Consider the following 122,534-nt stretch of genomic DNA (forward strand, 5'->3'; position numbering starts at 1 on the left):
AATACAAAATGTTTACGCATATTAACTCAATTTCGAATATCTTTGGAAATTGTACACTTTTAATGCGAAAAGGCGAATTATGTACTAAAAGAGTTGTTCGGCTCTAATATGTGAGTTTTGAAACTGTCAATGTTGTATCGTTGACCGTTTAAATGTTAGAATTCGCGCTTTTCTTTTAATCCTACTTAAGCTGCTTTTTTTTTATTGCTTAACGAGTGGACGAGCTCACAGCCCACCTGCTGTTAAGTGGTTACCGGAACCCATAGACATCTAAAACGTAAATGCCGCCACTCACCTTGAGATATGAGTTCTAAGGCCCCAGTATAGTTACAACGGCTGCCCCACCCTTCAAGCCGAAACGCATTACTGCTTCACGGCAGAAACTGGCGGAGTGGTGGTACCTACCCGTGCGGACTCACAAGAAGTCCTTCCACCAGAAAGCCTTGGTAGCCTTGAGAGGCTAACCGAGGGTAACCGAGCGAGTAGGTGAGCTCTCGGGGCTCTAACCTAGGGGCGTTGCTAAAACTACCCCATAGCAAGAGCAGTGCTTCGCAGAATCTACTACCGGATCGGAAACGGGAAAGACTGAGAAGATCTGGCGAGACACTCAGTGGGCTAATTCGCGCGAAAACATACTTTGAAAAGCGCATTGTAAGACTCGCTTAAGACAAGGAGACTTCAGTGATTTCTTAAATAACATTAATATAATTCAACCGCTTCTGAATTTTTGTGATTTTTTCAAGTCAATATAAAAATACTTTCAATTTTAATATGAACATTATTATAAAGTTGTATCTACTCTGTGCTGCCTGCGTGTACTTCATAGGCGTATTAAAGTATATAGCGTGTGTTGCTTTAAAAAAGATAGAAAGAAAGTAAAGAAAAAAGTGGGATAGTAAATAAAACACTTAATATTAACAAACAAAACCCGCAAAATTATAATGTGCGCAATTACTCGTGGTAGGACCTCTTGTGAGTCCGTACGTAACAATAAAAATAAACCGTGATTTTATTCAGAAAATTGAAACTAAAAAGAAATTAGCAATTGTTTTTTGCCGCGTGTACATATTTTTTTCGTAGCTTTTTACACATAAAGGCGCGAAAACCCTACGGCAGAGGAATCACGAGCATAATGCCGTGTTTTACTCCGTAATCGATACACGATTGTTGTGTGCGAATAAAATGATTATTGTTCTCATTCAACTAAGTACAATTAAAGTATCCGATAGTTCGTTAGTAAAGTTATTTTTAAACGGAAATTTTTATCCTTAAATGCTTCTTATAGGTAGAATAACTTAATAAATATATACATATTTGCTCTGTACTTCGATAAGGAAATGCATGATAATCGTCTCATCATGGCCGTCGGAGATTACTCTCCAAATCCGGCTCACTCAAAAGGCAGTCACCGTCGACGCCTTAGACACGTTTTGCATTAACACAGCGCTTGCAGCTCTAGTAACTAGCAATCAACTGTTAGATAATCCCGCCCTTCGTGTTTGAGTCCGTGCTCGCCTACCTATTTTGGGTAAAACTGGGTGCCTCAGAGTAACAAGCAAGCCATAGCTCCCGAAAAAAAAATATCTGCAAAATTTTATGTCATTATGACTTACACGACAAAATCCTTAGCATTTCTGGTTCTTAGTTAGTTCTTCGTAGCTTTCTTAGCCAGTTCAAGCCATCAAGTATGCTACTCTAGTAATTTAAAAAAGTATTTTTAGGCGATTTTTTTCTTCACAATAATATTGTAACTATTTTAAAGGGCAAATTGCTGGTACTTGAGTCGTGTTATAGACTTATATTTATCATCAAGCTGAATCTTCAGTACTAGTGTATGAATGAAATTTAGGCTTCCTTCTATGATCTCATGTTCAGTATATCACGGTAAGACAAATAATTCCGATTCCAGTTGTAACTATTGTTTCTATGGAAGCTTTCAGTTGTATGTAGCATGCGATTTTGTTTCGCGACACGTGAGTCAGAGGGGGGACAATATAAAAACACTCGGCACAGACAGTGAGTCACGCTGATTCATTTACCGTCTGGATTCATTTTCCCGCTTCAAAAGTAATTTAGAATGAAACTGTTTTTTTTTATTTAAATAATTTGGCTCCAACACCTTTGGCATTGATTTTGCCAATGTCAAAGTATTTACAAAAAAAAGACGGAAAAAATTACTAAATCTAAATACAAATAAATTTGGTCGGTTTTTCCATACGCGAATCTGTGGTTTTCAGAAAAGCACAAACAAATACCTATATGTTAGACTAACTACTTTAGAGATAAATATTATTAGCAGATAAAAATTTACACAGAATATTTACATATTTAGAATAGACTAAAGTTAATAAACAATTAATATTAATAGGCCGGGGAATGTCATTGGGAAGGATATCATAAAGAGGGGATACGATATTGGGGCAGTCGAAGAAAATGTGATCCAGGGTACCCTCATCTAATCCACACTCACAAAGAGAATGGTCACGGACTCTAATTTTGGCAAGAAAAATTGGGGAGTAAACATGGAATTGTTTGTTAATAAGGTAAAGTTCTGTGAGCAACTTCTCCATTATTGTCTGTGCGAACTATTATGTCGCGAGTCCTTAGTTACGCTGTCAAGGTATAATATTAATTCAAAAATTATAAAATATATAGGCTAAGCTGTTTCTAATTATGCACGTCCTAACACTGTTGTACGTTGACAACAACGCATTAAAAGAAAATATGGAATGTTGTTAGGCCTCAAAACAAAAAAAACAATTATAATTAATAGTACATTTTTTACTGCGTTTTTTAATGTTATTATATTGTTTGAATGTAATAACAGTAAATAGTAAATTCGAATAATTGGATTAGTATTTTTGGTGGTCACATAACCGGCAGTACGCGAAACAATCCATCACACTCTTGGCTCTGTGGCGTTGTAGTGTTCTATAGAATTAATATTTTTTTTTATTTTTTTTATTTCCTATTTAGACTTTTTTTTACTGCTTAGATAGGTGGACGAGCTCACAGCCCACCTGGTGTTAAGTGGTTATTGGAGCCCATAGACATCTACGACGTAAGTGCGCCACCCACGTTGAGATATAAGTTCTAAGGTCTCAGTATAGTTACAACGGCTGCCCCACCCTTCAAACCGAAACGCATTACTGCTTCACGGCAGAAATAGGCAGGGTGATGATACCTGCCCGTGCGGACTCACAAGAGGTCCTACCGCCAGTAAAAACTGCGGATGCAAAACTAGAATGATATCCTAGCGATTTTCGGACCAAATTTAGTACTAACTAAATACACTAGTGCTATTCCATCGTCTTGGATGTCATTCGTGAACTCAACTAAATGTTAATGACCGATTCTCGTATGAGATAGTGAGAAAAAAAAAACAGGCACAAAGACCTTTTACATCGCCAGTTCTCCAGATATGTTAGGTAGAGATAGGGTTGAAATCACACATCTGCCGCCCACCTGCCTAGGGTATTGCAGGTCGCTGACCCTAAACAATCGAGAACTATCTTTGAACGCGTTCTGCGATATGTAACAATTTAATACGTTATTTTATTTAACACGCTAATATTTTATAATTGATTAAGTCTGTTATTTGCTGAAAGCTTTTTTATTCCGCTAAGAACACACTAGCTGCTGCCCATCACGAATATGGATACGACAATCGTGGGAAATCAGGTTGAAGACTTAATTCTACTGCTAGACATTTGGTATTCGAGGTCATTCTTGTTTCATAGTGTGGTAAAACCGTTCGGGAGGTTTCCCATGTGGTGAACTGACCAAATCAATCACCATTGTCGGAGGTTCTTAAAATGAGCGCAGCATAATGGCCTTTAGAGAGGGATCTCAAGGGAGATGGCAGTACATCATGAGACGAAAAACCGCCCCCTCCAATCCTATATGACGATCACGACTACTCTCACAAGAATGTAACAATAAAGAAGAAAAAAATGCTTAGATCGGTGCCCAAGCTTACGGCCCACTAGTGCCAGTAGATAACAACAACATTAGATCCAGATGCCTTTCCAGTTTCACCAGTACAGGTGGGCGAGCAAAGGCTCAGTAAAGCCATCCACTTTGATGAGTTCTAAGTCTTAATTTTAAATTATAGCAGCTTTCCTACCCTTCAAACCGAAACGCATGGCTACGGGGTGGTGCTATCTACCCGAGCGAGCGCCCATCACCAATAACTATGCAAACTAAAGTTTTTGGGGGGTTTTGATTCTTATACATGATTATCGTTCCTTCACTGTGGACGTTAATGGTGAATATTTGTTATGTACGTATTTCATTAGAAAAATTGGTACCCGCCTGCGGGATTCGAACACCGTTGCATCGCTGGACACGAATGCACCGGGTGTCTTAACCTTTAGGCCACGACGACCTCAAGAATGTTCAGTTGCCCAACACGGCCTTTGTAGGATAGAGCTTAAATCGGGCAACATACAAGAAAATCTGGAGTACCGAAAGTTTTTTAATTCATTTAAGAATGTGATAAAGCTTTATTGCTGTTAATCAGTATTGTCCCTCAAAAATACTGCTGATAAGGTTTACTTTCAATTGGCTTTATGTTGTACAAATGTAAGACGTCCGGTTTGCGCAGTCCTTTCTATGACACTGTCAAATGTAATTCAAGTCACTTTTATGTAATTAAAATTAAGATTACTTTTAATCTCTTTAATTTTTATTGTCAATGTTTCGAATGGCTTACTTACGACTCGCGGAAACCCAAAGAAAATTGTGTAAAGACAATTATAATTTAAACAATAAAAATATATACGTCAGTGACGTGGTTAACATTTAATGTATTAAGAGTATGTTTCCAGTTGGATGCTATAGCCGTAGTTAACAAATAAAAAAATCGGACAAGTACTTCAGTGCTGTGTAGTATCTATGGAATTCGGTAGCTAATATCAGCATCGCAATCGCAATTCGGTCATTTGGAATCCCAAATAAAAAAAAAGTACGTAATTTATTCACAAAAATCCTGTTACGAGCACAGCTGAAGAGCCGGACAGCCGTAAGCTGCACCTGTTGTTTTGTCAAAATTCTACTCCCGTTCGACCGAGTGACCCCGATTTCACCTTAATTAACGCAATCGCCGTTTTTTTTTCTTCGATAAAATATTAATTGGACGTTGTTATTCAATATGTATCCAATAAAATATGATAATCATTGATTCCTCAACACGTTTTGTTCGTATGGTATTTGATATTTGTATGTAGATTTTGTGAGCTTTTATTGCCTTCTCAGGCAGACGCGCTTGTGGTGCAGCTGCGCTCACTTATGGATAGAATCAATGCCTTTCAAGCCTCGTTTAGGTCAGGACATCTCATGGCGCTAAGGAAAGAAGTAATTATTTTATATTATTATATTTATTGATGCACAAAACAAATTTCAATCATTACAGAACATATTAGCTAAATCGTACAAGTAGTACCTAGATCTAATCTGGATTGCAATCTAAATAGTATGTGCACTCAGCAAATCCATTTTAATGTACATAGCTTTGGCTATTGAAAACACAATTGAAATTACAAATATTGATAACTAGCCATTGTTAAATAGGATATCCACACATCCGACAAATCCCCTGAGTCTAGGTTCAAAGATATCAAGGTCACCGTGATATTTAGCCAAATCATTATACTGCCTGACCATTCTTACCATAGGGTTATAGTATGATATATTATTTTTATATGTCCGTAACGCAAAGAGGTTTACTGAATGCGAATTTCGGGCTCTGTGGGTGAGTGTTGATAGAAATATTCGACAGCAGTTCCATGGAATTTATATGGATAATTTAATGGAATATTTAACTAGTGCTGCTACAAACATCCTATTCAAGTTTCTATTCCTGCAACTCGGCTCACTATCCCAAGCCGTGGCAAGTCACGTCGAGTCTAAGGCCTCCGGACAACTCAACAGCAGTCCTGATTCTTTTCTAAGTGTATTTAGATTGGAATGATCGTATTTGAGACGTTTTTTTTTTATCTATTAAACACGATAAAATTCGCGCAGTCGATGATATACTGAGTAAGATGACAGTCCATAAGAAAGTTATTCAAAGGGCCACGACCGTCAGCATTGAGGATAATCTACGCAGGAAATAACCAAAAGTCCCGTTAAATAATCCCAACAAGATTTAAAACTTTTGTAGTGTAACTTAAAGATTTTTAAACTTTTTATATACCGACCACTGAACTATACACAACCAGGAAAGACTGGGTAGTTCTTTCCAAAGCCCTTATGAGACTGTCGCTTCGCTCGGGTGATGACTGGTGACATTTCAGAAGCCAACTTGCAAAGGACTCGCATACTGAGCCCGGATCGAAATATCTTATACAAAATGTTTCTGTCATCAAGCAAATTGTCTAATAAGTTGATACGGTCCACACATACCAGGCAAGATTGAGGCTGAACATCAAATATCTTATAGTAGAATTGAACCTTCGTACACCATTCTGGATAAAAATATTTATATTTTTATGACTTTTAGAAATTAACAAAGACATTTCGTGATGATAAAAATAATGGGAATCAAATTAAAGGAAATTATGTAGATTTAGATAATTGGAAGATATCGCTTTTAGCGGTAAGACCGTTGCACAAATTATACCTGCCTATTATAAATCATATTTTAGTGTGCAATAATGTGTAATCTGTCTCTTTCTCTCTTATTCTCACTCCAATTGTTAGCACTTGTTTCAATTACGTTACAAAATTACAAATGTTTAAAGACATGCAATTGTCCTCTAGGTGAATTGATCTAGCCACTCTAGCGATTCTGATCACGTCACTCTTATAAATTAGATACACTAATCAGTCGATTTGTTTTTATGATAGCTTTATGTTAAATTATTTGTCCCTACACTATCGATCGGCAGGGTTTGTGTAGGTACGATCAGAATACGAACTTTATAAATTTGTTTGCTCTACACTTTTTTTTTTGTTTTGGTAGTACCTGCTTTTCTTATTGGAAATGCTCCAAGTGTTTTATTAATTAACTAGCTGACCCGGCAGACTTCGTAGTGCCTCAATCGATAAATATAAAACCTAAACTTTTGTATAAAACAAAATTAAAACATACAAAAGGAATCCGTCGGACGAGGGACACATCAAAGGGAAAACAAATTTGTTATTTTTATTTAAAACCGAGCATTTTTATATTTATCTACCTTTTAAACCTTCTCTGAACTTCCACAAATAATTTAAGACCAAAATTAGCCAAATCGGTCTGGCCGTTCTCGAGTTTTAGCGAGACTAACGAACAGCAATTCATTTTTATATATATAGATTTAATATCACCCGCTCGGTGGAAGATCTTCCCTTTGTCATATATCTCTACAATGTGTATTGCGTAACTATGTAAAATAAACGACAAAAGTTGATCACAACATATAATTAATTATGTTACATATCAACATGTGTATAACAGCAAAAGTCACCGAACCCTCTTTGAGGGGCAAATTAAAAAAAAAAAACAATTCTTTAATCGATGGATCTATAAATGAAATTCGCTCAGAAACGTGTGCACAGATAAAAAAGAAAGTTTCCCCGATCAGCTGTGCGACAGGTTGTACGAGATGAGTGTGTGCGGGAACAGATGCTGTACACATCTGCCGCGGCGCGTGCGCTAGTAAACAATCTTGATACTTTAAGCCCGTCCTATTAGATTACTTCTAAATTTTAAAATTCGAACTATTAGATTTCTAATGCTTAGTTTCTACGACTACTAATCTACACGGCATTACGGATCCTCCCGATCCATTAACGGCGCTTAGGTACCTCAAGCACCAGTCACCGTCCTCGCCGAACCCGTCGCTTGCGACGAAGGGCTTGACGAGTAAATTAACCCATACACACAACCCACTGAGTTTCTCGCCGGATCTTCTCAATGGGTCGCGTTTCCGATCCGGTGGTAGATTCCGCGAAGCACTGCTCTTAGGGCCAGTGTTAGCAACACTCCCGGTTTGAGCCCCGTGAGCTCACCTACATACACGTCAAGGAGAAGCTGAAATAGTCTCTCAAGGCTATCAGCATAGGTAGGAGGAATAAAAAACTAATCTTCTATTTCAAACGGACTTTAAATGTTCATTCGAGTTGGTATTGAAATATTTTTACTATCGAATTAGATATATTTCACGTTCATTTATTCTAGTAAGAATTGCCTTTCTCATTATCTGTTGTTGGTTTTATGACCTAATCTATACCTAAAGTATTGACTGAATTATTTAAACTAGTGTTCCCCCGGTAGTCGAAACGCGACTATAATTAATTAAAATTATAAGTTTGAACATTTTTAAGGTTCTATTGTCAAATATTAATAATACTTCTGTAATCACAGATTTCGCCTACTACCTTATAGGCAAATAATATTAAAGATAAACAATATTAACCTATTCTCAATTTGACCACACGCTTTAAGCAATAACAAAGTTTGACAATAAACAAATAGTATGCATGCCTGTGTGTGTGTGTGTGTGTCAAATACATGGTAGTGTGTGTAAGATTTTCTTTATTGATTTAATGTATCTTTTAAGCATTATTTAAAAAAATATTAGCATTGTTTACTGCTTCTCTATATTCTCTATAAGTGTGGAAAATTTCATACTCCTTCGTCCGCGCAATTTTCGTAAAAAGGGATACAAAGTTTTTGCTTCACGTATTAATATATAGATATTAATTTATTGTCTTCTTTGTTCGACAAAAATATCCTGATAATCGCTATGAAGTTCCCGTCTTCAGCATGTTGGAGTATTTTGCATTTTTTTTTATTGCCCTTATAGGCAGACGATCATACGGCCCACCTGATGGTGAGTGGTTACCGTCGCCCATGGACTTCAGCAATGCCAGGGGCAGAGCCAAGCCGCTGCCTACCACCTGCAATTACGAAATCAAACAAATACAGATAAGAGCGTCAAACTTTAGCTTTATTTTACGGGTCCATTGTGAACAATAACAGTATTATCTACGGTTTCCACGAGTCGTATAACTACTTTTCACTGGTGGTAGGACCTCTTGTGAGTCCGCACGGGTAGGTACCACCACCCCGTCTATTTCTGCCGTGAATCAGTAATGCGTTTTGGTTTGAAGTGTGGGGTAGCCGTTGTAACTATACTGAGACCTTAGAACTTATATCTCAAGGTGGGTGGTGCATTTACATTGTAGATGTCTATAGGCTTCAGTAACCACTTAACACCAGGTGGGCTGTGAGCTCGTCCACCCATCTAAGCAATAAAAAAAAAACTATAATTACTTTAAAAAATTAATGTATACATATTCAAAATAACGAAACTAATATAATGACAATAGAAAATGTGAGATTATTTGTATCTATTATTGCATACGTGTGTGATTTAACATCAACATCTCGGTTCACGACTTCAACTTTAAAAAAAGTCGTTTTCGTTAAATGACGAAAGCCGTGTTACAATAACGGAACTCCAGCTCTTAAGACTGTTATTATCGGTTAAAACAATTCGCATTGTTACTCTAAGAATCAATTGCCAATAAGGAGAATAGCTTATTCAATCAAGCCTATCAGTCAGTCTTATGAGTCCGGAACTGTGAAATCTATTCTAATTTAACTGACATTACGTCAAGTTAATTTTTTTTTTACGCTAGGCTCTCTTATTCCTAATCAGTAAAAACTCTTTATTTACATGTTCCGTAAATAGACCGCGAATACAGAAATCGTGAATCTAGAATGGTAATTTACATATATGGAATACGTCTACTGGTGGTAGGACCTCTTGTGAGTCCGCACGGGTAGGTACCACCACCCCGCCTATTTCTGCCGTGAAGCAGTAATGCGTTTCGGTTTGAAGGGTGGGGCAGCCGTTGTAACTATACTGAGACCTTAGAACTTATATCTTAAGGTGGGTGGCGCATTTACGTTGTAATTGTCTATGGGCTCCAGTAACCACTTAACACCAGGTGGGCTGTGAGCTCGTCCAGCCGTCTAAGCAATAAATAAATAAAAAACATTTCTAGGCGACAAAATAGAAACTTAGACATAGTTGTAATAAGGTCTATTTTATATTTTATTAGTCGATTTGACGACGCATTTACAAAGAATATTCGGTTGGATACCTACTTACATATTGGAAACCTTTTTATCAATGTGTATGTATCGACCGATGGGCCGATGTAAGATCCGCGAAAAAGAAAATGTTTGGCCGCGAATATAGGAATTGTATCGCATTTTATTTTTATTTTAAAGGAACTTTTACTGTACACATAACACACAAATAAAACAACACAAAAACGTCTATTTTATCGTATAAAAAATTCTATATAAAAAAAAATCAATAAAATAAAGTATCAAACATGTTATGTCTTGGTATGCGGTGGTCAGCTGCTCGGCGGCGCGTGCACATCTCGCGCCCGCGTGCCTGTGTGCCCCCGTCACTGTAACGAGACGGGTGTGGTATAAACGAAAGAGATACGAATCAATTAAAACTAACTTTAATTAGTTTATTCAAGCGTTTCTCATTGTCATCATTACCGATTAAAACGTAATATGTAGTTTTTTTTTCTTCCACAGGACAAAATCGCCGGATCTCCATCCGCGCAGCGGGTGGGGTATGTGGGAGTTGAACCTCACTAAAAACTTCTGCCGCTCACAGCCGGCGCCCTGCCCCGGACCGGGCCGGAGCCCAGTCGGAGTTATTGAGACGGCGGGACAGGGTTTACGCACAGCATATTACATCTATATCGCCGGTAATATGTAGCTTAGAGATATTTTATAGAAAAATAGAGAGTTAAGGTTAAGGCAATATTCTAATATTCTATAATTCGACGAAAACAAAGTGTTCGTAACTTCGGAAATGATGTGCTGAAACCGTAAAAATAGCTTTATCCATTTACCATAAGTAGCGTATCTACGACGAATTTTAAGCACTCTCTAAGTTATTTAATAATGTTCAGTTAAAATTCAATATAATAGGGATCTATAATACCTAATCGATGTTATTTAGTTTATTGTACTGCATGCGTGATTGAGATCACGCCCTAGCTAGCGTTATTGCTCCGGTCACCGTCCTCGTCGAACCCGTCGCTTGCGACGAAGGGCTCGTGACGAAGGGCTCGTGAAATAACCCGTAAACACAGCCTACTGAGTTTCTCGCCGGATCTTCTCAGTGGGTCGCGTTTCTGATCCGGTGGTAGATTCTGCGAATCACTGCTCTCGCTAGGGCCAGTGGTAGCAACACTCCCAGTTTGAGCACCGTGAGCTCAACTACGCGTCAAGGAAAAGCTGAAACAGCCTCTCAAGGCTTTCAGCATAGGTAGGTAGGATAAAAAATGTTACTGGACATCACAATGTAAATACCGCTAACCACGCTTTTAATGATAGGGTCTAAGTTGTCCGGTGAATAACAGCTGCCCCATCGCTTTACTGCTTAGCAGTAGAAATAGGCACCACGTTTGCCGCTAGGGGCGCTGTTCCAACTCCATACAAATTTGAACTAACTTTTACGCGATCGTTTAAAAAACTCGCACTAAGCACACAGGGCGGTAGTGGCATCGCTCGATATGAGTACACCAAGCGTCTTAAAGTTTAGACCATTATCAATTCCTATATGTTCCCACAAAGAGAGATCTGTCGCCATTATAGGTTTTACTCGCTTAATACGGATATCTACTGCAAGAGAACCGTTTTTGAGACATCACAAATGCTATCACTAAAATGTTTATTCTAAATAATTAACTACACTCGCTAAAGCGCTACCGTTTTAACAACACGAAGTATGTAAAAGCACTAACTACCAACCTCGCTAAATCTTATAACTTAATCCACGACTCAATCAAGTGAGTCATAACGACATTGACCGCAGTCTCCGAGACTCGAACATCTCAAGCAGACGACCTAAAACACACCGTCATTTACGTAACAACTTTAATTAAAGCTGCCGTGAATAATTTGTTGTAATTAACAACAGGCTATTTTTTTTTGTAATATTACGTAATTCACATTTATTTCGCTCTTTAAAATTGTTTACTAACTCGATTAATAAAATTCGAGAGCTTGTTGTTTTAGCCACTCAGCAAAAAATAAGAGAGCTTGGCTGGTAGGTGTTAATGCATCCGTCGTATAGTCCTGATCTTACACCTTCAGATTTCCACCTGTTTCGGTCTCTTCAGAATTCTTTAGGCAGTGTCAGGTTAACATCACGAGAGAACTGCCAAAACCAATTGTCGCGGCATTTTGACCAGAAGCCCTAAGATTTTTATAGCAACGGGATCATGTCCCTACCTACAAGATAGCAAAAAATTATCGAACAAAATGGTACCTACTTACTTTAGTTAAATATAAATAAAGTATATTAAAAAATGTTGTGAATTTTCTTAAAAAAGGCGAAGAAACTCTTTCCCCAACCCATTATATTAAGTACTTAAATTGACTATAGAGTTTAATTATGCTAACAATTAAAATTACTGTTTCTAGGTACCTATTCTACGCACTAGTCATAGTCAGATCTGATAAAGACGCTCACGGGCATGCCTTTTTTTTTTCCTACCTAAGCTGAGAGCCTTGAGAGGCTATTTCAGCGTAACCTTAACTTTTGTAGGTGAGCTCACGGGGCTCAAACCTGATGATGTTGCTAACACGAACCCTAGCAAGAGCCGTGCCTCGCAGAATCTACCACCGGATCGGAAACGCGACCCACTGAGAAGATCCGGCGAGAAACTCAGTGGGCTGTGTCTGAGAGTTAATTTACTCGTCGAGCCTTTCGTCGCAAGCGACGGGTTCGACGAGAACGGTAACCGGTGCTTGAAGTACCTAAAAGCACCGTGTGCAAAAGCAAAGTGGATCGGGAGGATCCGAGATGACGTGTTTTGGGCGACGTCGACTGCTTTCCATTCTGTCCGCAGGATCGGGAATGTAGTTACCGGCGGCCACGATGAGAGGGTTCTCGTGTCGTGCCGCTTTATCGAAGTGGAGCCGGGCATGCCAATAACTGAGTCTATAAAGAACGCCGTGGACATTAAGACGTGGAGAGCCATGGTGATGGCATGGTGAGCCATTAAGTAATCAAGAGACTGACTAAGGAGGAGGGTTCTACGCACTGGTTATAGTCGCCAATAGCAGATTGCCACTGCATAACACGGCATAAGCACACCTGTGGTTTGATCCGGTTGTCTCCTAAGAACACCGCCCTCTAAACTCTTTTCATTAATTTCGCAAATAAATAAATAAATGAATATTGTTTTCTATCTTAAATTGATACCTGTTACTGGATCATAAACGGTCTCATTGCAACTATTAATGCTCCTTACTCCTCGTTACTCCATCTCTTTCTATTCTTCTGTCCCTCACTCTTACTCCATCGTGTTCCTCAGCCCTGAGGGTCGTGGACAGCGACAATGATTCTGCTGCCAATGTTGCATAGATGAGTGGACTATTATCAAAGCCGGCAATGTGACATTTGGACAATTATTGGTAAATCAGAAAAACGAATTATTGACTTTGTATTCCATTGGCAGTCACAAAACTCTTCTGAACGACATCTTAGATAAATAACAGGTTAAGTATTAACCTTTATTTAATGCAGGTTTTGAACCGTATTCTTTGAAGGAGACGATTATATTCAAATCAATCTGTATTGACATATCAATAACATTTTTTTGTCCAAATGCACAGATTGCCACCTTTGATAATAGACGACTCAATATACACATAAATTAGTTATAGATTAGCAACACAAGCATTCAACAAAAATGTTTACGGACGTCGGCCACTAGATGGCTTCTCTTCGATTAGTTTCTCATTGCTCCTGTAGATGGCATTAACATATTACTTATCCTATATTTTATTTTTAATGAAGGATTTTGTAAATACATATTTCAGAAACCACATATTTATAAAATTTTATCAATTTAACAAATAAAGATTTGTATGATTTTTTTTATTTTCTGTGTTTAGTTGTACAATAATTAAATGCCTTAAATTTAACAACATATATAGTTAAGTTTAGGGGCATCCGCTACAAGATGTAGCTAGTTTCTATACAATTTTTTTTATTGTCTTAAACTATCGCAGTTTTGTGGCCCTGCTATGTTTTTTTTTAGGGATTTTATGACCTGGTAACTAAGACCTTTAGGTCAAGTCTTATTTTAATTTTAAGTATCCTTATTTTTATGAAAAATGATAATATGGAGTGAAATGAAATGAAGAGCCCTGCAATGTTGATTGAGTCCAATGTTGTCGTGTGATTGAATCCAATTCGATCGGATCAGCAACTCACTAATAAATCATGATCGAAATCTTATAAATCTTTGTGATGCTGTGAGATGCAATTAAAGGTGTAGCCTCAAACCAACGTAGACGCCTAAAAAGTGTATCAAATTCTTGGTTCGTGTCTTCGACGGAAACTCGGTTCGGGTTTAATGACCTGTAATAAAATACCTTCATAAAAATAATAATAAAAGCAGTCCTTTTTATGACTAAACGTTGTTGCCTTTTATGTTGGCAAACGTGCAATAAGTCAGGCAGGTTTTGCGTACGACGACGAGCATACGGCCCACCTGATGCTGAGTGGTTATCGTCGCTCATGGACCTCAGCAATGCCAGGGGCAGAGTCAGGCCGCTGCCTACCACAAAGTACTTTCTCCACAAGCCTCGTTTGAAGAAGGACATGTCATAGCGCTCGGGAAACACCGTGGAGGGGAGAGCTCATTCCAAAGCCGGATGGTACGTGGCAAAAACGACCTCTGGAAACGCACATTCAAATTAGCTCATCGTTTATATCGTTTGAGCTTAGGATCATGGCTGTATTTTAGTAATGGGAGTGGCGGGTAAATGCCCGAGGCTATTACATCCGGGTCATGATCCTGGCATGCCGAGCCGTCACCACTGTCTACCTGCACGGAACAATGAGATACAAAAAAAGTCGTAGGTACGAATTAACGGGCGCACAACGGGCCACAAAAACAACTGAAGACAGATGCTGACAAAAGATACTAGTACAGGTAAGCGTTATATCGGTTTCATCGCTTTATTATTGCACAAGCGGCCCGCTCCGGCTTCGCTCGGTCCTTTAACAAAAACTTCAACGATATTTGACGTTGTTTTGCGGTATAACTATAATAGTTAGACATATGCTGTCCCGACACTTTTTGTAAATAATAATGTGTTCTACAATGTCGTAGTACATTATTTTATTCTATCATCAATAGTTTTCGCAGGGCACGCGATGTAAAGAATATTTTAGGTAATTTTTTGGGTTACATTATTGGAGATTTAATAAGGATCCCAATTTAAAAAAAAAAAAAAATTGTAGCCTATGTCACTAAGGAATAGTGTAGCTTCCAAACAGTGAAAGAATCTTTCAAATCGGTTCAGTAGTTTCGGAGCCTATTCAATACAAACAAACAAACAAAATCTTTCCTCTTTATAATAGTATAGTATATAGTATAGAAGTATAAATTATCTTTTTTTAACTTCAGCAGTTTATGGACATCACCGAAACAGGTTTAGGTACGTTCGTCTAGTGTTTTTTTCGGGTTTCACGAGTCCTAAGTATAATTAAAACTGCTTTTACGATTTAATCTCTCGCGACTTTTTATTGTCATCAATTAAATTAATTGTAACGCTTCGAATACTGTTGTAATAAGCATCTGTCTCTCATTAATCTAACACAGTGACTGGTATGGTGGCGGTTACTCAGTTAACATTATTTCATTATTTATTTTATATTAGTAGTTGACGATTTTAATTTTAATAATTTTGATTTGATTTAATTTTTGTTTGTTTTTGTTTTTAGTCATTCTGATAAATTATAATTATAATTTTATTGTATTTTGATTTAGATGTTATGTAATTGTATGTGACATTTTATGGGCTTAAATAAGTTTAAGTTTTTTAAGTTTCCTGAAATAAACGCATTTCATTTCATTTTATTCATTCATTTACGGTTTTCGTGGTCGCGAACACGTTCAGTGTATGTACTTAGTGAGTGTTTTAACGTTATCGATAGCGTAAAAGTTAACCACACTGGCGGACCGTAAGTTCCTTCACCCGTCTCAGCAGTAAAAGAATTAATTATAATTTACACCATTCCAATCTATAGGACACTAGTGTATAATTAGTAAGTTGGTTGTAAGCGTTAGATTATAAACGTCATTTGAATAGTTTCCTCACGATTTTCTATCCGAAATCTTCTAAGTGGATCGCCAATCAAGAAGATCTTCCGATCCGGTGGCAGATTCTCCCAGTCTAAGGCCACTGAGCTCGTCCACCTGTTATGGTGACGCCAAAATATTCAGCGCCTTACTTAAGCCCCTGATATCGCTTATGGCCTTGAGCGACAATGATTACTTTTTTTTATTGCTTAGATGGGTGGACGAGCTCACAGCCCACCTGGTTTTAAGTTGTTACTGGAGCCCATAGACATTTACAACGTAAATGCGCCACCCACCTTGAGATATAAGTTCTAAGGTCTCAGTGTAGTTACAACGGCTGCCCCACCCTTCAAACCGAAACGAATTATTGCTTCGCGGCAGAAATAGGCGGGGCGGTGGTACCTACCCGTGCGGACTCACAAGAGGTCCTACCACCAGTAATTACGCAAATTATAATTTTGCGGGTTTGATTTTTATTAAACGATGTTATTCTTTCACCGTGGAAGTCAATCGTGAACATTTGTTAAGTACGTATTTCATTAGAAATATTGGTACCCGCCTGCGAGATTCGAACACCGGTGCATCGCTACATACGAATTCACCGGACGTCTTATCCTTTAGGCTACGACGACTATAAACGGCTATTTGGTTTAAGCAACCTTTCGCTTAATCCGCGACATTTTGACTTTGTATTTGTTTTTTATTTGGTATTAGCATCAACAGTTCGATGTTTTTAATTGAACTTCTTTTAGTTTACTCCATTAGAATAGCTAAAGTTTTTTTTTGGCTATGATATTTTATCCAAGTTTTAAGCTATAAATGGCTCTCCTGTAAAGTTGAAAATGTCGCTTAAGGCTTTCACCCTTCGATATAAACAATGTATCGGGTATGTAATAAACGTGAGATCAATACATGAAAAAGTTTTTAATCGTTATCGAAAAAGGTCAAACCAAAAATCACAGCACAAACGATCTCCGTGTACATAATCGTCATAATCTCCAGACCCCGTTTATCTCGTACGTAACGATTGGATGCTGCGCTGTACCGCGCGCGCCACGCCTTAAATTTTGCCGCCAATCCGCGGCCGCCATCTTGTAATTCGAGAGTATTCCAAACATATTGAGAGATCAGATTTATGAGGGGGACGTGTTAGGTATTTTAGGTACGACGAGGGTTAACATTTACGATATAATAAATATATAATAGGTAATAATAAGATTTCATAAACTTACTGTGAAGTACGCAATTCGTGATGAAAGTTCATAAGTAGCACGCAGATATACCTATGTAGCATGAAATTCTTTATGTTAAATTAGATAAAGTTATTATATTAGAAACTTTATACAGTAGGTATAATAGTATGTGTTTATCATTTACTGGCCCTGATCGAATTGTTTAATCAAGTTTTATTATTGGAAATTGACATACATGTGGTCCGTAGACATCACAAGGTGAATGCCGTGATCCACCTTGAGAGACACGGGTGAAGTCTTAATTGTGTTTTTATATTGCCTATCCTCCTTCCCTCCTTCAAATTGGGTTGGTAACTGCTTCGCAGCAGAAATGGGCAGAGTGGATTTACTTACCCGTGCAATATGACTGACTTCATGTCTCAAGTTGGGTAGGCTCCGGTAACCATTTGTAATCATTTAAGAACTAAAAAAAATACGTAAATTTTTTTTTGTGAAATACGCACTATGCCCGAACAAGTATCATAATATAGGTATATGGGCGCAAACGCCACTATTGGCAATACTCAACATAATAATAAATAGTTTAGTTTATTCTATGTTAATATTTATTATTAGCAAGATAAAACTGTTATTCTAGCATATTTAATATTTAGCAGACACTGTTTTGATGTGAAAATGTTCAGAATATGATTATTTTTTATATTATTGTTTAAAAACACAAATGACTATAAATAATTAAATATTATTAAAGCATTAATATTAATAATAATTGATATTATAATTAACATTAATTAATTAATTAATTATTGTAATTGTTGTGCAAATGATGTTAGCGCCATCTATTATTAGGCTGGATAATAACAATGTTAGTTTATATTAGTTAAAAGTAATTTATGTAAAATAAATTAATGTCAGTCATTTAAAAATCACTAAAATATGTATTGTGAATATTAAGCTATATTTTGTGAATTGTTTCGCAGTAATTACATTCGTTTGTATAATAGAAGTTGTAGTTACTATAACCATCACAAAATGGCTATTAATTGTGTAAGAACCACTGAATAACTAAGACGTGACTTTTTATTGTAAACAAGTAATGTTAAAGTTTTATAGAATTGTATTGTATTTTCATTGTAAAAGAACTTATGTGTGAAAACCCTGGCTTAACGCCGACATATAAGTTGAATCATACAAACTGCCAACCACTATTGATCGCAAAATTCCCTTGAGTTAAAATACGCCATCTACTGGATAGTTATTACATTATGGTTTTTCATTTTGTGAAACGTCAAACAACAAAACCCTTTTTCATTGAAAACGAATATAATAAGTAAAATAATAATAATAGTAGTACCCATAAAGTAGAAGTAATAATTGAAATAAATAATTTGTAAAATAAAAAAATTAAGACAATTAGTTTAGTATTTCTACTTGGCAACAGATGGCGGCGATAAGCAATCTTTCAATCAAATTTAGGAACATCTAGTAATTTATTATGTACATGTAATTTATATCATTCGTTCAATTATAATCGCTTTTATTATTAGTACATATTCAATTAAATATATCCCAAATAATCGCATTCAGTTATCAGATTTAAATCACTTTTAAAGTAAACAGTTACTCACCATATTTACCACATAAGTAGGTAGTGAATATAATTATATTTTAGATTAAGAATAATTTGCACTGGCATCTACTATACAAAATGACCACAGAAATTGGAATTTATCATTGGAAACTTGGCGATGTTGCTCTAGCAAGAATGTGCAGAAAAGTTTACACCAAAGTGAAAGTTATCAAAGATCATAAAGGATTATTTTATGACGATAAAGGTAAATTATAACTTATTTGCCTATTGCTCGCAAAGTACAATTTTACAAATAAGTTACAGTGTGGAAATGTTCAATTCTTACAATTTTGTAGCTAATACCCAATGATGTTATAGTAAAAAATAACATCATTGCTAATACCGTAATTTGTTACAAAATTGTCTGAACAACTGGGTAACAAATATATTTCAGAATACAAAATTGCATTCGGATTCTCTTCAGCAATTTACATTTCATGATTTTGGCAATGTCATACAAAGCGCAAAAATAAATTAAATAAAAAAATGTGTAATATCTATTCGTAAAATTAATAAGAATTGCGACAACTAGCGCCATCTGCCACATTCAGTAGTAAACTATTAAAACAATAGCAGTGTTTATAGTATGTATCTATTTTTTGTTTTCAATTTACGTAAATACTATGTTATTGTTATACACAAGAAAAACGTATCTTGTTACGCCTGTACTACGTATAACGTATTTATTAGGAAAAAAACTTTTTTTTATTCATCACAATAAAAAAAATTAAAAACAATTTACAGCGTTAGGAATCTTCGGAAGTGAAGATGGTAATATAACCGTGAATTGGGAACTCTGTTACTATGTGGAGACTTGTACAACTAAGCAAAGGCTATGGTTACCATACACATGCATGTTTCTCGCTGAACGTTCAAGACCTTTCTATGGACCTGCTGATAAAACACCAAAGAAGATATCTCCTGAGAAGACCCCTAGAAAGGTAAAAATTTAATGTAACAGATTTTCTGCTAGGCAACTAAAGTTTACCTTATGTTAATAAAATGATTATCCTGTATTATTTTAAACTATCTAATTAAAATATGGGCAAGGCTGTTTAGAAGTAAACCATAATACTAATAAACCTATTGTAACACTCATCATACGATGATTAAGCAATTTAAGTAAGATATAATAACTTTATTAAAAGAGAAGTATCATAATGAAGAAGCTAGCTTGTGTGAGCAGTTTTGGAACACTTAATGCTATGCTTATCATAATCATTATCTACAGCTCTTTCATATCTACTGCTGGAAATAGACCTCGTCTGTTTCGATCGCTCATTATTCTCATCCAAATCTGCCCCTGTCATTGGCCTTGCATGCTATAGAACTTCGACATCCCTACACCTAATGTCGGCCACTTTTCCATCACTGCCTTAGTCTATCTATTATCATTTCGTGAATATTGACTATCTGGCAACTTAAAAAATAGAAATCATAAGATTTGAACTTGACAGCTCAGAAGATAAACTGCTGGACCACAAGTTCTCATCTACAAATTATCATTTTTGCAATGCTTTTTTTATGAATTATTATTATTCCAGAGAAAGCTAAAGGAAGACCATACATTGCCTCTCGGAGTCAGACCTCACAAACTGAAGGAACCAGATTTGAACACAACATATGACATCACACATGTACCACTAAAGCAAGGAAAATGCGAGAACGCTTTTAAAGAATTTGTGCGTAGAGGAAAAGAAATGATTTTTGATGAATATTTTTACATTTTGCAAAGTAACAATCGTACTGATAGAGACACGTTAGATTATTTGTTGAACATTGATGCTAGTACAGAGGATAAATATGAGACGGTACTGAAAAATGTAGCTACGGAGAAAGAGATAGAGAACTACTTACATCAGTGCTGGAGGTACAATTACGTACGTAAATCAGAAAGTAAAGAAGTAATTGAGAGTACTGTAAGTATATATTAGAATTCATTTTATTACTTATTATGATAATTCTTAAATGAAAAAAAACCTTGAATGTATTAGTAGTATGCTATTTGAGTCTCAAACAAATTGAATCGAATAAGCAAAAAAATCTATGCTGTCGTGTGGTTATTAGTTATAAAATTTATAGTTAGCATATTGTCTAATTTGGTCCCAAATGATGTAAAGAAGTTGCATTTTTAAATAATATTTTATAGTGATAATAGCTTACTTAAAAAAAAATTTTATTGCCCCTGTAGGCAGACGAGCATACGGCCCACCTGATGGTGAGTGGTTACCGTCGCCCATGGACCTCAGCAATGCCAGGGGCAGAGCCAAGCCGCTGCCTACTGAAACTTACTCTTTTACATAGAGCATAGATTCTCAGATCATCATAATTTGTAATGAGTCAGTAACCACTGCTGCCTGGCCTGACACAAACACAAAGCATGCATGTTAAAGTTCGTCAATAAAAATAAATATATCTATATTCACAGCATACATCTCCAACAAAACCCCAAATAACGATTCATATATCATGGTGCTTGGTTTGCGGGAAGAAGGAGAAGCTACGTGAATGTCCTAACTGCCCTTCATCTTTCCACATGCCGTGCAGGAGGGAGTGGCTTGTTAATATACTACGTATGTATTAAGTGAAGTTTACAACGGTAATGACTGCATAATTCTGAAGAATTATGAATTGTGCATTCCATTTCTAGTAACGCTGATTGTATATTATATTTTTAAAAGAGTAAGAAAGAAAGACAGCAATAAATTGCGTATTTGAACAGAAATATTTAATTTAAAATAATTGTTAAAAAAAGTATAAAAGTTTTTTTTATTGCTTAGATGGGTGGACGAGCTCACAGCCCATCTGGTGTTAAATGGTTACTGGAACCCGTAGACATCTACAACGTAAATGCGCCACCCACCTTGAGATATACGTTCTAAGATCTCAGTATAGTTACAACGGCTGCCCCATCCTTCAAACCGAAACGCATTACTGCTTCACGGCAGAAATAGGCTGGGCGGTGGTACCTACCTACCCGCCCGGACGCACAAGAGGTCCTACCACCAGTAATTACGCACATTATAATTTTGCAGGTTTGATTTTTATTACACGTTTATTACATGTTATTCCTTCACTGTGGAAGTCAATCGTGTACATTTGTTGAGTACGTATTTCATTAGAAAAATTGGTACCCGCCTGCGGGATTCGAACACCGGTGCATCGCTCAACACGAATGCACCGCACCTTTAGACCACGACGACTTTATACATAGAAGTTTTTTTTTTTGTACTACACTTAGTATACATATCACATCACATATGGTGGATAGCATATTATTACCTTCCACCAATATGCTCTCTATGGCTTCAAGTAATGACGTCAGGGGGCTTTCATCCATTAAAATAAAATTTAACTACATTATGAATGTTAAACACACAGATCGCAAGAACCCACCACAAAAGCCCTCAAAGCAAACGACATTGGTTGAAAAGATTTTATCGAGTACTCGCACAATTTGTACCGTTAAGAAAGAGAAGGAAAATACCGAACTGTGCCCCAGTTGCATGTGGGGGCCACGGGTTGGGTAAGTGGATTTTTTTTACCTAGTATGTGTCGATGTTGTTGACCACTTGTGCAAGTTCATTGCATACTGGATATTATCTTCTTGCCATTATTTACTGTGAGGGGTCGGCGCAGCATATCCTCTTATTATGCTACATAAGGATTTGGCACGATTCTTAGGACCAGCCTTCTGTCTGACATCAATCTTCTTGGGTCATATCTGTAGTAGTACATTGCAACATGCCATTGGGAGAACCTTTTTCTGTTTCTTCTTTTGGTATATTTGTTCTGTATTTCTGTCTTGGGGTTTCTTTTTTCTACCTATGCTGATAGCCTTGAGAGGCTATATCAACTTCGCCCTAACGTGTAGGTGTGCTCACGGGGCTCAAACTGGACTGTTGCTAACACTGGCCCTAGCAAGAGCAGTGCTTCGCAGAATCTACCACCAGATCGGAAACGCGACCCACTGAGATGATGCAGCGAGAAATTCAGTGGGCTGTGTCTATGGGCTAATTCGCTCGTCGAGCCCTTCGTCGCAAGCGACGGGTTCGGCGAGGACGGTGACCGGTGCTTGCGGTACCTAAAGGCACCGTTAATGGATTGGGAGGATCTGTAATGACGTGTTTTGGTCGACGTCGACTGTTTACCATTCAGTCTACAGGATCGGGTATGTAATTCCCAGCGGCCACGACAAGAGGATTCTCATTTCGTGCCGCCTTCTCAAAGTGGCACAATGATGCCAACTGTAGATACTTACTGACTGAGTCTTGGTGGTTTTGGTTCATTATTTGCATATTATTCTTTCCAATATTTACACAAAATAGTTAGATTTACAAATAATAAATAGATAATAAAGCTCAAAATATGATCTAGCACCACTAAATGACAGTTAGCGATCGTAGTGTGCTGGTATGATACTCAGAGAAAACAATTGCTCATTCTCTGATGAATCCCTTATTTGCTGTTTACGACAGCTGTGGAAAGAGGGTGTTCCATCATCTTCTCTTCATCTATGCTCCTTCGCAGTTATGATGACGTAGTGTGGCACAAATTGGGGTCATGTCCGTGGTGGCCAGCCCGCGTCTTGACTCCGGGCTCGACACCCTCCTGTCTCCTCTCTCGCAGTCACACCCCACACCAGTGGCCTCTCAGATATTATGGTAAGTTTAATCTACTAATCAAACAGGTTGCTTAGCTCAATATGAACTCATCTGATGTTACCACCATTGTCAGCATAAACAACAATAGAAAGGTCAACTATGAGACAGTCTCTTTAAGTCCCACTCATCAAACCGGATTACTGTAAGAGGCAAGATGCTACTGGTACATCAACTACTTACACTCAAGCCCGATCATTTGTCCGTAAAATTTTATTGGCTACCCACAAACAAGCTAAATAATTGAAGTGTCCGTAGCAGATGCGGCTATAGGAGTCTGCTCGTGAAAAACATTGCCAATGTCAAGACACCGCCATTGGCATGTTTGAAAACGATTAATAACACGTCAATCCACTTTCACAGCAACTTGACAACGGATAGTAGAGGTAAGGGAGAATTAATGGCTACAAATTGGTGGTGGGAATATTAGTAGTTAAATTTGAATTGCTTGCTGCTTTTTCTTTATTGCTAAGCTAATATAGTTCAAAGTTCAATTGGGGTAAACAAAGAGAAAATGTATCGAGCTGGTGTGGTTGATCGGTACATCAGGAGGATCATAAGGAGACAGATGTTGCCATTTGGGACTGGTATTGGATATGTCGTTAGCCTGATTCAGACTTTGCGATATTCCCTGGATTCCATGACAGATACGGCTGTCTTTGGTTGGGATTTATTTTTATTTATTGCTTAGATGGGTGGACGAGCTCACATCACAGCCCACCTGGTGGTGAGTGGTCACTGGAGCCCATAGATAACTACAACATAAATGCGCCACCCACCTTGAGATATATGTTCTAATATCTCGGTATAGTTACGACTACCCCATCCTTCAAACCGAAACGCATTACTGTTTCAGGGTAGAAATAGGCGGAGTGGTGGTACCTACCCGTGCGGACTCACAAGAGTTCCTACCACCTGTATAAAAAACGTCTTATAATCCCGTCCCACCCTGCATATTTCTGGCGCGAAACAGTAACGCGCTCCGATTTTGAGGGTGGAGCAGTTTAATGGGTGTGCTATTAAAATGCAAATGAAGCTTTGGCGTCACGTCCCAATGCTCACATTTGAGTGTCCACGGGATATCTTATAAATCAGTGGTCGGGGAACTTTTTTAATTATTACCCCAAAATATTTTTGTGTAAGTTGATATTACCCCATAGCGAAGAACAAAAATAACGAAATCGCTTCTTTTTAGCATCTTTCATATTATAACCCCCGTGATAATTTTGAAAAGAAAACAATAACTAAAAATTTAATTTAAACATCATTTGTTCAATTTATCAATGTAATACAAAACGCTAATAATAGTTAATAAATATTTAATATACCTTTGAGGAAAAAAAACGCCCTATAGAAAATATAAGTAAATGATAATTTCTTGTTTTGCGTTTGAAATCACGATTCTATAGAAGTTTCACTTCAATATATACTTTTTACTCACAAAAGTTTCATTTTTACCACCCAAAATTTCATTTTACCCCATTTGGGGTAATGTACCCTGGTTCCCCGACCTTTTTTTTCCTATGCTGATAGCCTTGAGAGGCTATTTCAGCTTCGCCATAACGTTTGTAGGTGAGCTCGCGGGGCTCAAACCGGAGAGTTGCTAACACTGACCCTAGCAAGAGCAGTGCTTCGCAGAATCTACCACCGGATTTTAAACGCGACCCACTGAGAAGATCCGGCGAGAAACTCAGTGGGCTGTGTCTGTGGGTTAATTCGCTCGTCGAGCCCTTCGTCGCAAGCGACGGGTTCGACGAGGACGGTGACCAGGTTCCCCGACCGCTGTTATAAATGGGTGGATTGTTAGCTGCAAAATTCCCTCGAATACCAACTATAATGGGTTATGCACTCTAGGCACTGAGAACTACTCGTGGGGGGACGCGTCGCGCATGTGCCTCTTCCTGCCGGGTCACACTGCGGCATTGGACTCGCAACAGCAAGATTTGCGTCAAGCAGTCCTCGACGCGTGCGATGATTACATTTCTGTGTACCTCACTTAAAATATGATCAGCTTGGGGCCTTTACACGCAGCCTCTCGTCCTAACAGTATGCGATTCAATATTGAACATCTCCGTGTAGACCAGGGGTCGGCAACCTTTTGAGTCGGATAAGCCAAAAATGTCAATTTTCAATATATCAAAGTTTTTAAAGAGTCACAAAATGTTTTCTTGGCAACATTAAATAGTGCTTGCATAAATAATTTTTTTTATAAAAAAAACGAATCTAATTGTTAATATGAAAAATATTTATTTTTATATAAGTAGTGTTTTTTACAAAAAATCAATACATATAATAAAATTAGATAATATATATGGTATTATTAGATAATCACCTATTATTAAAGTAAAAAATGAAAACAAACATTTACTTTTTACAACAATGGGCTGAGAGATAGAAATGGTGGCCAATCCTAGTGAGTCGATTTAAAAAAAATTTTTTTTTTTTTTTTGTAAGTTAAATAATATTTGCGTATGGAACTAAAGAGTCGTATTATCGCAGGTTGCCGACCCCTGGTGTAGACGGAACTTAATAATTGAACACAAAACGGTTCAATCGTGCGAGACTCACATAGGGATGTCACGTGACACGTGAGACCGTATTTCACAAATCTTGAACTCCAGCCAGTAAGCCAGAATGGTTTTGCAGTCTCAGATTTGTTATTTCTCGTCTTTATGTTCAAGATCATTATGTTGAGATGATCTTACGGCGATTGTTGCTTGCGAAAGTAACATTTGATTTCTCATCACGAAAGAAGAAACGAATTAACTAGAAAGTCAAGAGGATTTTATGGGAAAATTTGAGATGTCATACGATTTTCTTTTTGTTTTTGTTTTTTTTTTTAAATATTTAATCTCTTAATGTTTCTGCATGTCTGAATTACATTTGAACTCCGAACATCACAGAAAACGAAATTTTATTCTAATCACTTCATTTGCAGACAGGCATTTCTTTTTTTTTAAATATTGTAACGTATTCTTTTAATTTACAATTATTATTATTTTTATTAAATCCAAATTATACTCGTATTTATGACTGCTGTAAAACAATTAGGATAATGCTATAAATACAGAATAAAAGAACTACTTATCATTTTTTTATCGATACGTGACTTCAATCACAATAGCCGGTCGACTACCTATGATAATTTGAAGATCAAAGTATTTTTATCACCAAGATTATTTTGTTGTTTTTATCGAGTAGGTACTTATTGAGAAGGTGCTTATTTTGGATACAGACCAAGCACGTGACTTATTCATCAAACTACAGCTCACAGTTAATAAAGCTCTACTTTTTTTTGTTGCATGTATGGGTGGACGAGCTCACAGCCCACCTGGTGTTAAGTGGTTACTGGAGCCCATAGACATCCACAACGTAAATACGCCACCCACCTTAAGATATAAGGTCTAAGGTCTCAAGTATAGTTAGTCACAAAGGCTGCCCCACCCTTCAAACCGAAACTCATTACTGCTTCACGGTAGAAATAGGCAGGGCGGTGGTACCTACCCGCGCGGACTCGAGAGGTCCTACCACCAGTAAATACGCAAATTATAATTTTTGCGGGTTGATTTTTATTACACGATGTTATTGCTTCACCGTGGAAGTCAATCGTGAACATTTGTTGAGTACGTATTTCATTAGAAAAATTGGTACCCGCCTGCGGGATTCGAACATCGTTGCATCGCTTCAACACGAATGCACCGGACGTCTTATCCTTTAGGCCACGACGACTTCAAGAATCTAAATTGTGATTAAATCGAGGCGGGGAAAGGCTATTTGTTTTAAGCGACATTTCGCTTAATTCGCGACATTTATCTTTGTAAGGAAAGGTTTTATTTGGTAATAGCATCAACAGTTCGATGTTTCTAATTGAACTTCAATTAAGTTTATTCCATTCAAATAGATGAAGATTTTTTTTTTATTATGATATTTTTTTCAAATGAAAATTTGAAAAAAATAGCTGAAAAGCTTTAGGAAATGACTGCTGTAAATTTGAAAAAATGTCGCCAATAAAAAAACCAAATAACCCGTCACCCCTCGATATAATTAATATTCAGTTGTTTGCTAATTAAATACGTACATACACACGATCCGCTGCCAAATGCTGTATGGGTTTAAGTTCTGTAGTCATTAGAACTTCCATAACATACCTACTTGTATTTATTAAAGAATCCAAGGTACCTAAGTAAAATAATAAACTAAATGGCGTTGACCATTTTGTTAACTATAAAAGTTAGTTATTTTGCTGTTCATTTGCGTTTAAATCTTAAAAAATCATTTGAATATCGAATAAACCTTTTAATAATCGATTAAAAGTGTTTTTTTTTTAAATACGCTATTAAATATATGGCAATAAGCCTTTTATCAAAAGGATTATATCAATATTTTGATTTAAATTGACTTAGTGCTAACTTTTCATTTAGATAAAAGTTATCCACAAGATAATTACAATGTGACTTAATATGAAAATGCGACAATTAAATTGGTTTACTCAAACATCTGTATTAGGTACATATTTTAAGAACAAGAATATTTTATTTTAAATTAAATTAATCAGTTTTTAATAAAAATTTTACAAAAATGTACCAATGTATTTTTATTAACATCTCGCAACCTTATTTTTGTATAATAAAGGCATAAAATTGAATACACACGACTTCAACCATTCAAATTGAACTTCAAATTGGAATGGTCCTTGTACACTTCATACGCGATAGAAGTTAAATCTCCGCCTAAACCAGGGGTTCCCAAACCTCTTTTGTCTACTGCCCACTTTGAAAAATTTTTTTTTTATCGCCCCCATTTTTTCACATACCTAAAAACCACTATAGTGAGAGTTTAGTCTGTACCTAAGAGTCCTCTTGGATGAAATTACAAATCGCCTCCCAAGCTTCTTCACAACGCTCCCATTTTTTTTTCTGGGTTGTTACCGCCCCCCTTAAGGGCTGCAGTGCCCACAAGGGGGCGTTATCGCCCACTTTGGGAAAGGCTGGCCTAAACTTATTTTTTCTTGTCTTCTTTTTTGCCTTCTTTTGTTAATGTTTTAGTCTTTTGGGTCTCTTACAAATATATCGCACATACGGTGATATAACATCACGTATGCAAAATATGTAATTTTTCAGGAGAAGCTTTCGAAAATTCAACATCTTAATACAATTTTAAAGTTTTTCTCGACTAAAGAAATAAAATGATAATATTTAAACTACAACTTTACACTTTATATTATTAAAAGCAAACATCCCACAAATAAATATGAATAAATGGATTATCTCAAACTCTGTTCAGTTTTAAGAAGAATCGCATAAGTGACATTATAGCACCGTATGTGCGATATTCATTCGCGGTATCTTCGGTTTTCTCGTCTTTCTCAGAGTCTACTATAGTAGGGGAGCCCAAGCGGAGATTTCGGGATTTACTAAAGCGCGGCAGATTAATATACAGGGGGATACCTTGTACCCGTTTGAGTGCCTCCACCACATATGAGCCCCATATATAAGGCCGCGCGTCAAGGATAAAGGATAAGATTATTAAAAAACTAGCGACCCGCCCTCGCTTCGCTTCGGAAACATTAAAACACACATGAAACCAAAAAAAAAAAAATAAAAAAAAAAAAAAGTAGCCTATGTTCATCAGGGACAATGTCGGCTTCTAATGGAAAAAAAATTTTTCAAATCGGTCCAGTAGTTTCGGAGCCTATTCGAAACAAACAAACAAACAAATCTTTCCTCTTTATAATATTAGTATAGAAAATCGATCGTCACAAAATCTCGAGCGCATCAGATTAAGGTATGGTGAGTTAATGACATGTTAAAAAATGTATATTGCACCAATCTGACAATTTGAGACTAGATATTCCGGCCCTCTACTATTGGAAATCAACATCATTACTTCAGTGCGCCACGTAGGGAACCGGTGTAATCTACATGGCATTCAAAGGATAAATGTTACATTATATACAGGGTAAATATCTACTGGTGGTAGGACCTCTTGTGAGTCCGCGCGGGTAGGTACCACCACTCCGCCTATTTCTGCCGTGAAGCAGTAATGCGTTTCGGTTTGAAGGGCGGGGCGGCCGTTGTAACTATACTTGAGAGACCTTAGAACTTATATCTCAAGGTGGGTGGCGCATTTACGTCGTAGATGTCTATGGGTTCCAGTAACCACTTCACACCGGGTGGGCTGTAAGCCTGTCCACCCATCTAAGCAATAAAAAAAAAATGATGCCCCTTGAATTTCATGTCGTAAACTATCCCTTTATGCATCTAAGCGTGTACAAAATAATATCAATGTTTCACAACTGCCAGCCTTCCGCGATGGCCTTATTTTATATGTGTATCGAGACATGAAGTCTGGCTTGACGGAAAGGAATATTCTTCTTCTACTTCTTGTCAGCCCACAGACGTCCACGGCTGGACATAGGCTTCTCCCAAGCCTCGCCACAAAGACCGATCCTGCGGTCATTGAACATTACTCCAACGTAATTTATTTGGACGGGGTGGGGGTAAAACGATGATAAGTATATGCGTTCCGTTAGCCGTTTATCAGGCTGACGAGCATGAGCACTCGTGAACATCACTTATGACCTACAAATTTCAAAACCGTCCTTCCTATTAATGGACCAACACATTTATAGTCGTTCAAAAAAATTTAAACAAACCGATTAAATTTAGACAATTTTATTCATCACTTAATAAAAAATAATACTTTTTACATTTTTATAACAACAACATTTCGCAAAAGCATTCTAAACTTATCTGTCATTGTGATACATGATATTATTGTACTTAAGTTAAAAAAAAAAACATTTAACAACTGCACATCGTTCGGTAACGTAAAGTTATCGCCATGTCATTGTCATGATAATAAATTTTATCTTGACAATGACAATGCATGATCACAGTGGAATGTTCCATCATCCTATTCTTGTCGCGAAGCAGTCCTCAATTCCAGCACGAAAAATTAGATGATCTTAAGATGTATTCACACTGTGATAACTGGGCTATGTATGGTAACTGCTTAACGCCTTCAAACGAGGCTTACGGAATGCAATCAGATGTAGGCAGTGGCTTGGTTGGCACTGGCATTGCTAATGTTTATGAGCGATGGTAACCATTCACCATCAGGCCGTATGCTCGTCTGATTACATGGGCAATAAACAAAAAAAAATCACCAAATGGTTCAAAGATGACGTCACAATAATAGGTGTTTTTTTTTGTTTCTTTCAAATAATGATTCTAAATAAAATTTCACTGGTATTAGGCACAATGCAATCTAGTTTAAATCACTCGTCATTTGAAGATAACATAAACAAAAAATGTTATTGCTTATTTTAATATATTAAAACTTTTCTAATCTTTTCGCTAATAAAATAGGCAATCAGACAATAACTATCTATAATATTATACAAAGAAATAAAATTGAAATGTTTACTAATTGTAATATCAAAAGAACAGCTCTTTAACAAATGCATCTAAAGTAAATACGGTATATACTTATAATATTTCTGTCTGTTTGTTTGTTTCCACAAATCCCGGGAAACGGCTAAAACAAATTCGACAGATAGATATTAACTAGCAGATTTTATAAAGAATAACTTAGGCTACTTTTATTTAAAAATGTAGTTCTAGGGTTCCATGGAAAAATTATAGATCATGTAATTTTGAATAAAATGTTAACTTAAAGTAATATTATAGGCTTTATTAAATCGATGCCTCCAATGAACACTACGCTAACTCCAAATTCGTAGATTTACAGGAGGAGCGTTTAAACGAAAAAAGTTGATAAAATCTTTAATAGTGCAGATAAATTTGAGTCGACTATTATCAAAGCCGGCAATGTGACTTTTGGATAATTATTGGTAAATCAGAAAAACGAATTATTGACTTTGTATTCCATTGGCAGTCACAAAACTCTTCTGAACGACATCTTAGATAAATAACAGGTTAAGTATTATTAACCTTTATTTAACGCAGGTTTTGAACCGTATTCTTTGAAGGAGACGATTATATTCTCAAATCAATCTGTATTGAAATATCAATAAATTTTTTTTTGTCCAAATGCACAGATTGCCACCTTTGATAATAGACGACTCATTTATGTTTTTTTTGTGTAACTAGCTGATTTACTCTTGCTTCGAACTCCATCAATAATGATTAATTGTAATACTTTTAACATAGTGATTTGCAAGAAAAACGAAAATTTCGAAATTTTTGAGTTAGAGTAGTGTTCATTGGAGGCATCGAAATTAAAACAATGATTCAATCACTTTTTGTGGAACATTAATTGATATTTCACTGATATAAATATTCTAATAATTCGAACTTTAATCCACAACGAACTAAATAAAAAAACAACGTATGACGTCACGAGACTTATCGTTTTATATCCGTGTATGATCTGTGGTTGGCTCGCCGCAAATATTGACCACAACTGACGTCACTCATCGCGAACTACAGTCGGGTTGTCGTAAATCAACGCGGCACTTTTGAAAAATTAGAACCTTCCGGTTTCCCATTTATTCGTGTTGTGACAATAACACCGGACAATTCAACTAATCAAAGTCAAAAGTATTCGACATGAACCAACAATCGTATTAAAACTCCACTATTGGTACAAAAATAGCAAATTAAATCTATCCTTGAGGTCCATTAGTCAAGGCTTAAATCTAAAAATCAAATAATATTTAGCGTAAAATTAGAACTAACAGCATCTATGTAACATAAAATATTTTGACATATCGCACATACAGAGCTATAATGACACTTATACGATTCTTGTTAAAATGAAAATCCATTTTTAATAGTTACTAGTGGACCCGGCGAACTTTGTTCCGCCATACGGTTTGCTTCAAACACATCAACCGGTCAACTTCAAAATTCTACTATAATTAACCATAGAATATATAACGTTTAGCTGTCAGTTGCGTTTTGTTATTCCATATCAGTTGCGTTTTGTTATACCACGTTTTATGTCGCGTCCCACGGGAACGTTATAAAAAGCATCCTATGTCCTTCTCCTGGTTTTACGCTACCTCCTCACCAATTTTCAGCCAAATCAGTTCAGCCGTTCCTGAGTTATAAACAGTGTAACTAACACGACTTTCTTTTATATATATATATTTGTGACGTGTTTGTTTCTACTGATTCTCTTCCCCCAACTTATGCAATAAAAATAAAAATTCTTTAGTCAAGAAGAACATCTTATAATTGAATTGAATTAAGAACATCTTAGAATTCAACATCTTATAATTGTAATAAGATGTTGAATTTTCAAATTCTTCACCTGAAAAATTACATAATTTGCTTAAGTGACGTTATAGCACTGTGTGTGCGATATATGAATTACGAGCTGTTTTAAAAGGTCATCTTTGAAACTGTACAGACGCCTCGCATTCGTGAGACACGAATTTTTCTCGATTCGTCAAACACGGATTTGGTTCTCATTTCAAAATACATCAGTGTGCATAGTGCGAGTTTTTTAACGTTCTCGATAGCGTAAAAGTTAACTCAGTGGAGTTGGAACGTTTGCCTACGTTTGCGGCTAGGGGCGCTGTTCCAACTGCATAAGAATTTGAGTTAACTTTTACGCTATCGAGAACGTTAAAAAACGCACACATTCGATACTCCTTGTCGAGTCACTCGAATTACTACGATAATAACACGCAGTCCTGCGTATATTTCCAGAAAAAAAAAACTTCAATCTCTTTTTTTTTTAATTCTCATTTACAGCTTTACCCTTCGACTGGCATGTACGTCACCGGTGTCCTACGTGCCAACAAAAGGAATTATGTCGATTTCTCTCTTCGCTCTTCTTACTAAGACGCCGCTTGCGACGAAGGACTCGACGAGTAAATTAACCCACAAACACAGCCCACTGAGTTTCTGGCCGGATCTTCTCAGTGGGTCGCGTTTCCGATCCGGTTGTAGATTCTGCGAAGCACTTCAGCTTGTTAGGGCCGGTGTTAGCAACGTCATCAGGTTTGAGCCCCTGCGAGCTCACCTATACGTTAGGGCGAAGCTGAAGTAGCCTCTAAAGGCTATCAGCATAGGTAGGAGAAAAAAAAAGACGCCGGAATATCTAGTAGAATCTGAGAAAGACAAATCCAAAGGTACTTAGAATAAATCTATATATAATAGACCTAAAAGACTAAAACATACATTAAACAATGAAATAAGGCAAAAATAGGCAAATATAATAGGGCCTCTAGTAACAGAAATCGACATCATTACTTCAGTACAGCACCGCAGGGCAGTCAAAGGGTTTAAGAATCCATAATTATATGATCTGATAATTATATGTTACTTAACATAAAAAAGTTATTTCCGATCGTAATGATTTTTAAATGATCTGGTATGAGTAAGATAAAATTACTTGCATTAATTATAATGTATCAGCAAAATCAGCTGACGCGCGACATATAACGGTCACAAAGAAACGCGGGGTCGACCACTGACTTTGTCATTCATTGCGGGTTAAAGAAATGAACGTACTAAGACTATACTATAGATATATTTATTTATATATAGCACCTTTAGAATTAAAGTGCTTTAATCCAAAATTCTTGTTTTTTGGTAAACGCCAAAAATGTAATTGAAGAATTGTAGTCTTTCCAATTTTGATTTTAATACTTTAAGCCTTAAAACTCATACCTTAAAGCTTAAAGTATGCGCTTGATTTAGAAGGGGGCGGAAAGTGTAGCTTGTCTTTTCTAGACTAAAATTCAAATTTAATTTTATAATCTATGAGAAAAAATACATGTTTATAAGTCGCTCAAAGTATAGAATTCATTTTCTTAAACTTTTTGGTTAAGCTAATTCAATTCTAAAGGTGCGATATATTTATCTTTTCTGAATTAAATGTTGTTATCAATTTAACGTGTAACACTCGCGTAGTGTTCGCTTACCGCCAGAATAATAATTACGTGTAGGCGTAAAGAGTTTATGTCTGAAAAAGTATTTTCTTCTCGATAATGCCTACAGGTAACGTCATCCTTGACGAAGGTAGCTCAGAGTAAGCAGAATAGTTCGTATATACAACAAACAGTTATACAAATAATAATAAAAAAAATTACGTATACATATTATTTTAGTATTAAAACTATTGATAAAAACATCACAGATATAAGCATTATATATTTTAACATGATCTCATATTCAACACAGTTTATTTACCAGAGACTTTAGATAGATATGTGTAGGGAAATAAAGTCCCGAATAATTAGGCAGATCTGACGAAGACCGACGAATATAGCAACACTCAAAACTCGCTATCGTCAAATTGGATTTTAAAGTTGATTTACGTGTTATTTTCCACCGTAAATGATTCTTTCCGCAATAAATCGTTAATTTTACAACGGATTTACAAAAGACCAGCCAACAATAGTATAATCAGTCATTACTGTAACCGGCGATAAATATTACTCATCGGCTTTTGGAAAGAGACAAACTGCTAATTTATGCTTCGTGGAGACATGAGTCGACTATTATCAAAGCCGGCAATCTGACTTTTGGACAATGATTGGTAAATCAGAAAAACGAATTATTGACTTTGTATTCCATTGGCAGTCACAAAACTCTTCGGAACGACATCTTAGATAAATAACAGGTTAAGTATTAACCTTTATTTAATGCAGGTTTTGAACGGTATTCTTTGAAGGAGACGATTATATTCAAATTAATCTGTATTGACATATCAATAACATTTTTTTGTCCAAATGCACAGATTGCCACCTTTGATAATAAACGACTCACATATCTCTTTCGCACAATAGTTATTTGACGTTTGTCAGTCGTTCTTCAAGTATGGCAGTGTAAAACCCTAATAGATACCGAACTGTTTGTTAGTGTTTCGTGCGACAAAGACAGCGCTCTACGAAGCTACAATTAGCCAATTGTCTCTTTCCAAATGTCGATGTGCAATATTTATCGCCGGATTCTGTACTAAGCATAAGTGCTCGCACGATTAGGTACTACTAACCTGTCTGTTTGTCACGAGGTACCGTACGTGCCAATGTCAAGAATAGGATCGATCGACGGTCCAATACATTAAAATAGATGGGAGGCAAATTTAGCGTTATTGAATTTCACTTCTAAACAAGCTGGTAACACGTATAGATAGGATAGCTTCAAAATAATTTGGGACACTTTCCGCGATTTGCTTATTTGATCGATTCTGATGATTACAGTTCACGGTGAAAAAGTGACACGCTTCGTTATACGACAAAAGGGCGTTCGGCCATGATCGGCTCGGGTCGGAATCGTAGAGCGCTGTCTCGTTCGCACGCCTGTGGTGACGTCACGACAATACGCACGTGAACAACGTACTTAAATTATTATCTTTTCACAATCGTTTACAAGAGTACCTACATCTTGTTCCTAAAGAGGCGACACACTTCAGGTGCCTTTATCGAAACGTATTATCTAAATTGTACCGACACGAAAGATAAAAGTTTTGCATATCGAATTTGTCCTTTTGCCGAATTCTTCAAGTTTTCAAGACGGTATGCTCTTTTAATTATAAACTTAATCACCACGAAACAGGTTTTGGTTTTTTTTTTTTCTTTCTAATATATGTTAATGTAGTTTTGTTCTACGACTATCTTCGTTTTTACTTGTACATTAACAATGTCAACGGCACCGTAATGATTAAATTCGAATAACAAAGATATAGATACACACATTTATAACAAAGCAATTTATGAGTAGTTCGAAAGGACTTTTAGCTAAATTAATATGTGAATCGTGATGCAGTGAAATCACGGAAAGCTGAATAGCCACTAGTGACGTCACATGAGGGTAATCGTAGGCCAATACGACGTCATACGGAATGAGGTTGGCCATCCGACGGAACGCATTGTTCAACCCAGAAAAGTCCGACGGTTTTGAAGATTTTTGATATTATTCATTTCCACATCTTAGTATTTTGTTCGGACTTCGCGAGTTGGAGGCACAATGAAAACTACATTTACGATTTAATCTTGCATTTTTTATTGCCATTCTACATCATTTCCGACGTTTCCAATTCGTTACTGTTTATTATTCGTCGCTATTTAAATATTTTATTAACTACCCTCTATTTTTTTTATTTTTAATAATACAATGACAATTAAAAACGCAAGATTAAACTCTGAATAGTGGTTTTAATAAGACGTGTACAATTTTAAATGATTTCTTTCTTTTCATAAGCCATACATTTCGTACACATAATCTAATAGATGTAATCTAATTGGAAAACTGAAAAAAAGCTTATAGTAGCTGGCTGACTAAGCCCCACTCCTCCCCACTTAATAAAGCTCTCCAGCTCCGCAAAATGACGAGTTTCCAGTTAGATATCCGTCGTGTCATTACTGCAATCCGTCAGATCAACAGTTTCACTGACAGCACTCTCGATTCGCTTTAGTCTAAAATCTACATTACCAACATTCCCATATGTCTATATCACATATCTTTTTTCAAACGTTCGAAGGCTGTTTTTTTTTTTTTGTAAAACCTATCAAATCCGATGTCGCTGTCAAAAATCTGACATTAACCGATGTTGCCGTATTCGAAATAAACACACTGTTGTACTGTGCACAAAAACGAATGAGATTAGCTAAGGTATAATACCTATTATAATATTATTATTATTATTAAAACGTATATATTGTCACGCACATGTGTTTTTTACACACAATGTATTATTATTCGCCGGGACCAACGAAAAGAGCACTCACTGCAAAGAACAGGAACACAATACCACCAATTATTGTAACTGTAAAAGAGGAAAACTTTATTAGTTAACGGGCAACCCAGAGTAAAAAAAATACTACCATTTATGACTATTACAAACGAATGAATGATTTTTTTTTATTGCCCTTGTTGGCCGACGATCGTACGGCCCACCTGATGGTGAGTGGTTACCGTCGCCCATGGACTTCAGCAATGCCAGGAGCAGAGCCAAGCCGCTGCCTACCGCTTAATACTCTCCGCAAGCCTCGTTTGAAGAAGGACATGTCATAGCGCTCGGAAAGCACCGTGTAGGGGATCTCATTCCATAGCCGAATTGAATTGAATGAAAATTTTAGAAAGATGCTTTAATAGTAGAAATGAATAGGTTGCTTTTTACTTCAATAAGTTTTATTGAAGAGCACGGATTATGAGATAAACACGGAAACATGTGCAATTCGTAAGAATACGTTATATAGAAACAATTTTATTGAAGCCACACTTGATTACGGTAATTTGGCACCTGGACACGAAGTATTGAGACATGACGCGGAATTCCAGTTTCATTGGAATAGTGAGTACCTCTCTTAGTATCTGCATCAGCTACAACGATGTCATCAACCCGTGACTTGCGCTCCACTTACTCATAAGACATCTAGGTTGGCGATCACACATCCTCGTTAATTCCGATAAATAAGCTAACATGTAAGCTCCTCTGACCCTGAGCATGGTAGTAGGACTTCTTGTGAGTCCGCACGGGTAGGTACCACCACCCCGCCTATTTCTGCCGTGAAGCAGTAATGCGTTTCGGTTTGAAGGGCGGGGCAGCCGTTGTAACTGTACTTGAGACCTTAGAACTTATATCTCAAGGTGGGTGGCGCATTTACGTTGTAGATGTCTATGGGCTCCAGTAACCACGTAACACCAGGTGGGCTGTGAGCTCGCCCACCCATCTAAGCAATAAAAAAAAAGTCTGATTACTCACCAGTCCTCACAGATATCTTCTGCGCCACCATTCTTCCTCCTATCACAGCCAAGCCCGTGCACAGCGCGTGTCCGAGCGACCCCCCCACTACAACGCCAACAGCGTCTTCTCTTGTCGCCAGCACAACCGTGGCTAGCTGCGACCTGTCTCCCCATTCAGCCAAGAAAGTCAATGTGGCGGCTTGCAGCAGCACTTTCAGTATCGCATTTCGTTTCCTCCGCTTGTTCTCCGCTTGACCTTGCTCCAGCATGTCAAGGGTCTCCTCTTTCTCTTCCTGAAATTTATGTTTTCTCGTTGAATAAAACATCTTCTACAAAATTAACGATTCAATTTGAGTAACGTCAAAATTTTGAAATTCTGTTCGAATGTTTTTTTTTTTAGTTTCGGATCATAACTTCAAGGGGTTTTTTTTTTATATAAGCAGATTAATTCAATGCAGAGGTTTATATTCCAAAAGACTAATTAAGCATTCGGTGCACATTAAATACATAATATTAAGGAGTATATAATAAATTCATAGTACATGCTAGGCACGATTTAAAAGGCTAATGATATATTGTTTTATGACCGACTTACACCTTCACGTTCAGACGAAACGCAGATAACATTAATAATGAATATTTATAACGAACACGGAATTTTGCATTAGTCTCTGTTTGTTTCGGTGTAAATCATCATTTTTTTTCGTCGATGCAAGAAGCTAATTGATTGACATAGTCGAAAATGTTTTTAGGTCTAACCTAATCATACTTTAACTTTTTAATTTAAATCAAGGCATGTGCATACAATCATACATGGTAAACACTAAAGTTCATAATGGAATTAATCGACACGAACGTGTAAACGCCTACAGCACGACTTAATGACTCAAATGCTGAATTCCTTTACATTCAATACGGAAAGCACGAAAACATGATATGGTCGGTGCAAGAACAAAACGCAAAGAAGCTCAGGCTAAAGGAACAAACAAAAAAAAAAACTCTATGGTGTCAATCGTACTGCCAGACATAATCACGTAAGTTCACCGTGGGCGGTTCGTTTCGCGTCGAGGGCCCTGCTTCGGGCTCCTCGGGCAGCTCGGGAGCTGTAACGACCTCGGGAGGCGGTTCCGTTTCGTTACTCCGTTTCGAGATGGTCGACGTGACCGAGGTCGCGTCAGGAGATCTTGACCTCTCTTTCGGAGAACCCTGTATTTAAATTTAGAATTTGGTTGGATGCGATCGGATTGGGTCCGCGCGGGTAGGTACCACCACCCTTCCTATTGCTGCCGTGAAGCAGTAATGCGTTTCGGTTTGAAGGGTCGGGCAGTCGTTGTCAATATACTTGAGACCTTAGAATTTATATCTCAAGTTGGAGGGCGTATTTACGCTGTAGATGTCTATGGGCTCCAGTAACCATTTAACACCAGATGGTTATGTGAGCTTGTCCACCCATCAAAGCAATAAAAAAAAAATCAAATTCGCGGTTATTTTGTCGATAAATAACATCCCCTTCTCTTCTAATACTATACGAAAACCATCCCACAGATATTCATAAGCCAGATTTATTGAGAAGAAACAACAAAGAAAGGAATTCAACATTTGCAACTCGGCAGATAAACACAAAGATTATTTAAATCCTTCGGTACGCCCTCGACTTAGCTACAGTGAAGAATACTGATAACTGACGCAACCGCTTAAGTAAAATAGTTTCAGAACACTACCATTTTTGTGGCGAAAATTGCAAAGTTAAATATTGTCTTCGGTATTCGCGAGCCGTGGGTAGACATAATATAATTAAAACTACTTTGACGATTTTATATCGCAATTTCTATTGTCGCCATATTATTTCTGAAGTTTAGAATAGTTTACAAATTTTCGTTTCACACAGACACAGTCGTTCATTCGTCCGTGTCCACGTTAACGGTAAGATAAAAATCAGAGTTTGATTATTTACAAACTTAAGAATGTTTTAATCATCACCAAGTTTCTTATTTTTTCCCTACATATTTCCTGGAAGAGTAAGGGCTATTTCGGCCATTTGTGGGAATTCGCTAACAATGCCCTAGCAAAAGCAGTGCTTCGTTGAATCTATCATTGGATCGGAATAGCGACCCACCGAGAAAATCCGGCGAGAAATTGAGTGGGATGCGTCAATGGGTTAGTTCGCTCGCCGAACTCTTCTTGCTTGAATGGCCTAAAAGCACCGAGAGTAGATTCGGGGGATCCGACAAGGCAGGTTTTGGGCGACGGCCGCTTTGCGGTTCCCCGTCGCCTGGAACGGATAATTAATTAGCCACGGTCACAAAATAAGACTATTGTGACGTTCCGCTTTGTCAAAGTAGCGTTCTGACGCTACCTCAAGATACTTACGTATCGGGTTCTAAATTTAGATTGTCATTTCTCACGTACTACGGTGCTCCAACGGTTATCCTGCAGAAACGGGATTGGATGACCCGGAGATAATTTATCTGCATGCGAGCTGCGTGAGCGAACACTACACTTGCATTTTTTTTTTTTTGTTAGGAGGAAATCGCCGGATTTCTGCTCTTCACTGGGGATGGAGGGCGGGGCATGTCGGAGTCGAACCGACTAAAACCTCCTGTCGCTCAACAACTAGCATCCAAACCTCGCATGAAACAGAGCTCATGAAAAGGCAAAAGGGGGAAAGTGAAGCGTTTAGTGCGGAGCACATCTCTCCCATCACTCTCCCCCTCGGGGCGCCGGACTGGCGGTCGCCACGACCACCAGCCCTCTCGGTCGGCAGGCTGTCCGAAGCTCGCTTAGATGGCGCCGGTTAGAATGGTCTATCCTACGGAATACCCCGCTGGGTCAGAACCAGCGTGGGTTGAGGATAGCCGGCCTTCCATCACCCGGATGCTCATGCATAAAACGCGTGCAGAGCAGCTTGCACGTCGTCTTCTTAGGCCCCCTTCGCCGGTCCCCAGGCCGACATGTGAGGGAGACCCGAAACACTTAAGAGGGCCAGGTCTTGGGCGAGATCCGCCTCCCTGGCCCCCGCTCGACGGCGGCGGGCCTGTGCGTCTCTCACGCGCCCCGCCGCCTCCTTCTGCGAGATGGTGCACTCGCAGAAGTCGAGTATCGCCTTCCACGACTCGTCGTCACCGAGCATCAATGCCACAACACTCGGCAACGACAAGTCGGTTCCTATTTTTGCGACGAGGACACGGCGCCACCCCTCCCATGCGGGGCAGGCGACGAGCATATGCTCTGCCATGTCCAAGTCGCAACCGCAATGGTGGCACTCTGCCGTCGGCTCGGCTCCGATCCGGTGTAGGAACTCACCGAAGCAACCATGCCCAGTGAGTACCTGCGTGAGCCGGAAAGTGAGGCGTCCTCTGTCACGATTCACCCAATTCACAAGAACCGGGCGAATCGCCTCGACGGTCCTACGACCAGCCGAAGGATCGGCCAGCCGCCTGGACACTACACTTGCATAGGTCATGACGGAACGTATGTAAGTTTTGTAGTGTCCTCTTGTTACGAAGGGATAATTTATCGAGCGATGCAACGGTGTTCGAATCTCGCAGGCGGGTACCAATTTTTCTAATGAAATACGTACTTAACAAATGTACACGATTGACTTCCACGGTGAAGGCATATAATATCGTGTAATAAAAATCACCCCGCAAAATCATAATTTGCCTAATTACTGGTGGTAGGACCTCTTGTGAGTCCGCAGGGGTAGGTATCACCACCCTCCCTATTTCTGCTGTGAAGCAGTAATGCGTTTAGGTTTGAAGGGTGGGACAGCCGTTGTAACTATACTGAGTCCTTAGAACTTATATCTCAAGGTGGGCTGTGAGCTCGTCCACCCATCTAAGCAATATAATAAACAGGTTAACACCTTATAAACTGAATAAGGCGAGGGTACACTGATGCCTTCCCAATTTAATACACTTCGAATTTTTTGTTCAAAGTGTCGTCTCTGGTAAGTCACAGACTTAATCGCCGTGAAAGCAACGATTGATACGAAAAAATATATCTATTTTAAGATTCAAAGAATAAACTAATAATCTACGTAATGGTAATAAAAATACCTCAACATAATAATGATAGTTATTTTGCATATATTACTCATAACAAAAATTGTACAATGTATCTGTAAAACGATCTACTTGATCTGTTTCAATCTAGAACAATGTTCTAGAAAGAAATCGTGCACGGCTGAAGTGTTTAGATTATAGACTGAGCGACATCGCGGCATTTTCCGGCGACTTCAAAACTACACACACAAAAAAAAAACTACACAGGCTACTTAAGGATATCCCCTCGTCGCGTCTTAAACAAAAAATTAACATAATTTAAATTAATTAAAATAAAAAAAATAAAAAGTACGATCGAAAAGTATTCTCTTAGTACACATGTATGGGCGCAAACAGCCACTATTGGCAATCATTAAACATGATTTATAGTTTACTTTATTCTATGTTATTATTTATTTGTTATTAGTACCATGAAACTATTATTCTAACCGTAATTAATATTTAGTAGACACTGTTTTGATGTTCAGAAGGTTTTAATGTTTATTTTATTGTTTTAAAAACACAAATAACTGTCAAAATACTCAAATATTACGAGTAATAATCATAAATATGAATTATTAATTGTTATAATTAACATTATTAATAGAGGTTAAAGTATGAAATTGCCGTTTTATTGTAATAGGTACTTCGAATTGACATAGAACCGTCATGGTTTGAGATTTTTGAGTGAAACTTTTTTCAAATGGTGCCCATGAGGTTCTTCTTTTAAAAATGTGCAACATTCGATTATCGACTTACAGATGTTTTTTTTTTATTCAGCTTAGACAAGAAAGATGGATAGGTATTTCGAAAAGTCGTGTGATTTTTCCGACCCGACCCGGAACTAACGCTGCAGAACCAACTCGCAATATCAATGTTGCGTTTGGAGAGGGGACTGCTAATGAACGCGCCGTGCGATTTTGGTTTAACGCTTTCGTGATGGAAATTTTGATTTGAAGAACGAACCAAGTGGAAAACCTCCCATATATGTGAATAACAATGAATTGAAAGAGATGGTGAAAGCCGATCCGAGCCAAACTACCCAGGAATTAGCGGCACGGTTTAACGTTACCTTACCAAAATTATTGACTCATTTGCGTCAAATCAATAAAATAAAAAAATATAAAAAATGGGTGCCTCATGATTTGACTGATCTGCAGAAAGAAACGCGTGTTGAAACTTGTGTTGCCTTGTGTGAATCGATACAGAAATGAAGGAATATTGGATCAAATGATACAGAAATGAAGGAATATTGGATCGAATTGTGACATGTAATGAAAAGTGGATTCTTTACGATAACCGTAAGCAAAAAATGCAATGGCTGACCCCAGGTCAAACGCCGCAACAGTATCCTAAAGCAAAGCTCACCAATAAAAAGATAACGGTAACAGTTTGGCGGTCTCAGCATGGTGTTATTCACTATAGCTTTCTCCGATCTGGTCAAGCAATAACGGCAGATGTCTACTGTGCCGAACTCCGAACATTGATAGCAAAACTGGCAGTAAAACAGCCCCGACTCATGAATCGATCTTCACCATTATTGCTCCATGATAACGCGAGACCTCATACAGCACGAGAAACCGTTTTAACTCTACAGGAACTGCAATTAGAAACCATTCGTCATCCTCCGTATTCCCAGACCTTGCTCCAACGGACTACCATTTTTTTCATGTCTTGGACAATTTTCTACGTGATAAAAAGTTTTCTTTGCAGGAGCCAGTACAAAATGCTTTCACACAGTTTGTAGAATCTAGATCACCAGAGTTCTATCGCAAAGGCATAAATGACCTTCCTGTTAGATTGCAGCAATTTATGGTAATATATATAATATGATTATTAATGTTAGATATTTTGATTAAATAAATATGTTAAATAAATAAAAAATAAATTTTTCAGTACTTATCGGCAATTTCATACTGTAACCCCCTAATAATTTGATTAAGTATTGTAATTTTTTATGCAAATGATGTTGTTGGCGTCATTCATTATTAGGCTGGATAATAATAATGTCAGCTTATATGTATTAAAAAGTAATTTATGTAAGCTAAATTCATGTCATGTAAAAATCACTAAAATATTTATCGTGAATATTAAGCTACATTTTATGAATTGTTTTGCAGTTTGTTTGTGTATGTACCATTTGTTTGTTTAAAAGGAGTTGTAATTGCTATAACCAGCACAAAAATGACTAATTTTGTAAAACTAAGACGTGGCTTTTTGTAATAAACAAGCAATGTTAATGTTTCACAGAATTGTATTGTATTTTCATTGTAATAGATCTTATGTGTGAAAACCGTGGCGTATCGCCGACACATACCCACATATTATATAATATTATATGTATGTATGAATATGAGTGTACTATTATAGTGTCGCGTATAACTTGCACCGATATGTATCATCATCCTGGATGTTTCAAACGCAAAGCAGTGATGCATTTTCATTTTAACGGGGGAACAGTTGTTATACAAAATAATTGAAACCTTCGACCACACGGGTAAATATAGCTGGCGTTTCACATTGTAATTTTTTTCGGCCCGGGGTCCGATCCTCCTACGAGGTCCCCGCGCCTAGGGGTGCGCGGTTTATATGGGACTGGACGATCTACAGGTGTTGGGAGCAAACCGCGGGCCCAGAGAATTTTAGGGCCTTGCCGCACTAAACGACTCCCCTGCACTCTTACACCCGACGTCCGATCTCCGTCCGAGGTCAGAACCCGGTCGGAGTAGGGAGGTTCTCGCGGTCAACACTACCAGACACGCGGCGCCACCCCAAGGACGCCCGACCGACGGGTCGTCGAGGCAATAGTCGACGACCAACGACGTCGGTCTCCGCGGTTCACATTGTCATGCCTCAACTGATCATAAAAACAAACGGAAAAACCCTTGAAAACATACACAAATTTGCAAGCAGATCATCATTTACATTACATAAGTAGGTATATTTAATCAATATCAACAAGTGACTTAAATTTCAAACAATGAACATCCAAATGTCTTAATTAGCGGTTTTTAATCACGAATGGTCCACAATCTTAGACATATGTGTTTATACAATAAGTATATGTTTACGTATACACCACGAGGCCCTCTATGAAGGTGCCAGATATTTACCAAACCGATACCAGATATTTAACACAAAACTTTGGCCCGCAACATCTTAAGCACCGTTTTCAACAGTACCCATTGCCATAATTAACATACCTTGATTAATTCTGTTAATTTTAACAACAAATTCACTACTAACCTGATCCTCTCTTCTTTTTAATTCACTCTGCACCTCCTCCAACTCCTCCTGACCCTCGTTGGGGTCCATTTTCCAGCCGTCCCTCAACATTTTGATGCCGAATATCGCGAACAAGGCCGCGCTGACGTAGTACGTGTACACTCTTGGGATCACGGTGGCAATCCAGCCGAAAGCAGCCGATAGTATCGTCATGAATACAAGGGCCGAAATAGCTCCAGCGAAAACTATAATTCTTGGATGTTTCATCGCCATTATCGCTGCTATGAAGAACGTTTTGTCTCCTAGTTCTGAGACGATGACGACTGACAACGAAGCGAGGAATCCTTGCCAGAAGTTGCCTTGTAACGCCGTTCTCTGTAAAGATAAATTATTTTATAATTGGATAAAAAAATCCTTCTAGTTTAATTTAAAGGTTTTCAATAAATACCATAGTAAAATTATTCAAGTTCGACTGACGCCTAAAGATCCCGATTATTGTTAGGGGATAATCCAATTATTAATCATTAAAAACAAATCTTTTACATTATTATGATGCAGTAAGTAATTGGGCCGAATATCGAACGAGATATATTTAAAATCATTCCATGACGTAACAAAGTAAACATAAAATATAATGACATGTTTGTCGTCTTCAAAAGACATTGTTTGAGGATTGTACGTTATCATTCGCCAGCAACACATGTAGATTCCAACGATCACTGCAACATTGTTGCTGTATAGAGAATTGTTGCGGTTTTTCTTTACATTTCATTGGCATGTGCACGCTCCAGCTGCTAATAGATAAACAAGTAATACAGATCTGCATTAATTACCCGCCATTTATGATGGCCTTCGAGTTTGTTCGAACCACGGTACGTCGGTATTAGAGAAATATAGACTATGGGTATTTGGGGAAAGATAAAGGGAAGATTTTCGAATTTGTTCGGTAGACTGACGCAACATTCCAAATGCAGCAGTTCAGAACCATGGGAAATTATCTTTATCTTGGAACATCTGTTACATTCATACGACTTTTGTCGGCTTTCAATGTATGACAGAAACGCTACAGGTATCCATCATATAGACTGGTCTCTGGTGATTTTGGGATATTGAGCTTATAATTTAAATGAAAATAGATCTAAAAATTAGCATTTTGAAGTATTTTCATATCTCAAATTTCGAAAAGCACCAATGTACCAATATTTAAAAAGTATTACATAGTCTAAAGTAACTCAGACTTCGTCAAGAATAGATTCTAATTTACGTCATTCAGTATCTTTGTACTGAGCTTACAGAGGATTATTAGTAAAAATAAATATAATTTTCTGAAATAATATAGAGACGCTTGTATGTATTAATAACTTGATGACGTATACACATCCGGTAATCCGTGTCGATGCCAAAACGCCATATTATATCTATCTACTCTGTGGTCTAACATTTACCTAGACATATAGAAATCGGAAAACCAACATTGACCTTGAATTGGATTGAGATTTCTGAGATTTTCACGCAAATTAGACATTTCTTCTGAGTTTTTCTCTTCAGTCTTCGCGAGTCATAGGCATAATTAGGACTGCTTTTTGGAATATTATCTCGTGTTTATTATGGCAGTGGCACCACTGTATTCTGAAGGTTAGATCAAGCAAGATCAAGGGACTGCTGGTCAATAGAAATTGCAGCTGACACTTAGAAAGGACTCAAAAAAAATAACATATAGAGTCCGATATTATTGATTATGTAATGTTTTAAGTAACATAGATTACGAGTAATTCTTATAGTCTTTCTGAAATAAAGATTTGTTATTATTATCATTATTAAATAATTATTATTTCTAACGACGGGTTCGACGAAAACGATGACCGGTGCTTGGGGTACCTAAAGGCACCGTTAATGGATCGGGAGGATCCGAGATGGCATGTGTGGTCACGGACGAGCGTATTCGTGGTCGTGAAAACTTTTCTTCTACGTAACCGAAACTATTTCGCTAATTTAGTGTTTTGAGTTTATGTGACAAAAAATGTTACAGCCACTAATCAATCAACCAGTTGGCACATTACCATTTTTTATAGTTTTTTTGTCCTTGTAACCTTTCATTGTTATTGAATATTAGTTGGCCATAAACACTACAAAGAAGGGACAAAGACATTTGAGCGGTTCGAAGATCAGCTAGAGGACAGACTTAAAATTAAATAAACACGTCTACATTATTTGGTTAAACACCGAATTACGTTCGCGTGTTTAGATAACACTATTGTCTCGTACGTAAAGGGCGACGTAATAATATTATTACGAAACGATGCAAATACTAATACATTTAATTATTGGAACGAAGTTCCTTATCGCGCGTTGTGAAAGGGGCTAGACGGAAAAAATTCTTACGAAAAGTTGTCACGACACTTTTTGCTATAAATTCTTACGAAAAGTTGTCACGACACTTTTTAGATCCGTCATTCTGACCAATCAACGTGTAGGCGCTTATCGCGTGACATTGCTCGTATCCGATTGGTCCGCGTAATGAGTACAGTTTCTCGAGATAGCGTTTCAACAATAGTAATTTAGTTCATAGTATTGTTTTTTTTTTCTTCATAATGCCGTAATTTATTATTATAACTTAAAAAAAAATTACAATTCCTTCACTAATTAATCGAAAGGAACTTCGTTCCATCCGAGTGTCCCTTGACACCTCTGAAGTTTTTTTTTAGTATTTTTACTACTACTGCTACTATTAATACACTTTAGGGCTTCTCCCGTTCTGTCTACTTCCCTGCTATAAAACATGATTGATTCGGCTATGCCGTTATATACTGTTTGTTGTACTTGCTTTCTTATCAGCCCACAGACGTCCACTGCTGGACATAGGCCTCCCCCAAGCCTCGCCACAAAGACCGATCCTGGCTTCAGTACTTGCTTTACTACCATTTGATTGAATGCAATTAGATTATGATCAATTATTTCAAACATTAATAGAACAAATAAAACGTTGGATTTTCAATTACCTATATGGAAAAACTATTTTTTTCTTTTTCTTATCTCGATATTATTGCATGGCGCATCAAAAGAAAACCAAAAGTTCATTGACATAAATATTTATCGATCCGGATGAGTTCGACAAAGCTTTACTGTATTTTTTTTTAGTAGATATTTGTTAACATTTTTGAACATTGTCGTTTCTGTGTATAAACTGTAACCTTTTATTATTTTGTCCGTAAATTTGAGAGCCATATCATCATCGTCTTAACGAATCTGGATATGCGTTGCGGGATTATTGAAATAGTCTTGGCTAATATTTGCGTTCTTCCCAACCAAGCACAAACTTAGATCTACTATTGTAAGGTTTTTGGGGATTCTTGTCATAGTGTTTGGCTATTAACATGAGATTAGCCTTTTTTTTGTTTTTTTTTTGGTCAGGAGGAAATCGCCGGTCTTCCGCCCTCCACCGGGGACGGCAGGCGGAGTATGTCGGAGTCGAGAGTCGAACCGACTCAAACCTCCTATCGCTCAACAGCCAACGTCCAAAGCTCGCATGAGACAGAACTCATGAAAAGGCAAAGGGGGGAAAGTGAAGTGTTTAGTGCAAAGCACATCTCTCCCCTCACCCTCCCCCTCGGGACGCCGGACTAGCGGTCGTCGACGCCACGACCACCAGCCCTCTCGGTCGGCAGGTGAGATTAGCCTACTGAGTTTCTCGCCGATCTTCTCAGTGAGTTGCATTTCTGATACGGTGGCAGATTCTGCGAAGCACTGCTAGGGCTATTGTTAGCAATGTCACCAGGTTAGAGCTCCGTGAGCTCATCTACTCGTTCTGTGAATCTAGCATGACCCTTCGAGGTCACTAGAAATGGTAGAAAAAAATAATTAAATTGGTAGCGTAGTCCAACGCTTCGATTAATTCGTTTAGATTCGATTTAATATGAAAAAAATATGTCAATATACAATTTAGTAAGATCCGGAAATTATAAGTCGTGTTTACGACGCGTGAACATCTAATATGTACTTCATTTAAAATAAGAACTTAGTGACATCGCCGTAGGGTCTAAAATGAAACTTTTTTTTTTAATACATGAACCGGTATATTTTTTATTTATTTATAAACAAACGACTTCCTGTTTTTTTTATTTAATTTTTTTAGAATATTTGGTTTCTTTAAAATTGACTAGTTTATAGATAATTTGGAATTTTCATTACCAACGCTGATTGAAGTTTTTTAGTCAAGTTTCAACACTGGACATTTTCAAACTGAGACTGTATTTTTCTTTATAATAGGGCACTGGAAACTCACGCGAGGCAAGGACACGGACACATACGGTCACACGGACCAGAAACATACATACCAAGGGCAGAAACGCTATTTGGTTTAATACGCGACATTTATCTGTGTAATTAAAGCTCCGTTTTATTTGGTATTAGCATCAAGAATTCGATGTTTTTAATTGAATTTCAATTTAACGGCCGTCTGGTGTAGTGGTAAGTGACATGGTCACTACACAAGGGGGTCGCGGGTTCGAATCCCGCCAAGGGAAGATATTTGTATGATAAATATAAATGTCTTTTCCAGGGTTATGGATGTATATTAAATATATGTATGTGTATAATAAAAATCTTACATTTATTTCCGTTATCTGGTACCTGTAACACAAGTTCTTTACGAACTTAGCACGGGGCCAGTTAACGTGGCGTGATTGTTAGTAAATATTCATATTTATATAACAAAAAAAAAAATATAAGTTTACCCCATTCAAAGAGATGAGGAATCTGCTTGGTTATAATATATTTTTTCTAAATTTAATCTCCTGTAAAGTTGCAAAAATGAATGTCGCTTTAACCAAATAACCTTTCTCCCCTCGTTATAAATAAGAATGAATGTTTGTACGTTTGTCGTATGCGTTTCCAAACCATTCATCGGATTGTAATGAAACTCTATAATAGTATCGTCACTCCAGAGAAGGTTACTGATACTGTACACAGTACCAAAAACATATCGTAAGCGGAATGCGTGGTTTAAACTAAAAATAAAATGAAAAATATACAATAAAAATTGTGTTATACTAGATAATATAATAAAAATAATTAAATACAAATATTATTCTTATACGTTTAAATATTTTTTTTTACACTTCTGTTTTTATTAAATTGTAAAAAGGTTCACGCCAAGTCCGCTACGCTATGTAATGCTCGATTGGAAACGGAAAACCTTGATGTTGAAAGGAAAATGTAATAATGTTTCTCGGTTCTTTTTGTTTTTTTTTGTAATCTAATTTAAAAAAAAAAAACGAAAGAGGAAGGCCCTTAGAGTATTTAATCTAATCTATTTCTATATTGAACTCACACTATCCCACTTAGAAGTGAGAATGAGTACATGATGAGTAATTATTGCTCGACGATAAATTAAGCTTGACATAGATTAGCCACTTGACCGTGAGCCTGGAAACGCGACGTCCATGAGCAATGATGACCACATCGCCGTTCGAACGGTCTATCCGGCTCGAAGCGGTTATGAGGACCGGTTAATACCACACCGTGAATATCACCGCCCAACTATTCATTGATATTTAATTATTGCTCGACGATAAATTAAGCTTGACATAGATTAGCCACTTGACCGTGAGCCTGGAAACGCGATGTCCATGAGCAATGATGACCACATCGCCGTTAGAACGGTCTATCCAGCTCGAAGCGGATAATGGGACCGGTTTATACCACACCGTGAACCAACTATTCATTGATATTGGCAGAGGTTAACAACTCCAACTTGAGCGGACCCAACTCTACTACCAAGATATAATTAGAAAGAGAAGTAGATGAAATTGGGTATACTACTCCTAAACGAATTATTAAGAATATTTTTATTGCTTACACAAATGAATCAGCTCACGGCCCACTCGATATTAAGCGGCTACCAGAACCCATTTATATAAACAACGTAATTACCGCCACCCACTTCGAGACATAAGTTCTAGGTCTCAGTTTTATAGTACAACGGCTGTCCCACGTATTATTGCTTCGCGTCGGAAACAGAGAGGGAGGTGGTATCAAGCTGTGCCAGCTCAAAAGACGCTTTACCACTAGTACACAGAGTACATAGCGTTATTGTACAAAACCCTTTGACCGTTATCAATTTTTTAAAGCCTATAGACATCAGAATACGCGCGACAAAGCCACGTTCAACATTACCACAGCTAACCGACCACGAGTCAATTAGGCGGGTAGTTTTTTTTTATTTTTTTTATTGCTTAGATGGGTGGACGAGCTCACAGCCCACCTGGTTTTAAGTGGTTACTGGAGCCCATAGACATCCACAACGTAAATGCGCCACCCACGTTGAGATAAAAGTTCTAAGGTCTCAAGTATAGTTACAACGGCTGCCCCACCCTCTTCAAACCGAAACGCATTACTACTTCACGGCAGAAATAGGCAGGGTAGTGGTACCCACCCGCACGGACTCACAAGAGGTCCTACCACAAGTAAGTGTATAAAACCAGTAGTTGTATTAAGTGTTGTAACCAGTAGTTGTATAAAGTTTAGCACGCGACGCTTTGAACCTTTAATTAAAAATCCATCCAGCAGCCTTGTCACCATTCGCGCGCGCATTACATTCTGAATAAATTTTCATTTATAATTTTCTTAAGTAAACATACGAAAACCGAGAGTCTTCGTTTCGTGTTTTATAGGTTTATTTATTTACTAGCGACCCGCCCTCGCTTCGCTTCGGAAACATTAAAACACACATGAAACCAAAAAAAATAATAAAAAAAAATAAAAAAAGTAGCCTATGTTCATCAGGGACAATGTCGGCTTCTAATGGAAAAGAATTTTTCAAATCGGTCCAGTAGTTTCGGAGCCTATTCGAAACAAACAAACAAACAAATATTTCCTCTTTATAATATTATAAGTAATAAGTAATAAGTATAAGTATAGATCTAAGAACGTACAAGGTGAAAATGCGCACTGTATTTTTTTTTTCATACAAATTTTTTTTCATTAGTCTTTTCTATCACACAATGGATTTTTCGTTGCACACAGAAAGCTTACAGCTCAACTGATATAGTGGATATGAAGTGGTTATCGGAGCTATCGTAACGTGAATGCCGCGACCAATCTTGAAACATGACGCCAGTCACAAATATATTATACTAAAATTGTCACTAACACTTAAAAAAAAACTAGGAGTAATTATTAAAAATTTACATATTATAATATAATTGAGGAGTGACTGTTCAAAATGGCTTATTTCTGTATGATATTTTTTTTCAGGAACAAGAAAAATACGAAAACTTTTCATACATGAACATTTTTAGTAACAAACTTTTATGTACATAATCTAGGTAGGTTAATAGATCGTTTCACGGTGTATATATTTTTTAATACTCTAAATTATGAGTTATTATCATATGATTTAAGGAAATAATCCATTTAGTCGCAAACTCCAAGAAATAAGATGTTTTGTTTCAGCACTCCTAAGAAATAAGCCATTTTGTTACGTTGTTAAGGCTTTTTGATACGTATTAACAAAATTTCCCAACAAAATGTTCTAGAAATGAGCCATTTTGAAAAAAAACTCCTATCATAATTAGTAGGGCCGAGAATTAATGTGAATTAAGCTATTTTGTTGCGGAAAGCATTTTCTATGGCCATTTTCTTCGAGATTTAAGTACTTTAGAACCGAACACTTCACGTCATACGATGTGAGTGTACACAAAGTCCCGATTGGCATTAAAAAAATTAGTAAAATTGGGAACCCGAAATAAGCCGTTTTGAAAAGTCACTCTTCAATTAATATTCGATACATCAGCCACATAATCCTTTGCTGACCAACAATATAATATGAAAAGGTGTACTTCTGGTACACTTAGTCTATTAAAATTAAAAAATAATTATGTTAAATCTAATTATATAATATATAAAAATAATTATATGTAATCTTATCAACTTTAAACTTTTTGTTTTTGTTTTCTCATGTTTCGCTGCCAACATCGAGGAAAAACTATTGTGATGACTTAATTTATTTTACGTAGACGTGATCTCAAAATAAACAAGCCTTTTTTTATCGTCAATCGCTCGACAAGAACTTCAGAGATTATGATTTTTGCACGTAGCACCAACGCTCAGGCTTACATTATACGTATTTGCTTCTTGAATTCATTCACCAGGATGTGTCCAACATTGTAAGACCTTTTCAAAGGCCGATAAAACAGATCTTATTCCAATATTGGTGCTTGGGGGAGTTTTTTCTCCCTCCCTAATCGTTGATAGCCTAAGGGGCTATTCCAACAACCGGAGGTGAGCTCATGGACTCAGCCTGAGAGGATTACTAACGCTGACCCTGGCAATCGCGACCTGCTGAAACGGGCTGGCGAGAAAATCAATGGGGTAGTAGGATACGACAACGTGCACGCCGCAACTCTACTTTTTTTATGATTGAGGGATTACTTGTGGCCCGGATAAATTTCCAGTTTCACAAGGACAGGTGGACGAACAAGGACTCAGTCAGGGCGGGATTTGCTAACAGCTACCAGAGCGCCTCCAAAGAAGACCTAACAATTCAAGAGTAGCTGCTTCGTGAATGAATCTACTACCGGATCGGAATCGCGACCCGCTGAGAAGATCCAGCGAGAAACTCAGCGGGCTGATGTTTAGGTTAGGTTGCACGTCGAACTCTTTGTCGAGTTCGACTAGTACGGTTACCGGAGTCCCTACCCCTAGTGTTAGATTTGAAGGCGTCTAATGCAAGGGTTATTGGATCTCATGGATCCATAAGGACGTGTCTAGGGCGTAAAGACATAAGGACGTGTCTAGGTGCACACTCAACTTGAGACATACGTTAAGTTCAGGTCCATCGCATCGGAACAATCAACAGTTTATCGGAGAAGTTGTTGCGATGTTCTCCAAAAAGAGTTCGAATTTCTTCGTTTGAAACATAACGTGGAGGATTTATTATTTTTATTAGCGCGATTAATGTTTTTGCCAGATCATAGATGGGTCACGGCCAAGCCGCTGTCAAGAACGCTAATGTCTCCACCTCAACGCATGAGGTCAGTCTCAATCAATTATATAATTTAATATATATGATCGCGTATTGACTGTTATATATAGTATATTATACAAAATTACATAAGCATGGAGACAGAAATGTAATCGTATTTATTTCTTTTTTTTTTATTAAACTTTAAACATTAAATTGGCGAAATGGACGTCGAGGGCATTATCGTGCGATTTAAACAAACATCATGCAGAGAATTACATCGATATATGTATTTGTTGTGGGCACATTTAACATACATACCTACATCTGTTTAAATATAAAATACACATATAATAGCTGATAAATAAATGCGACAAATACATACAATACGTTCATGTATACATCATTAACTTTGTAACGTATTGTACTTAACAATAACAATTCTAATAAACAACATTCTTGTTAAAATTTTACGTTGCAGTCCGAAGGCGGGATGGTGGTATAGACATTGTACAGTACAATTTAGATTTCGATCATTTAATGTATTAAGGTGACCGGTGCTCCGGTCACCGTCCTCGTCGAACCCGTCGCTTGCGACGAAGGGCTCGACGAGCGAACTAACCCATAGACACAGCCCACTGAGTTTCTCGCCGGATCTTCTCAGTGGGTCGCATTTCCGATCCGGTGGTAGATTCTGCGAAGCACTGCTCTTGCTAGGGTCAGTGTTAGCAACTCTCCGGTTGAGCCCCGCGAGCTCACCTACAAACGTTAGGGCGAAGCTGAAATAGCCTCTCAAGGCTATCTGTATAGGTAGGAAAAAAAAAAAAAAGTGACCGGTGGTCTTCAAATTGTGCTGTATATACATTCCAATAACATGTTACGTGTCTGGGTTCCAATAAGTACTTCATAGTGTTAGTTATAGTAAATTCGTCCACGGTCCGATGGATGGACCAGCTCACGGCCCACGGTGTTAAGTGTTTACGGGAGCCAATAGACATCTACAACGTAAATGCCGCCACCCACCTTGAGACATGTGTTGTAAGGTCTCACTTTTAACAGTACAACGGCTGCCTCGCCTTTCAAACCGAAACGCATTACTGCTTCACGGCAGAAATAGGTAGGGTGGTGGTACCTACCCGTGCGGACTGACAAGACGTGCAACCACCAGTAATTACGCAAACTACAATTTTGCGGGTTTGATTTTTATTGCACGATGTTATTCCTTCACCGTGGAAGTAAATCGTAAACATTTCTTAAGTACGTATTTCATTAGAAAAACGGTACCTGCCTGCGGGATTCGAACACCGATGCATCGCTACATACGAATAAACCGAACGTCTTATCCTTTAGGCCACGACGACTTGACGTTCTTCTTCTTCTTCTCAGTCGTATGCACTCTTGGCAGAGTGGTCGTGGTCATCACTTCGGTTGGTGGTGCGCTTCACCAGACGTCGCCATTCCTCGCGTACCGCGGCCCTTCTTGTGCACTCGTTAACGGGACCGCTTAGAGCTGCCTTTATTTGGTCGATCCATCGTAACGGTGATCTGCCCCGCGGTCTTGTACCCTCTATCATGCCCTGCACCACAAGGCGCTCAACTGAGTCGTCACCTCGCCGCGACACATGCCCGAAGAAAGTGAGAATGACTTTCTAACTTGACGTTCTAACCCCATACAAATTTGAGTTGACTTTTATGCGATCGAGAAATTTAAAAACTCGCACTAAGCACATAGCGCAATAAAAGAGCAAATTTAGATGACTTTGTTAATTACAACGGTTTTTTTAGCTTGATTATACACACATTTATTTACATATATAAAAAATAAATATAAATATAACGACGTTGAAATTCATTGAAAATTTGCGACTGTGTCAAGGACTGATAAGATTTGCAATAAGTTTATTACTTTTGCGTAATATCATTAACAAGATAAAAATGATTATTTACATTTTTTTTATTTCGGTTCTTCGTTTATTTCTGAGATAGGTATACGAGCTCACGGCTCATCTGTTATGAAGTAGCCCAGAGACATCGACAATGCATATGCCGCCACCCACCTTGAGGCTTGTGTTCTAAGGTCTCAATTTTACAGTATAACGGCTGACCCGACCTTCAAACCGAAATGCGGTAGAAGTTGCTATTAAGGTGTAGTTTTTTTTTATATTTACATACACACATATATTTTTCCAAGAACACTTCGTCTTTTCGCATTAAAAGTGTACAATTTCCAAAAATATTTGAAATTGAGTTAATATGCGGAATCATTTGGTATTGATCACCAGTATTTTTCTCATAAATACTGTCAAAAGAGCGTATTTTAGTTTTTTTTTTTTTAGTTTACCTATATTTTGACTACTATTAACAAAATTAATACATAATTTTATCTTACTTTAAAAGACAGATAATGTAACGAGTAAAAAATAAAAAATAAATGTTGCAAAGATGATTAATATTAAAAATATCGCATGTTTTAAACCTTTAAAACACTCTCCTGTAAAATTAGTAAGTTTTGAGATTACCTATACAGTTTTAATGCGAGAAGACGATTTGTCCTATACATGAGACACAATTCTGAATATCTTCCGACCGATATCTAGAAATACTATTATCACGCAGGATCCGTTAAGAGTTTCTAAACGTCGGTATTGGTTTCAACGTCAAACATTATCTACAAATGTAGTAGGTACTTACATGACTAAAGTTCTTGACTGCCGATCGAACGAGTTTATCAGTACATTTACACCAGTACGCTACTAACACAATTTTCATCTTTAAGCTATTTATTTCCCTATTTAATCGCTGGTAGCCTAAGGGTCTATTCCAGCTTCTCACAGACGGGTAAGTGAGCTCACGGGCACAACCTGAGAGAATTTGCTAACACTAGCCCTAGCAGTGCTCTGCCGAATATACCACCGGAGCGAAATCCCGCCCTTCTGAGAATATCCAGCAAGAAACTCAGTGGGTTGTCTATAGGCTAGGTTGCACGTCGAACTCTTCGTCGTATTCGATGAGAACTGTGACCGGTGCTTAGAGATCATATCGCCATTGGTATAGTTATAGTCTGCGGTAGAGATAAAACGCATACCAATATTTCAACTGTAAAAATTCTGTATTAAGGATTGCTGATTCACTTCAAATACAAATTACATGATTATCATTACGTTGTTTATTAAAGATTGACGTGGACACCCCAAATTTGGGGGGTGGTCGTCCCAAATTTGCAAGTTGTGAAGGTTGCGTGTTAAAATCACTTCGGGGTCGCCAGTTGAGAGGTATCGACAAAGTGAAGATCTTCCATCGAACGGGTGAAGTTACTCGATAGAGCGACGGACCTAATGTAATGTTGTCGTAACTTGTTTACATACATATGTCGGAGAAACCGCATTATTTAGACCATCGTCAGACATCATAGGGGTGAACAGTAAGGTGATCGAGTGAAGAGAAATATTGAGTACACAAAACACGTTTGTTATCTTAGAACAATTTAGAAATCTTCTGTTGACGTTAGCAAACGAAAACGAATGACAGTTCTTAGGATGGAGACACCGCTCTTCAAGAAGGCTGGTTGGTAAGTGTGATGGTGTCTATGCACGCCTTCATCGGCTAGGCTCTGTTGTAGCACGAAGTTAGCCGAGCTCTGACGACATTACGATCGTGTTGTCACCTCTCGGGTATAGCGCTGCTTCGTTTTGCTACCAAACCAATAGCCGTCTCCGACACATACCTATATCGAAGGGTGAACGGTTATTTGGCTTAAGCGACATTTCCCATTTAATATACGACATTGATCTTGGTAATTATAGATCCGTTTTATTTTCTATTAGCATCAACAATTCGATATTGTTAATCGAACTTCAATTAATTTCACCACATTCAAATAGCTGAATAAGTTATGTTGTATGAAGTTGTTATAATACTTTTTGCAAATTTTAAACTTTAAATGATTCTCCTGCAAAATTGCAAAAGTGTCGCCTAAACCAAACACTGTTAGAGCGATTCGGGCATATTATGTCAAATATCTGGAGCTACTGCTAAAAAAACATTGCAATTATTTGATACGCATTGCTTTGTTTGTACCTCGTGATCAATAACGTGAACTATACGTAACCATATAGCATATAAGCATTTCAAAACTTTAGCTGATGGTAGTCCCAAAAAAAATTACCTACCCATTATTATTTTTATATAGATGTCATTAAATATCTATAAAACCCAAGACGCTTAAGTGCAATAGTAGTCTGTGGTGTTATTTTTAAAAATATATTTTTAAGAAGGATATTTAAAAACCGACGGTTGCGAAAAGAAAAAGATAAAAGAAACCATGGATTCGTAGCCAAACTGTACTTGCAAAAAAAAATTCTGTCCTTAAGTTCGTGTGTGTGTACATCGTTATCTATTACACGTAATATTATAGAGATTTCGTGTCACTGAACTATTACTCAATTGGACATTCAAGATTAATTACGTTTCAAAACATATATCAAACACATTTGTTATTTAAAGATACCAATTATATTGTATCGTCATAGTATAAAAACATTTGAAGTTCGATGCAATGTTGCTCACAGTCCTAGTTGTCTGAGCGTAAGTGTATTAAGCCAAGAGGCCAAGAGGACTACCAGTAATTAGATAGGGAAAAAATGAACCATCCAATCATAAAAGGAATTGCAGCCTGTGATCTATGTTCGGTTTCCGTATATATTTTTTTCATTTGTTATAAGAAACGAAGGGTTTATGTACGTAAGTGTACAACTATTGTAGAGTGCTGGATTTATATGCGTACAGAAGTGTCAATAATCTATACTAATATATAAATCTACAGTGGTTTTTACGGATGTTCCGTTATAACTACTGAACCATGCATCCGATTGACTTGAAACTTGGTATCTATGTAAAAAATACATGTACTTAATGGGTAGTGCTGGACTCCCTAATAATGACAATAAATAATAATGTCAATTTTAAATGCGCAGCGAAGCGGCCGAGTACGGCTAGTATCTTATGAATCTATATCAGTTTGGTCTGAGAGCAGTGCTAGTATATTGTAAATTTGCTAAAATTTTGTCAGGGAGAGGAAGTTTAAGTTAGTTTTGTAGGTCTTATGAATAAACGTGCAAGATGAGGTTTTTTACCGAGGATATTTATGGAACGCTGACTCAACGGTTCAGGGTTACCAAGGATGTCGTGCAGCGGCTTGTAGACAGAGAGTTTAAATCGCTCGTTTTCCTTCTGTATGTAGATAAATAGGTTCTTGGTTTTTGATCTAAGAAGTGATTGATACTCAAGGCCAAAAGACCGTGATTCGCAACACTTTTTTGAATATATAATTTCAATGCGATCCTTATGCACTTTATATGCAACTTTGAATAATTTACCCACAAACTTACCTATAGATATATTTTTTCAAATAAATTTATAGCGTTGTTTAAAGGTAAAAACATTTACTTTTCTAAATTAAAAATACCTTCTTCTTCTTTGTTTCCTTAACCCATTAATTAGGTGGGATCGGGACAGCAAATTTTTCTATTTAATTCTCTTCTATCAGCCTTCATCTCAATACTCACTCCTCTCTCTCTCTCTCTCTCTAATATCATCATTCACACACTCCATCCATGTCTTCTTCGGTCGACCTCTAACTTGCACTACCGTTTCCATACATCTCCTAGTCACATGCATCTTCTCTCTGCGCATCACATGTCCATACCACGCTAACCGTCCGCTCTTTAAATTTCCAATCATCGGGGCTACTTTCACACTTCCAAAAACGAAATACCATGTTAATTTAAAGTCAGGTGTGCAGATGGAAGGCTGATGTAGCGTGATGTAGTAGAAAAATCAAGATGGTCTCACAATCTTTGGAGGTGTGACGTCTTGAAACAAATTCCAACACGCGTGGAATAAGGTTTTTTTTGTTTCTTTGGAATACTTGGTACAGCAAACATGATATTTTATTGCAGCCTTTCCCAAAGTGGGCGATAATGCCCCCTTGTGGGCGCTGCGGGCCTAAAGGGGGGCGGAAACGAGATCCAGAAAAAAATGGGGGCGTTGTGAGAGGCTTGGGAGGCGATTTGTAATTTCATCTAGGAGAACGCTTAGACATCGACTGAGCTCTCGCTATAATGGTTTTTAAGTAAGTGAAAAAAAGGGGGCGCTGACAAATAATTTATCCTCAAAGTGGGCAGTAGACAAAATAAGTTTGGAAACCCCTGCTTTATTGAAATAAAAAGTACCGTATTATTGATGCACGTTAAAAAACTTTGTCAACTCCATAAATACGTATCGGACGTGAAAACTTTCGAATGCGACCTCAATACTACTTTATATACAATAAATAAGTAGCTTTTTATTTCAAGGGCATAAAATATTCGCATTTTTTTTTATTGCTTAGATGGGTGGACGAGCTCACAGCCCACCTGGTGTTATTTGGTTACTGGAGCCCATAGACATCTACAACGTAAATGCGCCACCCACTTTGAAACATAAGTTCTAAGGTCTCAGTATAGTTACAACGGCTGCCCTGCCCTTCAAACCGAAACGCATTACTGCTTCACGGCAGAAATAGGCGGGGTGGTGGTACCTACCCGTGCGGACTCACAAGAGGTCCTGCCACCAGTAAGTCCTTTCTCTTCTGTCAAGCATCGCTTTCAAGCATCTCTATACGTCCTTTATTTATTTATTTATTTATACATTTTACTCTTACGTTAAAACAAAATCTCAATTGTAAATGCAGACAGCATTCAAAGTATGTCAATAGCAATTTAATTATGGTCTGCGGTAAAACATGGTACTTCGTATACAAATTATACATTTTATGGTTTAAAAACAAGTCTCTAAATGCTTATCAATTATTTTTTTTAATTCCGGTCATATGTATGTTTTTTATTTTAATTCAGTGTTTGTCGGAGCATGTTTTTTTTTTGTTTTAAAGGACGCAAGTTTATAAATACCTACTACTGTTTTTTATATTGTATCTTTCTTTTTATTGCCGTATAGGCAGACTAGCATACGGCCCACCTGATGGTGAGTGGTTACCGTCGCACATGGACTTCAACAATGCCAGGGGCAGAGCCAAGCCGCTGCCTACCGCTTAATACTCTCCACAAGCCTCGTTTGAAGAAGGACATGTCATAGCGCTCGGGAAATACCGTGGAGGGGAGCTCATTCCATAGCCGGATGGTACGTCCCAAAAAAGACCTCTGGAAACGCACTGTGGATGACCGCAGTGGCTCCAGGTAGTATGGATGAACTCTACTCCGGTGGCGGGCGGTGCGATGATAAAAACGAGATGACGGTATCATCTCAAACAATTCCTCAGAGCAGAGCAGACTCTAAATGCTTATAATTTTTTTTAATTCCGGTCATTTGTATGTTTTTATTTTAATTCAGTGTTTGTCGGAGCTTGTTTTTTGTTTTGTTTTAAAAGACGCATGTTCTTAATACCTCCTACTTTTATTAGCTTGTATCTGTTTATTTACGTAACGAAGTATTTCAAGGTACTTTGCTCCAATTTAAAGACACCCCTATTAACTTGTTTCAGAGGCACCGAAATCACTTGAGTAGATTCGTTTGCGAAACAGCTGCTTTTGAGTTGTTAGGTCGCCTTTGGAGGCGCTCGGACAGCTGTTAGCAAATCCCATCTCTCCTGACTGAGCCTTTGCTCGCCCACATGACCTGGAGAAACCGGAAAGGCCTTCGGGCCACCAGTAATCTTTCCTTAACTAACAAAAAGGAACCCTGGACTCGAAAAAAACAGTTTTCTTTTTCGAACTATAAATTAAATATTTCAATTTTCTAGAATTTGGCACTACGGAGTTTTTTTTTTTTAAATTGCCTACGTAACCTTTTTTGGTTTGTCAATTTAAGGCCCAATCCATACGTGGGCAAGACACGGAAGCATTAGAGTTATACAACACGATCATCTTCATCACCGTAGACTAGTTGACCGTGCCAAGCGCAACATCATTTTGACGTCTCTAACAAGTCACGTATCTTGCTGACGTTAATATGCTAAAAATCCACGCCGAAGTGCCAACAACGACTGTACAAACAAACAAACACGTACATAATTACTATTTAGCAAATAAAGTTCCTTGTCCTGTCTGGACATCGATATCCAAGCCGAAAAACGATGCCCTGATTAAGCTAAAATACTGAGAGAGCACTCTTAGTACATATCTTATTCGGTTTTAGGGAGTCGAAAACATAAGACGTCCGGTGAAACGAGCATAAGAACCCGTCGAGGTTACTGACAATAGGCAGGCAAAAAAGTAAACACAAATAAAACTATATATATATTTTTTTATTGCTTGGATGGGTGGACGAGCTCACAGCCCGCCTGGTGTTAAGTGGTTACTGGAGCCCATAGACATCCACAACGTAAATGCGCCACCCACCCACCTCGAGATACAAGTTCTAAGGTCTCAGTATAGTTACAACGGTTGCCCCACCCTTCAACGGTTTAAGCTCGCGTTTGTTCTTGCCGTTTCCTTGTACATATAGTGCTCTGAGGAATTGTTCGAGATGATACCGGCATCTCGTTTTTACCATCGCACCGCCCGCCACCGGAGTAGAGTTCATCCGTACTACCTGGAGCCACTGCGGTCGTCCACAGTGCGTTTCCAGAGGTCTTTTTTGCCACGTACCATCCGGCTATGGAATGAGCTCCCCTGCACGGTGTTTCCCGAGCGCTATGACATGTCCTTCTTCAAACGAGGCTTGTGGAGAGTATTAAGCGGTAGGCAGCGGCTTGGCTCTGTCCCTGGCATTGTTGAAGTCCATGGGCGACGGTAACCACTCACCATCAGGTGGGCCGTATGTCGTCTACATACAAGGGCAATAAAAAAAAAAAAAAAAAAACATATCCGTTACAAATACTTGACGGTTTTAAATATAAATGAAATATATCAATTAAATGGTAAAATTAATTTTAAATTTAAATTTTATCGCACGGTGTGTTTTTTTTTTTTGAGACATCTTATTAATCACTCATATAACGCGACCCGAGTAGATAATAGTTCTGAAACAGTGTATGAATATATGCTTTTTTTTTTTTATTGCTTAGATGGTTGGACGAGCTCACAGCCCACCTGGTGTTAAGTGGTTACTGGAGCCCATAGACATCTACAACGTAGACGCGCCACCCACCTTGAGGTACAAGTTCTAAGGTTTCAGTATAGTTACAACGGCTGCCCCACCCTTCAAACCGAAACGCATTACTGCTTCACGGCACAAATAGGCAGGGCGGTGGTACCTACCCGCGCGGACTCACAAGTGGTCCTACCACCAGTAATTACGCAAATTATTATTTTGCGGGTTTGATTTTTAAAAACAAACAAAAAAAAACATTCGCTTATACATCAAACGGAACTAACAATTAATACCTGTTTCTTTAATCCTATTGATTCTGATCAGGATATTAGAGCGTAGTTATAAAATGATTCTACTGTCATCGGTCCTTGATTCGCGTCAAGTTAATCAAACGTTTTGAAGTCGATGAGAATGGTGTTCAAAGATTCCGTTGCAAACAAAGATAGAGAATCAAGATCAACTAACTGATGTGAAGCAGTGGCGGGCGCGACTCACATACATATAATCCCAATTAGGCCTGAGATAATTTTCACATTTGCAGTAATAGAAACACGTTATTTTACTATAAATTTTACATGAACTCATGTTCTCCTAATCTCTATATTATAAAAATGAATTGCTGTTCGTTATTCTCGCTAAAACTCGAGAACGGCTGGACCGATTTGGCTAATTTTGGTCTTGAATTATTTGTGGAAATCCAGAGAAGGTTTAAAAGGTAGATAATTAAGAAAATGCTCGGAATTAAATAAAAATAACAATTTTGTTTTCTCTTTGATGTGTCGGACGGATTCCTTTTGATATGGGTTTATTTATACAAAATCTTAGGTCTTTTATTTATCGATTGAGGCACTACGAAGTCTGCCGGGTCAGCTAGTCTACGATAAATGTATAGAGAAAGAGTGATACTTTATGCATAATTTAAGCAATTTTTTTCTGAAGTTTTCATATTTCGCCGGTGCGTTCGTATTTAGCGATGCACCTGTGTTCGAATCCCTCTGGTAAGTATCAATTTTTCTAATGAAATACGTACTTAACATTTGTTATTGTTTGTACTTAACATATGTTATTAACATCTGCTCGCGCGTCATTACGGATCCTCCCGATCCATTAACGGTGCTTTTAGACATCACAAGCACCGGTCACCGTCCTCGTCGAACCCGTCGCTTGCGACGAAGGGCTCGGCGAGCGAATTAACCCATAGACACAGCCCACTGAGTTTCTCGCCGGATCTTCTCAGTGGGTCGCGTTTCCGATCCGGTGGTAGATTCTGCGAAGCACTGCTCTTGCTAGGGTCAGTGTTAGCAACACTCCGGTTTGAACCTCGTAAGCTCACCTACACACGTTAGGGTGAAGCTGAAATAGCCTCTCAAGGCTATCAGCATAGGTAGGGAAAAAAAAAGCATTTGTTAAGTACGTATTTCATTAGACGATTAACTTTTAACGGGCTCACGATTAACTTTCACGGTGAAGGAATAACATCGTGTAATAAAAATCAAACCCGCAAAATTATAATTTGCTGGCGATAGGACCTCTTGTGAGTCCGCACGGGTAGGTACCACCACCCTGGCTATTTCTGCCGTGAAGCATTAATGTGTTTTGGTTTGAAAGATGGGGAGCCGTTGTAACTATACTGAGACCTTAGAACTCATATCTCAATGTGGGTGGCGGCATTTACGTGGTAGATGTCTATGGGCTCCGGTAACCACTTAACACCAGGTGGGCTGTGAGCTCGTCCACCCGCCTACGCAATAAATAAATAAAGTTAAGATGTCGAAAATCTCATACATTGTTACAACTAATTTTATAATTAGTTTGAATGTTGTATAAAACTGTGTTGTCAAAAACGTTACGACAGATTTAAAAAAAAAATACGTGTCTTTTACTGAAGCATGTTAACATAAATTATTTACACACCTTTTTTGTACGAATTTTTTTTGAGGAAATTTATACTTTCAAAAGAAACAAAAATGAATGTGCCGCTTATGCCTACATTAAACATATAATTTATGTTTGTTTTGTTATGTATTCTATGTAGTTGTTATTTACTTTTTTTATTATACTTTGCACCGATGTGCATGCCCGCACCAGTATGTCACTTTGTGTTTCAACCACTTTGAGGCATGAGGTCGAAATTTCAGTTAACCCATAAGAAACAAACAGGGTGATGGTTGTTCACTTTGGCTCAAAATAGGCCTTTTCGCCATTAATTTTGGTTATTTACTAATACTGATACTCCGATACTAACAGTCCGTTCTCAAAGTTGCGTTATAAATAAACGCCGATGTTTTCTTGATACTTCACGCTTTAATTTTAATTATTAAACAAAACAAAAAGAAAAACAAACCTTCAGTACGATATCCGTTAACCACGTACGAAAATCGGGGGCTTCCGTACTTGTTTCATTGAACACCGTGCTATTAAACATGTTGATTGATGTCCTATTAAATAAATCCAATGCTGGCGTAGTAGTAGGCATCACGTCATAAAAATCGGTGACGTTCATTTTGAAAAAAAAAAAAAATTATAATATTTCCCTCCTTTTTTTGACACTTCACAACTTCACCGCAGAAAAATGTAAACTGTCACATTAACATATGAGCGCGTTCGAAAACTCGACGAAGATAACATTTAAATATCAGATAAGGTTTTATTTCGTTTAAAATTTTCTTTGAAGTTCCTTTAGATTTGTAGAGACGCGACCGCGCGCGGTGTTGTACGCGCGCTGACTGTCCGACTTGCATCCATATTAATTGTTTTGAAGGAATTAACTCAACACGGTAAGTGAATCTTACTATTCGCTTCTTTTTTAACTTCTGTAAACAAAGTCGAATAGGAGCTGAAGCTGAAGCCGAGCGGTAACGAGACATTTCCCGTAACAAAAGTAGTCGTGGTCAATGGTAAGCAAGATTTCATTTTTTATTTATTTACTAGCTTTTGCCCGCGACTTCGTCCGCGTGGAATAGTTACTTTGGCATAACGCTAAATTTTACCCGCCTCTTCATTTACGTAGAAAGTGAAAATATTTTTGAATAATAGAATATTAAGGAGCTATTTAAGGTACTAAAATCACGTTTTTTAACCGACTTCAAAATGAGGAAGTTATTATTACGACCATAATTTTTTATATATGTATGTTCATCGATTTCTCGAGAAGGCTTGAACCGATTCTGATAATTCTTTTTTCTTTTTTTTTGTTCGAAAGGGTAGACTTCCCGAATGGTCCTGTAATCATCAAGATCTGATGATGGGATCCTGGAGAAATCCAGAAAAATCTATAATTGTCAAAGCCTATCTTGAAATGATTTGGGTGTATCAATGTTGTAATGAATAACGTATTTATTTGAATAAGGATTAATATCATCTTTATGAAAACACCTTTACAAAAAATGCTTTATTTTAGAACAAATTTGTTTGGCATAAAAAACGTTATAGTGAGCCAACCTTAATATATAGACATGTGTTGCCGCGGATTTTTTTTAGATCTTTTAAAGGGGAACAATTCTCTCATACATTATTTTGGCGTAGCGCACGCAGTGGAAGCTCTCAAAAGGGAAAACAACCCTGATTTTGAAACATTCTTTATTGGTGCTCCGTTTGCATTGGTCTTAGCGTAATATTATATAGCCTATAGTCTTCCTCGATAAACTGGCTACCTAACACTGGAAGAATTTATCAAATCGGACCAGTACTTCCTGAGATTAGCGCGTTCAAACAAACAAACAAACTCTTCAGCTTTATAATATTAGTATAGATTACAATTCTACTAAGAGCAAGGGTTATTCAAACTACTTTTTTTAATCGAACAAGAACTGTTATCTCGGCTTTATTTAAATACTAAATTAAGTCTTATCTTATTTCAGAACAAATACTTTTACTTTAAAGCCTTTAAAGAAGACATGTAATCCTTTTCTATTCGAATGCGGTTGATATGAAAAGAAATATTATTTGGACTTCTTGGAGAATATGAGGAGTTTAGGTTAGAGTTTAATAAAGTATTTTTCTATTAATTTAGCGTTTATTCCGTTTTAAACATGCAGTAATTTCAGACTACTGACTGAAATTTTATACGTCCATACGCGGAAAAATAATAAATAAATAATAATAAATAAATAATGATGATGATTCATCCGACCGATTTCGGCCATGGCGACCACTTTGACTCTTTGACTATCCGTCGATTTGGCGCTCGTGTGCTCGAAGATGGCTTATATAGCCTATCTTTGCGGCAAAACTCCTTGCGCATAAATAAATAAATATTTACTAACAATCACACCACGTTGACTGGTCCCGTGCTATGTTCGTAAAGAACTTGTGTTACAGGTACCAGATAACGGAAATAAATATAAGATTTTTATTATACACATACATATATTTAAGATAAATCCATAACCCTGGAAAAGACATGTATATTTATCATACAAATACCTTCCCTTTGGCGGGATTCGGACCCGCGACCCCCTTGTGTAGTGACCATGTCACTTACCACTACACCAGACGGCCGTTAAAATGGAACAAAACCGCTGGATTGGGCTTCTCCATATAAACCTTTGAATTCACAGTTAATTCCATCATATTACGATTACGACTTAGTTCTAAAACCGAAGCGACAAAATGTAGAAAAATAAATTAGAAATGTATATTTTAGTGATGATCTTTGCAGGGCTTGTATGATGCAGTGCAGTCTCGTCCTTGCGAAATTGGGCTCCATGTTTGGCAAGAGGTCGGAGAGGTTTTCATTTCGGAGGCTAAGATACACTACGGAACGCCGATCTAGATAAGTAACAGTCTGTTTTTTTTTATTGCTTAGATGGGTGGACGAGCTCACAGCCCACCTGGTGATAAGTGGTTACCGGAGCCCATAGACATCTACAACGTCCACCCACCTTGAGACATAAGTTCTAAGGTCTCAGTATAGTTACCTATTCTCTGTTCTTTGTACTACAGCACGTAATGTAACTCAAACTAAGCAGAAATGGGGTGTAGCGTCTACCGTCTCGTGTGTCTTAGCGTGTCGCCATGCACTTTAGATTACGCACTCATTAATTTTGAACTGACTAAAACGATAAGTCTTAACGTTTCTTATCAAATGAATCATTATTTTTCGTTTCTGATATTTTATTTGTACACATTTCAAAAAAATCATAACGTTCTTTAAATTTGGCTTTTGCTTTAGTAATTGAGATTATTTTTTTCTATTTAAATTCAGTGTTAATGTGTGTAGATTTTATCCAGTTGGTGAACCTAATAAATAAAAATAAAATAAAATAAAATAAATATCGGCATCGGGTGGACATTATAACGATATAATCAAATTAATACTACTAATCATCATTCTCCTGCCTTTCTCCCAGTCACGTAGGGTCGACGCAACATGTTTTCTTCTTCCATACTCCTTTATCATATACCATTTCTTCGCTCACTCCCCTCTTACACATATCATCTTTCACGCAATCCATCCATTTCTTCTTAGGTCTACCTCTTCCTCTAATATCCTTCCACATTCATAGTTAACTCTCTTACCGACTTCATTTTCATTTCATCTCATCACATGTCCATACCAACCCAAACGCGAACTTCTCAACTTTTCTGCCACAGGTGCCAGTTTCAAACTTCCTCTAACATATTCATTCCGTATTCCACAAATTAATACTACTAAAAGTGACTATAATTTTGCGGGGAAAGCTTCACAACTAAATAAACTCAATACACTTATTGACACTTTACTGGTAGTAGGACCTCTTGTGCGTCCGCAAGGGTAGGTACCACCACCCCGCCTATTTCTGCCGTGAAGCAGTAATGCGTTTCGGTTTGAAGGGTGGGGCAGCCGTTGTAACTATACTTGAGACCTTAGAACTAATATCTCAAGGTGGGTGGCGCATTTACGTTGTAGATGAAAAAGGTGGGCTGTGAGCTCGTCCACACATGTAAGCAATGAAAAAAAACAGTATAAATTAAATTTGCGTTATTGCTGATGGGCGTGGTGGCAGTTCGTCCTGAAGCCCCCCACCGGTAGGACACAATTGGATCTGACCACTTAAGAAGACCACAGACGATCTCACTTAGCAACGAAACAAACCAAAAACCGTTTGGACAATTTCAAATTTATTACATACTAAACGAGAGCCAGTATCGAGTTACTAAGCGAATCTTACAAAGCGTGCCAGCACCGTATCACTAATAGATGTTAAGATTAAATCAATTTTGGAGCTCCACATGACAAGTTAATGTGGGGCGCCGGCACGTCACTCTATACCGATCCAACTGCGATACGATAAATTTTAGATAAACTTTAAATCAACTATCGACAACCATTACTACTGCTGATACGCTATTCTATAGGAATTTTATAAGATATCCGAATACGTCGTGACCTAAACGATAAGACGGTGTATTACTCGAATCGAGCGATGCAACTGTGCCGAAGCCGATGTTCAAATCCCGCAAGCAGTAATTTACTGGTGGTAGGACCTCTTGTGAGTCTGCATGGGTAGGTACCACCGCCCCGCCTATTTCTGCCGTGAAGCAGTAATGCGTTTCGGTTTGAAGGGTGGGGCAGCCGTTGTGACTATACTGAGACCTTAGAACTATATCTCAAGGTGTGTGGCGCATTTACGTTATAGATGTGTATGGGCTCCAGTAACCACTTAACACCAGGTGGGCTGTGAGCTCGTCCACACATCTAAGCAATAAAAAAAAAAAAGATCTAATTTTTTAAGAGATTTTATGACCTGGTAACTGAGACCTTTAAGTCATGTCTTATTTTAATTTATATTATTAATAATTTTATGAAAAATGATATTATGGAGTGAAATGAAATGAAGATGATTAATTTGAGACACTAATCAACTGGGATGAAATTAAATGAAATGAATTGAGATGATATGGGATGAAATATAATCTCAGTAAAATGGTGGTCATTTACTAAGATTTTTTCATTGGACTTTTTGGAGGATCCCGAGAAGTTACGTCCAGCGGCTTTGTTTCATTTTCCCACATTTGTGCACTTTCACAGATATTAAACAGTTAATAAACCACCATTATTACACATGTAAACCCGAAGAAACACTAAATAGACAAAATAAAACAAATCACACAACTTAACTCTTCGCGTTCCCGCCAAAAAGTCCATATTTATCTAAATAAATAAGCACATGTTCACAAAGGACTTACGATGAAGGTAAACATACCATTTTATAACAAAAATAATACCCGCAACAACAAAAAATTGCGTAATTACTGGTAGTAATGAATTTTCTGATACCGCACGGATGGGTACCACCAACCCACCTGTTTTTACTGCCAAGTACTAATTCGTTCCAGTTTAAACTTAAATCTCATGACTCAAGATGAGTGATGGCATTCGCGATGTAATGTCTATGGCTTTCAAGGTGAGATGTACACATAAAAAAATAATTACATAGCATCTGAATTTCCGGAAATATATTAACTACAGTTTTGCATCGCGATAGTATTAATCTCGTACGATTATATACCTCAACATAGAAATAGTATTAATTCATTACTAAGTAACGTAGAAACTTATTTAATCCATTTTAGGAAGTTAGTATTTCGCCATATTTAAGCAACGGCCTTACATAAGGTCATTGACACCACGCGTCAGCTGGTTTGTATTACAAAGCTTATAAAAACAATTAGTACAATCGAAAATTTTTTCAAAACGATTTTTTTTTTTTTTTTTTATAGCCTGGATGTGCGGACGAGCTCACGGCCCACCTGGTGTTAAGTGGTTACCTGAGCCCATAGACATCTACAATGCGCCACCCACCTTGAGATATAAGTTCTAAGGTCTCAGTATAGTTACAACGGCTGCCCCACCCTTCAAACCGAAACGCATTATTGCTTCACGGCAGAAATAGGCGGGGTGGTGGTACCTACCCGCGCGGACTCTCAAGAGGTCCTACCACCAGTAGTTATAAGGGATTACTGGTGGCCCAGAGGCCTTTCCAGTTTCACCAGGACATGTGGGCGAGCAAAGGCTCAGCCAGGAGGGGTGGGATTTGCTAATAGTTGCCCGAGCGCCTCCAAAGGACACCTAACAACTCAAGAACAACTGCTTCGCGAATGAATATCGGATCGGAATCGCAACCCACTGAGAAGATCTGGCGAGAAACTCAGCGGGTTGATGCATGGGTTTGGTTGCACGTCGAACTCTTTGCTGAGATCGAAGAGTACGATTACCGGTGTCCCTAAGCTTGCTCCTAGCATTAGAGCTGAAGGCGTCCAACGCAAAGGTTATTGGATCTGATGGATCCGTAAAGACGTGTCTAGGGCTTCACTACGATTACCGTATATTTGGAAAGTGGTCCATTTACATAAATTTTATTGACTTACAAACATTTGTTTTTGCGAAAATGTTATTTAGAAACTATTACATCACTAAAAATAAAATATTTATGTATATAGTTTGAGGTCGCCGGCTTTACACCTTCGGGGAAACCGAAGGACTAGATACATTATGAAATCAATGATATTGAGTAAACAAAGAAACCGGTTTTGCTAGTTAAAACTTTTTTGAACTGATCGGGTACGTACCTGCTATATAGCAAACAGTTTTCAAAATAAATAAAAAACTGGCTATTTTTACTACAGATATGAATTCATATACATAGTTGCACACAAAACAATGTGTATCATATCCCGCTGTTTGTCAACGGATTCGGTTTGTTTATATTTATTAAAGCGTAGCTTGTTGATTTGTGGTATTAAACATTATTTGCGAATGTTTCAGAAAATGCAGTGGCCTAATTGATAAGACGCCCGGTGTACTCATTTCAAGTATTGCGATCGTGCCAGTGTTCGAATCCCGCAGTCAGGTATAATTTTTCTGACAAAATTATATGTATTTATATGTATTTTACTGGTGGTGGTATACTGAGACCTTAGAACTTATATCTCAAGGTGGGTGGCGCATTTACGTTATAGATGTCTATGGGCTCCAGTAACCACTTAACACCAGGTGGGCTGTGAGCTCGTCCACCCATCGAAGCAATAAAAAAACATATGTTGAAGGCAGGATTCCCGAGCTCGAAACTTTTTATTTTATTGCCCTTGTAGCAAGACGAACATACGGCCCACCTGATGGTGAGTGGTTACCGTCGCCCATGGACTTCAGCAATGCCAGGGGCAGAGCCAAGCCGCTGCCTACCGAAAACCAGACCTTTAGGCGTGTGTCTCAATTGTCTAGTTATAACGCAAATTGTTTGATTTTTATTTAATTTCTAGCTGTCCCGGCAGACTTCGTAGTGCCTCAGTAAATAAAAGACCTAAAGTTTTGTATAAAATAAACTTAAACAAACAAAAGGACTCCGTCCGACGGGGGGGTCCATCAAAGGAAAAACAAAATTGTCATTTTTATTTAATTCCGAGCATTTTCATATTTATTTACCTGTTAAACCTTCTCTGGACGTCCACAAATAATTCAAGACCAAAATTAGCCAAATCGGTCTAGCCGTTCTCGAGTTTTAGCGAGACTAACGTTTCAGAGCGTTCAAAGCGTTTTCAGAGCGTTATACCAGCGTACTGCGATCGCCAACTGGCATACACTGGTGGCAGGTCATAACGTAAGTTCGTACTACCATAAGCTACCATCATCCGGCTTATTTCTGCCGCTTAACGACCATACGAGATGTGGTGCTGGAGACGCCTCCTAAAGATCCCATGGATGGCATTCCGCACCAATGCATCCATCCTCAAAAAACTCGGTATCAAAGACCGACTTTCGTCAACAGTGCAACTGAAGGTTTTAAAATTCTTTGGTCACATCTCCACAAAAGAGCACTCGATGGAGAGACTGGTAGTCCAGGGCCGGGTGGAAGGCAGAAGATCACGCGGCCGCTCACCGACCCGCTGGACTGACCTAATAAAGAAGGCAACTGAGTCCACTATCGTCGAATGTACTCGTAACGCTTCGAACCGCCAGACCTGGAAGCGCATTGCCTGGAGGGCGGTTGTCGGGAGCATGGGCGACCTAACAGGTCCTACTGCACATACAGCGTCAACGCAACCACGACCACTCTGACAAGAGTGTCCGACTGAGAAGAAGAAGAAGAACGACCATACGTTCCAACTTGTAAGGTGGAGCAGCTGTTGTACAATAAAAATGAGCCTTCGAGTTCATATATGGCGGTGTTCACGGTATGATGAAACCGCGGTACACCAGGTAGGGGACGTGCGCTCGTGCACTAATCCATACAATCACAAAAATCCATCTACGGAACCCTTCACTATACATTATGCGTCACGTACTTGATAGGTTTTTTTATAGTTTCTTCTTACACCCGATAAAGATCGTGATACCTACCGCATATCATTCTATATACATCTGCTATCAACATCTCTTAATAAATCTAAATCGTAAAATGATTTTTTTTTCATAGTAATTACTTTCAGATTGTGAATTTTACTACAATGATCTTTATTAATCAAACTTTCGAAAAAGACAGTCGGAGAGAAATAAGATTATTCATATATTATTACCATTTAGTTAAAGATCTATTACGACAGTCAAGTACTTGCAAAACTTAAGGACTATGCTTAAGTACAATACAATTTATCTTTCGCCTTGAAAGTCCAGTGGTTAGTGGTTGTCATTATTGTACTGGAGTGTCCAACACCCAACCGGAGTTAATACCTTTGGTAACTATATTTGTTATTCGGGGCCTGCACTTGCCTGGGTTGCACTTTCAATTGTTTTGTGTTTGTTCCCACTACACAAAATCTAAATGAGAATACTAGATTAGGTCATCAGTGAAAAAACTTCTTTTTATCTTTACTATCCGTCCACCTGTGCATTCACCCGCATAAACTTATCTTGATATCGCGTGGGCGAAGATTTGCGCGCAAAGTAGGATGAATCGTAGCCTATATTATTTCTAAAGGGTTAAACGATTTCCAAGTCGAATTTCGTCAAAATCGATTAAGTGGTTTAGGTTTTAAAATTACAACTAGTAATGTCTTCTGTAAGGCTGTTTTTCATCGGTACAACTAGTATTCGATATATCAAAAAACTAGCGACCCGCCCTCGCTTCGCTTCGGAAACTGTAATTTATTATTGATGTTATTATACATATAAACCTTCCTCTTCAATCACTCTATCTATTTAGAAAAACCGCATCAAAATCCGTTGCGTAGTTTTAAAGATTTAAGCATACATAGGGATATAGGGACAGAGAAAGCGACCTTGTTTTATACAACGTAGTGATATTTACATCCAGAAACTAACCTCTGTGGTCGTTATATGCAGTGGCGGGGACGGCGAAGGGGGCAGCGGCCCGTGCTCTTGAGCGACCGAAATGACCCATGTCGCTGCGAAGACACCGGCTGCTAGGCATATACTCCTTCTTTTCAACATCTTGGATATCTGTAAGTAGAATTGAATTCGATTTACAAATTATAATTTGCGTAATTACTGGTGGTAGGACCTCTTGTGAGTCCGTGCGGGTGGGTACCACCACCCTGCCTATTTCTGCCGTGAAGCAGTAATGCGTTTCGGTTTGAAGGGTGGGGCAGCCGTTGTAACTATACTTGAGACCTTAGAACTTATATCTCAAGATGGGTAGCGCATTTACGTTGTGGATGTCTATGGGCTCCAGTAACCACTTAACACCAGTTGGGCGCTGTGAGCTCGTCCAACCAATAGAAAAAAATTTTTTTTTATCTAGTTATGCCATTATTTCATTTCAATTTATTAAAGTTACTGACATCGCAAAACGGTTGACAATTTTCAATTTTGTCTACATGTTAACTAAAAACGAACTTTAAGCTTTGAAGTGATTTTGACATTTGCTGAATTCAATATAATGTAATCAACTGATGTGCACAAAATAATGTAATATCATTCTGTTTCCTATATTTTTTAAAGAATTTTTTTTCAGCCTTTGATGAATTCAGCCCTTAAGATCAGCTTACATCAAACTAACACAACAAGAATGCTTAGAAAATAAATACTAATGCTTCACTTTCTTATAATTTTTTTGAGACATAGCTAGAATTTTAGTATGCACACAGTGGTACAGATAAATCTAAAATATTTGGTTTTTATCAAACACAGACAAGAGATGATGAGTTTCAGCTAATTTTTTCTCTGCATTGTGTACATTAAACTTCTATGACGTAAACATTACATTACATAGTTCTATACACACTATCATTTTCAATAATCAATAAATAAATACATACATATATACATGTATAAATATATTGAGACATGCTAGGCAATATAAATATTAATTGTATAACTTTCTAGAAGTTCAATACAAAAATACGTCTCCCATACTACTTTCATTTTTAACTCAACTCTGAGTCAGTGTATACCTTGTTTCAATAGAGCCACAAAATTAGTAGTACAATTTATTGTAAATAAATAAGATTTATTTAAAACATCAGTAACAAGGAATAATAAGAGAAGCATGAGGTAAAACTGTTTTCAGTCATGTGAAATAATAGTACCTAAAAAATTACTTATACAGTTTAATGTCATGTTTTATCATTATGTTATTTTCAATGTATGAAGTAATATAACAGTTTTTGTGGCCACGGATGACTAAGGTATAAATTGTGAACATTTAATTATTGTGCAATTTACTGTCTATTATTTTATAAACAGAACAGTGGAATGGAACTAATGGATATATTATGTTGTGGCAGTTTCTTTGACTTCAGTGAGAACATGAGATTAAACAGTAGTTCTAATCATGTCTATAACTCACGAAAACTGTATATAATCATATCGAGGCTTGAAAGGCAAACGCGACTAAGCGACAATAACTGCTTTATACATAAATGATAGGCAATAACCATATTCAATGTGCAAAAAAATATATTTCTAGGTCTATTAAAATCATTTCAATCCTACAGCTAGATTCGTTAAAATATTTTTTTTTTCAGGTATTTCAACTTTATATTAGTCTACTGTAAATTTCACACATTGTCGCTTAGTCACGTTTGCCTTTCCAGCATCAATATATACTTCAAAGACAAAATAAATATGATGAGTAATTTATTCATATCTTATTATCATTTAAATATGTAGAATTAAATGATATTGACAATAAACATTTAATTTTGAGCAGACTAACTTACAAGATATCTTTGTCATTAATCTATTTTTAAGGGTCATAATGTTATACCTACTCAACACTGTATTATCACTGTAGATAAGAGACTTTCAAACACACATTAATTAATATTATAAGTAATGCAAATTTATTTTCAATTTAAATTAAGTAGAAATTCAATTGTAAGACAAACAATATGAAGTCTTTTATAATTATTTGTTTGTATATCAACAATTAATTATTTTAAAAAATCATTTTTGAATTTTCTGAATTAATTTATACTTATTAACTACTTTGTACTTTGTATAAAAAAATAAGGTGAAAAACCTATAATTATGAAAAATTATAGCTATAATAGTGTAGGGGTTTACGACGAAAGGAAGATCTTCCACCGAGCGGGTGATATTGCTTGGTAGACCGACAGTCCGAATGTTGTTGTTCGGAACTTGTATATGAGTCGTCTATTACTTATCAAAGGCGGCAATCTGTACATTTGGACAAAAAATTTTTATTGATATGTCAATACAGATTTATTTGAATATAATCGTCTCCTTCAAAGAATACGGTTCAAAACCTGCATTAAATAAAGGTTAATAGTTAACCTGTTATTTATCTAAGATGTCGTTCCGAAGAGTTTTGTGACTGCCAATGGAATACAAAGTCAATAATTCGTTTTTCTGATTTACCAATCATTGTCCAAAAGTCAGATTGCCGCCTTTGATAATAGTCGACTCATATATGCGCTTATCTTGAAAATGTCGTAAGCGAGATTCAGGCATCTGTCAATTATCTTGCGTTGTATGATGGCTACCCGCCACAAATAGAAAATCACATAGGTCATCAAGATCTCACATCCATAAATTATAACAATGTCCTAAAATATTTTTATTGCCCTTGTAGGCAGACATGCACACGGCCCAACTGCCGGTAGTTGGTTACCATTGCTTATAGATGTCAGCAATGTCAGGGGCACATCCAACATACTGCCTACACTAAGTACTGTCTGCAAGTGTCAGTGGAAGAAGGATATGTCATAAGTGAGACAATCTTATTCAAATATTAATTACATACAGACAATAGTAGATATTTCGGAAAATCACATTTAACTTTATTTAAGCATAAACTTGTTAATTATTTCCACTCAATTAAAAATTTGTGGAACTCAAATTCAGTAATTTGACTGTTGATTGTGATTCAAGGTTGGTGACAGTGATGCTGTAGGATCAGTCGCCTATCGAAAATATATTAACGTATTCAAGAGAAATCTGTTAATCATGGAACAATAATATCATGATTTGTTTGTAGTTCTTGTCCGAATAATAGTCCCGCTTGGATTTCAGTTATCATGTCAAAAATATCCTTTCTACATGTTATGATTTAGTGACAGTAAATGTATCATAAATTTAATTTGGTTAAACAGTTTTCCTTTTCGGATCACATACTCTGCATTATCATTGTTTTGTGTTATCGTTAAATAAACATAACTTTAACTTTATCATAATAACTTTAAACAAATCATTGCATAAACTTAATTTCATTTATTCAGTACTGGTCAATTTGAAACGTCAGCTCAGTCAAAATTCGTTTTGAACTTACCGTATCAAGGATGCTTCAGTTAATTGTTTTTTAGTTAATGTTAGACTTCAGATCACTGTTTTATTTCATTACTAGGTATACTATATAAACACAAATGCCCACTTTTCCTATCTTAAATTCCACATTTTTGGCCACTAAACCCCAAACACCAAACCAATCATACCGTGCGGCTCGGTTTACATGACAGTTGACATTTCTAACAGTTGGAACATTGTGACGTATCATTTACGTATACACATGGAGTTAATAAGTAGTTAGAATAGTAACTCTATGCGTATACACAACACTGGCAGAAATTCCTGAAAGTGTTGACAGATTGCCAAAATACCTCATCCTTGCAGCATCCTTGCTATCCAAAATGTTTAGCCAGTTATTATTGCTTATCTCTCAAGATCCTTAGTATCCTTGCAACCTTCCAAGAATATTAAGGATGATTAAAGCCAACAGTTCGAGCAGTGTTCAGTATTGTGGTTCTTTATCAGGTAAAGCGAAATTTCCAAAATGTTGAGAAGCGTCAGCAGAGCGAAGTATTTGACAGCTGGTGTAAAACTTAGGCTTTATAAAACTCAAGCAATTGTTCGAGATCGCTTTTCTACTATCGCACCGTTCCCCTCTGGAGAAATATTCATCCCTACTTTCTAAAACTACACAGTGTGTTTCTAGATATTATTATGTGTTTGATTACTTAACATGTGACTGTAAAATAAACTCCTTTCCAAGGACTTTTACAAGCCCTATTCCATTCCCTTCTATGAAATTTAAGCAGAGGCCTTAGCTATATTGCGTCTTGGGAATTGTTGATATCCAAGATCAACGATGATTACTTATCTGGCTGTCCTTCATTTCATTGTATGTTTTTAATGAAAAAACGAAAAAAAGGCAATATTAATTGTGAGTTTTGAAATTATTTACTCTGAGGCCGTTCAGATCCTACAACTTCATCTATAAAAATTAAATGAGCTTTTACCCTTTGCCAATAGAATCGGAATCGAACTTTTCTAAAAAAATTCATTGACCATTCAGGTTTTTGGCTGAAGGGCGGTAAGCGAAGTTGTGTAAATTGTTTTATTTTGTTAATTCAGTGTTTCTTTAGGCTTAAATATGTAATTTATTAACTGCTTAGTACCTGTGAGGGTGTACAAATGTGGGAAAATGAAACTAAAGACGCTTTTCGTGGCATTGTGGGATATTCTAAAAAAATCACTGAAAAAGTCTCATAAACATTATTTTACTAAGAATTTATTTCATCCCGTCTAATCTCGTGTCATCACAAATTAGCTTCACCTAATTTTATCCATACCTATAATTTTTCACTCAATATAATTTTTATTTATCAGATTAAAGTATAATAGGCCGTATGATCGATATCTTCACCTGTCCTGTTGGAAACTGGAACTACCACCACTGACCATTTGTCAATTGCACTTAGAGACCTTTTGGCGGGAACGCGAGGATTGAAGTTGTGTGATTTGTTTTATTTTGTCTATTTAGTGTTTCTTCATGTTTAAATGTGTAATAACGGTGTTTTATTAACTGTTTAATATCTGTGAAAGTGCAGAAGTGTGGAAAAAGGAAACAAAGGCACTGGACGTGACTTCTCGGGATCCTCCACAAAGTCAACTGAAAAATTTCAGTAAATGACCACCATTTTACTGAGATTATATTTCATCCCATATTTTATCATCTCATCTCATTTCATTTCATTTTATATCATGTTTCATACTGATCAACTTCATTTCATTTCATAATATAATTTTTCTTATATAAAAAATATATAAAAGATTAGGCCGTATAGTATAATACCTTTGCATTTCCAGATGAAAAAACAAACTACTTATTTATTGAGGTTATGTTGTGACATTATAAATTAATATCAAACAAGTAAATAATCATGCCGCTAGATTTTCGAAGATTTAATGGTCCAGAAGATAGTGTATCATATAAAATATATACTAAAGACTACTTGAAAACATACGACGAACAATTAAAAGATCTGTATGATGAAAACGGGAAAAGAAAAGATGGACGTGAGCTAAATGAAGCTCGCAGCATGTGTATGTTTTGTATGTGTTAGTTTCATGTTTGGTTTAGTGTTTTTCAACAATTGAATTGTTGTTTCTTTTTGGGACGCTTGCATCGCTAGCTTCGGTCTCTTGATAACACAACTGGAAATTCATTAAAAGATATTTAATATTAATGTATTATTTCACGAATCAACTATTTGTTTTCAAGAATATTTTTGCAGCTTGCAGCAATACTACTTTTCTTAATTTCGTTTCAGTGAAAATTTACAAATAATTTTGTAAACTTTCTAAATTTTTTATTTGTGCATTTTCAGTTTCCACTAATATATCAAATCTACATTTTTTTTAGTTGCCAGAACTGACATGGTTTCACAAGCAAAGGGTTCAGCATATGTGGAGTTAAAGAAAACTAAAGTTGTATGCTCTGTATTTGATCCTAGAGAGATACCACATCAAAATGAATTCCGGTATATAGAATTATGTATAGAAATTAAATAAATAATATCTATTAGAGCTAATGTATGTTCTTTCACCTTAACTTCACATAGATACTTCATATAACAATATTTCAGCTATATATATAAAAAGCTTATATTTAGGCATTTAAATTAAATTATTCTACTTCCCCACCGATTAAACTAATTGAACATGAGCTTTAAAAAATACATTGGGCCACCATATACAATATCTATAATAGCTTTAAATAAATCCTAATCCTAATGCCTTATAATAAATCCTTGTTGTGTTTCCATCATTAACTTTCAGTCAGCTTGGCCAGTTATATTGTGAAGTGAAATTTGCACCGTTTTCATGCCCGAGAAAACGTCAACCATATGTTCCTGATGTAGAAGAGAAAGCCTTGTCTGTTGCTTTACGGCAGGCTCTTGAACCGGCTGTCTGTAGGCATTTCTTCCCAAACTATCAGGTAAAATAATAATTCAGTTATATCCAAAGCAATAAGGGACTGCAATTTTCAGGACAATACTATCTAGTCTTTCAAAAAATAAAATACTAAAACCTCATGGATGATCAGTCACAGTTAAGTGACAATAATATCTTCTTCTTCGTCGCTGAAGATTGTGTCCCTGAAACTTGATAGTGGCCTGTGTCGTGAGCTGTTTCCATCTTGTCCGGCTCTCAACTATCTGTTACAAGAGGATCCTCAGCTACTTCGGTCATATTGCCCACCGACAGTCATATAACTTGGACAAAGTGATTGTGACGGGCAGAGTAAAAGGAAAGAGACCCCACAACCGATTACCTAGCCATTGGTGTGATCAAATAACCGCCCTAACTGGGCTGCCAGTCGCAACCGCCATTCGAAAAGCTGAGGACAATAATATATGCACTTAACATAATATATTCCATCAACTTATGCCACAACCTAAAACATAATTGAAAATATGAATTCTGAGTTTTTTGAAAGAGAATAGTGTTGTTACAATTTCTCCAAAGCTCATATTATTGTCTGTTGTAACATAGACTACTTTTCCTAACTAGTTAAAAAAAATTTAAAGTATTATTGTTAATTCATCATTAATATATATGTTCCAATGTACTCATAATGATTGACTGTAAAAATGAAATAATTAATTTCTTCATTTTCTTACTATTTTAGATTGATGTTTTAATATACATCTTAGAACATGACGGGTCATGTTTAGCAGCTGCTATCAATGCAGCAGGACTTGCTCTAGCCAATGCCGCCGTTCCGATGTTTGATATAATCACATCATGCTCTGTAGCAGTCATAGGCAACAAAATGTTCATTGACCCCACCGAAATAGAAGAACATATAGCAAAGAACAGTACAGAAGTAAACCACGGAATTATAACAATGTCAGTGTTATCACAGTTAAAACAGATTTCAGATTTCACACAAATCGGTTCTATGGATGTTGAGTGTGTCACAAAAGTAATGGAAGTTTTATTAAAAGAATGTGAAATAATAGTTCCGAATATACAAAGAGTTCTAGTTGTGGATGTTGTAAAGAATTTTGAATTGAAAAAACACTTAGAAGCAGAAACAAAGAAACGGGAAGAGATTTTGAAAAAGAAAATGGACGAATGGAGATCTTTATTAAATGGTCAATGAATACTACTTTGCATTTTATTTGGCTTCCCCTTTGAATAATGAATGTATTTCCTAAATTTTTGTTTTGGTGGTTCATTGTAATGTGACCTATTTAACAATTTTAGACTTATACATAATAAAAATATCAAAAAAAAGCTTATCAATATTTTTAAAAAGCATATGCATGATTAAAATACTCCCAGCTTATTTAAAGAGTCTCTTAAATTACTTTGTATATAAACTATACATAAAGAAGGCTAAAAGGGAATCAAAACTGATTTCTTTGAGATAAAACAATATGAAACAAATTTGTATACAAAAATAAGATTGTCAAACATTTGACTATTGAACCAATTCTAAACTATACAAAATACACATTTTAAAAACTATGCCTGTTGTTTGTAGTTTTTATTGATAATAGTTGAGTTTTTGGTGGTACTATTTGAATAGACTAATTGTGTTTCTTAAAGGTTATAGAAATGAAAACAAACTGCTCGCATTTATGTCATGTTAAGGGATTCAAAGTCTAATAAGTAAATTAGCTTAATTCTATTTTTACAATCGAAGCGTTTAATCTTCAGGCTTTTCTGGCGGTGGGCCGCATGGTTGAAGCATTCGTTCCATCAAATTGAATTTTACGCGCGCTTTAGATTCATTTTCTACGATCGCAAAGTAACTCAACAAATCCGGATGACCCATGTAACTGCAGCAAGAGTCGCGATGTTGGTTCATAAGCCATTCATATTTGGTAGTGTCGGCGTGGCCTGTGCCTATATATTTGCTTTGTAGATGTTCAAGTTGACTGTGAATGTTGTATCTTTCACCCATTTTATTCTGTAAATTATTTTAAGGTTATAGTTCGAGTTAGTAATGTCATTAATGTAAAATTAAATGGTTATAAAATAAATAAAACGTTTCTAATAAAATATACACACTTACTTTAAAGGCAAGATGCTTGTTGAAATCGTTTATACTCAAGTTTAAATTCTAATTCAGTTAATATTGATATCACGTAGCAGCCCACAACAAAGAATATTCATAGACAATACATAAATTGCAGTACAGATTACTGCAGACACGAAGTATCTAAACCATAGATAAAATACTTAACGTTGAAATCTAAACACCAAAGGTTGTGCACAGTTTTTTAATGATTTCTTACACTGCATCTTCCACAGTAAGTTCTTTGATCTGTTTACATATCTGGTTTTGAAATAAGCTTTCATCTTTTAACGAAGCTTGGGAAGAGCCCCGGCCGTGGAATTAGTCTTAGTCTATGCTTCTGACGTTGACGTCCATCAGAGACGATTGCCACTTATTATTAAGTGGGACAGATACTCGTTTGCCGATAATGCTAACCAAAACAGTTAAGTACAGCTGTGTTGTCACATTTTGCTACACTTATGGACTTTTAGAGATACTAAACGGTTACAATTCTTCATTAATAGCACGTTTCAACAAACAAAAAAACAGTAAGTTAACAAAATTAACTATTAACTAGACTTCTACAGCTCACGCAACAAAGTTATTAAAGCAAAGAGGTTAATAAAAGATAAAATAAAAACTAAAAAAAGGTAAAGGGAGGATAGAAGTCCTCGTCGTGGCCTAACGGATTCGAAGTCGTCGTGGCCTAACGGATAGGACGTCCAGTGCATTCGTGTTGAGCGATGCACCGGTGTTCGAATCTCAGGAGGCTACCAATTTTTCTAATGAAATACGTACTAAGCAAATGTTCACGAATGACTTCCACGGTGAAGGAATAACATCGTGTAATAAAAATGAACCCCGCAAAATTATAACTTTCGTAATTACTGGTGGCAGGACCTCTTGTGAGTCCGCGCGGGTGGGTACTACCACCCTGCCTATTTCCGCCGTGAAACAGTAATGCGTTTCGGTTTGAAGGGTGGGGCAGCCGTTGTAACTAAACTTGAGACCTTAGAACTTATATCTCAAGGTGGGTGGCGCATTTACGTTGTGGATGTCTATGTGCTCCAGTAACCACTTAACACCAGGTGGGCTGTGAGCTCGTCCACCCACCTAAGCAATAAAATAATAAAAAAATTGTGAGATATACATAATTACAACCACGCTAGATCAGCTGCATCTATCATGGAATCTTAAGTTCACAGGTATTTTAATTAAGTGTATTTTCTATGCTCACAGTTACATATTAACTTAGTGTAGGTACTTACAAAGTACACTCTAAGGTACGTTGATATCGTCGTATTTCTAAACTCTTTGGTATGTTGTTAAGTTGATTAATTGATCAATTTAAAACCAGTTGCCATAGAAAATACACTACCGTGTTTATTCAATATTTTTGATAAACTTAATAACCAGAAGCCAGTCATTACTGAGAGAGTTGTTTTTTATCAAGATATACATTTCGTAATTCTGTTCGCCTTTAAATATTCTCTATTCAGAATTATTGTTATTTCTGACAAACTATGAGCAAATCACCGAAAGAAACAGAGCTAAAAGAAAGTGAAAAAAATATTCGCAAACAAGCAAAGCAAATTGTACAGCGAAAATATTCAAATGTTTTCAAAAGACCAACACATTTATTCATGCACGAAAAAAACATCTCCAGTATCGTAAGTATTTCATGATTTTCTGCCCTGTGTTTGTGTTTTTATGTGCATAGTGCCATGAGTGATAGGTATTAAATAAGACAATAATTGGGACTGATTGCTTCACGGCAGGAATAGGTAGATTGATTGTACCTACAAATGTGGGTTTCGAATATACCGAATAATCCATGCAATGAGTAAGTTTTTAAATTTTTTTATTGCTTAGATGGGTGGACGAGCTCACAGCCCACCTGGTGTTAAGTGGTTACTGGAGCCCATAGACATCCACGACGTAAATGCGCCACCCACCTTGAGATATAAGTTCTAAGGTCTCAGGTATAGTTACAACGGCTGCCCCACCCTTCAAACCGAAACGTATTACTGCTTCACGGCAGAAATAGGTAGGGTGGTGGTACCCACCCGCGCGGACTCACAAGAGGTCCTACCACCAGTAAGTAAGTGAGTTTTGTAAGTTAATTATTTTTTCGGAGTCAAATTTTATTATGACATGTTATTTCTTCTTTTTCGAATTTCTTTGCGGCATATGTTCATAAAGTAAAATCTATTCTCGGAAAAAAAATTCGCCTTGCAAAATTAAAACTACAACATTCGAATTCGACGGGCAGAGTACCGAACATCTTATTCATTGAGAGACGATGCTTTTTCGTGACTAAAATTTTAGAAATTAGCTGATATATAACACCTCTAGTGTCACAGGCATATTATTTACTAAAAAAACAGCTCAACTTGTAGTACTCATTTCAATGATTTCACGTTAAAATCGATAACATTACTTTTTAGCCCGAACCAAAACATCCAAGTAACATAATCTACGCATATTATCACAACAATAAAATTGAAAAAATTGAAAACATCGAACTCTTATACAATCTGACGCATTTACATCTACAATGTAACAGAATAAGCAAAATTGAAGGCTTACAGTGCCTTTATAAATTAAAAAAATTGTATTTAGGCAACAATCGGATTAATGTTATTGAGAATTTGGAGAATTTGAAATATTTAGAAGAACTACACGTTGAGAAGCAAAATCCAGAAGGATTTGATGGATTGTGTTTCGATCCGAGGACTACTTTATCTATTGGCGTATGTATTAAAATTATAAAATAACAACATTTCAGGATTCAGCAGGAACGAAATTCAACAGATTTGAATTTTTCTAAACTGCCGCGTACGATATGTGAGTCGACTAGTATCAAAGCCGGCAATGTGACTTTTGGACAATTATTGGTAAATCAGAAAAACGAATTATTGATTTTGTATTCCATTGGCAGTCACAAAACTCTTCTGAACGACATCTTAGATAAATAACAGGTTAAGTATTAACCTTTATTTAATGCAGGTTTTGAACCGTATTCTTTGAAGGAGACGATTATATTCAAATCAATCTGTATTGACATATCAATAACATTTTTTTGTCCAAATGCACAGATTGCCACCTTTGATAATAGACGACTCATGTATGCAAAACTTGACTGATGAGATCTTCATTAGCGTGTTTATCTTCATTACGTCATTCGGGGCCAAAATAGAGAACTAACCATCTTAAACAAATGTCAGCCACATTTGAGATCATACGTTGTTTTTGCTGTTTAGCTCGACCTGAAAAAAGTTTGATAAATTGTTCCTAGATAGTAATAAAGAGATTTGGATACACAGATTCTCACTTTTTTTTTTATTGCTTAGATGGGTGGACGAGCTCACAGCCCACCTGGTGTGAAGTGGTTACTGGAGCCCATAGACATCCACAACGTAAATGCGCCACCCACCCTGAGATATAAGTTCTAAGGTCTCAACTATAGTTACAACGGCTGCCCCACCCTTCAAACCGAAACGCATTACTGCTTCACGACAGAAATAGGCAGGGTGGTGGTACCCACCCGCGCGGATTCACAAGAGGTCCTACCACCAGTTATTACGCAAATTATAATTTTACGGGTTTCATTTTTATTACACGATGTTATTTCTTCAGCGTGGAAATCAATCGTGAACAGTTATTGAGTACGTATTTCATTAGAAAAATTGGTACCCGCCTGAGATTCCAACTCCGGTGCATCGCTCAACACGAATGCATTGGACGTCTTATCCGTTAGGCCACGACGACTTCAGACACATAGTGAGGCCATTCGATTTGGTTGTTAGAAGTTGGTATTTAAGTTATGCGGTATTTATCTACACGCAATATCTACATGCCAATGATCTGACTACATACTTAGGCTTTTCTAAATACGAAAAGTTAATAAAGAGAGAAATGAATCGGAGATTAACTGGCCAAGGGAGCTTTCGCGCAACCATCACAAAAACATTTATTTATTATTTTTCGGACTTGATTTTACTAGCGGAACTTATTTCTCAAAATTATGTAGATTACTCACACATAGCTTTATATTTTTAATTTTACCATATTTTTTTGTAGGCTTCTCTTAAGGTTTTAAATGTATCAGAGAATAAATTAACAGACGTAGCGTGGGTGAAGCCACTGCGACGTCTCGAGGTGCTGATCGCTAAAAACAACAAACTCGATGATGTCAAAGTAAGTACGCTTGATTTCCTTATGTAGTTTTAAGGATGTTGTTGAAGTATTCGATTTTATCCTCTTCTATCAATATTACGTTAATTAAGAATACTTTTACAACCCAAATGCTGTTCTACTTTATTAAAGCATTTACACCGGGTTAACAACATCGTTTGGCTTGAAAATATGTATCCCCAGTGCCATCCTGTCTAGTATAACGATAGTGCACCGTCGAAATACACGCAGCATCGGCAGTAAAGTGGCAATTGATTATTTGTTCATGTCACCTCATGGTATCGTAACAATAGGTACCCTTAGATCTTTTTTTTCATTTCATTGCGTAGGGCGCTGAAAAGCATCCTCCACGGGGCGACCTGAGAGGGTCGAGACCGCGCGGTGCGCTATAGCACTCTAGCGCGACGCCAAGGGCGACACTATCATCGTTTAAAGATCTACCAGTTGGCGGTGTATCGCGTCCCGGCCGCGTGTCTGGTTGCTGTGTTAGCCACGGTAACCAGACACGCGGTACCCCGCCCAAGTTCTTACTTCGGAGAATCGGACGCTTGGGCCATCGGACCGTCTAGTCCTACACACCCTACTCGCCATCCAGAAACCTCGTGGAAGACTCGGTCCTCGGCCCAAATTAAAAGGGGTAAAACGCTAGGTATTTAATAAGTATGCAAAGATTTTGTTCGCCCTTTGAGGGAATTGCTTGTATACCTATGTTAATAAAAGCATTTTGTGTTACAGACAGTAGCTGATGATTTGTGCACACTGACCTCATTGGTCGACGTAAATTTTATTGGAAATCCCTTAACGAAGAAACATAGATATAAAGAGACTTTAATCGCTAGATGCGCTCAATTACGTGAGTAGAAATTAAGGTCATTCGATAGAATATATTATTATGTAGCTTTTTGTATAGCATGACTATTAACGAAATTCCTCAAGATTTACATGGATAGTAATTATAATCGTTTAATCTTTGTGTTTCTGAGGTAAATTGTACTTCGACTTTTTACCACCGTTATACCACTAGGTCTCAAAGTACCATACCGACGAAAAGCTCCAGTGGCTAAAGCTGTGATGACTGCCAGTGCAGCGTCTCGTGTGATAGGGTAGTCGCGAAAGTCGCGGCTCCCATGAATTACTCCCACCTTGCTCCTGTCTTCTTCAGTTAAAGACTCTGGAAGTTGTTAAACGACAAGGACTATTAGTCTCTCAGTTCCAATAAAAGGCATCTGAATACAGATGACCAGTTAATTCGCCTATCACTCGCCTTTATATATTTGCTTTTAAAAACTATGTTTATGGTTCGTAATCTGAAATAAGCTGTAGTGAACTATAGTGAAGCAGTAATGCGTTTCGGTTTGAAGGGCGGAGCAGCCGTTGTAACTATACTGAGACCTTAGAACTTATATCTCAAGGTGGGTGGCGCATTTACGTTGTAGATATCTATGGGCTCCGGTAAGTACTTAACGCCAGGTGGGTTGTGAGCTCGTCCACCAAGATAAGCAATAAATAAATAAAAAATAGTGGCCCTTCTTCCTTTTTGATTATACGAAAGTGAATTTACGATACGAATTATACGATAAAAAAAAGAATTAAAAACTTAATTGTAAAATCACAGGTATATTAGACACTGTCATAATTCATACGAAAGCAAAGACATTCCTCGAGAATTTCGACAAAATTATTCGCCTGCGACAACTAAACGAACGCAACAGAATCAGCATGAGTAAGGAGGGCGTGGATCAGTTCTTCGACTTGAACATGCTTCCGGGACCAAGGGCGCAAAGTGCTCTGTCTATTTCTGAGTATTCGAATCAGAAGCCTAAAGGTAATAATATAATATAATATAAACAAAATACAATATAATTTTCTATACTTAGTGCTGTATTCGAAATATTATACCAAAATTTCTTCTACTTATACCTGAAATGTAGACAACTTATACCTAAAATAACTTTTTTCAAGACCAATATGTAAAATTTAAATTACCTATCTAGCTTTGAATACTTTTAAAATTATTAAAAAAAAATGAACACATTTAAAAATCTGTTAATATCACAAAGTAATAAATCTCATTTTTCCGTTAATCTGTTTTAAATATTCCTGTGATCTAGAAATTATGAGATTGTCTTGTTAAAATTCGTTTTGAAATTCCATTTTCTTGGTATCATGGGAACTTTGATAAGTTGACAGGTCTTATGAATCCACGGAATAGATAAATAAGGTTGGAATGGTAATGTAGGCGGGGCAAGCGTGCCACAGTTATGATTGTACAAACATAACTCGACCGATTCTTTCATTCACCGCGTTTAGTGCGCTTCGGACTACTTTGGCGAACAGATCTCCGCTTTATAGTGCCGTGTTGTGCAATTATAACTTGTAAAACAAAAAATCAGACCTCAAGTATAGAGCGAGGAGGTTTATCTTTCGATCGGTAAGTCGAAATTAAAATTTAATTACAATATTATTTGTCTAAAACATAAAAATATACTGAGCATTATGAAATTCCAAACATTAACAATATTATTGCAGCAAGTTATAAATAGCATACATTGCGCGATGTGTACTCGCCCAATGAACGCAATGACCAAGTCAGCTTCCAATGTACTACATGCATTGCGTTCTCTACACTTCAGTCTTTGAAATTTCGGCCTTTGCCCTGATTGGCCGTGGTGCAGTTTGTCGATAGTGAGGTGACCATGTGGTGAAATAAAATCATCGACAGAATTCTCGACTATATTTACATTTGACATGGATAATTTTTGCATTATTTTATATTTAATTAATGATACCTAGTATATTCTTAGTTAGACGTATTTCGAGTAAAATAAATATGTATTATTATTATTTAATTATTATCATTGAATTAAAGTGAAGGTATAATATAAAGGGACATGTAGACCTCTCATTTACGGGTATTTACTATATTGTCTAAGACGTATTAAAATCTAAGTAACATGCTATATGACTTATGCAGTAAATTAAAAATTTTAGGTTTCCTAAAGAACCTAACGCCAGGGAACAATGGATTGACGTGACAGGTAAAGGAAACTGGAGACAAAGACGAGTACTATTTGCTCTAAACATTTTACTGAAAATGATTTTACCATAAAAAAATCAGAATACACTTAGTTTTGAAAAATTCATTCGCAATTAATAGCAAGCGCCAACTGCTTAACAAATACGTTTTATTCCAGCGACAGTGACTATTTGTAATTAATAAAAGTAAAATAGTTTTTTTTTTCAATATTTATTTCATGTTTCATTTTCTCCATTCATTCAGATAACTTATCGACAAAGAATATCGATTTTATCAAGCACTAGCGTGTATGAACATTTTTATTGCCTTTTTGCGTGTGTGAGTGTGTATGCCTACGGGTGTTTTGTGCTAGTTTGCGAACGAATATCTGTCCTGAGATTTATGTGTGGGTGTTTTTGTTGTGTGCGAAATACTTGTAATCACAGTGTGTGTATGTGTAGAAATTAAAATAGTGGGGATGAAGCGGCGACACTGGTTCTAATACAAAATTAGAGCAAAGGCCTTTCCAACCTTATTTATCTATTCCGTGTATGAATCGAACCCCGTTGTTTAGAAATAGATTTAACCGTCCACAAACAATGGTAGTATAGTATACCTAAAGAGTACAATGAAGAAATATTGATAAAATATTCTCAAGTTTATCTTGACACGCATTTAAAAAAACGTATCAATACATATTCTGTAACATTAAAATACTGGCAGACTTAAAAGTTAAAAGGTCTTAAAATCTTTAAAAAAAAAACATTTTGATAAAGGTGTAGCTTTAGATTAATAATTCACGAGTTTTTTTCTGTTAATAATGTTTTTATTAACTTAATTAAACGTATTTTTAGTTACGGCAATAGATTCGACCTACACGTTTATGCCACGAGCTTTTTGGCGATCACGTCCTGCGCCAGTGCCTTTCGATGCCAACCTACAACACATGGAACCGCATCCTTTGCCGAAACAGCCTTCGTCATCAAAATCTGATGGTCCACCAGTAAAAGGAATCTTAAAGAAGCCTATGCCCATGAAATATATTTAGTTTGTGTTTTTTTAAAATAAACTATTGTTTTTTTTTGTATCGGGAAGTGATTTCATTTATTTATTAGTTTTTAAAGGATGAACTTATATCATGCAGTGAACTAATAATATAGTTTCACTCACGATGAATTTGAAAATTATCATACTTTGCACAACTAGTGGCGTCCGTACGTTCAAGAGCGTTACGGTCTAAAACAATAATTATGTTTTGCTCTTCTAGTGTAACGCCGGTTAAAGTCATTAGTAATGTAATATGCAGATGCAGGAGATCGATCCCGGGAAAGACAGCAAAGGACAATGCCCATTTTCTATGGGCGTTTGGGCCCCTAAAAAAGTTGTCGCGTCATGATGGTTTTAACTTATTTTGATAGACAAAGAAATATCGTTTCATATTCAGAAAACTATTTTTATATTCTCACCCAGGTTTAAGAGAAATCTATTTTTTTCTGCAGCTAACATTAAGTTGTTAATTGTTTTTTTCGAAATCAATAATCGCTTTCATCATTATTTGAGTCGTCTATTATCAAAGGTGGCAATCTGTGCATTTGGACAAAAAAATGTTATTGTTATGTTAATACAGATTGATTTGAATATAATCGTCTCCTTCAAAGAATACGGTTCAAAACCTGCATTAAATAAAGGTTAATACTTAACCTGTTATTTATCTAAGATGTCGTTCAGAAGAGTTTTGTGACTGCCAATGGAATACAAAGTCAATAATTCGTTTTTCTGATTTACCAATAATTGTCTAAAAGTCACATTGCCGGCTTTGATAATAGTCGACTCATTTACAGTATTGAATAAATTAATTGTGGTTAATGTTGCTAGAAATAAGTCCTTACGTACATTTTATTTTGGGCTATGCTCGGAGTTTCCCTGCGAGACCAAATCAGAAATGAGGAGATTCGCAGGAAAACCATGGTAACCGACATAGCCCAAAGGATTGCAACACTGAAGTGGCAGGGGGCAGGACACATTGCTCGCGGAACAGATGGCCGTTGGGGCCAGAAGGTTCTTGAGTGGCGACCGCGTACTGGGAGACGTAGCGTGGGTAGGCCTCCCACAAGGTGGGCCGACGACCTATTGAGGTTCGCGGGGATCCGCTGGATGCAGGCAGCGCAGGACCGGTCTTTGTGGCGAGGCTTGGGGGAGGCCTATGTCCAGCAGTGGACGTCCATGGGCTGATAGAATAGAATAGAATAGTACATTTTATTATTATTATATCCTCATAATAATAAAATGAAATGAAAATCCGGAAGCCGACAACGATGTTGTTGTTGTTGTTGTTTTTAAATTAGCCAATAAGCAGGCAAAGAGCGTAACCTGTACAGCCTAGTCTGGTATGCCCATTTGTTGTGCTGAAGTCCGTAACATCGATTTTTTAATGTCAAACGTCAATTTAAAATATTTATGTATCGTAGGTTTTTGAAATGTAAGATGTTTAGCTACAAAAATAAAATTTAAAACTCTTTTTAATTAAACAATTTACCTATAATTACAATGGAGAATCGTATTACTAAGGCTTGTAACGTTTTGAACACTGAAACATTCGGTACTGTGTTCAATATCACATAAATTTTCGCGAAATATAAATTGTTGCTCTTACTAAATTCTTTTTTTTTACTTTAGAGTTATATCTTGGCACGCATATAGCTGAAAAGACATTAATAGAGCCGTTAGAGTTTCATAGGGATTATGTGTCGAAGAATTTACCCCTTATTATAAGAGGAGGGTGCGCCGATTGGCCTGCAGTTTCGAAATGGGATGTTCAATATTTTAGGTAAATATTTAAATATTTCCATTTGTTACCCGTAGTTCAACTGTTGAACCTGTTCACAGTTGCATTACAAACAATTTAATTTAAAGGATTTTATCAAAAATGCCACTTCAAGGTTCGCTAACATATTTTAAATCAGAGAGACTATGGTTCATTCGTAAATGGACAATTACTTAAACATTTGTCACACTTGCATTCTTGTCATTATTCTAAATTTAAATAATCATATTATTTTAATGGCTTGTGGCATTGTTTAGGATACAAATTGTTAAAATGAAATATTGGTGAAAAACCTGTCTGCAGACTAAATAGTACAACATAATTATAAAATTTTCAGAGAGATAATTCCAGAGAAAAAAGTGACAGTTTCAATAACACCAAATGGCTTAGCAGACGGTATCACAAGTCAGTCTGGAGTTGAATATTTTGTGATGCCGTGTGAGGAAGAAATGACAATGAGTGAGTTTTTGGATACTTTGGAAAATAAGAGGTATTTTATTGATCAAATAATATTATTTAGAAACTTTGCTTAAGAACCCTAAAACATTATTTCTTGTAATTAAGTATCTGGCAGTACAAGCTCAATAAGCATTTCAAGATGGTGGTAGGACCTCTTGTGAGTCCATATGGGTAGGTACCACAAACTTGCTTATTTCTGCAGTGAAGCAGTAATGCATTTCAGTTTGAAGGGTGGGGCAGCCGTTGTAACTATGCTCGAGACCTTAGAACTTATATCTCAAAGTAGGTGGCGCATTTACATTGTAGACGTATATGGGCTCCAGTAACCACTTAACACCAGGTGGGCTATGAGCTTGTCCACCCATCTAAGCAATAAAAAAAGATGGTATTTTATGACTGGTAGGAAATAAACGGTAGAGGGATGATCATGTGACCAATGAGACCCTGGGCATGCAGTTCCGACTTCACACGGTTAGATAAGGGCAAGAATAACAAGGTATCTTATCATGGGCATAAGAAATATCTTAAATATGTTATGATATCAATGGATCGATCATATATGCTCTAATCATAAATGTGCATGTGTTGCTACAGTTTTCATAATCAAGGTCAACAAGGCAACACAAATAAGCTAGTGGATTTCTTAGAAGAACTGAAATGGAGGTTATAGATCAGTTTCTCACATAAGCAAAAATCACATTGAGACGTTAAGTTGCAGAGAACATACTATATACAACTTGCCAAAAAGATGATTTAATTATAAGTATACTGTGGGAGATCTGTTCCAGATGTCAAGATGACATAGGTATAATGGAAATTAGTTTCATGTGCTTAATCAAGCTCATTAACATATTTATTATTATAACTGTATCATACACATATGTATACTGATACATATAGTAATCTGTAAAGATAATACTAACTTTATTTAGTGGAAAAGACTGAAATAAAGTGTATTTGTAATCTCATACATTACCTCATAACTAACCTTACTGAGCAATTTGTTGGGATACAAGGGCAAGCAATTACTCTTCCTTTCAATGTTGTTGAATGATGTTGTTTATATGAAAAGTCTTTCAGGTCAAACTTCATTACGTACATACAAAAACAAAATTCAAATTTGACTGAAGATTTCTCTGAATTGCTGGTTGATGTAAATCGTGAAATACCGTTTGCGACTAAAGCATTCAACAAGAGACCTGACGCTGTCAACTTTTGGATGGGCGATAAAAGAGCTGTTACTTCCAGTTAGTATTACTTGACATAGTCATAATAATCGTAATTTAATAAGCAAACCAAGACTTCCTATTCTTCCTCCATGGTAGGTAATATCTACAACTTATTTAAAACTTATACTGCCACTAATCGACATCTTAGTGAGGCACGTAACTGGAAAATTGTAAGCAAGATATAGCTTGAAATTATTTTGTACAGCCCCTCGCTGTGGAATAAAGGACAAGAAGATCTAGTGATATGTCTATATTGTCACAATATATTGACTATGTCTATATTGACACAATTTGTCAGGCGATGGAAATTTCTCCTGAAGTAACCATGAGGGTGTGCTGGATATAACATATTATACATTATAGATGCCATGCCTTAGCTATTCAACTCATAGTATCAAGGGGGCTAACTTCACTGTCAATTCCATGAAACAATACTTGTACATTAAAATTAAAATTCTACATTACAACATTACATTGTATGCTCAATATACATGTCCTAGCAGGGCACATGATTACAACTGTGTTCACTATTGATTTGTGTCAGTGAATTTTCTGTTCCATATCCTGAGCGTCATTAATAGAATACACATATGACTATTACTGTCTAAGATCACCCTCTCTGTTACAAAATTGAAGGCTCCAAAACAACTTAATGTTTATACTTCTGTATCAAATTATTTATCTTAAATATTTCAGTGCACAAAGATCCGTATGAGAACATTTACTGCGTGATAGACGGATACAAAGACTTCATATTAATTCCACCGACAGACCTACCATTCGTGCCGTACAAAAAGTATAAACAGGCAGAGTTCAAAAGGAACGGCTCTGATTGGGATATAGTTCCTCTTAATGACGGTGTGAACTATGAGCTGCCTTGGGTGTGTATTGGTAAGTATTCTGAACAAACAACTATATCGGTACAGCGTAGCCTGTGGTTACAACAACACAAATACTTACTATACTTACTGGTGGTAGGACCTCTTGTGAGTCCGCGCGGGTAGGTACCACCGTCCTGCCTATTTCTGCCGTGAGGCAGTAATGCGTTTCGGTTTGAAGGACGGGGCGGCCGTTATAACTATATTTGAGACCTTAGAACTTGTATCTCAAGGTGGCGCATTTACGTTGTGGATGTCTATGGGCTCCAGTAACCACTCAACACCAGGTGGACTGTGAGCTCATCCACCAATCTAAGCAATAAAAAAAAATTACTCCCATGACACTGAAGAAAAATCCTTTTAAAAAACGAAAGAGTTAAATTATAAAGGTTTATATATATATATTTACAAGAGGTCCTACCACCAGTAATTACGCAAATTATAATTTTACGGGTTTGATTTTTATTACACGATGTTATTCCTTCACCGTGGAAGTCAATCGTGAACATTTGTTGAGTACGTATTTCATTAGAAAAATTGGTACCCGCCTGCGGGATTCGAACACCGGTGCATCGCTCAACACGAATGCACCGGACGTCTTAGCCCTTAGGCCACGACGATAAAAAAAATTCTTTAAATTAACTTTTGTGAAAAATGTTTTAATTTAATACCCTACACCCTATGATTAGATACTGTCGTTACAAATGTGGCCTTATCCCCACATTTTTTTTGTATTAGCTGCCTAAGTAACATAACTATTAATTGCAGTTCCAAATAGGACCAAAACATTCGTATTTTTTAAAATAATAATAATAAAAAATATAATAAATAATAAAATAACCAATCTTTTTTCTTGAAATTTTGGGAATATTTTTACTTTTAATTAACTTTGACATGCTACTGTGTAAAAAAAATGTATGAAATATACTATGGCATGTTATTACAAAAGTTAGTGCGACTCATCACAATTCAAAAATGGTGCAAAACTAAGACAACATTTGAAAAAATTCTAAGAATTCTCTTATCAGGACATAAAAAATTGTACGAACTTTCGGCGTAGGTAGGAGAAAAATGTTATTTAGCTTAGTTTTTGAAAACTAATAGGGGTTTTCCTATCGAAGAAAAAGTTTGATGTCGGCCAATCAAACAAACAACAATAAAGAAAAAAGTCTAAAATAAAACAAAAAATTGTAAATAGATCAAAATACAAAAATATTTAATAATATATAATAAAAAATAATATAATAAATATATATATAATTTAATAATAGAAGAATAATAATAATTTAAAGAATATTTATACTATATATGTAATACTTAGGTGATGGCAAATAAAAGGCTTTATTATATTATTACATAACGTTACAGATCCAATGGACCCGGACTACGACCAATATCCCGAGTTCAAAAAAGCCCATATGTTCAAAGTCCGGCTGTACAAGGGCGACTCCTTGTACTTGCCCAGCCTCTGGTTCCACCACGTCAGGCAGAGCCACGGCTGCATCGCGGTCAACTACTGGTACGACATGGAGTTCGACGTCAAATATTGCTACTTCAAAATGCTGGAGACATTGTGCGCCAAGTATTAAACCTGTTTTTTTTTTATCTCAGCCACCGACTTCATATTAAAAAAATTTTTTTTTGTATTATACCGCAGCTGTAATTGGTACTGGTGGTAGGACCTCTTGTGAGTCCGCGCGGGTAGGCACCACCGCCCTGCTTATTTCTGCCGTGAAGCAGTAATGCGTTTCGGTTTGAAGGATGGGGCAGTCGTTGTAACTATACTTGAGACCTTAGAACTTATATCTCAAGGTGGGTGGCGCATTTACGTTGTGGATGTCTATGGGCTCCAGTAACCACTTAAGACCAGGTGTGCTGAGATATCGCCCACCCATCTATGCAAAAAAAAGAAGCAAAAGTCATGAAATCAAATGTTTTGATTTTTTTAATATTTTGATATTTTTTTTTTTTTCGGTAACCGTGAAATACTATGGTTTTGTCATCACAACAGAACATAGTAATGCTGTACGGAAACTATGTTCGAAACGAAATGAGATCATAGTCCTGTGACAATGTCATTAAAAAAAGTGTAACAAGGGAGAATTATTAAATGACAGTCGTGATATATAAGCACGTGATACGGTTACCGCCAGAGCAGCGAGATGAAAATACATTCGTAGCCACACAAAAAAAAACATAATTTTTTCCTCCTACCTACGCCGAAAGTTCGGTTTTCCTCCCGCTGTACAGGGAAGAAAGTGTAACTTTTCCGCCCTAGGTATACTGACAAGTGTCTGTCCTCACGCATCTAAAATTCTCCGCCATTGTTGTGCTCGCGTAATTTGCAATATTGTGTTTAGTGTAAAAGTGAAATAAACAAAAGGCAATAAAATTTAATAGTGAAGTATTAAACAAAGATGAGTTCATCAGACAGTTCTTATTCAATTAGTAGTAGTTTATTTAAAAATTAAAAAACAGTAAAATGGTTTTTTTATGAGTATGGGGGGCTCCGCCCCCCTACCCCGGCCAGGGCTTCGTTCCTGGACCCCGGCTCGTTACTCCACGAACTTTCGGCCTGGTAGAAGAAAAAATAGTATGTGCACCGCGGGAATAAAGTAGGACATCTCATCGCGCGTGTTTGCAATTTTACACGCGGGAGGAAATGTCCTACTTTTCTCCCCTGGTGCACAATATACTATTGGAGACTTTTTTAATCGTACAGTATAGTATGTAGTTATTTACTATAATAATATACTAAATTAATACCATAATAGTCAGATTTATCAATAAGTAATATAATTATAAATCGTAATGTACGTGCAATTTTTATTCATTATTATCACTAAGAAGAGGGGGAAACTTATGGAATAAATAAATAAAAATATGAAAGCTATTAGGTATTCTAGTCATTTTGTATGTACCTAACGTTTGCTTCCATCTTTTGAACTAATTAAAAGTAGAAAAAAAAAACATTTTAATAAAATAATTGTCAACTACAGTGTTTTATTCCTTTATTTGTAAATAACAAAATACGACTAATAATAATTTGTAGATCCATTTGATGAACGCTCTGGAAGTCGAATTTTCCATCAGCTGAATGTTCTAGAAGGTATATAACAAAAAAATATAAACATAAAAAATCTTAACATTTTAAAATCAAATTAAAAAAATACAGAACAGTAATCTATGCATCTTTACGCATTTACATAATATACCCTATGTGTATTACAGGGTGTCCCAAGTATCTTAACAATTTTAAGGGGGGGTTTTATAGCTTAAGTGCGTGGATTTGCCTGTTGTTAAGTGGTTACCGAATCGCATAGACATCTACAACGACATACCGCTGCTCACCTTAAGACATGAGTTCTGAGTCCCATTTTCACAGTACAACGACTGCCTCACGCTTCAAACCGAAACGCATTATTGCTTCACGGCAGAAATAGGCAGGGTGGTGGTACCTACTCGTGCGGACTCACAAGGCACCCTATGTGATTCGCTTGATTGTAATCCAGATTGTATTATAAGGACATAACAGCCCCACCCTTTAAAGTGGAAGGCAAAACTGTTTTACGTCAGAAATACGTGACTTTAGTGTACCTACCCGTGGAGGCTCAAAATATAGACCTTAATACGTAATGTCCAAAAGTTATTGTGGATATTTTATTTTGACTTTTTTAAAAATACATGGATGCTTCGAACTCATCGCCAACCTGGTTCGGCTTGCTCACCGGTGCTCACAGAAACCACAAGGTCACGAAATGAGGTCGAATCCTCTATTGTTTAACTTACGATGCGCCTTATCTAATCTATGCCTATTGTGTCGTATAGCACTCAAAGAATACTACTGTCCATACTCCGGTTCATTTCTTAAGGACACCCAACAGGAAGAGCATTGGTCTTATTTTGGGCACATAATACCAGTACCACATGATGACGGGGCGTCTTAGACATGACAGATACAACCAAAAATCACTTATAACACATTAGTTGGTACTACTCGTCGAACTCGACAAAGAGGTCGACGTGCAACCTAACTCATGCATCAGCCCGCTGAGTTTCTCGCCGGATCTGCTCAGCGGGTCGCGATTCTGATCCGGTAGTAGATACATTCGCGAAGCAATTGCTCTTGAGTTGTTAGCTTCGGAGGCGCTCGGGCAACTGTTAGCAAATCCCACGCCTCCTGGCTGAGCCTTTGCTCGCCCACCTGTCCTGGTGAAATTGGAAAGGCCTCAGGGCCACCAGTAATCTTTCAATCATAAAAAAAATATTCACAAAACAATAAACTAATTATGACCTAATTTATAAACTAACATCGATCCATTTACCTTCATACACTCTTTCGGATATGAAGACCTAATTTTTACTATGAAAAACATTATTTCTTACTAACCATAACGTCCGGATATATGTTAGATCTCGGGAACAAGTAACTCTTCTTGCAAACACCCCGCGGCGAACAGACACCTACCTCATTGAGGCTGACGCAAACACTGCCGGTCGGCCAAGCGCGTAATTCTCTCTTAGTGCACGCACCCTTGTGGCATAGTCTTATTGTGACATTTGCTGAATTAAAAATGAAAAAACAGTTAAAAAAACCATTGCGTAAGTCACACGCGTTGAGAATTAAGTCTTCCGTGCGCTTAGTGCGAGTTTTGGAACGTTCTCGATAGCGCAAAAAAAATCGTTTTCCTACCTATGCTGATAGCCTTGAGAGGCTATTTCAGCTTCACCCTAACGTGTAGGTGAGCTCACGGGGCTCAAACCGGAGTGATGCTAGCATTGACCCTAGCAAGAGTAGTGCTTCGCGGAATCTAGCGCAGGTACGGAAACGCGACCCACTGAGAAGATACGGCGAGAAAATACGTTGGCCGTGTCTATGGGTTAATTCGCTCGTCGAGCCGTTCGTCGCAAGCGACGGGTTCGACTAGGTCGATGACCGGTGCTTGTGTTAGCTAAAAGCACCGTTAATGGATCTGGAGGATCCGTAATGACGTGCTTTGGGCGACGTCGACTATTCACCAGTCGGTCTACAGGATCGGGTATGTAGTTTCCAGCGGCCACGACAAGAAGGTTCTCATATAATGCCGTCTTCTCAAAGTGTAGCGTAAAAGCTAACTCAAATTTGTATGGAGTTGGAACGTTTGCCAATAGGGGCGCTGAACTGCAAGTTCGCTGTTCCAAGGCTGTAAATATCTTTTCACAGGAAAATTTACTTTAATTAGCACAATATTCAAACGGCGAAAAATAACACACAGACTCGTCACAGATAGGCGCTCCGCTTATAGCGTTTATATCAATGTGTAATTTGCTAATGTGGCCTCATCAAGAATTATATTGTAGTTTTTCTTGCAATAATATGTAGTCCTTATGCGGGCTTTAGTAACAATGTGGACCATTTTGTTTACCAGACGAGCTCCCCCAAATTGTAAATGTCGCCACTCATCTTTTTTTACTGGTGGTAGGACCTCTTGTGAGTCCGCGCGGGTAGGTACCACCACCCTGCCTATTTCTGCCGTGAAGCAGTAATGCGTTTCGGTTTGAAGGACGGGGCGGCCGTTATAACTATATTTGAGACCTTAGAACTTGTATCTCAAGGTGGCGCATTTACGTTGTGGATGTCTATGGGCTCCAGTAACCACTTAACACCAGGTGGGCTGTGAGCTCGTCCAACCATCAAAGCAATAAAAAAAAAAGACAAGCGTTAAAAGACTCATAGAACCGTGAGCTTAGTGCGAGTTTTCTAACTTCTCGATCGCGTAAAAGTTAACTCAAGTATGCAGTTGGAACAGCGCCCCTGGCGGGAAACGTAGGGAAGTTGTTCCAATTCCATACAAATTTAAGTTAACTTTTACGCGATCGAGAACGTTAAAAAACGTAACTAAGCACACCGTTTACAAAGGCCGTCGTAATCTAAGCCGGCTGGTTAATATTAAAACGAGAACCCAACATTATTCTGGTCAACCTAAGTTACAAGTTGCTTCATACGTCCTGTGTAATCATCATGAGGCCATTCGTCAACCAAACTAGATGTTTCGGTCAGCGTCTCTAGTGCTGCTAGCTCCGCTCCAATACATTTCTCTGGTCTGTCTCCTTTTCTTGGTAATTTGCAGCATACACCGCACATCTTACTTTTGTATACCGTTCCGCCCTGTACAAAATGAAATCGATTTAAGAATTGGCAAAGACAAAACGGTAAAATTTTTCCAAACAATTCTATTTTTCAATTAGTTGCTGAATAGTTGTCGTGATACAAAAAAAAAAGGTTGAAAGATAATCAAGTATTTTTTGAATTACTTCAATGACAAGACTTAGTCCATTTTGTGGTAGGTACAGTTTATTTCAATTTAAGACATTTAATCATAAAATTAGCCAAGCGGTACTCATAGTGAAGGATTGTGATGATTGTATACATAGGTACACTAACTTTTGCCCGCGATTTCGTCCGCGTGAAATAGTTAAAAGCCGGCGCCTTGTAAATTATTATTACGCGCTTGATCATTAGTTTTCTGCGATGTTATTTTAAAACTGCGATGTGTGCGAAATGATGTAAAAGGCAAATTTCTTTTAAATTAAATACTTATAATTGATAACGTATGTGTTTGGAAAAGGATTAATATCATCTTTATATAAACACCTTCACAAATAATACTTTATTTTAGAACAAATTTGATTAGCAAAAGAAAGGTTATAGTGAGCCAACCTTAAAATATAGACATATGCTGTCGCGGATTTCTTTTAGAACTTTTAAAGGGGAACAATTCTGTTTTACATTATTTTAGCGAAACTTTAACCGTTTCCTCAGCGCATGCAGCGGAAAGAAAAGAACCCCGATTTTGAAACGTTCTTTATTGGTGCTCCGTTTGTATTGGTCTTCCCTCCTCCTCGCTTCGTTTTCCTCATTACTGAGGGTCGTGACTCTCCCGCTGCATCAGTTTCTCCCGTACGATTTCCCTCCATCTTCTACGATCCTTAGCTTTGTGAAGGGCATTGTGGAAGTTGATGTCCAGAGAAGATCGTATTTGGTCCGACCATCTCGTAGGATTGCGTCCTCTGGGACGTTTACCATCTACCATGTATTGGTCTTAGCGTGATGTTATATAGCCTATATCTATAGCCTTCTTCAATAAGTGGGCTATTTAACACTGAAAACTTGGGACATTGTAGGGAGCGGCTTGGCTCTGCCCCTAGCATTGATGATGTCCATGGGCGACGGTAACCACTCACCATCAGGTGGGCCGTGTGCTCGTCTGACTGAAAAACTGAAAATTTGGAATAGTAGTTCCTGAGATTAGCGCGTTCAACCAAACAAACAAACTCTTCAGCTTTATAATATTAGTACCTATAGGCTAAAATTAAACAAAACATATTCAAATTTTATTTTACCGTCCCTTTTGGTGAGCACTGACACTCCTTCAAGCCCAACAGAGCGCATTCTGAAGCGTGGCATGTTCCATCCGAGAGGCATCTGCCTCCTAGACCACAACGACAGTTCGTCGTTATGTTCGCACATGCACACTCTTGGTCTAGAGTTTTGCAGTTCTGTAAAAATATGGATGAAAAAAAAAACATGTATATACCCAAATATCAAAGACAACCATTAAAGCTTTCAATATAAATTCGTGATTGGCTTCGAAACTAATTAAGACCGGAGCTCAACCATTCCATAGCTTACTGATAGCAGTGTGCTTAGTGCGAGTTTTTTAACGCTCTCGATAGCGTAAAAGTTAGCTCATATTTGTATGGTATGGGATCGTTTGCGTACGTTTGCCGCTAGTTAAGCCAATTTTGTATGCAGTTGGAACAGCGCCCCTGCTGTTCCAACTGCATACAAAATTGGCTTAACTTTTACGCTATCGAGAACGTTAAGAAACTCGCACTAAGCACACAGATAAGCACGTATTGAAGCCCACAGATATCATATGACTTACGCTCGGATTGGAAACAGGTAGCATACTCAATTCTGCTCTCAACACCAACAAAGCTTATCCTCCCTAGCCAATGAAGTCTATAGACACCAAATATTTCCCAAAAGTGGATATTGCACCCTCCAAAACAGAAATCATGATTGAGACTATTCCATAGCAGGTCACCAACTTGCAATTACAACTACGTAGGGGGATACCTTCCACCGAGCATCTCACTTAGCAGGTTTTATTTTCTTTTTTTTATTGCTTAGATGGGTGGACGATCTCACAGCTCACCTGGTGTTAAGTGGTTACTGGAGCCCATAGACATCTATAACGTAAATGCGCTACCCACCTGATGATATAAGTTCTAAGGTCTCAGTATAGTTACAACGGCTGCCCCTTCACCCTTCAAACAGAAACGCAATACGGCTGCTTTACGCTTTCTGCTTTACGGCAGAAATAGGCAGAGTGGTGGTACCTACCCGTGCGGACTCATAAGAGGTCCTACCACCAGTAAGTTTCCAGAGCGCTATGACATGTCCTTCTTCAAACGAGGCTTGTGGAGAGTATTAAGCGGTAGGAAGGGGCTTGGCTCTGCCCCTGGCATTGCTGAAGTCCATGGGCGACGGTATCCACTCACCATCAGGTGGGCCGTATGCTCATCTGCCTACAAGGGCAATAAAAAAAACATTAAAATAGCATACTATATCATAAGACGTATTAAGTCATACTAACAATACCACTAGCAGTTAGGTCTGCGTATTCACATTTCGGCGTGCAACACAAACCCTGTGACGGATGACATGATGCAGTGGGCGCTACAGAACACCCTTCCTTGTGTAGAACACTAAGGAATTTCATTCATTATTTTATACTACCACTACTGGAGGTAGAGAGTTTTGTAGGCCCTCACATGTACGATACTGCTTCACGACAGAAACAGGCAGGGCGATGTTAGTCACCCGATCGTATTCTCCCAGAGGTAAGCATATATTATCCATATTTCCCATATATTATCCCATATATATTCCATATTATCCATATTTTTAATCAGAAATTTTAAGACTCATGAAAAATGTCTTTAAATTAAAAGATAATTTAATCGTTATTCATTTTAAAAATTTGTTCTGAAAAGATTTTTAACGTAAGTTTTGCTGAACATTCATAAAAAAAAATCATTTGCTAAACATATTTGGTTCGTTCCCTTCGTTTATATTTCGTGGTGTCGCAAAATAAAAATCGATTCCCATTCTACGTAATAACTACATACGTCAGCACGGAAATCTGATCCTTCTTCTTTGTCTCCACCTTAACCCACGAGGTGGGGTCGGCACACCGAATTTTTCTATTCCATTCTCTTCTATTAGCCGTCATCTTAACTCTCTCTTTCTCTCTCTCTCTCTCTCTCTCTCTCTCTCTCTCTCTCTCTCTCTCTCTCCCTCCCTCCCTCCCTCCCTCCCTCTCTGTCTCTCTCTCCCTCTCTCTCATATCTCACGGAAATCTGATCCGTCAAGAGGACATCGAATGTCCGTCAAACTAATAAACAGAATTTAAAGAACTAAAACAACAGACCCTTCATTGTATACTAGAGCGGCTCCTGCCCTTGACGTGCAGCACGGGTCTTTCAGACTACACCGAGACGGTAGACCGCAGTCGCAAGCTTCTCCATCCTCGACTATGCCTGATAGAACATTAAAACCCTATAAGGTTTTTATTTAATCTACTAGCTGACCCGGCAGTCTTCGTAGTGCCTCAATCAATAAATAAAAGACCCTCTGAGGCTGTTTGAAGTTTTTGTATAAAATAAACTTAAAACAAACAAAAGGAACCCGTCCGACAGGGGGACACATCAAAGGAAAAACAAAAATGCTATTTTTATTTAATTCCGAGCATTTTCATATTTATTTACCTTTTAAACCTTTACCGGACTTCTACAAATAATTGAAGACCAAAATTAGCCAAATCCGCTCTCGAGTTTTAGCGAGACTAACGAACAGCAATTTATTTTTATATATATACTAGCTGTACTCGTCCGCTTCGCTGGGTATTTAAAATTAACATTATTATTTGTCACCCCCACAAAGATTTTCATTATTAACGCCCCCGTAACTGGTGTAGGGAGTCCAACACTCATACAAATATTAGCCTATCCATTAAGTACATGTGTTTTCTACATGCATACGAAGTTTCAAATCCCACCCCTCCTGGCTGAGCCTTTGCTCGCCCACCTGTCCTGGTGAAACTGGAAAGGCCTTCGGGCCACCAGTAATCTCTCAATCATAAAAAAAAAACCAAGTTTCAAGTCAATCGGATGCATGGTTCAGTAGTTAGAACGGAACATTCGTAAAAACCACTGTAGATTTATATATTAGTATAGATAGATATTGCAGGGGGCGTACGATCTCACGACTGTCAAGTAACTACTAGAGTCCATAGACATCACGACTTGTGAGCCGTCACTAACCGTGAGAAACATGTCCGTTCCGTGGTTCAAATCGAAACGCGTTACTGTTTAGCAGTTTTTCTGATCAGGCAATTGAACCGAACTTGGTGTTCGCGTCTACGGGGCGTGCTGGGTATGTGAGACTTGATAGTCTGTAGACCTATTTGGTACCTTTTTTGGTATCTGTTAGGTGATGCGCGAGGTATGTGGTACTCGGCGGCCAAAGCTCTTAGATGCCCACCCTCTAAACGACTCATCTGCACTCACGTCCGACGCCCAATTCACACTCGGGAAAAGTAGTGGGAATTTCGTGGTCAACAACCCAAGAATGGTTGTAACTCGTGCGGGCTCACCTTACGACCACCAGTAATTATGCATATTCATAATATATTTTGTTTTCTTTGAGAAAGGGATTGCTTTGAGACAAGACCTATGTATACTATTTTGCGTTAACGATGTAAGTAGTCTGTCTACAATAAACTGTGTTTTTTATTTTTATTTTATTGCTTAGAAAGGTGGACGAGCTCACATCCCACCTAGTGTTAAGTGGTTACTGGAGCACATAGACATCTACAACTTAAATGCGCCACCCACCTTGAGATATTAGTTGTAAGGTCTCAGTTTAGTTACAACGGCTGCCTCACCCTTAAAACCGAAACGCATTACTGCTTCACGGCAGAAATAGGCAGGGTGGTGGTGCCACCCGTCTGGACTCACAAGAGGTCCTACCACCAGTATAAGCATATTCTGTATATATCTGTACTTCGAATATCCCGCCAAATATGTCCTCAGACGATTCATGATGGATTCCACGTTATGTACTGTTATACCGGTATGAGCAAAGCCACCTGTTATCAAATAGCCAATGTCTGGCGCACAGCCAAGTCGCTGCCTAGCGCTCCGCAAGCCTCGTTTGAAGAAGGACACGCTCACTTACCATTACCACAAAACGGCCTATCTTCCTCTACCAAGCAATAACTCATTCCACTTAAAGTAGACGCTATGAGTCGTTTACTGCAGAGGGAGAATTCAAAGTTTCTTCCGTTGTCACCGGCCGTCGACTGCGAGCCCATGAGGTAACCACGGCATTCTGGATTCGGGAAGTTGTCGTCGTGATGTGCGCCGAAACTATGGCCTGGACGTTGAACGCGAATTACTTCAATTGACTAATACCACATGAGAGGTCATTTGCCAACGCAAAACAACTACACGCCTTATTGTCATAAAAACAAAAAACAAATTCAGCATCACATAATATAAATCAACATACTTCTTCACTAATGTCAATAGAAAACAATAATTACATACGAAACAAGGTATAAGCAATTATCATTTTATAAGTTTTATCGAAGCCGCATTCTATGGCGAGAAAAACTCGGCACACGCAATCCCTGATCGCACAAGATGTGTTTTTATTGTTTGTATTACATTGCGTGCAATGCAAACATTGGTTTATTAAATTTGTTAAGCAGTATAATAAACGGACCTTAAAGCCTTCCCGTCAATTTTATTAACAAGGAGGGAAAGCATATTGGCATTACACAAGCGAGAGAGTGGTAAGACCTCTTGTGAGTCCGCGCGGGTAGGTACCACCACCCAGCCTATTTATGCCGTGAAGCAGTAATGCGTTTCGGTTTGAAGGGTGGAGCAGCCGTTGTAATTATATTGAGACCTTAGAACTTATATCTCAAGGTGGGTGGCCCATTTACGTTGTAAATGTCTATGGGATCCAGTAACCACTTAACGCCAGGTGGGCTTTGAGCTCGTCCACCCATCTAAGAAAAAAAAGGTAAGTACAACCCAGACAACGACTATTAAAATATGCAAGAATAATAAATAAATAAACTTATTTAACACAATTCAAGAGATATGATCAAAAGTTTTTTAAAAATGTACCAGTTTTCTGATGATAATCCGTATTGTATGTCCGCATGAGTTTCTATCCTGTTTATTATTGCCGCGAATCATGCATTCCAGTTTGAAGAGTCGTGCAGCAATTATACAATACAATTGTAACTACGACCCTATGTCTTCCAAGTTAGAGGCCACATTCTATCGGTCTACGGCTTGCAATAGCCCATTAACAGCAGATGAGTCGAGAACTTATTCATCTATGAAAACAATCAAAATATTTATATATAGCAGCGGTGGTTCCTTCGACGTGGTGGTTGTTAAGTGGATCTTACGATTTTTTTAATCTTCATTTGACTTTATTATTAGTGCCAGTTTTCTAATAACCTTCTAATACTATCTGTACACGTCCTCTCTCACCCATCTCATGAGCCAGCGTCAAAGCTACAATTCGTTCAGGAATGCGTCCAGACTCTTCGGTGCAGTGCGATATAGCGAGCGTGTTGAAGGACCGACCGTATGCGCGTCGATCGCATAGACCCCCTGCGGCACCGCCCATGCCACCTCCGAGCGATGTGAAGCTACATGATAAATTATATTCATATTATATTACATAACTATACTATCTATACTAATATTATAAAGAGGAAAGATTTGTTTTTTTGTTTATATTGAATAGGCTCCGAAACCACGGAACCGATTTAAAAATTCTTTCACCGTTTGCAAGCTACATTATTCCCGAGCGACATAGGCTAATTTTTTATTTTTTTTATTTATTTATTTAATTTACTTCAGATTTTACATCCATATTACACGTCTTAATTACATTGCATTAACATTTCATTTATACTAAAATTAAATAAAAATAATAAGTAATCTCGGACTAAAACAAAAACAATAATAATAATAATAAAAACAAAAAATCAAATAATAATAATAATAATAAAACAAAAACTCTAAATTAATAATAATAAAACAAAAACTCTAAATTAACATGAAAACTACCATAACCTAAAGGCTGGTTTGGATCCAGAGTGCTCAAAATGCACACGTGTCCAGTGTTGCATTATTGGGCAGTCCAGATCCATCCGTGAGGCGAACAGCCGTAGGTAGCGGTTGCGACTGACCCGCACACGGCGAATTAGGGAAGCAATTCGCTTACGAATGATTGCTGCGAAGCTATCTATTCGCGCATCCGCAAACATCCCCGACGCACTGCAGTGACGCGGCAGCCACATCAGCGCTCTGAAAGCGTTATTATACTGGACACGCAGGGTGCTGTAAGATTTCTTGGTATACTTAACCCATAGGCTGCACGTGTAGAAAGACTGGCAGTATGCTCTAAAAAGAGTAGCTTTCACCTCTGCAGTACACCGCGCGAACCTACGGGCCAGCATATTACCCCTGATTGACAACGCCCTGCGCTCCCTGTCCATGTCTATATCGTCTGCAAGCGTCTCAGTGACCCAGTGACCCAGATACTTGAATTGTGATACTTGTTTAAGGACACTGCCGTTGAGTATGACTGATGGGACAGTTTCGTAGGTTTTTCTGCCTGATTTAAATACCATCAGTTCGCTTTTAACGGCATTATATCTGAGCCCATGTTCCTCCGCATAACACTCGCATATCCTAATCAGCTTTCTGAGAGCCCTGATCGATGGGCTCAGCAACACCATGTCGTCTGCATAACTGATATTATTAACACACACACCATCAATGGAACATCCGACATTGGAATTGCTGAGCCCACGAATCAGGCGGTCAATGTATAGGTTAAAAAGGCTTGGCGATGACAAGCCACCCTGTCTTACCCCACAATCCAGCCTATACATATCCGACTGCGACCCCGACCACTTCACAAAGTTGCTCTGATTACCATACCAGTATCTCAAGAGAGAAACAAACTCATGAGGCAAGTCTGTATCATTCGACAACTTATGCCACAACCTGTCATACGCCACAAGATCAAACGCTTTGGATAAGTCTAAAAAACAGGCGTATACAGGAGTGCCTCTGTCTGTGTAGTACTGGACGGTATGCTTGAGATTCAGTATAGCCGTTTCAGTCGAGAGTCCAGGTCGAAAGCCGAACTGGGCATCATGCAGCTTTACGTGTCTTCGTAACTGAATATCAATTATACCATCCAGTACTTTAGCGATGACTGTTGCGAGTGATATAGGTCTGTAGTTACCTAAACTGGATACATCCCCGGTTTTATTCTTAACTATCGGAACAACTACGGTCTTCATCATCGCTTTAGGCAAATATGAATGGCCTACACAGAAAGTGAACAACATGGCAAGCACTCTGGGCAAGTGAACACCTGCGTATTGTAGATGCTCAATACTCAATGAGTCATGACCAGGCGATTTTCCTCGCTTCATGTCACTCACCACCCGTGCAACCTGTTTCGCCGTGATTCGCGTAATTGGTTCCCCAAGCCGAATATCACTCGCACCAGCATTCGCTGTTACCAATGGAGACTTCACTCTAAAATGTTCCCTAAATGCATTGGCAATCTGACCGGAGTCGCTTATACCCTCAACGCTCCCTGGGACACTCGGCTTCGGATTCAACTTATTTGTTTCCTTCCAAAATTTCGAAAAATCTTTTGCTGAATGTTTTGTAGCAAGTATATCCATTTTAATTTGAGTCTGGTTCTTTTTGCACCACTTTACTTTGTCTTTAAAAGTTCTCCGTGCTTCCCGCATTTGCTGATACGCGTGACCAGATTTCGGTTTTCCAAGTGCGATCCAATTATGAAATCGAAGCCGAGCCTCCCTATGTGCATCTTTACAATGTTTGTTCCAACCCATAACATACATATTTCTCTTACGTCTGCGCTTCAAATTATAACTTGTGGAACATTCCGCAGCAGCACTACGAAGTGTGCTTACTATTTTATCGTACATTTTATCGATAATCAGTCTATGTTCTAAGTTATTACAAGCTATATCTCCACACTTTTGCATATTGTTTGGAAAATCTATATCTTGCAAATTAGCCGAACAAACTTCCCAATATTGATTAATCTGGGCCCTATCTCTGTCACCCCAAGTAGCACTATCAGGCACATAGCCTTGTTGTGCAAACTTGGGCACTAAAACTTGAAGATCACAGACCAATTCGACCGCGAAATGATCAGACCACGATACTTCGTATCTTATATTTACGCTGCTAACGCTTTTTGTAGCGACCTCAGTCGTGATTATGTGGTCTAACCATGACGTAGTTCCCCACGCGTCACTCAAATAAGTGTATGAATTTGAAAGTACACCCAAACGTTCCACGTCAACGCATGTCCATTTTTGTTCAACACAAAAGTCAAGAAGTTCCGTACCAAACAGTGAACCCGGGTGTGCGTTAAAATCACCCAGTATATACGCAGAATCTACACTACAAGTTTCTATAACAGCATTTATCTCTGCAAGGCAGTCTATGAACTCGTCTAGATTATTCGCGCTGTCCGTCGGCATATAAACAGAAAAAACAAGAAACTCACGTTCATCAAGAGTCACTTTAACTGCCGCAATACGTGAGTTTACACAGTCAATCACCGATACCGCGTGAAAAATATTTCTACGCCATAAAATTCCAAGTCCACCGTGGCTTCGACCCTTCAGTGGTCCGGCTGTAACGTCCACTGAAGATTTTCCGATGTATGCGAAATCCTGATGAATATTTCCAAGATACGGGACTTCATCCGGAAGCAACCATGTCTCTTGCAGTGCTAAGAAGTCCGCCGTTTGACACAGTGTTCTCACGTAGTCAACGGCGCTTATTAGTGAGTGACAGTTAAAACTAACAAATTTAATTTTATTTATTTTTCTGTGTGTGTTCAGATTCATAATTGTGTTTAAAGTTAACAAATTTTCTCACAGCCACTCCTTCTGGCCATAAGGCGTTGTCTAGAAACAGCGTTAATTTCGCATTAGGTACAAGCATTTTATATGCGCTGTACTGCCTCGGTACTTTAGATTTTATTTTGTGTAAGATGACACGAACTTGCGTTTTGTTATAAATATAATCTACAATGTCATTTTCTGATGTAGTCTTGTCAACATTATTGACAAACAAAGGCACGCGAATATCTGCCGCTTTAAATTTCTGATCTGCACTATTACGCGCCTTGCCCTCCACAGTACTAAATCGGTTTCTATATCTCTTTCGCTGTGCCAAAATCCACTGTTCGTTCGGTTCCTCAGCCTTCCATTCTCCTTCTACAGTTACAACCTTCGCCAACAACTTATTTGTCGAACCGACGCCATTCGGCTCTGGCGTAGATGCCGCCTTATGCGAGTATTGCATGCACGAGCCGCGTTCTGCAGCGGGGTCCACCGTCTGCGCAGGCGCAAACGTATTCCCGTTCAAAGCCGCAGTACTGAAGTTTCCGACGACGAACTCCACGCGCCGATCGCCAGTATCGAGGCCAGTGGCGGCGGCCGTGGCGGTGGCGGAGGAGCGCTCATGCTCATGATTTGCAATGCTTACCTCCGCGTGAGAACAATAAGGTGGCTCGATCGGGCTACTGTCTAAGTAATAACTATTCGTTAGTATACCCCCGCCTCTCTTTGTATTAATGTGACCCTCGGTGTTATGTATATCGAAGTTATTATTCACTAAATATGCACTTTTCAGATTATAAAGTTCATTTTTTATTTCATTTAACTTATCCTCCGTTACATATGATTCCTTAATTGTTTGTATCTCCTTTTGGATGACGAGTATGTCTTTTAAAAGCTTAGTCGCGTCGAGATGATCAAAATGTACAGGCGGTAACTTTTGCAAATCTCTAGCCACAAAAGTTGGAGTTAATTCCGGGTCAGTTTCTTTAAAAAGACTGATAACATCAAAAAGATCGCGATGCATTCGGCCTTCCCTTCTACGTGTTCTCTTTCGTTTTGAAGTCGTCACAGATTCAAACAAAAGGCTTTTAGCATTTTCAATTTCTTCCACGGAGAAAGACGTTGAACATATACGCACCAAACTGTCTTCACTCATCACATCTATTTTATTTTGTATGAAAGCAAGCACTTCACAAATCACGATGTTGCAATTACTACATTTTAAAATGCGGGTCGTCATCTTTGTGCGATGAGTCACTAGACAACAACAACAACGATGCGTACACTCGCTGTCGCTAACGAGACCGGATTGATAAATATAAAAATATTTAAAAAAATAATTAGGTATCTGTGTTTTAAAAACGCCCCTTAGCTCCAGAACCCAGTTCCCTTCAAATAGAACCGTCTTACACTTACCGTTTCTATTACTGATAATCCAGAGAGCCTTACCTCAATCCAAGTGTTTTGTTCTGGAACGTGTACCCCGAGAAGGCGACACCAAGGCACACTTCGGACAGCCGGCGTAGTCGCGCGAATCGCGTCAGATATGCGCGACCGTCCACCGCTGGTCCGGTCCTCAGATCACCGAACACGCGCATGTTTGTCTCGTTCGAAGTCAGCACTAAGATGTACTTAACCGAAAAACCTGAAGCAAACATTAAATACTTTTACTGGTGGTAGAACCTCTTGTGAGTCCGCGCGGGTAGGTACCACCACCCTGCCTATTTCTACCGTGAAGCCGTAATGCGTTTCGATTTGAAGGGTGCGGCAGCCGTTGTAACTATACTTGAGTCCTTAAACCTTATATCTCAAGGTAGGTGGCGCATTTACGTCATAAATGTCTATGGGCTCCAGTAACCACTTAACACCAGGTGGGCTGTGAGCTAGTCCACCCATCGAGCAATAAAAAAAAATGTTCCCCTAACAGGCAGAACTTCTCAAAGGCTAGCCCTTAATGTCGAAGCCGTCAGAAAATGTATGAATAAATGTGTCATTAAAACGTGATACTGTTATTAACCCTTCAATTGGTGTAACCAATGCGTTGGTCTGACCAGATTAGCACCACACTTGAATCCATGGTCCACGATGCTCTTTGAGTAGATCAAAACAGGATGGCATAATATCATGATGACGAAAGTCACGGATAGCGGTCACTACCCTCAGACGAAAACAGCACGACTGAAGGAGAGAGAATGGCTATCCCACCCTTCAAATCGAGAACACTTTTTTTTTTATTACTTAGATAGGTGGACGAGCTCACAGTCCACCTGGTGTTAAGTGGTTACTGGAACCCATAGACAACGTAAATGCGCCACCCACCTTGGCAGATAAAAGTTCTAAGATCTCAAGTATAGTTATGTACCTACATGTCTATTTAGCGGTAGAAACAATGAGGATGGTAGTGCCTGCAACCAATAATTACGTAAATTAAAAGTTTATTACTCTATGTTATTAGAGAGAACGCGTGAGGATTCGTATCAAGGTGTATCTTCTTCTTTTTCTTTCTTTCCTATTACCCTCTGCTGGGGTGTAGGGCTCGAATCAAATTCTTCCATTTGCATCCATCTTGGGCATTCTGTTCTACCTCCTCCCACGTCTTGCCCAAGATGAATACCATCACTACATAGTATAAAACAAAGTCGCTTTATCTGTCTCTATATCCCTATGTATGCTTAAATCTTTAAAACTACGCAACGGATTTTGATGCGGTTTTTCTAAATAGATAGAGTGATTGAAGAGGAAGGTTTATATGTATAATAACATCAATTAAATAGTGGAGAAATCAATAATAAATTATAGTTTCCGAAGCGAAGCGAGGGCGGGTCGCTAGTTTAAAATATTTTATTATTATTTTTTCTGTCGCACCTATATTATCAGGCATTCCGTCTTCATCAAAATCAGCATTTCTGAATATAATATCGGCCTGAGCTATGGCGTGCATCATTTTCATCACGGCATGCCGAAGACTTGAGTTCGCGTCCTTTTCGAAATAGTCTATATCGGCCAATAGCAGTAAATCGCAGATTCTGGCAGTAGCGATGCCAGGAGAACGCTTGTGCTCCTCTATTTTAAATGGAAAATACGGAAAGAGATTCATGTCCATCTGGAAAAAAAAAAAGGAAATTTAAGTTACGCCTTGGTCGTCCACGAAGACTGGAAGACATTCGAAACGGAAAAACTGAAAATAATAAAAGGGAAAATATACAGTAAAAGTAGCACTAATAATTTCGAACCGGTCATATTAAGCAAAATATACGTATGGAACACTCCGAAAAAAAAAAGATTTCTCTTATTTTGCGCATTCTCCGCAGATTACAAACTGAAGATTTGTAATTAAAACTTTAAAATTAAATTACAAAAATAAAATAAATTCATTAATTTAATGAAAATATTCATAAATAGCTGACCCAGCAGAGTTTGTAGTGCCTCAATCGATAAATAAAAGACCTAAACTTTTGTATAAAATAAACTTAAAACAAACAAAAGGAATCCGTCCGACTGGGGACACATCAAAGGAAAAACAAAATTGTTATTTTTATTTACTTCCGAGCATTTTCATATTTATCTACCTTTTAAACCTTCCCTGGACTTTCACAAATAAATTAAGACCAAAATTAGCCAAATCGGTCCAGCCGTTCTCGAGCTTTAGCGAGACTAACGAACATCAATTCATTTTTATATATATAGATATATTAATCGACAGTCGCTTGTCGTATATAAATCTTTCCAAATGCCTTTAAATTCAAAAATATTGCTTTCGTCCATTTTCAACACCTAAATATTTATTTGTATATAACCTTAAACGGTTCAGCAAATTTAACCTAACAATAAACTGTCTGAGTGTCTTCTGAGTTGTCAAAACGATTTAAGAAAAAATTAACTTAAGACAAACAATGACATTGCTTTAAAAAAAAAACCAATATTTTTTTTTAAAAACTTTTTACACACCATGTTCTTTCAAACTCCTTCTTTTTCGTTCCAAAACAGCTAGAAAACTACGGAGTATAAATATTCACCTGTTCATCACCTGTGAGTAACGTCGGATCCTGGGGGCTGGCATACTGTCGTTCTCAAACGCACCAAACGCTTTAGAAACGTCATCTGCGCCGTATGGATCAGCGTGGAGGGTCTTATTACCTAAAGTTTATTTATTTATTTACAAAGACAACAAACAACCAAATAAACTAATAATAAAAACAAGGCATCGCCTATCTCTTTTCGAAGCCTCTCGAACAATAATAGAGAATGATAACTGTACCGTAAATATTATTTCCTTATATTCGATACCTCCTTAATAGTCCGGAAAACAAGGAAGAGCAGAGTTTTTGACCATTCTGTGAGTTTCTTTGGAATACGGTACTGAACTACGAATCAATCAATCAATTGAGCTTACTCTAAGCCCCATGCTATTAATATGTTAGTATATTTATCTAGTAGGAAAGTACCCCCTACTAGATATATACTAGTAGACAGCGTGGCATTTTAGAGGTCCATGAGCAACAACAACCACTGACCATCAAGTGGGTCGTATGCTCGTTCTCCCTATAAAGGCAATAAAAAACCTTGGCATTTGTTGAAAACAAAATAATCACACGTTTTCATTCAAATTACTATGAACAGAACCATCCATACCCAAATGAAGGACTCCATAGAACTCGTGGTCCTCACCGATGTATCCCTCGGCGGAACCCGTGGCCGGATCCTCGATGGGAAAACCATAAGCCATGCTGAAGTTATTAAGTGGAAATGCTCTTATAATATTCTTGTCATCTGGAATGTCGGGATCGAGAAGCACTGCAGCATTTTCATTTGTCAAGATGAAAGAGTCTGAAAATTATGTAATTAAATTATTCATTCGAGAATTCGCACCATTATTTCGTTTATATAATACGATTTAGTTATCTGTAGGCTATTATTTATTACAGGCAATCAAAGCCACGATGTGTGGAAATCAGACACATTTGAAAATGCATTTTAAGATAAATAGATTTGAGAGAACTGTTTGTGAGTGCGCCCTGGTAAGTAGTACCTACTTCCATTCTGTCTTATTAAAGCGCTCATGGTCCAATTAGATATTCAATCAACTCATTAAAAATAGATATATCACAGCGTGCACGATGCCCGCGATAAGTCGAAACCACAATCAAAGTGCAATGGGAAAATAATGTTTTGGACAGTAAAATAATATTTTTAATCCGGGCTTCTCTAAAATTCACTTTCTTTGTCCACTGCAATGAAAGAAGGATCTTGTCGAATTTATTATTGGTGGTAGTATATACGGAAGTGAGGAAGGTTTTGCGGTACTGACAAAACACAAAATATAATATGTATATCTATTGTTCATATCCAATTAATGTTCCGGAATAAAATTATGATTTCTATAAACCTTAAAATCACAATTGATATTTTTTCCTCGCTAATTCGCTTTAAATTAAACACTTCTACTATTAGTAACAAAAATAGACCTATAGCTCCATTCTTCAAGCATAAGAAGTGACTTTCGTTTACAAATTTTCCTAATATCAACATGTGACCATACGCGCTGCAGATTTGTTGCCCAATTTCATATTGATCTAATAAATCCATGCATAGAACTTCTGAAATGAAAAACAACTGAAGGAAACTATTTGTTATCATGACGAACGGTATTATAAATGATTTTTTTTATCTATGAACAACAGCGAAGTATTTAATAATACGAAATTTAATGAAGACACTTTAATAATTTTGAGTGATATATTTTGTTATTAGACGTCTGTCATCTTCTTGAAAGAATTTACGATTTTGACGATTTCAGCGTAATAAATATTCCTTCTATATCGAAAGAGGTTTTAGAAACAGCCGTATCTTGTACTACAATTCTGTTGCGTTAGGTAATGTAAAGATTTAGTGAGAAATAAAATAAAATGTAAGTAAAAATAAGCAAAGGTAAATACGCAGTACTAGTCTACCCATAAACATAACTCTTTAGAACTTTAATTAGTATTTACGAGAATTGCTCGCGGCAAAAGTAGCTTGAATCCAGTTTATTTGAATAATTTCTTCTATTTTAAGCTCAGAAAATGTATTCACTGGAAGGCGAAACCTTAATAATATCGTGGGTGAAGTTGTATTTATAGCCTAGTAATTCTTTAGCATCGTAAATTTTTCATTATGGTTTTTTTTGTCAACGTAATGAAAATTAATTCCTTAAGACGATAGTTCATCGTTGATGTTACGCATCTTCTTGTGAAATATAAAAACACTAAATTTTGTACTTTTCTCTGTTGTGTGTGTCCTCTTGGCGCCCGACGATTGATTCTGTCACTTCAGGTTTTTTTCTTTTCTTACCTAAGCTTGTATTTGTAGTAATAGGTAAGTACAAGTACTACTTTGTACTTGTACTTAACTAGTAGGTGAGCTCACGGGGCTCAAACCTGACGACGTTGTTAACAGAACCCTAGCAAGAGCCGTGCTTCGCAGAATCTACCACCGAATCGGAAACGCGGCCCACTGAGAAGATCTGGCGATGGGTTAATTTACTCGTCGAGCCTTTCGTCGCAAGCGACCGGTTCGACGAGAACGATGACCGGTGCTTGAGGTACCTAAAAGCACCGTTAGTGGATCGGGAGGATCCGAAATGACGTCACTTCAGGGAATGTTTCCTTTCTTTTGCTAGGATACTGCTGAACCCACAGTCGCTCTCTGCCCCACATCGGATGGCCAGCGTCGTATCCTCGAAACAGTGCAGGGGGGTCAAGCGATTTATGCAGTAAAGTTATGGGAAGGTATCGGAAGAGATGCACAACACCCTAAATGCATCACCTAGTTTTGGCTCTGCCGAAGTTCGAATGTTGGTACAGTTTTAGTTGGTTCAACTCGAAAAGGCTCTGATGAGCGCCATTACTCGTGTCCGGAAATCAGGCGATTCCTTCTCGCCATAAAAGGAATGCCTTAACGTACGACATGATCAACCAGTACGTTTATATATCATTTAATACTAGCTGACCCGGCAGACTTCGTAGTGCCTCAATCGATAAATATAAGACACATCAAGGGGACACATCAAAGCAAAAATAAAATGGTTTGTTTTTATATAATTCCGAGGTTTTTTTTACATTTTTTCACCTTTTAAACCTTCCCTGGACTTCCACGAATAATTCAAGACCAAAATTAGCCAAATCGGTCCGGCCGTTCTCGAGTTTTAGCGAGACTAACGAACAGCAATTCATTTTTATATATAGAGATTATCACAAGTCAAAACGAAGCGGTATTCGCTAGTATACATACCTGTAGGTAAATAGTACCGTAAGTTCTGAGGAATGCCGATACCGACAGATTTACTTACTTAAACAAATTTGCTTTTAATGAAATGGCTCAATTACCAAAATGGAACTACTTTAGAATCTTCAGACAGCGAGATTTTTCTAGCCTCTAAGTAATTAAGTTATTCAAATTTGGGAAAGAACAATTGTTTAGAATGATTAGATTACTTTTTTTTTAAACGATAAACAAAAATGACGGCTTACTTCTCATTTCCAAGCTAACAAAGGCGAAATTGAATCGCAAGATACGATCTAGCATTATGCCGATAGTTAAGATGAAAATATTATTTTGTTTATTTGTAGGGTGAAGCGTTCATACGAGTTGTGTGAATTATTTTTTATTTAAGAACCGTGTTGTTTTTTTTAATACGTGTTTCTATTTAATATTAGGTAAAGATAGAAAATGTGGCTATCGGCATTATAAAAATCCGCATCATCTATTCGTAGTAACTTTCATTAGCTGGTTTTTTGTCATAAATCACCTAGATCCTATGTTTATTTGCTAGTCAATCGCGAGGAAAGTAAACTTTAGGAAGTTGGCGGGTTGTGAAGTTAGAACAAGTAAACGTCACCCAAACCCTCGAACCTTAAATAGGAGAAACCAGAGTCTAAAAAGAGCTGAGTATCATATCGGATCTGTCACGCTCTTTTTTTGACTTAAAATCTATCCTAATGACCTATAAGATAAGTGGACAATACGGACATTACATGTTTACCACATCTTACCCTAGAATGTGTGGTCAAAGATCGACACTATCAAACCTCTGAGGAATTGTTCGAGATGATACCGGCATCTCGTTTTTACCATCGCACCGCCCGCCACCGAAGTAGAGTTCATCCATACTACCTGGAGCCACTGCGGTCATCCACAGTGTGTTTCCAGTGGTCTTTTTTGCCACGTACCATCCGGCTATGGAATGAGATCCCCTCCACGGTGTTTCCCGAGCGCTATGACATATCCTTCTTCAAACGAGGCTTGTGGAGAGTATTAAGCAGTAGGCAGCGGCTAGGCTCTGCCCCTGGCATTGCTGAAGTCCATGGGCGACGGTAACCACTCACCATCAGGTGGGCCGTATGCTCGTCTGCCTACAAGGGCAATAAAAAAAAGCCTAACATTCAATCTTTACCAGTTCCTGCACAACTATGTGACTAACAGTGTCTATTAGAAGCTTAGGAAATGCACTCTTGAGTAGGGAGGCTCTAAATATAAGATAATTAACGCACGTGATGTATTCATAAGTGGTTAACTACAGCGAATCGTGGGCTCTAGCTGTCGGACAGGTATTTATACCTTGGATCGTGACAATTCCGGCTATTGTATCGTTTAATTATCGTTCCTTACCATCATCTAATTGAATCTTATTCAAATACAAATCAAGTTTATTTCAACTTAAGCTTCATCGTAACGTAATTGCTGAATGCACCACTAGTCAGATTGGGAAGCAGCATCTTTGAAACAAAAATAAGAAATGTCGAAATGAGTTCATCTAGTGAAAGTTTCGACGAAAGGGAAAAAATTTACAACCTCCTTCTTTTTTTGAAGTTGATTAAATATATGACGTATAAGTCGATACTTTAAAACTCAAAGAAATACAGCTATGTGTATATTGTAGGTAGGTACTATAGATACGACACTACACAATCATAGGCTTTATATTTAGTGTTGTTGAATAAAAATATTTGAAATTTATATATAGCCGTACAAAAAAAAGTTATGTATAAAATTTAAAACCTCTTCATTAAAGGTTGCTTTTTGCGATCGAATTTGTGACGGCCGCAGTGGAAAATTTTTGACTACCTATTAGATACTATTATTCCAGCAAAACAAATTCAGACGTTCCTCACGCAAAAGTAATTTGTACAATTAGGACTACTTTTACGATTTAATATGGAGTTTTTTGTCATTGTTATCACATTACTTGGACAGTTTCGAATCCTTCACAGTTTTCGTGGTCACGAACCACAAAGGTATTTGTAGTCATCCGAAAAAAAATTTTTTTTTTTTTTATTGCTTAGATAGATGGACGAGCTCACAGCCCACCTGATGTTAAGTGGTTACTGGAGCCCATAGACATCTACAACGTAAATGCGCCACCCACCTCGAGATATAAGTTCTAAGGTCTCAGTATAGTTACGACGGCTACCCCACCCTTCGAACCGAAACGCATTACTGCTTCACGGCGGAAATAGGCGGGGTGGTGGTACCTACCCGTGCGGACTCCCAAGAGGTCCTACCACCAGTGAAAATTTACTGACTGCCGTCTATTTTGTTTATTTATCGTCTATAATGACAGCAAAAAACGCGATATTAATCCGTAATAATAGTTTTAATTGTGTCTACGTCTGGCCCAAACGGAAAAATTTAATTTGTAGCCGTTTAACTGACTGACTCGGTGGTGTAGTAGTCGTGCGGCTAAACAGGCTATTTTAGCGTAACCTTAACTAGTAGGTGAGCTCACGGGGCTCAAACCTGACGACGTTGCTAACAGGAACCCTAGCAAGAGCCGTTCTTCGCAGAATCTACCGCTATATCGGAAACGCGACCCACTGGGAAGATCCAGCGAGAAACTCAGTGGGTTAATTTACTCGTCGAGCCCTTCGTTGCAAGCGCCGGGTTCAACGAGAATGATGACCGGTGCTTGAGGTACCTAAAAGCACCTTTAGTGGATCGGGAGGATGCGAAATGACGTGTTTTGGGTGACGTCGACTGCTTTCCATTCTGTCGGCAGGATCGGGAGTGTAGTTACTGGCGGCCACGATGAGACGGTTCTCGTGTCGTACGGCTTTGTCGAAGTGGCGCATCGATGCCGACTGTAAATACTTACTGATGGACTCTAAGTCCAGGTCATCATGGAGGTCGACGTTCCTGACGAACCACGGGGCTCCGACGGCTATGCTGCAAAAACGGGATTGAATGGCTTGTAGTGGTTTTAAGTGAGTGCGGGCCGCGTGAGCGAACACTACACTTGCATAGGTCATGACGGGGCGTATGCAAGTTTTGTAGAGTGTCACCTTATTTCTAAGGGACAATTTACTTCGCCTGCAAATCATCGGGTAGAGGCAATTTACCGCGTACCTGCAATAACAAGATTTTTACTACGAGTAATAGCAACAATCGTTATGCGTTCAGCGGACGATTTAATTCATATTTTCATAAATGCTGATTTATTACTTTTGTGATAAGATTTAATTATATTTTTTTAATTTCCCTAGTAGGCAAACGAGCGTAGGGCGCACATGATCGTGACTGGTTACATGTGCCGTGGCCCCGACGGCCCGTGGACAT

General features: G+C 37.7%; 8 protein-coding genes and 1 long non-coding RNA gene across 21 annotated transcripts; 5 read left to right on the top strand and 4 right to left on the bottom strand.

The window, feature by feature from the left end:
- Positions 1 to 18,996: 18,996 nt before the first annotated feature.
- On the top strand, positions 18,997 to 28,198 carry LOC114245099 (uncharacterized). 7 transcript variants are annotated; one of them, XR_016324844.1, is made up of 8 exons: positions 18,997 to 19,159; positions 19,699 to 19,895; positions 20,499 to 20,873; positions 21,383 to 21,527; positions 22,336 to 22,480; positions 23,485 to 23,618; positions 23,874 to 24,001; positions 25,470 to 25,595. XR_016324844.1 is itself a non-coding variant. In XM_089736147.1 (8 exons), the coding sequence occupies exons 1-7, from the start codon at positions 19,033 to 19,035 to the stop codon at positions 23,984 to 23,986; spliced, it is 1,131 nt and encodes a 376-aa protein (XP_089592273.1). In that variant the 5' UTR covers positions 18,997 to 19,032; the 3' UTR covers positions 23,987 to 24,001; positions 25,470 to 25,578. The 7 variants fall into 7 exon arrangements, 5 of the variants coding, with proteins under 5 accessions (XP_089592273.1, XP_028032909.2, XP_089592270.1 ...); XR_016324845.1 differs by having other exon boundaries at positions 23,877 to 24,001; XM_089736147.1 differs by having other exon boundaries at positions 23,979 to 24,001; positions 25,470 to 25,578.
- Positions 28,199 to 30,273: 2,075 nt separating this feature from the next.
- On the bottom strand, positions 30,274 to 78,467 carry LOC114245100 (putative divalent cation/proton antiporter TMEM165). 4 transcript variants are annotated; one of them, XM_089736151.1, is made up of 6 exons: positions 78,271 to 78,465; positions 74,841 to 74,978; positions 45,571 to 45,924; positions 39,326 to 39,487; positions 38,301 to 38,574; positions 30,274 to 37,361 (listed from the first exon to the last, which is right to left on the bottom strand). In XM_089736151.1, the coding sequence occupies exons 2-6, from the start codon at positions 74,967 to 74,969 to the stop codon at positions 37,291 to 37,293; spliced, it is 990 nt and encodes a 329-aa protein (XP_089592277.1). In that variant the 5' UTR covers positions 74,970 to 74,978; positions 78,271 to 78,465; the 3' UTR covers positions 30,274 to 37,290. The 4 variants fall into 4 exon arrangements, with proteins under 4 accessions (XP_089592277.1, XP_028032911.1, XP_089592276.1 ...); XM_028177110.2 differs by lacking the exon at positions 39,326 to 39,487 and having other exon boundaries at positions 78,271 to 78,467; XM_089736150.1 differs by lacking the exons at positions 74,841 to 74,978; positions 78,271 to 78,465 and adding an exon at positions 65,943 to 66,337.
- LOC149500577 (uncharacterized) lies at positions 73,941 to 76,701 on the top strand. The gene is made up of 2 exons (XR_016324846.1): positions 73,941 to 74,980; positions 75,493 to 76,701. It is a non-coding gene; the product is annotated as an uncharacterized LOC149500577 (long non-coding RNA).
- Positions 78,468 to 80,085: 1,618 nt separating the features above from the next.
- LOC114245055 (exosome complex component MTR3) lies at positions 80,086 to 82,395 on the top strand. Of its 3 annotated transcripts, none has more exons than XM_028177057.2 (4): positions 80,086 to 80,339; positions 80,644 to 80,761; positions 81,060 to 81,219; positions 81,913 to 82,395. In XM_028177057.2, the coding sequence occupies exons 1-4, from the start codon at positions 80,162 to 80,164 to the stop codon at positions 82,387 to 82,389; spliced, it is 933 nt and encodes a 310-aa protein (XP_028032858.2). In that variant the 5' UTR covers positions 80,086 to 80,161; the 3' UTR covers positions 82,390 to 82,395. The 3 variants fall into 3 exon arrangements, with proteins under 3 accessions (XP_028032858.2, XP_028032860.2, XP_028032859.2); XM_028177059.2 differs by having other exon boundaries at positions 80,087 to 80,324; XM_028177058.2 differs by having other exon boundaries at positions 80,089 to 80,333.
- Positions 81,996 to 83,451, bottom strand: Sf3b5 (splicing factor 3B subunit 5). Its single transcript, XM_028177060.2, has 2 exons — positions 83,308 to 83,451; positions 81,996 to 83,202 (listed from the first exon to the last, which is right to left on the bottom strand). Exon 2 carries the CDS (start codon positions 83,194 to 83,196, stop codon positions 82,939 to 82,941), a length of 258 nt encoding a protein of 85 aa, XP_028032861.1. The 5' UTR covers positions 83,197 to 83,202; positions 83,308 to 83,451; the 3' UTR covers positions 81,996 to 82,938.
- A 1,193-nt stretch (positions 83,452 to 84,644) lies between these two features.
- LOC114245058 (Jumonji domain containing 7) lies at positions 84,645 to 91,591 on the top strand. Of its 2 annotated transcripts, XM_089736148.1 has the most exons (6): positions 84,645 to 84,962; positions 85,740 to 86,045; positions 87,376 to 87,492; positions 88,225 to 88,342; positions 89,105 to 89,314; positions 91,360 to 91,591. In XM_089736148.1, the coding sequence occupies exons 1-6, from the start codon at positions 84,816 to 84,818 to the stop codon at positions 91,551 to 91,553; spliced, it is 1,092 nt and encodes a 363-aa protein (XP_089592274.1). In that variant the 5' UTR covers positions 84,645 to 84,815; the 3' UTR covers positions 91,554 to 91,591. The 2 variants fall into 2 exon arrangements, with proteins under 2 accessions (XP_089592274.1, XP_089592275.1); XM_089736149.1 differs by lacking the exon at positions 85,740 to 86,045 and having other exon boundaries at positions 84,649 to 84,962.
- A 1,346-nt stretch (positions 91,592 to 92,937) lies between these two features.
- On the top strand, positions 92,938 to 98,891 carry LOC149500578 (bifunctional peptidase and (3S)-lysyl hydroxylase JMJD7-like). The gene is made up of 6 exons (XM_089736152.1): positions 92,938 to 93,104; positions 93,182 to 93,332; positions 93,667 to 93,819; positions 94,869 to 95,035; positions 95,714 to 95,908; positions 97,264 to 98,891. The coding sequence occupies exons 1-6, from the start codon at positions 93,053 to 93,055 to the stop codon at positions 97,482 to 97,484; spliced, it is 939 nt and encodes a 312-aa protein (XP_089592278.1). The 5' UTR covers positions 92,938 to 93,052; the 3' UTR covers positions 97,485 to 98,891.
- On the bottom strand, positions 98,876 to 118,007 carry LOC114245089 (disintegrin and metalloproteinase domain-containing protein 10). Its single transcript, XM_028177097.2, has 13 exons — positions 117,410 to 118,007; positions 116,577 to 116,771; positions 115,972 to 116,081; positions 114,810 to 115,047; positions 113,394 to 113,589; positions 108,517 to 108,677; positions 107,183 to 107,380; positions 105,375 to 105,483; positions 104,538 to 104,649; positions 103,279 to 103,434; positions 101,881 to 102,043; positions 100,286 to 100,458; positions 98,876 to 98,997 (listed from the first exon to the last, which is right to left on the bottom strand). The coding sequence occupies exons 1-13, from the start codon at positions 117,579 to 117,581 to the stop codon at positions 98,899 to 98,901; spliced, it is 2,082 nt and encodes a 693-aa protein (XP_028032898.2). The 5' UTR covers positions 117,582 to 118,007; the 3' UTR covers positions 98,876 to 98,898.
- LOC149500579 (uncharacterized) lies at positions 111,975 to 113,251 on the bottom strand. The gene is made up of 2 exons (XM_089736155.1): positions 112,039 to 113,251; positions 111,975 to 112,007 (listed from the first exon to the last, which is right to left on the bottom strand). Exons 1-2 carry the CDS (start codon positions 113,182 to 113,184, stop codon positions 111,975 to 111,977), a joined length of 1,179 nt encoding a protein of 392 aa, XP_089592281.1. The 5' UTR covers positions 113,185 to 113,251.
- Positions 118,008 to 122,534: the final 4,527 nt, after the last annotated feature.

The sequence above is a fragment of the Bombyx mandarina genome, chromosome 20 (genome assembly GCF_030267445.1).
Source record: "Bombyx mandarina strain Sakado chromosome 20, ASM3026744v2".
Classification (NCBI taxonomy): domain Eukaryota; kingdom Metazoa; phylum Arthropoda; class Insecta; order Lepidoptera; family Bombycidae; genus Bombyx; species Bombyx mandarina.

Bases quoted from the DNA above. Each gene is read 5' to 3' on its own strand.
- LOC114245099 (XM_028177108.2), top strand. From the start codon at position 19,033: ATGACCACAGAAATTGGAATTTATCATTGGAAACTTGGCGATGTTGCT. The intron at 20,874-21,382 runs GTAAGTATATAT...CTATATTCACAG, and splicing joins AAGAAGTAATTGAGAGTACT to CATACATCTCCAACAAAACC. The intron at 23,619-25,469 runs GTAAGTTTAATC...TATGCACTCTAG, and splicing joins GTGGCCTCTCAGATATTATG to GCACTGAGAACTACTCGTGG.
- LOC114245100 (XM_089736150.1), bottom strand. From the start codon at position 66,101: ATGAACGTCACCGATTTTTATGACGTGATGCCTACTACTACGCCAGCA. The intron at 39,488-45,570 runs GTTAGTAGTGAA...ATTTAAATACAG, and splicing joins TAAAAAGAAGAGAGGATCAG to GGTTCTCCGAAAGAGAGGTC. The intron at 38,575-39,325 runs GTGAACTTACGT...CATAAATTTCAG, and splicing joins CGCGAAACGAACCGCCCACG to GAAGAGAAAGAGGAGACCCT.
- LOC114245055 (XM_028177057.2), top strand. From the start codon at position 80,162: ATGCCGCTAGATTTTCGAAGATTTAATGGTCCAGAAGATAGTGTATCA. The intron at 80,340-80,643 runs GTTAGTTTCATG...CATTTTTTTTAG, and splicing joins CATGTGTATGTTTTGTATGT to TTGCCAGAACTGACATGGTT. The intron at 81,220-81,912 runs GTAAAATAATAA...TTACTATTTTAG, and splicing joins ATTTCTTCCCAAACTATCAG to ATTGATGTTTTAATATACAT.
- Sf3b5 (XM_028177060.2), bottom strand. From the start codon at position 83,196: ATGGGTGAAAGATACAACATTCACAGTCAACTTGAACATCTACAAAGC.
- LOC114245058 (XM_089736148.1), top strand. From the start codon at position 84,816: ATGAGCAAATCACCGAAAGAAACAGAGCTAAAAGAAAGTGAAAAAAAT. The intron at 84,963-85,739 runs GTAAGTATTTCA...ATTACTTTTTAG, and splicing joins AAAAAAACATCTCCAGTATC to CCCGAACCAAAACATCCAAG. The intron at 87,493-88,224 runs GTAAGTACGCTT...TTTGTGTTACAG, and splicing joins ACAAACTCGATGATGTCAAA to ACAGTAGCTGATGATTTGTG.
- LOC149500578 (XM_089736152.1), top strand. From the start codon at position 93,053: ATGGAGAATCGTATTACTAAGGCTTGTAACGTTTTGAACACTGAAACA. The intron at 95,036-95,713 runs GTTAGTATTACT...TAAATATTTCAG, and splicing joins TAAAAGAGCTGTTACTTCCA to TGCACAAAGATCCGTATGAG. The intron at 95,909-97,263 runs GTAAGTATTCTG...ATAACGTTACAG, and splicing joins GCTGCCTTGGGTGTGTATTG to ATCCAATGGACCCGGACTAC.
- LOC149500579 (XM_089736155.1), bottom strand. From the start codon at position 113,184: ATGACGACCCGCATTTTAAAATGTAGTAATTGCAACATCGTGATTTGT. The intron at 112,008-112,038 runs GTACCTAATGCG...CGCTGTTTCTAG, and splicing joins ACAGCGCATATAAAATGCTT to ACAACGCCTTATGGCCAGAA.
- LOC114245089 (XM_028177097.2), bottom strand. From the start codon at position 117,581: ATGATAACAAATAGTTTCCTTCAGTTGTTTTTCATTTCAGAAGTTCTA. The intron at 116,082-116,576 runs GTATGGATGGTT...AATAAACTTTAG, and splicing joins CTATGGAGTCCTTCATTTGG to GTAATAAGACCCTCCACGCT. The intron at 102,044-103,278 runs GTAAAATAAAAT...CATTTTGTACAG, and splicing joins AGTGCTCACCAAAAGGGACG to GGCGGAACGGTATACAAAAG.